Source organism: Falco cherrug, chromosome 4 (assembly GCF_023634085.1).
Source record: "Falco cherrug isolate bFalChe1 chromosome 4, bFalChe1.pri, whole genome shotgun sequence".
NCBI classification, from domain to species: Eukaryota; Metazoa; Chordata; class Aves; order Falconiformes; family Falconidae; genus Falco; species Falco cherrug.
In genome coordinates this window covers 111,628,279-111,735,194 of record NC_073700.1, presented here as the reverse complement: position 1 = coordinate 111,735,194, position 106,916 = coordinate 111,628,279, and the positions used below count along the sequence as shown (strand labels likewise).

Here is a 106,916-nt window from a genome sequence, read left to right as displayed (position 1 = left end):
ATGTCAAAAGATGAGACAGATAAACACGCTAAAATGCAACCCATGCAGTCCCGTAAGTGTACTTGAGAGGATTGTGTTGAGGCAGGAAAATACTGGCTAGAAAGCTACCAATAAATATAAATCCTCCTAGAAAAATAATGTTAGATATCACCTCTAGTCTCCTTAGTATTTATACCCTCCTTTAAGCTGGCCTTCACATATTTCTTAGACAAAAAGCTGAGCGTAAAGCTCTCCAGTATACCTATAAAGCAGGATGCCGCAACTCCAAAACAAGTGAGGTGTCTCTAGAGGGATCCCAGGCTTTAGGTTGGTTTTGTCCTCCAGAGAGGCATCGTAAGGGTGGGAACAGGCAGACACCTCCTTGCCAGCAAACATGGTGTCACCGGTAGCAGTCCCTACCCACACAGTTGTGCCTCTACACTGTAGTGAGACCCACAATTCATCTAAGGAGGACACCACCTGAGCCATCCATTCGACATCTGCACACAGACATTTGGAAAGCTCTGGTATTTCTGTTCCCACCACGAGTGGCAGGCATCCTTCTGTGCATGAAGTCAGTACAGATCTCCATTCTTCGGAAAGGACACAAATAATTATATATATAATTATATATATTATCTCACCATAATTATAGAAGATACCTATATATACTGCACATTATGTCGACTGTTAACTGCTTAGAGCTTGCCTCTACTTGCAAGACAAGTGCATAAATTAAGAAAATTAAATTATTTAGAAAACGTTGTTAATTTAAAATTCTATTTTTAATAACCCTAAGAAAGGACAATCTGATATCAGAGAAAGAATAACTTATTTCAAGATAAACCAGTATGGCTGATTCCAAAATAAAAGACTGGCCCTGTACAAAGTTTAGCCTGAGTATCCTAGGATTAATAATCCCAAAGGCTCTGCAAGTATGCATATACACCTCTCTGTCCATCCAGCTGCATAATCACTCCACAAAACCTCAAAGAAAGCAACATATTTTTTTCTAACAAATGCAAAGAGTGAAACCAATCAGATAATCCAAAAAGGCCAAATTATGAAAAATGTATTTCATTACTGAACCAAAAGGCAGGAAACTGGAAACACAGATTATTACCTTGGGAGACTCAAGAAGCCTTTCTTTTACTACATTAACTATCCCCATGCATTACTCATCACAGATGCCAAATTAGACAGTTTTCATCTCTGGTCGCTCCTAGGCAAGCCGCAGCAGCCCACCGAGCCAGCGAGAGGACACAGGGCTGGCGTGGCACGGGTGTGCGGTGGGGATGAGGAGTGGCCCCAGCCCACCTCCACCTTTCTTCAACAGGAGCAGTTATCCCCGGTGAGCAGGCTCTGGGGCACAGCGCGTTTGTTCTCCTGCCTGCAGGAGCAGGGACGAGTTTTGCTTCTCCCTGAACGACAAGTTGTGCCATTTCAGGCCCTGATGCTTGCCTACCGTTACAAAAGCAACTCCTTGTAGGATTTTATTCTAGGCTTCTTCATATTCTTGCATCGCTCGGATGTCTGGAGGAAAGTCAGAGGGGTAGGAGCAAATAAAAGATTAAAGACAGATTAAAAGGCCCCGAGGATCCTTTACTAATCTGACGGATAAAGGCACATCCTAACACCATGCCTCGTATGTGCACCATCACCTGAGCTTTGCCCCTGTGGCCTTGGGTGCTGCTTGCCCAATATTTCTGCTGGTGCCCACACCCCCTGCTGCCTTCCTCTCCCAGCAGCTATGGTTCCCTTTCTGCCCTGCAAAGGCCTTTGTTATCATCCTCTTTCTTCTTTTCTTCCTGTTGCAGTGTGTCATTTTTAAAGGGCTGTCCTGGGGGTCTGGGAAGAGCGAAGGCCATATCCATGTGTGCACATATCCGCGTGTGTGTGACAGTCCCCCGCTCTCAGGGGTGGAAGACATGCCTTGTCCTTCACTGCAATCTGAGCGAGTAAGCAGTGGAAGAGCGCCCAGCCTTGGGGACGTGTGAGCTCCTACGACTGAAGCAGGGGAGCCGCAGTGGTTGGGGGTTGAAGCCCCTGATGAATCCCCCCCAGCATCCCAACAACTCCCATGTCCTGGGGTGTCAGTTCACAGCCCAGCACCCTGGATGGCACCAGCCCAGGAGATAAGCTGAGCAGGACACACGCAGGCCGGCCCATTTCTTTGCCACTGATATTTCAGAACCGGCATTTCCCAGTTAATTTTAGTTTGCTTTACCAGTTGATCCCAAGAGTGGGGGAAATTCTGTTTTTTCTCTTAACACTGTTATACAATATTGCGTTGAACTGCATACATACAGCCAGAGGGAAAACTAAGCTTAGCAAGTACTTCTTGGCAATCAGTTTTGAAACAGATGTTCAGCTGTCGTAAGATGTATTGTGGTAGTGGGCTGGGCCCTAGTACAATGCACAGCCAAGGATGTAGTGACAATTGTACAGGATTAATTAAACTTCCTGAATGACCTCACTTAAAGGCTCTGCAGAGACCAGATAAGAATCACACAGCTTGGCCAAGAGCCTTAAAAGGGAAAGGAAAGGGAGGGAAAAGGACTTTCCGTAAATGTGCACTTCTTTCTCCGGTTCGGGTTGTGGAGCAGCACCTGCAGGGCCTGGCAGAGAGGGGAGCACCGCTGCTGCTGCTCTTGCTTAGTTTAAACAAAAAGAGCTGAAGGGGTCAGAGGTGCAAGCAGACGGCCACAGGCAGCCCTGCAACCTCACAGCAGCACGCGCAGTCAGCTCCCTCCCCCACTTCCCCAGCAGTCCTGCTGCCCTCGCTCCTTGTGCTGCACTTGTACAGCACTCCCCATCCACTCCAGGATCCCAGGGCACAGAGGGACCCACCAACACAAAGCCAGGGGCACCTCTGCTGCAAATAATGTAGTGTCCTAGCTCGCTCCCTCGTCAATGCATCGAACTCTGGCTCAGTCCAGCTGACAATCATCATCCCACAGTCTGAAAACACGAAAGAAACCATTAGAGAATTGGCTTCTTCCTCCTATATCAATCTTCCAACGCTACCCTAGTTGGCTTTGCAACCTGACAACACCCCACAGATGCCCACTTGCCACTTTGCAGAATACACAAGCCATACAACACAGCGTCATGCTACTAAAACCACATCTGGCAGGTGGCAGTGCAGCACTTGGGCACCCTGAACTGCAAAGGTACTCCAAAAAAATTACATCTTAGGTCATGAAGGAAACACACAGATACTAGGGAATTTAACAGGGCCAGAACATGAACTTGAGCACTGCCCATACTGTTAATGTTGCATTTTCAACAGGCTCCCTGGCCTGGTTGTGTCTCCCAGGCAATGCCCAGACTTACTTGAGGGGACACCACCATGTAGTGACTATTCTTAAGAGAGAAGATGGACAAGGCTGCCTTGCACTGGAGGGAAAGAAATCGTCCATCAGCTGAGCAGCAACGCCTTGGGATGAGCAGGACGTGGCCCGTTTTACTTGCACATCAGGGTGACCATGCAAGGCCCAGAGATGTCCCCTGGTGCTGTTCTCTGGACACGAGCCACTTCACACACCTTCACCTGGGAACAAGGGATGGCCCCTGGGGGCAGATGCCTCTAGCAGCATGGATGTAGCCGAAGGTATTCAAGTGCTCAGCTTCCTTTGATTTCAGGCACACAAGTACCTTCAAAAATAGAGGCTGAATTTTACCATAATGCTGGCAGTATGATTTCATGTCACAGCTGACGTTATGCTCCACTGGGGTGGTCCTGCTCTCCACCACCCTCACATCAGTTTTGGTGGCTCCATTTTCCATCACACCAATCAACTTGCCAAGCAAGGGCATGATCACTAGGTGTCTGGCTAGGGAAGCAGCGTGGCATACAGTCAAAGACTGTGTGAAAGAGAAAGGGGATGCTCCTTTCCACAGCAGGCAACAGATGGGTTATCTTAGATGTAAGAAGTGCAGCTGGAGAAATGAGATTTGCAGTTCTTAGGGAATAACACAGCTGCTGCTCTTCTCTGCACCAGTGGTACTTGCTGTGTCCTACAATGCCTGGAGAACACGTGCTGCTATAGAGCTTGGTTCACACACCTTTTCTTCCCACCAGCATCCTGTTACGGCAATGCGCACCAAGTGCCAAATGAAGTTCTTAGGCTCTACTCGCACAGCCCTGATGCTGACCTCAAAAGGGGGTTTGCCCACAGAAACTATGGAAAGAAGGGTTTGGAAAATTACCCACAGAATGGAAAATACTCTCCTGTGAAAATTACGTTTCTCAATGTGGGAAATACCTTTGGCCTTTCCTACCCACAATCCTGAACAGGAAAACAGTGTGTCAGGAGAGTGATTACAGAGGAATGTTTGGTCGTCTTAATGTTTTTAATATTACACGTCCAATGTATGCACATGTTGTTCTTACTGTGCTATATGTAATACAAAGAGTTGTGAAATACTGCTGAGAAGCTCAGAGGCTGGAAGAGTTAAATAACTTGTTGAAGTCCCACAGCAAGCTGCTGATAAGAATCAAAAACAGAATCCATATAAAACAGCAAAAAAAGAGCAGAAACCAAAGTGATTGGCAAGATGCCTATCTATTTCAAAGGGACCACAATTTAATCCCTGGAGTCTTGACTTCTAACCTGCCCTACTTGTGGCACAGCAGATTATCAGCTGGGAAACTGCTCGTTTCAGGCTGATCAGCATGACAAAGCATGTGACATGCATCTTGATAAGCAAGTTACGATAAATGTACTTTTAAATACAGTTTAACAAAGTAGGTCTAGTAGACAGTAGAACCATCCGAAGTGTGGTGAAAATGTTTTCCTAGATTTATCTGCTTTATGTGATCCAGGATCTGAATCTCTGCCATTCTTACACAGCCCAAGAGTCCAGAAAATTTATCATTTGCTCCAGCAAAATACAGTAAGTTTCCTTCCCAAATAAGGAGATTGCCCCATGGAATTTAGAACAGCATATTCAAATAGGGCTAAACAATTTCATTTAATCTTTAACATGAGTTTAATTATTGCATGGCTTGATCTCCTGAGTTTTCCCTTCACAATTAGACACCACAAGGAAATAACCAAAGACAAGAAGAAAGGAAGAGCTGTGGATGTCACCATGCTCATCATGGGGCATCTCTCCTCAGTAAAATAATAAAATAGCCAAAAAAAAGCTGTGCTGCTTCTGTGGCAAAATGAGACTAAGAGGAGAGCCATCCGTATTTGACCACACACATGTTGCAGGAAGGGAGTGGCTAGCCTGGGTACCAAAACACCCCTGCCCTTGAGCACCTCTGAAGCACGGGCAAGCAAGCCAGCCTTTCTCTCCCAGGCTGACCCTTCCCGAGCAAGAGGCAGGAGCAGAACTGCCTCAAGCAGCCCCAGAGAGGTGCTTGCTTTGTCCCTGCCCTAGGCCAGCTCTGGCCCCATGCTGGGAACATGTGAGCCAAGCTGCCAGCGGGAGACAAGGATGGCTGGGGATAGCAGCAAACACTGAGCCCACACCAGAGGGCCCGATGGGCAGCGCTCCATTTTCTCTGCAGGATGGGAAATAGCAGTATCACATCCTCTGCGTGGTCACAAAGTAACCACGTCTGTGCCCTGTGCTGTTTGCTGTTAAAAAGATACTATTCTTGGAAAAGAACGCTGCAGAACGCACATTTTCTACTTTGTTTTCCGCCTATGGGGCTCAATTTAGCTTTAATTCCTTTACAAGGACCCACACAGACACACGTAGTGACTTTGTACAGATTCACAGCCGAATACTTTCTGCACAATGCCCAGGCTTTACCTGTAGTAACATCTCAACTTTAAAAGTAACAATAGAGGGGAAAAAATAATAATTAAACTATAAATCAGTTGTGAAAACAAGCACATTAACCTGCTTACAGTGGAGCAACAGAGCATGCTCTTTGCCATGGACAGAGGATCTGGAAGCAGGGTCCAGCTCCTGAGCAGGTGTCTCCAGCAGTGCCAACACACCATAAATTAATCCACTGTAAACCCAAGGTTAAAAGGCTGATCTACGTCCTGCGGCAGGACAACGGTTGCAGAGGCCCTTCTCAGTCCAGAGATTCAGGTGGAAACACCTCCAAGGTCTAGAGATCCTTAATTCCAGCTCAGGCCTGTGATTATAAATGTATAGTTTTCTGCTTTTTCTTACAATATAAAACCTCTGCAGTTCAAACAATTGTTTGATCCATAGGACTCACAGTGTACAAACATGATCCTTCAGGACTTACTCAGACAAAGTTCTCACAACCTCAACAGAGATTTTCACTAAGTGATTAAAGCAATTATTTTCCTTTGGTATGGTTTTAAAATTATGTTGACAACAAAACAAGCAACAATAAAGTACACTGAAAACTCAAGGAGGATTTAGATAAAAATCAACTTCATCATCTGTGTTCAAATTGTCTTGCATGAGATGAGACAAAAACCCTAGGAACGGCCCAGAACTGAGCATTTTCAGATTTAGGAGGAAAAAAAGGAAAGAAAGAAAAGTTAAGTGAATTTCTTCCACTATTGTGTTCTGGTTTTTGGGGGGCTTTTTTGTTGGGTTTTTTTTTTTTTCTTTCCTGAACTTTTTTACTTAAAAAAAAGAGTAATTTGATCAGTAAAAAACCCAGTTTTGCTAAGAAAATTCCATCCCAGACTTGACAAAGCAATTTTGATGCTATTTTGGACAAGCCCCTATGCAAAATGAATGCTTTCCTAACCTCCACCTCTGGGCTTTTCCATCAGCTTTCTGTGGCACACGATGTCTCTGGCACGAGCTGAGCACACAGCTCCATCTGGCTGAAGCCTGCCCTGTGCTGCAGAGTCCCAGTGCTGTCCCTGCGCACACCGATTGCCAGGCACCACCGACAAGCTTTGGCTATTGCCTGACTGCATGCCATGATGCTGCTCCAGAAACCCCCGGGACTTTTTCAGTGTGTGTTGACACAGGAAGGCAGCTAAGTTCCCCCGTGATCATCACTGGCACCCGCTGAGCAGCCACCTCTCTGGGGTGTCCCATGGATTTAATCTATCATTAGATAAGATCGGGCCCATTCCAGTCAAGAAGAAAGTATTACATACACAGCATCCGCGTGAAATATTCCCAGGTTCTCTCATGGCCAAAGGAGTCAACATTCTATTATACCAATATAATATTTTCGCAACCTAGAAAGCAATTATTCTAGTATTGAAGCCTGACATCATAGATAATAATCTTTAATGTCAAAAGCAAATTACGACAAATAGGTAAGGCACTAATGGAACAGATGCTCTCTGCAGGCAGAAGGAGGGTATGTTGCTCCAAGTAGCTACATCCTCCCCCTCCCCCAGTAAGCTATATTAACTGCTCTGACAGCTCTTTGTGACAGATAACAACCCCACTAACAAGCACCTGACCCGAAGTACCTGTTAAAAGTGTCACTGTCACTCCAGTGGGAGCTCTGCTAAATGCTGCTCTCCAGGTGAGGTGGAGCAGCTCAGCACAAACAGACCGTTTGGTCCGCTCCTCTCCTGCAGCCTTCTCTCAATGAGCCATGCTCCTGCTTTTCCATGTCCTACAGTGTGCTTGGTTTTCCTGCTACACTCCTTAGAGATGCTGGCAGGATACAGTCCCAGTCCTGAGGAACTGGGAAGCCCTCTCACATTTGCCAACAGAAGTTGTGGAATAGGGTATCAAAGCTTTTAAATTGACATTGCCTAAGAGTTCCCAAATGCTTTCACTATTTCAGTTAAAAACAAGAGCGAGGTAGCAAAATACTTCAGATGCACTTCCCAGGAAGAGGCAGAAAGCACGTTCAGCTTTTCCAGTCTTCCTTCCCTTTAACAGCACGTTCTGCCCCGTGGGGCTTGGGTTAGCAGCAGTACCCCGCTCACCAAACACGGCTGCAGTGCAACGCGTCTGTGAGAAGCTGTGACAAGCACAGTACAGGGTGAGGTGGGGGCAGCAAAAGAAGGTAGGAACCGACTGGGGTTTTATTCTCTAGGTATTAGTTCTGCCAGCTAGCATAAATTTAAAGAAGAAACAAAACAGCAGTCAGTCAGAGGGAAACACCTGCAGCTCTTAGAGAGTCCCTCTCTAAGAAGTTGAACTTCTTTGTTTCACCAGTTTAAATTAAGCAATTGGTCAGTAATCTGCTGCCGATTTTTTTTAGCATGCCTCCCAAACAAATGTTACCCATAAGCCTTTGATAAGACTATGGTACAGAAAGGGCACATCAGAAATAGCTCCAAAATTTGTTGTTGTCACATCTAAGGGATAAAAAGCCTTTTCTCTGCTGCAGGGGTGGGGAAAAGCAGAGTATTTGAATCAAATTAGCCTGCTGGGTACCTAAGAAATATAAGTGCATGCAGAGCGTATTGACCACATACTGTTCCTGCAGGGGGTTGATAGGGAACATATGTGAAGACTTGATGATGCTGGAAGGATCTGGAGATTCCCTCCTCCCTGCCAGCGAGCTTTCTTTTGGCTGCACAGTTTGAACCTGATTCAGTCCCTCTACTCCTGTGATCTGCACCACCAGGCCTGTGCAACCAGTGCTAGATTTCCCTCATGAAAGCAAGAAGTTTTACATAATCTGTCTCCTGGAAACATTCATCTCAGCAGTGCTCTCCCTCCCATGGGTGTCTTCTCAAAATCCTGCTGCTCTCGCTCTCCATTTGTTAATCCCCCAGATAATTCTGCATGTGCTTAAGTGATGCCTGGGAATAGGAAACTTTCTCCAGTGGGGAAAGAGAAAAAGAAGTTAAAGAGAGAAAAAAAGAAGGTAAAGCTTATTTTAAAATGTTTTTTTTTCTTAATGTCTGGGTGACAGAGTCCATTGAGACAACACTGACTGCATATTTCTTAGGCAGTAGCTAGCACCAAAGTCCCAGCCCTGTTCCCCTTAGACCAGGGAGCTTTGTGGAACAGAAGACTTTTCCCGTGAGACTCCACTTCTCAGGAAGGTTTATTTCCCCACAGACTGAGATCTAAGACCACATGCCTAGGAAGCAGAGAAGGGAGCCTTCGCCTCCATCTTAACCCTTCATACCCCACAAACCACCAACCTACTAACTTCCCTGACCTGCTGTGTTTGCCCCAGCTGCACATCACACTTTCCAGGACACTAGAAAGACCATGGGAACATTTCATGAACATTTTGAGGGCATGTGCTGTGCTGTCATGTTTATGGCTTTAAACATCCTCAATATCTCACACCAAGCAAAAGCTAAAACAGGCCTCAGTCGCAGCATGCACTGTATCTTACTGTATCACAGACCCCACAGGGCCCCCACAATCAAAATCAGTCACATTCACTGACACCTACATCCCTTGGATACCTCCACACCAACAAAAGTCGCTCAGTCCTCTGTCTGCATTGAACCCACTGGGTTAATTTTAAAGCTATCTTTGAATTATCATGACAACAGCAAATGGAAAACCTTAAGCTTCTCTGCCGAGGATTTAAAGAGGGCAAATATGGCATAATTATAACGGGAGTCACAATTCCTAGCAGAAAGAACTTTTCAAAACCACAGGTAGGTGTACTTTTCATAACTTCAATTTTTTAAAAGCACGTAAGGATTGAAGATAGAGCTAGATTCACATGCAATGACAAAATAAAACTGGCCCAAATCCACAAAAAATGGAGACAGAGAAATGCAAAGTTACATCTCTGCACATCTGTTTTACCTCCCCAGGTGGAGGAGCCACTGCTGCCTCTGCCACCTCCCTCCATCACCTCTGTCTGCTTGTGAGAGATGGGCAAGTGCAAGCGGCTTTGCCAGGCCAGGTCTGAAGAAGCTCTGGGTGGCCTTGAGTGGAAGTGGCAGACACTTTCCTCTGCCTCATGCAGTCGTGCTTTTGGGTTTATGCCTGGAGACCTGGTGGACTTAGCCCCCGTGTCCCAGAAAGGTTGCATTGCATCATGCCTGCAGGCCCTTGGCAGGGGGAAGCAGAAGATTTTCCAGAGGAAAGCCCCAACAAACAGCCTCTTGGGAAGAAAGTCAGGCTCAGATTTAGGTCTGTGGTCATAAATCGAGAATAGAGGGGAAACTCAAAGAGCTGTAAGAGCAACATTTGCAGGGTAAGCATGCTGCATACCCTGCTACACCACAGGATAGCTGTCACCTCCATGGTGACATCCCCTGCAGCTTAGCCCACTGCTGCTGGGCTTTAGTTCTCTGTCTCCTTCTGCTAGGGTCTGGCTTAGGTGAGACCAGTCCTGAAAGTATTAGGGCACTGTGGTCCCTCCGGGACTCTCTTGCCCACCATGTGCCAATGCCGAAATGCCTGTCCAGCTCACACGTCCCGGGAGCGGGGCTCTTCCCTTCATGGTTTGCACCAAATCTCACCCACTTCCAACCATCTACAGGATGGCCGTAGCCTAGTTTAGCTGGTGGACAAGATTTCAGCACAAAAAGCACAATCATTTGTAACTGAGTTGATTGATTTGTACTTGACAACATGTAAGTGGTTCAGAGTAGCTACACGGGTCTTCCTCAGTGCTGCACATAAAGGTCTTAACTGCTTGAAAGCTTAGCTCGGCTTCCCCCCCTCCCCCCCAGCTAAACTCTCAATATTGAGTACTATTAGAAAAATGGCTTCTCCTACAGCTCTGGGCCATATGGCTGTGTTATTATTATTACCAGAATTAAGGACTTCAGCCATCTGCCGAGCCATCAGCAACCATTCCCTGCCTGTCCCCTGCCCCAGCTCCACCACTGCAGGCTGCTCCAGGAGCAGAGCGTGTGCCCAGGAGAGGAGAGACTTCTGCAGGCAGCCTCAGAGCTGTGACCAAGGTGGGCTGGCTATGCCACCAATTATTGTTTCAGAATGGGCCAAGCTTCTCAGGAAGCTGAGACACCTCCTTTCTTTGCATATGAGATAAGGCTGGCACCAAAGGCGGTGAACAAATTTGGCCTTGTTAGCAAAGCTGCCATTCCTCTCTCACTCCATTAAGACCAGTATTCCTGGATTTGAGGCTAACCACAAAAATCTGAATTTTTGCAAAGCCTCTTCTCTTGTATTGGAATGAACAATATCACCAACACACTTTGAAATCACCTGGAAATGTAAACTTCTGGCAAGGAGAAAAATCAGACCACATGATTTTATTATTTTTATAAAATCTCAGTTGCCATAGTTTGCAGGTGAAGAGTCTTCAATTTTACATATGCAAATCAGGCTATTCATAGGAGCCATTATTAAATAGATTGTACGCAACACAGCCTGAATACAGTCCAGTCAGCATTAATGAAAAAAATTGCAGATGAGGTAAAACAGAAGGACCTCAGCCTGGCAACACAGCGAACCACAACTAACGAAGCACCAACATTGCATCTCAGGTGACCAATCTCTAACTTTTCAAATTTTGTTCTGCATTTAAATATTTTATTAATAATTTATTCTAATGCCATCTCAAGTGAGTAATGAATGCTATCAGAATTGGGGTTTTAAAAGCCTCCAACAACAAAGGAATACCAGACTCCTATAGATCAGCCTGCCCTGGGTATTAAAACTCAGAACACCTGTTTTAAGCAGAAAACATCTCTATAGTGGATTCCCCAAAGGCTATTCAGCCAACTACAGAAATTTTATGTTTACCTTGAAAGCAGTCATTAGTATAGGCTAATGATGTATAAAAACATCCCTAAAACCTGTGGTTATGAGCTAAATAATTTCTATTGTCTCAAATGAATTCAGTAGGAAATGCTGTAATAAGAACAAGAGCATTATAAATAACAATTACATACAAGCAAAATGCACCAAAAGAACAGACAGGTTAGGATATTCCTGAAGATCCCGGCAACGTTTTTTTTTGACTGCTACAATTTTTCCTGTCCCTCCAAAATAGAATAATGGGTGTTTCTCAGGTTTTCTACATAACTTGCTTCCAAAGCAAAAAAAAACCCCACAACACCACAACGAATCCGGTACATGGTCCTTTTATACCAGCCTGCTTGCATGACTACAGTGTTAAACAAATCGCACATTTTGGATGAGGCCATGCCAGATGGCCTTGTGGCTGTTGCTGGTCACAAGTGTAACACTGCCAGGTTTTGGCCCAGCAGCTACTCAGGTTCTTTAACAAAAAATCAAGACAAGTTTCAAGTAAGAGTCATTCAGCCAAAGCATCATCAATGCATTACTGTTCTGAAAGGTGAAAAGAGGTGACCAAGGAAATTGAACCAAGAGACAAAAGGCTGCGTCTGGCACTCTTTTCCTGGATGCAGTTGAAGCAGCAACACCCCTAAGAATTCAGTATTCAGTAGTGCAACCAGAACTGCCCAGCGTAACAGAGTATCATAAATATCCAATGTATAGATGGCTGAGATCTTACTACTGCAACTCTGCTTCTGCAAGGATCAAAGCACTCTGAAATGGATCAAATGAATAATTAATAACCATTGCCTGTACACCACCAGCATGAAATTGCTCATTTAGTTCTAATCAAAGTTAAATCTCGGTTTTCCAAGACCAGACTTTTTATAAATTTTACTGCAAAACCCCACTATTTTGAAGATGTTTTTCCAATGCCATTTATGGTTTGTTTTTCATGACATCCTGGAAGAGTTTCTCTTCATTGCTTGCCTCACACAGGTGAATTACACAGCAGTACCAATCTGGAGGATGCAAACCATAAACACAGTAGTCTGTCAGAAATGCAACAGCTGCCGAGCAACTTGACTGAGTAGCATCTACACCTCAAGACTGGAGGTATAGTATGTTGGCAGAAGCTATAGGAGGACATATACAAGACCAGAAAGCAAGACAGCGATGTATAGTTCAGACATGGGTTGTCTTCACAAATTATATTAGTTTTCACCTCTTTAGACACAGTCTTTGCACTTCCTTTATGTGCACTCCCTCCACAGAGGAGGGTTAACAAGGATTGTATGTATGCCTTTTCACCTCCCTGGCATTCCCCCAAGGTCCCTGGCTTTAGCACTCTCCACCAGCAGCCAAACAAGGCTAGATGCAACTCTCCAGAACCTGTCAAGGAAACCTCAAAATGCAGCCAGAAGAAATCAAACAAGCCATGAACCAGAAAGTTATTCCAGAAAAATTTTATATGTGGGTGCCTGGGTTATCTTAGAAGCTTTGTTGCCTTAAACACAGTTCACAGAGTCTGGCAGTTCTTGAGTTCTGCCTCCACAAAGGAAGCCCACAGGGACTTTGTTCTCATATTTTCATTACTTTTTTACTTTGACCAAAGAATAGAAGCATCTTGCTGATAGGAAATACTAGATTCGTAGAGTTAGTAGAGTTTAAGTTTTCTGGACATGGTCCTTGGAGTCCTGGGAATATGATAACTTCCTATCGTATCACAGTGACCATCAGTAACATAGCTGACCTAAATCTTAATCTACTCTTACTAGTATCAGTAGTATCACCTTAACACCAGAATGAGTTCTAGCATTAATCACACATCCTTGAAAGCTTCTGACCTTTAAAAATTAGATTATTTGAAAGAACATAAAAAACATGGAGAAAGCAGAAATATTGGCTTTCCCAACTTTCCCAGGGACCTCACCCCTATCATGAAGCACTGAAGAAGCACTTCTGAGGGCTGCAACCTTCCACCTGCATTTTCTCCAGAAATCTGAGAGCCCAGCAGAGGACTGCAGGTTGGAAACCGCACTGACCGGGAGCCAAGCACTTGAGAACTTAGGATAACAAGAACAGTGATGTTTAATGACTTGGCCAACACCACTGAAAACAACTGCCTGTGTGTGTTTGTATTCCACTGAAGGCACACAGTGCGTATATGGCACATTAGACTTAAAAGCTGCCAGTGTACACAATGAATTATGCAGCAGTGTTTATTGAACAATTTAACTAATAAGCCATCTTAGATTTAAATAATAATAATAATAATAATAATTTTGCATGTAAGGCGTACAGTAAAAACAATTCATGCATTCTAAGTGCCTGGAGCAAAGCGTACCTTCCTTAGCAGAAGGCTTACCGGGAGCCAACAGCTGAGGGTTTTCCAGCTATGCAGAAGAACAGGGACAGGGAAACAACACGCTTCTAGTTCCTTCTGCTGTTTCAGCCATCCTAGAGGTGGGAGCTCAGGACTGTAAATATTACAGTTGTGAGGCTTTACCACTGAGGTTAACTAAGGACCTTAGCTGGCAGCTGCAGATCATTCTTTCATGGACATCTAGTGCTAAATGTAGCTTGAGATGATAAGCAGAAGCTGATGAAAAACAAGTGAGAACTGCAAGACAGTGAAGTGACAATATACAGACTTGGGGATCTTGGTGTCATTATGTGGCAATCACCCAAATATTCCAAGAAGCCTGTCAGGAAAGAAAACCAGAATTTTGCAGGACTGCTTTATGTGCTTTAGGGTCTTAATTACTTGGGTATTAGTATGGTATGTAACATTATGATTTGCTGCAATTATATAATTACAGCAATATTACAAAATATTATAATGCATAAAATGGATATCCTAATGCTGCATAATTACAGTCTGCAATATAATACATGAATTGATTTGTATACTATGTACCATTACAGTGTTACATTCCGGCATTTCCCATGTTCCGATTGCAAATTGCCACTTAAAGCATTCCCTTAAATCCCTAGCCACAGCTCACTTGTGCTTTCCAACCTGCCTTAATTTCTTTTCTATCTTCATCACATAGTTTCTGCCTAATCTGGCTGGCTCACTGACTTGTGTTCCACCACAACATTTTTGCCTTGGCACTTGTGGTATTCCAATCTGGTCCTGACGGATTATAAGCCATTTCAAATGAATGCACAATTGTTCAAGAATGTAACCACAAAACTACATAAAAACAAAGCTTCTCCATCACTTAGGGTCTGGCTTTGTCTTATCCGCTAACTAGAAAATAATAACCTTTTGGAACTATTAGTGGAGCGTAGAAACATCCTTTAGTTTGAGTAATATACTGTAAATTAGCTTATCTACATACTGATTGTTGAGCATATCTGGAACCAATGGATCAGTTACAGACTGTAACAGTTGCCTTACAGCTCTATTTGTCATGACAGCGATAGAGAGTCTTGCCCTGGATCACCCAGGGACCTGCAGCCTCCTTTCCAGCTCTGCTGTCCACTTTGCACACTGCCAATCAATCTCCCAGAAGTAACAATCCCTTGCTTTTTTCCATATTCATTTAGCAATAATGACAAATAATGGGTAGCTGTTTTGTGTCTTGCAAATTTAAATCCAAACACATAACCCATATTACTAAGACCTATGGACTTTGTTCCAATTTTAGCTACCTTTAAAAATATGGTAATTTCATTTTTCCCCTTGAGTTTGCATAGGATTATCTATGTAAATAAGGGAGTAAATCCCAGAAGTAGCCAGAAATTTTATTAAAACTTTTTTCACAGGTAGTTGAAAGGCTTTATCTTTTTATAAGAAATTTCTATTTATAGGAAATTATTACTTATACCCTTTAAAAAGTCAGGCAACATTCCAAATCACAATTTAAAAAAAAAAAAAGCACAACATCTGTTTCATAAAAACCAAAATTTTGACTACAGAAAATGAGAAATTGGGATTTCCTACAATACCAAGTTGATTTGCAGGTTGGGTGGTTGAATCTCCCCCCTGAATTAGAAGCTGCCACCAGAACACACTTGTCATCAAACATTGCCAAGGACTCCTCTGGTGGTGGAGCCAAACAGCCAGATGGGGGTGATGCCATCCAGCCACAAAAACGATGAGCCAGATGCATTTGCAACAGCATTTTCAAAGTTTTTGAAGTTTCCCATTTTAATTTTAACACAGTAGTAGCATTTTATACAGATGTTTTTAATACTGTACTAATTCAATGTCTTTTGCCTCCACCAGCTCCAGTAATCTCTGGATTAGCTGAAGCTAAAGGAGGGAGCTCAGCACCTCAGAGTGCTCGGCCAAATAAAGCACAAAATCTAATCATAAATGATTCAGTATTTGAACAAAGGGCATAGTTGAAAAGACTGTAATTTTGAACCGATCTCTGCTTAATTTAATTTGCATTCAATGTCTTTCTGTTGGTCTCCATTAATATAGCCTACTTGGCATTTTTGCCAAGTAAATCTTTCTAGGTTTTTCCCCCTCCTCCATCACTTACATGCCATTCATTGGAAGAGATATGGGCAAAAAAATGCTTTTCAATAAACCCAGAAGGTTTTGTTCAACTCCCTTTTAACTTCTCCTCCCTCTCTCTATTAATATAATGATCTATAAAGCTTGGCCTAGATTTTGTGACTGCATCATATCTTTCAAGGAAAAGATTTCCAAAGCCCATTTGTGTTTCACTATGGGACCAGAGAGCTGCCTTGCTCCTCCTGCCCTTTGGGAAGCCATCCGCTCACGCCATACTTGGATACCTTGGATAACCTGTTCTGCATGATTCTGGTTTCTGACCTTAAATACTTTAAACGGGCTAAGTTATCCTGTGGAATATCAAACCCTTAAGATACATTTGGCCGAGTAACTCGATTCATCAGCCACTTGTAAAAATTGTCGTCACTGCAGGCTGCTGTTTTAAATAGCGATTAGGACTCAAATCATACTGTTTAAAGTATTGTTTATAGCTATTTAATATTTAGATTCCTATCGCTTTACCGTAATGTCACTATCTGCTTTCTCGTAACCTAAATGTTCCGTATTCTTGTTTACCTTTACCCACGGGCAGCACGCTCGGGTTTTAAGCAAGCTGGGCGGGAGGCGCAGGGCGGCCGGCGAGCGCCCCCTAGCGCCCGGAGGGGCCCGGTGCGCGGGGCCCCGCTTTGGCCCGGCCATAGCTCGCCCTCGTTCCAGCGGCAGCGGTACAGGGGAGCACAAAGATGCAGCTTCACAAACACCGGGAAATTCTCTGTAGTCAAGAAAGAAAAAAAAAATTGACATTTAGGATGAGAACTAAACCGGCTTCAATGTTTTAAATTTAAAAAAAAAAAAAAGTCTAGATTGAGGCATGAGAAACATTTCAAAAAAACAAGCTCCCAGGTAAATAATTGAAAGACTGCTCCCCTGACAAAATGCTGGGGGGCTTTGGCTACGGTACCACCAAAGCTCGGGGCTGGGCCGAGACAGAAAAAGCCTGGAGTTCCCGGTGCGGTGGGGCTGGAAAGCAGCTGCCATGGAGAAGCAATGCTGACAGCAAGCAGAGATGCTGGCTGCTCAGGGGCAGGTAGATGGATCCGCTTACCTAGGTGGCTGGGTTAAAAGTGAGCCTATGGCCCCATGAAGAGTGGGGTTCAAAGGGTCCTGTCAGAAGGCATGTGAAGGAGGTAAGGTGAAATCTGCTCTCCTTCGTCTCCCTAAGGACACGTTACCGAACACCATTTTTGGGGAAGCTCTGCAGACCAGCTTTGGGAACTTTTTCCTGCCATAATTACATGCAGCTGTATTTTTAGCCCCTCCATTAAGTACATATTACCTCTTAAAATCCCGAGAGCTTTTTTTAATAGATTATTAGAAGGTTTTTTCCATCCTTTATTTTATCTTTAATTAGCTGTTATTCATACAAATTGGGCTAATATCAAAAGAAAAATATTTTCATGGAATTCACTGCAGGCAAACTAAACCATCTTTTTTGAAGTTATTTCTGTAAAATTAGGACTATTTTGTCCTTATTCCCAGTCGCTTTATTATCTGTGCACAAATTTGGCCTGATAGAACTTGCAGCATTCCCAGTTCTACCTGACACCTGAGGCATTGTCCAGCAAACCTTGATGACATCATTGTGTGGATGTGAGAGTCACCAGTCTGCACCATGTCTGTAAGCTGGTATAAAGCACATGTGTGAAATAAGTTATTTCCCCAATCCCGTCCTCTGAACACAATGTGCTGCTGTCAGTCCCACACCATGAAAGGGTTTGTGTTTTCTGTCACCACTAGTTTTCTCTGATGTCAAAATACTTGTTGAGAAGATGTGGTGGTATACATATTTATATTGCTATACAATATGGTGGGTTTTCCCCTAAAACAAAGACTGGGTCAGGCTCAGTGCATTCAGAACTGGGAGGTCTCCACTGGAACAGGAGGTGGGCAGAAAGTCAGTCACCTCATATCTTTCGACCAATTAAGGCTTTGCCCATAAAGGTTCATATAAAATCTTGATTTGGATTTGTATGAAGCTACTAAGGATCAGCAAAGCAGCTGCTACAACAGTTAGCAGAATTTAACAAGCTTTTGACAAAGCTCATTAACACTACACTGCTGCAGTCCGCAGGCAGGGCCAGCAAGGAGCGAGCAGCTGCTGCTGTGACACTCGAGGGTGAGCTGCGGCAGCTGTGCCAGGTAGCAGGTCCATACCTGGAAGAAGAGGGTTTGAAGCCGTTCCTCTGCAGCGAGAACTGTACAGCCCCAGCACGGACCTGCCGTGCAGAGGAGCCACTGCACAGCTGTATTCTGAGCATCCCAGCTGGTCACCACCTGTGTGCAGAGACAGGCGGCAGGGACCCCATGCAACCCTGCTCAAGCTCCTGCCACCCTCCGCTGTCCTCCAGAGAGCTGTCCTGGCCCAGCACGATAGCAACTGGCGCTAGGGCTAGTAGCCATTTGCTTTTGTGTTAGAGGATGAGTGGACTGAAACTACTGAAAACCTACAATATTCCCTGCATGTAAGAATGTACGATGCAGCTCTGCATGCAGATCAGAAGAGACAGCACTGCGCAAGACTAGCATTTTAGCCATTCACACTGAAAGTAATATTATGATTTTGCATTCATATTTCTGTCCACCACTAGTTCCTTCACCACCTCACAATATCTTTTACAGTGAAGTGATGTCTCAGATGTCCCAGTTCTGGTTCAGCAAGGGACATTTACTTTATAGGAAAGCCCAATAACAAATTTGGCTTGCACTGAAACAACTCAAAAGCTCCCAACTAACACTGATGAGAGCTGAGGAGAGCTCTGAACTGAGTAAAGCCCATTCTGATATGCAGGAACTGAACACTGGAGAAGGGGCCCATGGAAGAGCCATACAGCTCCTGACTGAGCTCAAATGCAAAAGGAAAGCACGCAGAAGGTAGAAGCAGAGACAGGCTACCCGGGAAGAACATAGAAGCCTTGTCTGAATTTGCAGAGTGAAGCCGGGAAGGCCAAAGTTCACCTAGGCTGGAACACATAGAGGTCATTTTGGCCAACAAGAATTATTTCTAAAAGCACACTGGCAGCAAGATGAAATCTAAGGAAGCCATGGCCTTGCTGTGTAGCAGGGCAGGGAACCTAGTGACAAAAGACACGGAGTAGGCTGACTGCTTTTCTTTCTGGCCTTACGTTTCAACAGTAAGGTCTGCTGTCTGGTCTCCCATTTCCCTGATCCTACTAGCCTAGTCTGTGTGAGCATGCCAGAGGGCAGCAAGGGGAGGGCTGCTTCACCAGGGAGGGTGAGACAAGGGTAAAGACAGCACAGGCAGGGATCTTGCCACAGGGGTACGGTCCCACAGCCCTTGAGTAGGAGCAGCGACAGCAACAGGTCCTACCAACCATCCAGTGATCATCAGGCAAAAGCAAGGCAACGAGTCAGATCCAAGGTCAACCCAGGAAATCAATGAGTCATGACCACCAGGAAACAGGTCTGGAAATAGGTCCTACAACTGCAACATCGCTCAGGAAGGGACTCATCGTCTGGGCCTGGGCTCAAGAGAGCTCCTGGCCTCATGGTCAGTGGGGGTGTGGGTGGAGATCCCAGGTGAGGGTGGTTAAGGCAATTACAGCCTATTGGTGCACTCAGGGCTTCAGCAGAGTGAAGAGTTGCTCATAGTTGAGTAAGATACAGTTAAAGAGCATTGAAGCCAATCAGATAGAAACAAGTCTACAGGACCAGATCGGATGGGCCTGAAAGTCCTGAGGAGTTGTGCGGGCCCTCTCTATCATCTTTGAAAAGTCATTGTGACTGAGGGAGGTGCCTGATGTTTAGAAAGAGACACATCACAGCTATCTTCAAGAACAACCACCCAGGGAAATGCACGCCAATCAGCTTTGTCTTAGGTACAGGGAAGGCTGCAGAGCAAATCCTCCTGGAAATCTTTTCCAGCCACGTGAAGGTCATGAAGATGATTGGGAGCAGTCAGCATAGATTGTTCACAGGCAAATCACGGCTGACTAACCTGATCTTCTCTGATAAGATGCCTGGTTCATCGAATCATTGAATAGTTTGGGTGGGAAGGGACCTTTGAAAGTTGTCTAGTCCAACCCCCCTGCAAAAAGCAGGGACCTCTTCAACTAGATCATGTTGCTCACAGCCCCATCCAACTTGACACTGAATATTTCCAGGGATGGGGCCTCTATCACTTCTCTGGGCAACCTGATCCAGTGTTCCACCACCCTTATCATAAAAAATTTCTTCATTATATCTAGTCCAAGTCTCCCCTCTTTTGGTTTAAAACCATTACCCCTTGTCCTATTGCTACAGGCCCTACTGAAATAGGGAAGGGCAAGATCCCAAGCCCTGGGTCTCAAGAACCTTTTCAAGGCGCAGTGTTTCCTTTACACAACATAAACATGTTGAAAGACTTCATCTATGCTTTATCTAGGCCAGCTTCCATAGGCCATCCCAGACAATTTTAGTAGATATATACACTCATAAACACTGGATTAGATGAGGCATACCGTTTCTGCATTGTGGCTGTTTCTGTGTTCCCCTCGAAGGTCTTGTGAGGTTTTATTTCTTGTTTAAAGCAGTAAATTACTTCTGCCAGTTTTCTTTTTATTGCCTTTGTCTGAGCAGCAGAGCAGAGAGGGAGGCATTCTTGGCTGGGGCTAGAGGGAAAGCCTGTGAGAAGTGTCAGTGCCAAGACCTTGGGTTTCATGCAGTGTGTGTGGCATCAGGATCGTCTTCTCTCAGTCCAATACAGCTAGGCTCAAGGGAAGCACAGTCTCTCTTTCAATGAAATGTATGAATCAAGCATAAATATTTTGTCTCTTGAAGACAATAGGTTGTTACATGAGTGCAGTTCAGTGGGAGTATCTTTGGAGTAATGGAGGAAATAGTTCCTTTGGGGTCCACTGCTGAGCAAAGGAGTCATTCATGGGAATTAGCCCAACTGGGATCCCCCCAGTGCAGAATTCCTCTTTGTTGTGTACAGCTTTGCACGAAGTCCTGATGCTTTTCCCAGGTCTATTTCTAAATCTCACCAATGCACCCCAGACCCATAACTGATGCAGGTAAAAAATGCATTACATCAGTTAACTCTTCTTCCAGGGCCAATGCAGATCCACATTAGACTTGCAGCAGCTTTAGTGGAGCCACTTGTTAGAAGAGGAGGTGAGAACTGCCTTTGTTAAGTGCATATCTGGGCACTGAAAATGAATGGCCTCGTTTCTAAAGGAATGGAATCTTCATTCATTAAATAAAACACAATAAACTGTGTTAATGGTTAACTGCACTGAGAAATAATGAAGTAATGCCTAGACACTATTTTTCTTATCCATGTACTAACATTTATCAACTCCTGAAGTGCGATGAAAATATTTCCCTTCACAAGTCACAATGCTTTTCAAAATGTGAAGACCACAACTTATGTTATGGCTTCAAAGTCCTCTAAAAGACAGAAAACACAAGTTCCTCTGGAGAACACTTCTACATTTAGGTGATATTTCTTTCACATTTAGGTCATAAATGTGAAAGGCAAAATACACCAAAGTGGTGAATTATTTAGATAACAAATGGAGGACATCACAATGGATTGAAAATAAAGTCATACTTAGCTTTGTAAACAAGGAACTTACCAAAGAAAATTGTTTCCTGCATATAGTACTTTGCAGAATGAGAATAATCAGACTATATCTAAAACTGAACACATTTCCTAAAAGTCTCAAACATGACTGAAATGAGCCTCCGTGCTATGACTGAACCTCTGATTCCTAGACAGGCTCTGGTGACTACTCATGTGAACGGTTTTAGCAACAAAATGTTTTTTCTGCAATCACCCTGCTATCTGCTAGAAAGACAGCACAGCTAGGCACACACAGTCCAGGAGGATCCTGCAGAGCACTGATGATAACTTTTTGACACAGGTGGTGGCAGGATCCAACAAGGTGAGGTGTGCTGCTGGACCTTGTACTAACAAACAAAGGACTGGCTGGGGATGTGAAGGCTGGGGGCAGCCTCGGCTGCAGTGATCATGAGATGGCGGCGTTCAGGATCCTGCATGCAGGAAGCAGGGCAGTAAGATTGCAACCCTGATGGAGGAATCCCATGGGTTAGGGCTCTGGAAGGCAGGGGGGCCCAAGAGAGCTGGCTGATATTCAGGCATCAGTTCCTCCAGGCTCAAGGTCGGTGCTTCCCTATGAGTAAGGAATCAAGCAAAGGGGGCAGGAGGCCTGCGTGGAAGAGCAAGGAGCTTCTGGCAAAACTCAAACAGACAGATCATGGAAAAAGGGACAGGCCACTTGGGAGGAACATAGGAACCTTGTCAGAACATGCAGGGATGCGACGAGGAAGGCAAAGGTCAATTGAGAATTAAATCTGGCAAGGGATGTCAAGGACAAGACAGGCTTCTTCAAGTACATCAGTAGCAAAAGGATGACTAGGGAAAATGTGGGCCCGCTGCTGAATGAGGGGGGTGTCTGGTGACAAAGGACACAGAGAAGGCGGTGGTACTGAATGCCGTCTTTGCTTCAGTCTTTGCTGCCAAGGCTGGTCCTCAGGAATCCCAGATGCTGGAGGCAAGAGAGAAAGTCTGGAGACAGGAAGACTTTCCCTTGGTCGAGGAGGATCGGGTTAGAGATCGTTTAGGCAAACCTGACACCCACAAACCCGTGGGCCCTGATGGGATCACCCCCGAGCACTGAGAAAGCTGGCAGACGTTATTGCTGAGCCACTGTCCGTCATCTTTGATGGGCATGGAGAACAGGAGGGTGTCTGAGGACTGGAGGAAAGCCAGTGTCACGCCAGTCTACAAAAAGGGCAAGAAGGAGAACCCAGGAAACTATGGGCTGGTCAGCCTCACCTCCATCCCTGGAAAGGTGATGGAACAGCTCATCCTGGAGGTCAGCTCCAAGCACGTGGAGAAAAAGAACAGGTGAGCCTGCAAAGCCCTCTGGAGAAACCCAAATGGGTCATTACGGAAGGAAACTGAAGAGTGTATTCCTGCCTGTTCTTTGTATAAAAAGAACCTGCAAAATAAGTTAGTTTCAAAAAGGGATACCCACAACTCATGGTTCATTCTTACCTCTCCCAAAACAGAAAGGGATCTGCAAAGAAAATGGCTGCTTTAACAACAAGCAGTGCTCTTTAGGTTTAAACAATTATTTCTGAGACAATGACGGTCAGGAAAGCAATGCATTTAGAAGCATTTCTGTATTTTCCAGTACCTACCAAACTAAATACGGATGAATGGGTTTACGCTTCAAAAAACCCTCTTAGTTAACCTGGCATAATATTAAAGTCTCCATAGCCTGGCAAGAAGGGTAATTTAGTGCACAAGAGCAAATTTTGTTTGCAATGCCCTTTTCTTTACCCAAAAGAAGGTAAGTATAGAAAACAGTATCAGAGAAGACAATATGACAGGACTGGCTGGTTGCTCTCCTCCCTCTTCCCCAGACCTACCAAAGAAACACCCTGGTAGAAAATCCCTGGATAAATCCAGCTTCAGGAACACAATACCACAGGCCCAAACCTCCTCTGTCTGTATCTTGCCCCTCAAGCAAAACTGTGACATCCTGACACAAAAGACAACTCAGTTTGAGAGAAAGCTGATGTTACTCCAGTCTACAAAAAGGGCAAGAAGGAGAACCCAGGAAACTATGGGCTGGTCAGCCTCACCTCCATCCCTGGAAAGGTGATGGAACAGCTCATCCTGGAGGTCAGCTCCAAGCACGTGGAGAAAAAGAAGGTCACCAGGAACAGTCAACGTGGATTGACCAAGGGGAAGCCATGCCTGGCAACCTGACAGCCTCCTACGGCGGAATGACTGGCTGGGTCGATGAGGGGAGCGGTGGATGGTGCCTACCTTGACCTCAGCCAGGCTCTTGACACCGTCCCCCACCAGAGCCCCCGGGCAAGCTCAGGAGCGTGGGTCAGGCGGGTGGGCAGTGATGGGCTGAGCGCGGGCTGAGGGCAGAGCTCAGGGGCTGCGACCAGCGGCGCAGAGCCCAGCCGGGGGCCTGTAGCCAGCGCTGTGCCCCAGGTCAGCGCTGGGTCCCGTCCTGTTCAGCTGGGTCATCGGTGACCTGAGGGGACGGGGCGCAGCCTCGGCAGGTCTCCCGATGGCACAAACTGGGAGGAACCGCCGGGACACCAGCAGGCCGTGCTGCCCTCAGCGAGGCCTGGGCAGGCTGGAGAGCCGGGGGGAGGGGACCTCATGGGGTCCCACAGGGGCCAGCGCGGGGTCCTGCCCTGGGGAGGGACAGCCCCTGCGCCGGCACAGGCTGGGGGTGGGCTGCTGGGGGGCAGCTCTGCGGGGAAGGGCCGGGCGGTGCTGGGGGACAGCCGGTTGCCCGCGGGCCAGCGGTGGCCCTGTGGCCGAGAAGGCGGGTGGGAGCCTGGGGCGCGTTAGGGGCAGCGTGGCCAGCGGGTGCAGGGAGCTGATCCTGCCCCTCTGCTCGGGCTGGTGAGGCCCATCGGGAGTGCTGGGCCCAGCGCTGGGCTCCCCAGTCACGGGAGACGGGGAGCTGCTGGGGAGGGCCCAGCGGGGGCTGCGGAGCTGGTGAGGGGCCTGGAGCACCTCCCTGGTGAGGAGAGGCTGGCAGAGCTGGGGCTGTGTAGCTGGAGAGGAGAAGGCTGAGGGGGGATCTCATCAATGTAATCAGTTATCTTAAGGGTGAGTGTCAAGAGGATGGGACCAGGCTCTTTTCAGCAGTCCCCAGCGACAGGACAAGGGGCAACGGGCAAAAACTGCAACACGAGAAGTTCCATCTGAGTATGAAGAAACACTTTTTTACTTTGAGGGTTACAGAGCACTGGAACAGGCTGCCCAGCTGAGGAGTCCCTTTCTCTGGAGATAATTCAAAACCCACCTGGATGCAATTCTGTGCAACCTGCTCTGGGTGAGCCTGCTTTAGCAGGGGCTTGGACTAGATGATCTCCAGAGGTCCCTTCCAACCCCAACCGTTCTGTTATTCAGTGATTCCTCACAAAGTCTGTACCCATGGATCCTTCTGAAAATTATGCATGTCCTTAATACTGCGAGACCATGGCAAACAGGCACTCCCTTTGGTTGCTGCTGTGATCTGGGGACAGGCTCTGTGCTGGCACCAGCTCCAACAAAACCTAGATGCCTCTGTAGCCTGGTTGACAGTGGCCAGACACCACTGTTCCTGGAGAGATCTTCTAGACAGCAAGGGTTGGTGTGCTGCGTGATCCATCTGTGCCCCTCACCAAAGCCACAACACACGTTACAAGCAGGCCCTTCTCTTGCCACTGTCTGGAGTGATCAGCTGCTTCAACTCCATGAATGTTTAAAAGTAGTATGGTTAAAAAGAGGCCCTTTGGGTTTTTTGTAGTGATTCGTGGAAAAAATGAAATTGTGATGATGAAAGTGCCATTGAAGTCATACTTGTTGCGCTGCACTATTCCTTCCTCTACAACTGTATGCAACTTCTTTGATGGGTTTTTCTGAGATCTGATGTAGGCTGTTGTTGTTCTCTGGTGTTTAGGGAAATCCCCAAATTAAAATTATTGCAGTAGCAATTTCATAATTCCATGAAAAGTTTCATAAAAATGCCATTCATGTCATTCCCTGAAGTCATCCTTGCAATTACAGGATATGTGGTTACAGTAGGAAGGGGAAATTGTTTGTAAAAATACATATAAACTATAACATGTAATTTATAATAATATACAATATATTGTTGTTATGTTATATGCACATGCTTCACAGCCACACACTGGCTATCATTTTTACACTGATGCAGGCAAAGACTGTTCACCTAACAAAGGCTGATCCACCAGAATCACGTCTCAGAAGGGCAACTGGAAAAGTCATATTTTCCTCAGTCTAGAAAACTTATTTCAATGGATCATGCCATTGTTCAAAATAGAGGAAAAAGCACTGTGTTTTGTGATCAAATGTTTCGGATAATTCAAAAGCAATAAAGTTTAGGACAGCAAAATTTCTTGAAAAGAAATCCGATTTTGAGTAGGAGAGTCTTAGAGATAGCTAGTGCAGTCTGTCAAATCAGTATAACTGATCAGCAATTAGGTATGTGACAAGACACCGTGCATTTTTAAAAATCTTTAAAGAATAAGATCTTTTAAGAGACTTAGAAAAACAAAACACCAGGCACAGAACTTTTTTCTTCTGCTAACTTGCGGTTTTATTTCACTATTGCTTTCTTGAACTAGTTGCAGAGTTCATTACCACACAGTTTGCTTTCATTTTCTTATATAAGCATGTTTTCCCTTGTCTCAAGTGAAACAGGATATCCATCTTTCAGGATGAAAGATGCAATACCTTTTGCAAGACCATTCATTTGTATGTCGTAAGAGCACAAGCATTTAGCAAGTTACATTGTGGTTAAAGGAAGTCTGCAGATTTCCTATTGCAATAGGTTAAAGCTTTTGTTGAGCTACAAGATTGACTAATGTGGGACACTTCCTACTTCCCCTTACTTCGATGTCATATATTTAAGGGAAGAGCAGTAGAAATAATAACTATGTTTTATTGTTTATTTTTCTCAGTTTGCCATGACACTGACTTTTAATGGGAGCAGCTTTAAAGAGCACATAAATGAGCTGGAGGTGCCCCTTCAGTCCCGTGCTATTAGGCAGACTACCCCAGTGTCATCCGTGCAAAGACTATGGGATCTGCCTTCATCCCATTAATGAAGTACAGTGATATTTCTTTTAAAGATAATGTTAACAGTTAAATGCCTATGCTGCATTGTCATTGATAACAAAAACTAGCTAAAATCATGAAAAGAGCTTAAAAAATAAACTGATTTTGCTAAGGAGATTTTTCAATTATATGTAACGTAGTAAGACAACAACAGTATACATATTAATTTCTTAATAACTTGCTCTCCAAAACTTTAGTTTTATTTTTGAAAGAAAAGAGTCACCAAAGTAGAATTTTAGGGCCTGTTGCTCTAGGAAAATCCACAATGATGATAAGGTAACTAGGGAACTAAACACTGACACTGCAAAGTGTAAGTTGAGCAACTGACTTCTTTAGCTAGACTGTTTCTCCTTTTACAATTTTCAGTTTACCAACTTTCCAGCTTCACGAGCTGCTTAACTTTTGGTCTTGAAGAAGAGCAGAAAGGTCTGGGCCAGTGAATCAACATCTCTGCCTCTTCAGCATGAGACCTTGCAAAGCCTGGTCTCAGAGACATCCAAGACATTCTCCACCAGACAGGGAAAACCTCAGCCAACCTGCTCCATAGACTTAATGAAGGTAAAAAAGGTAGGAAATGAGAAAAAAAAGAGGATGTATTTGAACAGAAATATCAGTTTTCCCATATTCATTAGAAAGGACATGGAAACCAACATCACTATGGTGTTTATTTAAAAAAAAAAAAAAAAGGAAAAAAAAAGAAAAAAGCTTCCAGCAGTTTTTAAAGCATTTTCTTTACTTATAAAGGGACTTTGATTCTTCAAGTGAAATTACATGCATATGTACCCTTTAAAAAGTATTTTGTAGAGGTGCTATAAAGGTTTGTCCACTTCAAGTCCATGACTACTCTGTGATGAATATCACATCCCACTTAAAAATGTTAGAAGGTTTAGAAGGAAATTGCTTAGCAGCACATTAACAGGCCTGGTCACACTGGCTCCTGCTGGGTTTATATATTGTGAGATCGCCTTTAGTTCCAGGAACATGAGCTATTTTCTTCAGGGGATTCTCACCTCATGCAAAGTCCAGGATGAGTGCTGCTTAGGGGAGGAGACAGCTGTTCGGCACTTCCACTCTTTTTCAACAGACAATGCCCCTCTCATCTATCGCCATCCATGTCTTTCCTGAAATTTTCTACTCCAGGAATGGTGGAGTGGTGCTGACTGCAACAGGATTTCTACCACAGCCTTCTAATACCTCACATATATGAATTATCTGAGGTAAAAGATGACATTAATATTATTCCTATAGAAAACGGAAGACAAAGAGCTTTTCCTGAGGATATCTATAGATTGGATCAAAAAATACCAACATTTTTCATAAAATAAAATTACGTCACGAAATAAAATTATTTCAAGACAGCTTCAGCTACACAAAGTAATTAATGGCAGAGGAATCAGGTCTCCCTCTCTTCTGATACTGTCTCCATGCCTTCATATATCACAATTTTTTTGCTAAGATGCTGAAGATTGCAATGTCTTTGGCTTTAGGTACTTGGAAAATGAAAAACACCACTGTTTAGCTTTTAAAGTTTGGTCATAATCAGTGGCCTGCAGGGGCTTCTTATGACAACCAAGACATTGCCAGTGGTTTGCCTTCTGTAGTACAGAAGGTAACAAAAGGACCATGCCTGAGTCCTTCCCTACTGGTGGTAACTTCCAGTGCCAAGGAAGAAAAGGTTTTGAGCAATTATAGGAACTATTGTGTCTCTACAAGTTCTTCAGACTAAGTAAGGTCTTTCATTTGTGTTTCATTTTGAACTAAGCATGTCTCTCAACATTAGGTTTAGAGTTCGACTGGGAGGGGGCCATTATGAACACCTTCATTTTATATCCTAAACCTTGGAGGGCAGTTGGTTTATCCTTAGCATGCAGTGTATAATTACTACCTAAATGATTATAAAATACTTCAGGGAAGATAATGTTTTAAAATGATCTGAGAACTAACCCTAAATAAGAATTTTTTAAAAAAAAAGGTTTTAAACATTGTTTTTAAAAGGGTCAAGTTCATTCTGGAGAAGCAAATCAAGCCCTGGGGACCTCTCTTCCAGTGAAAGTGGTTACAGTACAAGCAGACTTTCAAACACTGTCTTCTCAGACCTCATTCCTAATCTGCCTCTTCCGTTCTACATGTCATTTCCAGCAGTGAATAAAGCCCTGAGGAGAAATAAGCCTAATTATTTGTACATGGCCCCCCACAGTCTCCTATTTGATTATGTCAAGCAAGAGTCATTCTGCTGACGCACCTCTCGCCAGCCGGCTGTACAGTATAGCGATGGAGCTCCTTCCCTCATTCTGCTTTCCTTCTCCACTTGGCAGAGATACGTATGTGGGATTTCACAGTGTTGTCTGCCAACTTCGAAAGGAGAGATGTGTCAAACTACTATTGGTTGGTTTCAGTTTGTAAGGGCTAAAATAACAATATTTGAAGCTTCAGACAAATACCAGGAAGGAAAAAAAATCTCTGCTGTTGATTTACTGGAACACACTATCATTGAGACTTGAAGGGAGGGAATTTAAAAGGAACAAATTGCACGTATTGCGCAAGCTATTAATTTTACCATTTGATGAACAAGCCCAATAACGCTTGTCCTAATGTAAGAACGTAGGTAACACACTACAATGCACAGCCGTCATGCCTATTTTAAACCGATCTCTGCATAACTTCCCAGATTAACCAACTACTACACTTTCTCAAATAACAGCTGAATTCACCCCTTCTCCTCTGTCTGTTGCTTCCAAAATCATTTCTTGAATACAGTCAGCGCACAGCTAGTAAGACTTTTAGGGATTAAACTCAAGATCATTACAATATACCTAAACTGTCTGTTAATATGCAAACCCTAACAAGCACACAACAACTTTTTCGAAACATAAACTCGAGGTCGCATTTCCTATATATGGTATCTCACCTCCTTAATATAGCCAGGGCATGTTATTCGAGAGTTATCGTAAGATTTGTGTGGGTGCTGGAGCAGAAGGAAGAATAAGAGGTCTACTAAACACTGAAGGTAATGCTGAACTACAAAGCAGGACTTTGCACAAAGACTACATGCCAGATGTGTGCACCCTGCTCATCAAAATTAGCAGCCAGAGAATTCACAAGCCGTTTAAAGCACATTTATAGAACAAATATTTTTTCCTAAAAATTGTTAGGCAGGTTTTGTAGCAATGTTGTGCAAGGTAAATATAAAAATAACTCATAAATATCTTAAGGCAAGAAAAATATGTCAACCTTTTCGGCCATCAGTAAGTTCTGCTATTTAAATTAGACTCAGGAAATTTTCTTTATTCTTGGGACTTCCTAGGCAGTTACAACTGAGAAGCCACAGAAGACCTCATATAAGTTTGATAAAGCGAAATCGCTCTGGCATAAAACTACTGATTAGCTGTTAGAAAGGTAGTAGGAGTCCATGTCGCTATTTTTAAAACCCTACTCTGTTGATCCAAACCACCCACGCCATTCCCGAGAAATGTGAAATATTCTGAAAGACTGATAAATGGGTTTTTTAAAAAAAGTTTTCCTTCAAGCAATTTTCCACTGCCAAAAAATAAGTAATTTTTCAAACCAAGTAACTCATTTGGGGATAGTTGTTTTCACATTGTATCAGAGATCATTTTACGTTGCTTGTACTCCAGACGGTCCTAAAAAGCTACCTAGTTCAATTCCGGTACAGGTAGGAAACTCGCCACCTTGCAGGCGCTTTACCATTTCCCCAAACTGGGGCTGTAACCCCATGCCCTTCATCTACTGCCTTCTCTACAGCCTTCCCCCTTGCCCAGTCCCATCAGAGCCACCTCCACTGGCTCCCCGTGCCCTTCTTTTGGGGCGGAGGCATTGCAGAGTTCCCGGAGAGCAGGCAAGGGACTTACCAGGTGGCTCCTCCGGAGAGCTCCCCTGCCTTCCCAGGAGGTGTTGGATGAACCATACATTCTGGAGGAAACACACACATTTGGTGGGGAGAAAAACTGAACTGCTTGCAAGGACCAGCTCTGTGGCAGAGCAATAAATTAAAGCTGTGGAGGCCATCCGTGAAGATGGCTGCTGGTCTTGGTAGCCCTTCTGCATGGCAGCCTTCCACAGATGGTTCAGTCTTCAGTGCATTTCATATCCCTTTATTTTGGCCATGAATATCCATACAAAATACTGTTAGTACCAGAGATTGTCTGTGAATTCCCACAAAGGGGATGTTGACATGTGCTTCTCTATTCCCTGCCCAAAGGAAAGACCACATACAGTGCTGCCATTCTGTTCTAGCAACCTTTTTTTAACATAAGATATAGGGCAAGCGTCAGACCTTAACTCCAAAGAGGTAAGGATGATATTTTAGATAGCTATATCCTGCTATACCTAAGCCTTTAAACTAATTGTGGAAATACTGTGTTCAGGAGAAGTACTCAATTAACTCCCCAGCTTTCTAGGGAAGTTTTGCACTTTCTCCCGAGCCTCATGCTACCATGACTATACTGCCAGAAGATGCTCAAGAGAGCTACTTCAAAATGCAGGGACCTCAGTCACTACATTTACTGCAAAAATCACCAATATGGGGTTCTGGTGGAATCCTTTTATTACTGCTTTCAGTTTCCAGTAACCTCCATCTCCAGGGCCTTGAAGGCAAAGAACTGGGAACTTTTTACCCATGCTAAGTAGAGGTCAAAGAGGGTCAGTCTGGTCCTCTCCTGGCCTGCCCACAGGTTTGAGTGTGAACATGTAACGTTCTCAGCCCTCTCATTTCCCTGCAAAAAGCGCTGAACTCCCCTTCCAGAACAGGCAGCACACGCAGCACGCTTGTAGATGACTAATACGGTATTCCATGTTGCAAATATGATTTATTCTATTGTCATTATTTTTATTACAGTCAGCCCAAGAATGATCCTTGTACTACTTTATCTCAGTAATGGGATAGTTTGGCAACAATATCACTGCTTTTCCTCTTTCTAAAGAGAGGAGACATTTTTCAAGTGTACGTTTTTTGAAAGCCATGGAATTGGAGGGGGGTGGGGGAGGGGGTGTGTGTGCCAAAGAAATGGGTGAGTCAGGCTGCTAACAGATAGAACATGCAGATCTTTTAGAAGAGCATTAAGCTGTTCCTTAGGCTGACTTCACAGACTGATACAGCCATCGTGGTCTGAGCAGAACACTCGTTAGCACATGAATCACAGCAGAACAACAGGTAGCTAAACGTACAATGTTACGGCACAGTTACATCAATGTTCAGGATAATAAAAGAGAGAATAAAAATAAAGAGTCAGAATACAACTGTACTATTCAGCCTGATTAGAAGCCAAAATATTATGATGAGCCAGCCAAAAAAGACAAACACATTCACACACACATCTTTCCACTGCCCCAGTAAACCTTTGGCAATCGAAGAGAGATTATTTGCTGCAGTTTGATTCTGCTAGACAAGAAAAAGGTTGGAAAAAAGACAGTGCACATGGAAAGGGACTAAGGTAACCACCAAACATTATTAGGGAGCATTTTCTTGTCTGTGTAACTGAGACTTACATGGGATGAGGACAGTAGGAATGTGTGGGAGCCTTGCCAGCCCCATGCTGCCTTGGTGCATGATTTGCTCCACGACAACTCTGATGGAGCAATTTACTCACTTCCTATCTGCTCACAGAAACTCCTACCTGCTTTCTGTGTGCCAAAACTGGCCAACTATCTTCATGTCCACTCCACTGAGTAGAAATACCTGAGTATAATTTCTTTTAGAGAAACACAATAACACATTCAGAAAGTGGAAAGATTTGCTTGTTGAGGGATGGTCCAGTGACCCAGTAACGTAACACTTCTGCTAAGTCACTGGTTTTTGAAAACAGGGGAGTGAGAAAGCCTTTCCTAAGACGGTAACTCCAAAATTTAGAAAGCTATTGAAAAGCAGATTTCTGAGGGGTGGGATTAACTGGAAGAGACACCATGAGGTTTTCAAAATTGAAGTCTAGATTGCCAGAGTTGTGTTCTTTGCTGTAATTAATCCAATCCAAAACCTAGATCCCTGTAGGACAGTTACCATTTCCTGTGCATTGAATTCTGCACCACAGTTTTATTTCCAAGTCAGAACAGGTAAAAAGCAAGAGCCGTACCCAGGCTGTGTATACAGGATACTCTTAAGACACTGAGACACAGTCCCCATCACTACTGAAAAAAAACACAGCAGTCATGCAGGGAGATGTGACAAGTACCCAGCTTTCAGACCACTGCAGGCAGGGAAAGGTCATCCTATTTCAGAGGGAATGTTGGTGTGTGTAATTTGTTTTCCATTTCAATAGATATTAAGTTAAACATTATAAAAGACTTTGTGACCGGGTCTTTTCCTCCTGCATACTGCTGGGAAGCTGCAGCGTTTAGAGGCTGTGATCTCACTGACTCCAAGGAAATCCAGCAACAGCATCAACAGCCAAAGAGATGGCAGCAAGCCAGGCCAGTTTCGCTCAGAAATTTCTGCTGCTGGGGTATGCAGAGCTGTCAAAACCCTGGCCAGTGTCACCGAGCTGACATGAGAACTGGGGGAGTTTCACACCGCTGCCCAGTGCTGGGGAACCAGCATCTTCCCAGCCCTCTCACCCCACAATACGCTTTATTGAACTTCTTTTTCAATTAACCCTTGCTGTTGGCCATGAAGGAGCAGCCAGATTTTCTCAGTAAGAGTTACCCATAAGGACAGAAATGTTAACATTTCAGCAGCAAAGACCCGCGGTGTGACCTGAGGCCAGCCAGTGCTGATACGAGGCACTCCTGGATGTACAGGGAAATTAGGAAAGATGACAGCTGTAGAGATAAGATGAAGAAATAGAACAACTTTCCTCACTGAAAGGGCCAAAGCCCCAAAACCAGTCTGGAAGTCTGTGGTTACATAGTGTGATACATGGTAAGGAGATAAGAGTGAGGCTGGAAGAAGTGATACTGGGATGAAGCAATCAGCTACACTCATAGGAAACAGCCATGTTCCACATTCTTCCAAACACATCCAAAACACTTGTAGCATCTTGTCCAGTTTTGGCTGGTGTCTCTGACTCTGTTACATTACTGCAAAATAATCATTAAAAAAAATAAAGAAAGATTAGACTTGCACTGACAAGCGTCTGAATACACAACTGTACAGAGGAATGTGATGGTACCTGCAAGATGCAATATAGACTAAATATCTTCCAACTGTAACTCCTGTAACGTCTTTCAGAGAGTGACATTTCCACTTCTGTTCTAGCCTGCAAGACCTGGAAACTTCTTTAAAATGAACTTGTTTGAGATACAGTCTATGTTAACAGAGAAAATTCACAAAGTTCAGTATCTTTTAAAAGCTGTAGGGAGCAAGTGTGGCTCATAACAAACCCTGAAGCTGGAAGACTGGAGCATAGCATTTAGTGCTATGAAAAAATGCCTATCACAGTCCTAATGAATATGTGTTTAAACTCCAAACACCTGTTGGCCAATTATAATAGAGCGCTGTGAATATTTTTTTAAGTGTTTTTGTAAAAAGTCCAAGTATAATGAGTCCCGCTCTGGGTGAGGCTGAGAAAAACCTGCTATGTAATTTCAATGTGCTCTGCTGCTTTTCTGATTAGAGCTGGCTGAGATCTCCCTTAGCCTATGCAACCAGGGCATAATCTGCAGATTTTTGAATGTTAATTTGAATGATAATTCCCGTTCAGCAGATGAAACATCCTAAGTACGGTTACTTCTTTAAGAAACCCTGATCGTTGAAATATCATGTCTAGAAAAACAGAGAGCGAATTACCCATGGGTTCAGGTTCATTGCATTTCATGATTAACCTCCAGGCCTGAGGTTTTTCTTAACTTCAATTCTAACTTTAGACATATAAATTCAAACTGTCACATGGCTTGAATTATCAGTAAAGACACGTGCATGCAAAACAATAGTTAAGTACTTTTGAAGAAGTACATAACTGCTAACGTGGGTATTTGGCCTCAAGAAGTTTCATGTGGGCTTTGACACTAATTTACTAGGTTTCTTCAGACAAGACAGCTTTTGCATTTTGAATCCCCCGTGTGTACAATGAAGGGAATGACTGTAGTTAACCTGTTAGGGACTGCCGGTTTGATTAATTACTGTAGTACCGCCACTGGCAGCAGCCGCAGAGTCAGCCAGGCGCTGCAGTTCCGTCTCACGCAGGCAGCACCCTGGTGCATCACGCTCTCCTTCGCAGAAAAGGGAAGTGGGACAGGCCGCTGCACAGTCCTGGAGAGCTTTGAACAACAGCTCTTGCCCTCGCTCTGGGAGAAGTCACCACCATGGTCTCTTGCATTTTCCCTGTAGCAGGCTTGCTGTTACACTGACTAGCCATGGCTCTCAAGAGGCATCGAACACCTTTGGGTCAGTTATTCAGCGAATCATCTTCTGCCTGTGAACAATCAGATCATAGAACTTAAGGAACTGAGAAGAGAGAGGAAGGGATAACATTCCCTTTTTTGCCTTCACTGGTTTCCCCAGAAAAAAATGGCTTCAGCATTTCAGCCAGCTGCAAGGCTTGTGCCTTCTCTGTTTCATTCTCAAGAGGTACATCTGGTTTCTGGTCAAGGAATGGCCCTTCACCTTCCCTTTTTCCTCTGAAACGAAATAAAATGTGGACATCTGCAATGTAATGAGAATGAAACCACTTCATTCACTTTCAGAGAGACTAAGTGAAGTTTCCTGAAACATAACAGGATGTGAAAGCAGCAGCAGCACCCTGAGCAATGCTCCGTGAGTCCCTGCAGTGGCAGCACATCTTGTTGCAATGTCAGGCTGCCCAGGGAACTTCTGTTCATTCCACATACCTCTTCCGATGACATCTCGACCTAGTTCATTGCTTTGAAATTATTACCTCTTGAAGTTATTGGTGGCCGGTCACAAGCGGCTGCGTGCTGGGGCCAGGCCTGTTTAATGTCTTTATCAACGATCTGGATGAGGGGATCGAGTGCACCCTCAGTCAGTTTGCAGGTGACACCAAGCTGGCCGGGAGAGTTGATCTGCTGAGGGCAGGAGGCTCTGCAGAGGGGGCTGGGCAGGCTGGGCCGATGGCCGAGGCCACTGTGTGAGCTTCAGCAAGGCTGAGCGCGGGTCCTGCACCTGGGTCACACCAGCCCCACAGAGCTACAGGCTCGGGCAGGAGTGGCTGAGAGTGCCTGGTGGGAAAGGACCTGGGGTGTTGGTCCACAGCCAGCTGAACATGAGCCAGCAGTGTGCCCAGGTGGCCAAGAAGGCCAACAGCAGCCTGGCTTGGATCTGAAACTGTGTGGCCAGCAGGACTAGGGGACTGATCGTCCCCCTGTACTCGGCACTGGTGAGGCCACAGCTCGAATACCGGGTTCAGTTTGGGCCCCTCACTGCAAGAGGGACGCTGAGGTGCTGGAGCGTGTCTAGAAAAAAGGCAGCAAAGCTGGGGAAGGGTCTGGAGCACAAGTCTTCTGAGGAGCAGCTGGGGGAACTGGGGCTGTTCAGCCTGGAGAAAAGGAGGCTCAGGGGAGACCTTACTGCTCTCTACAACTGCCTGCAAGGAGGCTGTAGCGAGGTGGCTGTCAGTCTCCTCTCCCAAGTAACAAGCGATAGGACAAGAGACAATGGCCTCAGGTTGCACCAGGGAGATTTAGATTGGGTATTGGGAAAAATTCCTCCACCAAAAGGGTTGTCAAGCACTGGAACAGGCTGCTCAGGGAAGTGGTTGAGTCACCATTCCTGGAGGTATTTAAAAGGGGTGTAGATGTGGCACTTGGGGACATGGTTTAGTGGTGGACTTGGCAGTGCTAGGTTAATGGTTGGACCTGATTATCTTAGAGGTCTTTTCCAACCTAAACAATTCTATGATTTTATGGTTCTCTGACGTCCAATGTTTGGCAAAGGCAGTCTAATCCGAAAAAAAAAATAAATTAAAAAACCAGATCCGTTTCTTTTTCTGTTATTTGGAAATTTCACAACAGCTCTTGCCAAATTGCATTCACATTCCCCGCACCTTCTTGACCAGCAAACTTCACTCCAGACCTCAGACAGAGTGGATTCAGCTCACATCCAGACATCCATTCATCCTAACCTGTTTGCAGCAGTGTTGTGACAGCTGTTCTTTGTGTCAGGGCTGGCCGGCTGGGGAGAGCAGGGGGATGAGATAAATATGACAAAAGGGCTGTTGTGACACCAGCTTTGTACAAAGGAAATTAGGGATTTTGTTTCAAGTATGGCTAAATTGTGACGTCTCTCCAACATGTATACGAATGCTTATTTTTCAGTAACTGTGATTTTCTACTTGTACCGCTCTGCATTTCTTCAGCTTTTAATCAAGCCCAGACCACACGTCTCCAACTGAAAGTAACTTTGTCTTTTCCCTCCAGTGTCACAAGCGACAACACCTTCCACAAACACAAGCCTCCAGACCGCAATGTTTGGCCAGGCTGTGGTGCCTTCGGGTGCCTGACACATGCCGATGCCCTCTGGCATTAGTTATGTTATCTTATTACGGGTGATCTCACAAGCTCCACTGGAAAGGCTTTCCACAGAGTCTTAGCCCCCCCAAAATCAAAACACAACACTTTTATCTCTGCAACACATGATGAATGGAAAAATATATCACGGCCCCATATTGGCACCTGGTTTGTTAAACGCAGGATTTGAGCCTCACGGTTTGCTTTTCAATCTGACCTGCTTCAGCACTTACTGCTCGCTATTGCTGAAAATAGGTGCCTCTAGCTCGGTGCCTCTGGAGGTCGGTGCGCTCATCAGTGGTTTTGCTCTGCAGAGAAGTGAGGTCAGCCCAGAGAAGTTACGAGTCTAAAGTGTTTCATAACACTCGAGTTAGAAATTGGGGCTCAGGACCTGGATTCCTGTCCCAGCTCTGGTGGGGCTGGGCTGAAGGCTCTTGAAAGCTGATGTCAGGAGTGATTTAACATGTGACGGTGCATGGAAACTGGCTGTGCAAGCTGTTGCAACATGCAGTAAGAGCAGCAAAGGCAGCAGGAGTACTACAAGCACTTTGACCCAACAGCAGTTCACCCCGAAGAAAATCCCCATAAAAAGCATTTACAGCCATCCTCTGGAGGAGTTGGTTAATTAGATGGATAGCAAGCGGGATAACTGGAGGGTTCCTAAGGCAGATGTGGCAGTTCCCTTACTCCAGAGGTAAGGCTGTGTGGTAAGCAGGATGCAAGAAAGAGGGGGAGGTGGTAAAAAACAGAGGATAATTCACATTTTCCATGACCTGGGCACTTTCCCCAGGGCAGGAGAGAGCAGAAATCAGAAGCAGGTTTGCTGTTTCTTCCCTGGGTTAAAGAAGGGATTAATCACAAGGGGAAAATGCTTTGTAATACTGTGACTCAGCAGAAAACATTACTTGCTTGGAAGCTGCTGAAGGACAGGGCTGGGACACAGCAGTGAGTCAGGAAAACCTGGGATCTGGGCTGCTGCCGTCACCCTTCCCTCTGGCCTTCATTTAGCAATCTGAGCATATGAGAACAAGGTGATCGCTTAAAAATACCTCATGTTGTCTTGTGTAGCCTGTGTGGATTTCGACTGCACAGCAGAAAGAGAAGTACAGATGACATTATTCTCCTTTCTGTGGAGTGCTTTTTGGCACTGATCTTCCTATGGCAGCTTCAGTGGCATGGTCCTAGCAAAACAGGACGGTCACCCATAGATGAGCCCTCCAACACGTACAGTCATCTAAATTCATAGTAACACAGACCCAACTTTTCTACAGGAAAAAAACATACGAGGAAGAAAACCTCGTATCACCCCAGCTCTATACTATGTGGTGTTTTTAGGGGAAGATCCCTCAGAAAAGAGGATGTACCTTCTAATAAATCATGTGTTAGCTTCTGTAAGAACTGCCACAAGGGCACTGGAGCAATGACCTGTCATCTCATGGAGTCAAAAGAAGACAAGTGTCATCCCCAAGAAAGACATTGTGAGGGTAGGAAGCTATCCACTTGCTCTCTCCTGTCTGATTTACTTAAGTGGTGCTGCAAAGCAATGAATGGTACCTAAGTACCTGAGTACTAGCTCAGAACATGAGTTACAGGAGTTTTTCAGACTTTCAGGCTGTACTGCTCACCTTTTAGGACATGTTAATTTTCTCTAAACCCTTCAGATGGACCTACATAGTGGTTTTCTTCTCACCATTTGATGTTACATGACAATCTGGAGACCCCATCCAGAAGCAAACCTCACAGTCAGCAGCAGCCTATAACTCACCAGGAAGCTGACTTCCCCCCACCAGATTTTATAACCCAAATCACAGGCAATAGGCAGTAGGTAAATAAGAAAGAAAGCATAAGTAAAATAAATAGCCTAAATAAAATTAAATAGAAGACTAGGGAAATGTGATACACAGTGACAGTGAAGGCAGGTGTGATACATGACCTAGTCACCACAGAGACCTGGGTAATTACAAGCTGGTTCTGGATCATTCATGTGGCAGACAGCATGAAAAAGTAGGATTTGGTGAAGACAAAATGATGCTGTCATGAATTTGAAATAGTGCAAGATGCAAAACTGTGAGGTTTTTTACTTACTGGATGGATTCATGGATTTACTACAAGTCCCTGAAACTTAAGCTCAGATTTGCAATGTTATTTTTGTCAGTCATGGTGAACAGTCACTCTTTCCCTGTTGCCATTCTCTTTTAAGCCTCATTGCTCAGCACTCAGACATCTTCTGAAAGATTAAAATGAGCAACGCTGGTGTGTTGTTCCCCCTAAATTTCTGCTGACAAACCCTGGCGACGTGTTAGAATATATTGTTGATGTTGGGCCACTGCCAGAGGATAAGCCAAGAAACTGCTGCAGGAAGCATCACCAGTCCTTACAGTTGAAATTATAGGAGTGAGTTAAATTCAACTTTGCAATCATTAGGCATGACTGCATACTTGCAGATGTAGCTAGGTCAGGGTCCTGGCTCAGGTCCTGGTTTCTGTCCTGCCTGAGCAGCACAGTTTCCAACCCAGGCTGCCAGAGGTCATTCAAGGACCACCACGACCTCACCAGTGTCTCTCCTGGGGACAGCTGTGCAAGTGAGCTCAAAGCTGCCCATACCCTCTCCCCTTAGGGGTTCTCTGTGAAAAGGTGCCCTCTTTTCAGCACTAGCTAAACCAGAGGCTAGAGTTTGCCATGTGTTAAGGAAGGATTTATGTCAGAATGAAAAGATAGCAATAATCCATCTAGTCCCACATTGCTTATTCCCACCCCTGTTCACCCCCTTCCCCCTCTCTTTGGCCCCTCTCCATCAGCAGCACAGGCACAAACCAGATCTGGAAACTGTTTCAGCTGAAATCCGTATCTCACTGTGTGTTTTGTTTGTTGGGGGCTTTCAGTTAGGTTGAATGCACGTCAAAATTCAGTCTAAGAAAAAACTTACCAGACTGTTCTCCAGTCTAGACTCACTTCTGTTGCCATTCCTTTGCTTCGGTCCAAAGGTACAGCACTTCTCCCCAAAACTTCAAAACAAACTGCAAGAAAATACCGAGGAGACATAAAAAAACCACCCTTGAACATCTCTACACAGACTTTTCTTTGATAAGTAGTTTGAAATTCACATGCTTGTGTAGTTCCTCTCTGTCACCCAAGGCTGGTGTGTGTAGTATATCGTCACAGGCTCACTGATGCAAGTGGCCATTCATAAACTCTGAAAAACGTGTCAGGCCAGAAGAAAAGAGACTGACAAACCATCTGCTTCTGAGCTGTAACAGGGTGACAAGGAGCTGAAGTTATACCAGATGCCCCAAACAGCTCAAGTCTTTAATTTCACAATTCGATGTAAGGGTCAATCCTTCAAGGTCTGTCCTAAGCAGGGTAGCAGCGCCCAGAGGATGAGTTTGTGGACTAGTGGGAGAAGGACACAGGCAGAAGGGCACAACAGCAAAGCAGCAAGCCATAATGCTCAGGTGTAAAAAGGACCAACCCGGGTGAGTTTAGGCTCCCAGTCAGCTCCTGGTCTCCTTCTGGTGGCAGATCATCCACAATCTTGGGCAAGTGTCTCACCTCCTCATCTGTGAGGCTTACGAGGTTGTGCCAAGGAGAGTGCCCTAAGAAGACCAGGACTCTTACTGCCAGGATGACCACATCAGCCTGGGCAGAAGCCCAGAGAAGAGCAAAGAAAGCACCCTGGTTTCAGAAATTTGATCAAGAACAGTTGTAACACGCATGGGAGAAGGCCTTATCGCTGTTATTCATGCTTTTGAAAATCTCTCTACTAATTACCAAACACACTAGGAACATTATTGAATGGATCATCAGACTCCCTCACACAACAGAAGACTGAATGCAACCAGGAAGCAGAATTATACTTTTCTTGAGGAATTTTCAGTTCTCGGAAGTTATATGACTTTCATTAATCTTTACTGTGCATTAAGTAGCATGAATGGCAGAAAGAGAACAGAAAGATTTGAGATTTGACGGAGCAAACCCAGCAATACTAGCCTGATGGCAGCAAAGATGTTTCCTCAGCTGGAGGATGGCCTGAGGTCCTTATGCTTGCTTGACAAGGTGTTTAACTTTGCTATGCCAGTAGTGTTCCCTGCACGTTTTATATTGAAATAAAATAGCAAATCTAGCTGCCTTGTAATTTCCTCTTCAGGCAATTTATCTTCAGGGAGAATGACTACAAGCACGTTGAGGGCAAGCCTTTCTTTACAGTCTCATTCACTTTAGAGCCTCATGAGCTACCTGTACTTTATTAAGAGTTTCAGTATGGGTGATACTGTTACTAGAGCCATAATAACCTCAAAGTCCTTCAGGTGGACTGGACTTTTACATATATTCTATGTAGTAGTAGTATATATATACATATAGTAGTCGTAGTAATAGTAATAATGACAACAATAACAAACCAATGTCGGGTCTTTTGATAGATAGGAGTTTGAAAAACATATAAATACACCCCAGAGGCTCAAAATCAGTAAAGCAAATGTAGGAATAAATACATATTTATTATGCATTTAGCCTCTTGCTCTCTGGGATGCTTGTTTAAGGCATGGTGTGAGGGTGACAACGCTGCTATTGTACCCTCCCAATTGGACTGATGCTGTGAAACCACCTGCAGTACAGAACAGAAGCGGACAAATGGGATTCACTAATCGAATTTCCTTCTTTAGGAGGCTGGGAAATAGAATAGAAAGGTGGCGAGTTTGTCTGAAGAGGCTTAAGTAGGGGGTGAAAAAAGAGGTGAGGATCTTTTTGCTCTTCCTATCTCTAGGCAGAATCCTTCCCTGTCAGCCCCTTTGGCACCCGGGCTGGTGCAGCAGCCTGCGCGTGCACTGCCATTTTGTCCTAAGGGATTGGGGAGGGTATTTTTTTTCCATTTTGGAGCAGTGGTAAAGAAAGCATTTCCTTAGCTGACTTGCACAGAGACTCCTGTATGATATTTGCATCTTCAAGTCCAAAGGAGAAGGTACTGAAAATGTTTGTCACAGTAAGATCCGTTCAATGCAGGGCATGAAGTGGATCTTTTTTGTGGAGTGAGGGGCAGAGGGATGTGTTTTAGCAGCTCCAAGAAAGTCCAGGAAATAGTTCTTGTATTGTCTAAGTAAACTTGCCTGAAATGACAGTGAAAATGGAAGAAGGATAAAGTGCTTTAAAATGGGAAAACTTTAGCTTCTTCGCTTGCCAAGATCTTCTTTTCTAAAACTATGTAAGCAGACAGGCCAAAATGAGAAAAGGGTTTGATTGAATTGGTTGGAGGGATGTTGTCTCTTTTTTTTTTTTTTCTTCAATTTCATTTTTAAGGTATGCATTAACTTACATGTCTAGCTGAAGTGGAAAGAATAATAAGGAAAACTTGCTCTCCAAAAACATGCACGTAACATGCAAGTGAGTTTGTTTCACGTTTTGCTTTTCTAGGTCTGGGGCCTGGAAATTGCATTTTCCTTTCTCAGAAGACTTAGCAATGCACTTTCCAAAAGCAGTTACAGTTTATCCTGTTTCTTTTTCAAAAGAATATGAAAAATACATTTTTAAGTGCCAGAAATCATTTACCAGCACTAACCGTTTAATTGCCAGACAAGAACCATAGGCTGGAACACTATTGTGAAGTCTGCAAAAAGAACAACATGAAGAATTAAGTATTAGGTGGCTTATTTAGCTTACAGCTGTTCTGCATTCTTCATGTGGTATTGTATGTCAGAGAATGACAGTTTTAATTTCCTTTGCTGATTTCTCTGTTTAGATCACTTTGACACAAATTACTGCTTTTACAAAAACATAGTCCAGCTGGAGGGCAAACATCTCTCCTAATAATTTTTCTTTCATTTTTTTCTGCTGTTCCTTCACTGTGTATAGCAGAGGTGAAAAATCAAGTTGTGTAGCTTGAATTTTTTACAGTTATTTTGATATTTTTAGGCATTCAGGTGTAAAGTCTGGTCCCTAAATTACAAGGCTGTGAGTCTAGCTTAGCCTGGAGAGAATGATTTCATGAGGTGATAAAGAAATAGTGACTGGACTAAGCAGGATCAAGAAAACATTTAAAGCGTGAATTCAATTTCAATGGATCTTAGGCATACATTTTAACTTCTGCGTGCATTTAACTGTTGTCTTTTTTTAACATTTTTATTTAAATTTATTTATATTATAAATATTATATATTACATATAATAAATATATAATAAAATACTATTCTTGTTGTTGTTATTATTATTCTAAAATTTAAATTTAATTTAACTGCTTAACTGAAGCACAAACATCCCTGACCTTGAGGCTATGGAGTCTGTGCTTACTGGAGCCTATGCTTGCAACCCAGGTAATTACACTGAAGCAACTGATGCGTTATTATAATGCCTGTCATCCAGACATCAGCACAGCAAAATCTGACCCAGAAGCTCCAACAGCCACTTGGACTTCCACACCTGGCAGCGCATCCTCGACTGGCCCCCTTTTACAAGGGGATTTTGGCAAAGACCTTGCTCACTACATGTTCGCTCAGGCCGGAATCTCCTGAAAAAGCTCTGTGCAGCCAAATGTTCCCAACGTTTCAAGCTCCACACTGTCCCCGGTCTTCTTGCCCAGGGAGACTGTCCTGCATCCAGTGTCACTGACAGTCCTTCCCCTGAGAGACACAATGGGGGACGCATCTGGCACTTTAGGTGATGCAACCAGGTCTCTGCTGGGTGGCATGAGAGGGGCAGGTCCCAGCGGTGGGTTGCAGACCTGGGTTGTGCCTTCTGGTGGTGCGTCTAGGCTACGGGTCCTTGCTACACGGCACCTGTTGGCCGCTGTAGAGTGCCACAGCTGTAATTTGGCACAACTGGTCAGAAAAACAACAAAAAAAGCTGTGGCAGTGCATGGCAAAGGTGGTAAGTACAGGTCTGGCTTGGGGTGATTACAAGGTAGGAACCACACAAGTCATCACTGAATGCAGTAGATTGGTTCAATAACTTCATGCCCAGGCTTTCCCGTTTCTTAGGCAGTTTGGCCAGGATTTGCTCGCCCTAAGTTAGGTGCCAAAAACATCTAATGCTACAACTTTGCTGGTGATTTAAGCGTGACTAAAACCATTCTCAGGCACTGAAGCCCATATTCACATGATTAAACCATTTCACCTTCCAGAATGGGTGCTCACAAACTGCCTGTTAGGAGTGGTCATTGATTGGTCCTAACCCCCAAAACCATACCAAAAAACTGGTTTGGAAAGTGATATTTGCCCTAGCCTGAAGTGGGGGCAGGTATCTTTTGATAAGTGAATGACACAGAGGCTTGAGTCTCCTTGCCCAGGGACACCCTCTGGCATCTTTACGAGTAGGAACACAGCCTGCCATTTTATTCGTTCTTCTCTTTCCCTCAGCATTCAAATCTCTCCTTCACCTGAAGCAATGTTGGCCTCCCCCAGTGAATGCACTTCAGGAACACAGCTGCCATCTGTAGTAATTATCCCTGCTTGTTAGATGTGTCTGAGGTCCCTGAGGTCCATCCACCGCGCAGCCCACATGAGGTTGGTGATGCTGCCAATGGCTGAGTCTTCATATAGTGCTTGGATGAAACCTCCCCCAGTCCCTGGGGGCTCGCTTCCAACCTGATCCCCAGGCACTCCCTCCCCTTTGCTGCCTCTGCACACACTGAGTTCAGACCAAACATCTTTCTCTCTCTTCCTCTCCACAGAGGACCATGCACCGACCGTGACCCTTACCTCCTGAGGTGGCACTGGTCTTTGCAAGGCAGCGGCAGTCAGGTCCGGCACTGCATTCAAGCCCCTGCAGAGCAGTCCTTGCCATCCCAGAGGTAGTAGTTTTCCTTCACTGGTTTTTGGCAGCAGCACTGTCTTGCACGTTGCATCCTCCGCTAAGAGACAAGCCACAGCCAGAGGGCTCAGGAGTGGAGGACAACCAGTCCGCCTGGCAAAGGTGGATCAGATAGGGGAAGCTCTTTGGGATCCAAAGCAGGAGATAGATGCAGAAACCACACTGCAGGAGATAATTGCAGAGACTTCTTGTGACAGAGCACTCCTAAAGCTGAAAGGAGATATTGGAAGGGGTAGTAGCAAGGATGTATTCAAGAGTTGATCCTCAGAGACCAGAGGGGTCAGAGAAGGATGTAAAGCAAATGTTTAGCCACCTAGAGTATCAGTCCTACCAACTCTAACTGTGGTGAGAAGGACAGCATGTCCTGACAGGAAACGTGTGCAATGTAAAGGCATTATCAGAGGTGAACATCTGCAGCTGACTGAGGTGCTCGCTTATGAGACAGCTACTCTGTGTTGACCATAGTGGAAAAAGGAAACAAGTGCATGAGACAAGCAGAAGAAAGCATTTGAGAATTCCTCTTCTGTACAAGCATGGACATGTTTCATTTTCCACTTGGCCTCTCTTGCAGTGTCCAAGTGCCAAGCTAGCATACTTCTCCATGGCCATGTTCTCGGGTGTCAGGCAATCCAACTGAAAGTGCCTGATGCCTTCTGGGTCTTCGAGCCACTAGAGACATGCCAGCTCATGCGCAGCTGCCTGCCTCTGGGCTATGAACACCCAGGGCATTTCCAAACAGTTCAAAGATTTTCCCCGGGGAGGTTTTTGTTTCAATGCCCAGACCTGTCACCCTGCCCGTGACCGTTCTAGGAGACCAGGGCATCTGCCACCTCAGCAAGCAGCCCCCCTGTACATGGCCCCCCCACACACAGTGTGCAGAGATCGCAACGCAGGCTGAGAGCAGTGACATTTGTGTGTGTGCTGCAAGTGACCTGGGTCACCCACGCAATGGAGACCTGAGAGGCAGCAGACTGCAGGGTACCAGGAGACAGAAAGCCCTTCCCTGGCTCTCCGTGAAAGGCTGAAGCAGTGCATTCACGTGCAAAACCAGAGAAAAGCTACAGGGAGAGGATCCCGAATTGTATACATCTCTCGTGTTTTATACACTGTCTTGCACCTTGCAGGTGTACAGACATTAAGACTTGCAGCTTTTTAGGGTGCATCCCATTGGCCATACCAGGAGAACTGGACCATGACTCAATGAAGGTTTATACTTATATTTTGGATACATACCTTAGGGCATGCTGAGGCTTAGTCACTGGAAATCACACAACTTATTGTGTACCTCTTTAGCATCAGAAGGAACAGTTGTAGCTCAATCTACAGATTACCAAAAGCATATGAAATTTTCCTTTTCAGATACAAACAAAAGCAGTGACTAAGATAGCCTTTCACATGAAAATATGTTTTACATTACCCGGTTTTTCACTTCTATGCTTATTTTTTGCCTGTTACTTCAATGTAAAAAAAAAAATAATATTGTTTTTAAAAATATGTTTTCCTGGGCATCCAATTATAATGTTTCTGTTAAGCTATGTAAAGTATCAGCCCAGTCCTTGTGCATGTGTTTCTGTGTTAATAGTAGGTCTACTAGCCTAGGAGCCAAATTGCCTGCATTTATTTCAGTGGAATGACACTGACAGAAAATTGAGTTCCTGCTGTTCTCAGGGATGAATGGGCCTGATGAATAAACTGCCTTTTTCCCCTACAGATAGTCCTGCCAGGAGGCTCACCGGGAAAGAGGAAGAGTTAGGGAGGGCCGAGTCAAATTGTTGCTGACTGCCCAGGCTAGTGCCCTGTCTTTTGCAAGATCTGTAATTCCATGATTCAAAAATAAAAGTCAGGTCAAATTTGCTTCCCAACCTCATTTCACTTTCTAAATTATTTGTGAGAGGCTGTGCCATTGAACCTGCCAAAGAAATTCAGTTTTGCGCATCTCTTTAGCAAATCTGGACTTCTTCTGGTCTGCTCTTTCTCCTTCTTCCCTTTAATTCTCTTTTGATCCTCTCCTTTCCCCCCCACTCCTTTTTTACATCCTCATACTGCCTCAGCTGTACTAGTTTCATAGAAAACTAAGATTTTTTCCAACTCTCAGCACCTCTTTTTTTCATTACTTGGCCATTCTCAGCTCTCCTGAAAAATACCCTGAATCTTGTGAAAAATATGTTGAGGAAATGAGTGATAAAGACAACAAACAAATAATTTATGAAGTACCTCTGTATCAAAAAATTCTGAGAAGGCATTATTGATAAGCTGTGAGACCCAAATGCTGAAAAAGATGGCAAGATATGTTCTGTCTTGTCCCTGAACTTCTTCCATGTAAGGCCCACAGCCTGCAAAGAGCACCCTGGTCCTCAGGTTTCTTTCCTGCCTGCCTGCCTTGACAGCATTTTGGGTTTTGAGGACTTTTCCTTTCTCTCCTTCTGCTTCTCACTGATGTGTTGTGAAAGGTGCCTGGCAGCTTTTTCATTCTAATGGAGCACAGGATCATGCAGGTGGAAGGCACCCCTGGACATCATCTAGGCCACCCCCTTACTTAAACGTCCCGTTCAAAGTGGGATCAAGTTGCTCAGTGTCTCGTCCAGTCAAGCTTTGTGCACCTCCAGGGATGGAGATTCAACAGCCTCTGGGCACCTGTGCCAGCGCTTGACCAATCCTACTGTGAAACTTTTTTTCTAGTTAGAAAATTTGTGCCATGGTTGGAAAGCACTTTCTCATTTGAAACACACATTTCTATTCACAGCTAGGTTAGTCCCGTGTGTTCATTGGTACCCTCTCTGGTATTTACACTGCTAATAGGAAGCAGTCTTGGTCCCCTCTGAGGCTTCTTTGCTCGACTAAACAGTGTCCACTTCCCAGCTCCTTTCCAGCACAGGGTCCCCCAGCTCCTTACCGGCACAAAGCTCTCCATCCCTCTGACCACCCTGGGCACCCTCAGTCTCAGTCCATCTTTGTAACGTAGGCAATTAGAAGAATAAGCAAAATTTAAACGAAATCTTACAAACGTCTTTGAATCAGGGCAGTAAGCTTCCCTCTTTCCTGCTGAATGTACCTCACCAGACCACTTTAAGATCACATTAGCAGCACATCCACCTTATACACCAGGGTCCTCCCCTTCCACAATTGTTTCCATACAGCATATTTGTGCCACCACCACACCCAGCTTATGAATTCCTTCCTCACCGCTTACTTATTAACACTTCGCAGTGCGCTCTGCCTTTTAGCCAGCCCTGTGCACACCTAATCCCTGTTTTCTCGCAGCTCCCTCATCACTGCATCCCACAAGACTGCATGAAAAGGCTTAACTGAAATTCCCAGGAAGGAAACATGTTTCCTTTGTGTAGGAAATAGATTTTCAAAGACTCTGTTGAGCTGACACCATCCAACACTAAAGTCAGGTTTCACTTTATCCTGTTCCCTTCCCAACCTCTGCTTGTCCTTTCATTCAAAATTTTCTTGAGATCTTTGCATACTGTTGCAGTCAACTGTGTAAGATCCCCTGGGTCACCTCCTCTCTCCACCTGCTTAACTAAAGGGCCCAGGTCTGCTTTTCTTCATACAGATGGTTTTGTCCTCATGAGAGGTTTGAAACTAAGAATACTTGCTACCAGGGCTGTGCTTCCATGTACCAGTCCTGCCAAAATTCATAGGCAGACTTTGCCTCACAATATCCAGGAGTTTTTTTCTGGAAAAACGCCAGACTCACTGTATCTTGAACAGCAGAAGAGGCAGAAAAGTGAGGACACACTTGAGATCCAGAATGACTTACGGTCATCCCAAAAGTGTGCAAAAAGAGACACACTGAGAAATACTGGCAGTATGTTCATAGCTGTGGAGGCAGTAATTTCTTCGGCTATACCTCTAATGTCAGAGAGCTTATCTGTTAGGTCACGGGGATCCAGAGTGCTGCCATTGCTCTGTAGTTTCATTTCTGGATTTACTAGGTGGAAAAACAGTGAGCAGATGTGAAATCATGGATGAGGAGTTAGCTACCAATAGGCAAGATTTCAGTTTCCTTCTAATCTCTTTATTTGTTCAGACATGTCTGTTTACCCCAGTCGTGTTATCCTTTTCAATCAGCATTCCCAGCAAAACAGTTACCAGCACTGCTATTATAATACCCGTAGCTAAAATAGTTTTGCAATATGGGGAATATCAACAAGATGGATTTTGTTGGCCTCTTCACAATTTTCTTGAACTCTTCTTAAATACTTTTCGAAGTGGCAAAAATCCCTTGGTACAAGAGATGCCTATATAAGAAAGTCTTTTCTCCTGTAATCTTTAAGAAATGTACATGTAGAAATAGATTTTTAAAAAATTTTAAAGTCACATTCCACATTTAAACAGTTCCACTTTCTAAGTTCAAATGCAGTCTTAAATAAAATCTCTGACCCTCTGCTCAAAACAATCTATAATGTCCTATTGCATGTCGAGTGGAAATTCTGAAATGTCATGCTAACAATCTAAACCAGACCTAACTCTTTTCATCTGCTCAGTCCCTTACAAAACCACCATTAAAAAAACCCCAAAACATTACACAAGAAAAAACTGCCAACAAGCATAACCCCAACCTTCTGTTGCAGCTCAATGGTAATAACCCTAAGCTTAAAAGCTAAATTTTGTGGGCACTGCTATTTGGTTAGGAAAAATGGCACCTACACGGTATGAATCGTCAAAAATTAGATTTATCAGTACTGTAAACTAACTGTAACGTATAAAATGCAGAAGACTGGAAAGTTACAAGTCAGCAGAGAGAAATGACGTAAAAGCGACAGGGTAGGAATGCTGCCGCTTGCCAGCTCCAGCTCCCCCTTGCTCCTGTCGCTGTCAGTATAGCTGACGTACAGCACAGCTAACCACCTACAGTACAGCACAAATACTGTCTATAGCATATAGAAATGTATGTGCTATAATAGGAATAAATAAATTAAATAGGAAAAAATTATGCTCCTCTTCTGCATCAGGAAGAGGCCGGCTGTGTCACTGAAGGTGATACTGGGGATGACGGGAGCTGTGGTTCAGGATGTCTGTCACTGTGGCTTCTTAACTATCTGCTTTGTGGCAGCGCTGGGCACGGAGCAGGCCCTGCAGCATGACGCAGGCAGGCCCCCAACCCCCCCCCAAACCGGCAGCCCCTGGCCCCGGGGCATTTACGTTTGAGGTGTAACGTCACCCACACAACATTGCTACCAAGTTCCAGAGCAAGCGACATCATGAGCTGAAGGTCCCCTGCAGCCATCAGTTACATGTCACCTAATATACAGTAAGTTTGTAAATAGCCACCTCTTCAAATGTGCCCAATTTTAGCACAAAAAAAGCCCCAACATTCTGGGCTTTCATTTCTAATTCAGCTTGCAGTCAAGACAAGAAGGCTGAGCAGCCGTCACAGCGATCTGTCCTGCAATTTGGAGGTGCCAGGGACCACTCCTGATTTTTCAGAGCATTCTCAGCTAAAAAGGACTATTTTCTATTTCATGTAAATAACTTCTGGTTTAGTAAAACCATTCCAGGTTACTGAAGGGAAAAAAATGAAGCTGATGCAAAACTGTCACTCATATATCTTTTACAAGACTGCAGAGTAGCCTTGCCTTGCAGCAGTTTAACTTAAGGATGCTTTTCATGCGACCTTTTTCTTCCTGATAAACTCTTGCTTGAGAATGGCAGGTTAGAAGTACGAAACCAAAGACAAATGAGAAAAATAAAACAGGAAAGAGCAGAGGTAGAATAAATACCTGCAGAAACTGCTCCAAAGGACTTTGCCAGTGCTTTACCAGGAAAAAAATAAATATTGTCTGATGCTAACCAAGAAAATGGCATCCCATGGCTTTTTCAGCCCAGGTCAAAGTCAGGGCTACCTGAAATTGTCTGCACTCTGGTGTGATGCTGTATTAACACTGAAAGGCAGCCTGCCGCATCTGCACAAAGAACATCCCAGGCAAAAGGTGATTTGGGGGAAAAGACATTCTGGTGAAAGAGAACCTAAGCGCGGGGTAGGGTGGTTGTTTGAGGTTACAATAAACATACATATCAATAGGGAATTAATAGCAAACTTCAGGAGTATCAAAAGACACTGTACTGTGGGACTACAGCTTCCTACAGATGACAGGAGGAGCTATTCAGGAAAAGGCCCTTATTGAACCAATTAAAAATGTTTGAACATTTTTTTCAAATTAAAAAACAATCATCTATTTCAAAATCTTTGAAAGAAAGTATCACTTCTAGCAAGTGGCCACAGAAAATTTATTTCAAAACAAAAAGCTTGTTATTCAAAAAAACCTGGGACTTTTGGAATTATGAAATGTCATGGTCCCGTTGTGTACTTTGTGACATTTAATCCCTACACTCTTCTTGTTACTCCAGGCTATGTCAAGATTACTAGCGCTTAAGGGGCTAACTCAAAGGAATAAGTTGCAGAACAGGCAGAGTGACTTTGTCCCCTGGCAAAGAAGTCTCCCACGTCAATGGCAAGCAAAGCTTTTCAAGCAGATATCATCTAATGTTCCTCCTTTTCTGATATGATCTGACTTGCTTTCTTCCTTGTGGCAGCTCAAAAAATTAGATCTATTTCTTCCTGTGCCAGACTTTGTTCTGATAGTACTACTTTCAGAGAAGTTTTCTCGATGCTTGAGAAGGAGATGAGGCTCAGAAGAGGGTGAACAAATTGTACAGAGAGTAGGAGGGCTAGAAGCCACTTCCAACTTTATCCATTTGTCTGTCTTTTACACGAAAAAAAGTGCCAGGTTCATAATGAGTTCAATAGAAAGAAATGTTGTCATTGAGTTTACCCCCTTACAGTAACTTTACCACACCACTGAGAAAGTTTTAAAACAGCTTTTCCTCTGTGTGACACTGATCTCTCTCTTTTGAGAAGCAGTTATTTGCATTACCCCTGTGACCAGTTCTCTGAAACAATATACAAGAATTTTCTCAGGAAGGCCACAATAAAGAAGCTATGAAACAAAAAATGATGGAATTCTAGAGATGTTAAAGGAGCCTCCCATGCATTTCTTATCATCCTCAGAAGCCAGAAAACATCAGCTTTGTTTTGCTGTTTGTAGGCTTTTGATTCTACAGAGTTTCTCGGTAGACCAAGAGCAGTGGGAGCTCTGGCTACACCATCTATCTGCATACCAATGCTCCTTGCAAAAGCTCTGCTTTCCAGAGGTTCGGAGGTCATGAAATCTGCAGTCTAAAGGATCCTGCAACCCCATCGCATTGCTTAGTAGAAAAAATTATCAGCTGTGGCCTTACCCTTTCAGATGGCAAAGCATGCACTGACAGTGATCTGTGGCTGCAAAACTCTTCTGCTTGACTCTCTTTTCTCTTTCATTAGGGATGAGAAGCCCTGCCAAAATCAGTGGAGTTACAACAACATAAAACATGTGCAATGTCTTTCCATGGGCAAGGGGGTAGGGCTGGCTAAAAAGACCATTCAGGGAACAGCAAACAGGTCCAAAATATAATCTGGAGCTGAAAGCAGGTGGGGAGATGAAAGTCCTCATGAATTGAAATTGAATTTGGCTGCTAGGTTTGCCTGGTAATAAAAAGTGATGAACAAGTCAATGTCTTAAAACTTTCCATTTTTTTAAATCTGATTTCAAGAGTATGTGTTGCTTTGGAGAGGTGAATGTTTTGAGATGAGGTGAAGCACTTTTCATCTTCAGCACAAAGCCACAGTAATTTTAATTTGTTATTGATATAGCCCTAGGAGTCAGGCATTGCAGCTGCCTCCATCATACTGACACATGCATTTGAGCAGACACACAGTGACTCAGATCACAGAACAGATCCCAATGAAAACTGTTTTTTATTAAATTCCTTTAGTGGCTTAGTTTCGAACTACATCCTCTCCCCAGTCTGACACACATGGGAGGTGGTGAGAAAAAGTGACTCGGGGCAGAAGTCAGACTACGGACTGGCAGTGACACTTTTTGGTAGCACCTTTCTCACATTGGTACCCATTTGGAAGCACATTCCCACTCCCCAAGAGTTAGCTTTTGTTCAAGGGCTCATTGAAAGAGCTTTAGACTGGATTTGAAGGGAGAAAGGGATAAAACCAGGCTCACTACAGATAAGATGAGGGGGGCACACCAGTGTTGGAGGGATAGTGTGCTAGCTAGGTCCTTTGGTCTGCCACCTCAGTGGAGGTAGGGGGTGGAGATCTATGCGGTAACAAAGACGCAAGGGTTATTGATGCATTAGAAACCAGGGAGCACCTGAGAACGGTAAAGCAGGAATTAGGGTTTCTGCCCAGAAAAAGGTGGCAGGATCAACAGCCCAACTGAAGTGCATCTACACCAACGCACACAGCACGGGCAACAAACAGGAGGAGCTGGAAGCCGTTGTGCAGCAGGAAAACTATGACATAGTATGACAGAAACACAGCGGGCTGCCTTGCACAACCGGAGTGCTGCGATGGATGGCTGTAACCTCTTCAGAAGGGATAGGCAAGGAAGGAGAGGTGGTGGGTAGCCCTGTATGTTAGGGAGCATTCTGATTGTCTAGAGGTTAACGATGGTGATGATCCAGAGCTTTGGCTGGAACTTGGGGAAAAAAGGGAGACTTTATGACCCTTGGAAGAAGGGGCGGACAACTCAGGAGGACTATAAGGATGTCATGAGGTTATGCAGGGAGAAAATTAGAAAATTACAAGGGCCAAAGCCCAGCTAAAACTTAATCTGGCTACTGCCATGAAAGACAACAAAAACTGCTTCTGTAAATACATCAGCAACAAAATGAGGGCTAAGAAGAATTGCCATCCTTCGTTGGATGCAGGGGGGAACATAGTGACAAAGGATGAGGAAAAGGCTGAGGTACTTAATGCCTTCTTTGCCTGTAACTCCTTTAACAGTAAGACCAGGTGTTCTCGGGGTACCCAGCCCCTGAGCTGGCAGACAGGGACACAGAGAAGAATGAAGCCCCCACAATCCAAGGGGAAATGGTCAGCGACCAGCCACACCACTTAGACACACACAAGCCTATGGGGCCAAATGGGATCCACCCAAGGGTATTGGGAGAGCTGGTGGAGGAGCTCACTGAGCAACTGTCCATCATTTATCAGCAGTTCTGGCTAGCTGGGGAGGTCCCAGGTGACTGGAGGTTAGCCAATGTGATGCCTACCTATAAGAAGGGCCAGAAGGAGGATCCAAGGAACTACAGGCTTGTCAGTCTGCCCTCAGACATGGGGAAGGTTATTGAGCAGATCACCTTGAATTCCATCACGAGACATAGAGGACAACCAGGTGATCAGGCCCAGCCAGCATAGGTTTATGAAAGGCAGGTCCTGCTTGACCAACTTGACCTCCTTCTATGACAAGGTGACGAACCTCGTGGATGAGGAAAAGGCTGTCGATTTTGTCCACCTAGACTTTAGCAAAGCCTTTGACACAGTTTCCCACAGCATTCTCCTGGAGAAACTGGCTGCTCATGACTTGGACGGGTGCGCTCTGCACTGGGTAAAACACTGGCTGAACGGCCGAGCCCAAGGAGCGGTGGTGAATGGAGCTCAACCCATCTGGTGGCCGGTCACAAGGGGTGTTCCCCAGGGCTCTGTGCTGGGGCCAGGCCTGTTTAATGTCTTTATCAACGATCTGGATGAGGGGATCGAGTGCACCCTTAGTCAGTTTGCAGGTGACACCAAGCTGGCCGGGAGAGTTGATCTGCTGAGGGCAGGAGGCTCTGCAGAGGGGGCTGGGCAGGCTGGGCCGATGGCCGAGGCCACTGTGTGAGCTTCAGCAAGGCTGAGCGCGGGTCCTGCACCTGGGTCACACCAGCCCCACAGAGCTACAGGCTCGGGCAGGAGTGGCTGAGAGTGCCTGGTGGGAAAGGACCTGGGGTGTTGGTCCACAGCCAGCTGAACATGAGCCAGCAGTGTGCCCAGGTGGCCAAGAAGGCCAACAGCAGCCTGGCTTGGATCTGAAACTGTGTGGCCAGCAGGACTAGGGGACTGATCGTCCCCCTGTACTCGGCACTGGTGAGGCCACAGCTCGAATACCGGGTTCAGTTTGGGCCCCTCACTGCAAGAGGGACGCTGAGGTGCTGGAGCGTGTCTAGAAAAAAGGCAGCAAAGCTGGGGAAGGGTCTGGAGCACAAGTCTTCTGAGGAGCAGCTGGGGGAACTGGGGCTGTTCAGCCTGGAGAAAAGGAGGCTCAGGGGAGACCTTACTGCTCTCTACAACTGCCTGCAAGGAGGCTGTAGCGAGGTGGCTGTCAGTCTCCTCTCCCAAGTAACAAGCGATAGGACAAGAGACAATGGCCTCAGGTTGCACCAGGGAGATTTAGATTGGATATTGGGAAAAATTCCTCCACCAAAAGGGTTGTCAAGCACTGGAACAGGCTGCTCAGGGAAGTGGTTGAGTCACCATTCCTGGAGGTATTTAAAAGGGGTGTAGATGTGGCACTTGGGGACATGGTAGACTAGGCAGTGCTAGGTTAATGGTTTGACGTGATGACCTTAAAGGTCTTTTCCAACCTAAACAATTCTATGATTCTATATCAGCTCATAACAGTTGTGGAACCACATGTTAAATGTCAGGCAGAAAAGAGCAGATTTTACTAAACAGGTATGTGGCACCCAGGCTAAATAGGAGACAAAGTAATAGCTAAACAGATGCATAGCAGTATCCAAGGGATGTCTTACATATGACTTAAAAAAATTAGTAGAATATAAAATTTTTGAAAGTAGCAATTTCACAAAATGTATAAAACATGCAGCGTCACACCAGAAATTTTGTATAGACTATTACAAGCACATAATGAAAGCACTGAAATGAAACACAAAAGTTAATTTATCCTTTCCTAAAAGTGCCTGCACTTCTGACCAAAGTCTTTGCTCTCTGTTCGCGTTTGCCAACGGTTACTGCATTCACACGGAATAAAGAGAACACACGTTGCTGTATTCACGTAGACATGTTTTAAAAGTCCAAGCACTTCATCCCGACAAGTCCAGACAAGCAGTATCAGAAGAAAGTAGACCATAGAAATCCCAAGATGTATTTCTAAATAACAATGACGAATATCAAAGTAAGAGCAGCAGGGAGTGACGTTTGATGCTGCAGAGCTGAAGTACAGAGGGAGATACCCAGCGTGTTCCCTCTCCGCACCAGAATTGCCATTGTCACGTATAACTTCAGGCATAGGGAAGAGCCAGGGGGTTTCGGATCTGAGTGGTTCAGCCAGCCTGCTTCTGGTTTTTATTTTTAACTTTTGGTTTCACATATATTTTTAACGTCAGCGGGGAAAACGGAGTACATTCTGCATTTGGTACGAATGATACCAGGGACTTTACAGCGAGCAGTGCCTGGCTGGGGCAGGCAGAGCCACAGTGTTCCCCTGCCAGCCACGAGCAGACCCCCTGCCAAGGAGGGTTTGTTGGATGAGGAGATCTTGCACCAGTCTGCAAGAAGCTCCAGGGAGAGGAGCTTTTTTCCCTCAGAAAGCAAGCGTCTCTCCCAGGCAGCCAGGACCCTTTTCTGGGAAGGATCCAACACCCAACCCTCCTCGGTTTCACCTCACAGACCGACTCTTCTTCCTCTCAAAATGCAGCCCACAGAGGAAGCAAGGCCCTCAGCCCTGTCCAGGCTTACCCAACAGCTCTGAGGTCAGGGTGCTCCCTGGGAATCACTTTCTATTTCTGCCCAAAGGCCAAATTTCCTGTACTACATATTTGAGCAAACATCACTTGGAGTCCGGGTCAACCCACCAAGGTGTTACACGGACTCCTGACCTTCTCTTTCTGACAAAAAATGGTTCACTTTAAGAAGATGGATTGGAAAACATCTTGGCCAAGATTATTCTTAGGAGTTGGGGGACTTTCCTGTAAAGAAGCAAATCTGGGTTCATAATCCCTTTAGATAGGGAAGGGATATGATTCAACATCTCCCACATCCTGCTTGAGCAATCTAAAATGAAAACACCAAACCATCTAATTGGCCATCTGAAGGAAAAATCTAGTTGGACTTAGACCACTTGAACCCTCAGGTGATAGGATCAAAAGCCTTATAGCCAGCCTGGTTCTCAGGATACTTTTGCTTTAATAGCAGTGGTGTGGTAAGAGTGAAGATTAGAGGTTACCTTTCACAAATTTAGTTTAGAACAATAAAGGAGTTTGCTAGAACTCACCCAGAAAGGAAGAAAGATCCAAAACCCCAATGATAAGGTACTTTCTGAGTAGTGATACTCAGGTTTCTCAACAAGATTGCAAGGCCAAATGTATGACCAAAGTGACAAACTACAGCAGCTCTACCATGTCACTACAGGATCCTTGAGCTAGAAAACCTTCATGAAACCGCACAATAATTATTGCAGGTGCCTAACGCATTTTGGTTTTCTAGTTACTCATCTCCTAAGATAAATTTCCAACATATATATACTGCTAATGAAACGTTATCTCCCAAGAGGAACGTACTGAAGCCTTGCATCTGAATCTGGTGATGGAGTTACAATACTTTCATCAGTGGCCTTGTTAAGCAGTACTACCACATTATAGCACATGTAAAAGCCCTCCAGCTGGACAGTCTAGGTGTCTATTATATTCAGATGGGATATAAATTGCATCTGCCCACATCCAGCTGTATTTCCCTATTCTAAGCTCTGATGTAGAAATAAAGCTCTCCGAAGCATGAGGAGTACTATCTCTTACGCCATTTTGCATACAGTGGCAAAAATAACCGCTGACACCACCCAACTTCTGTTCTCAGTGCAGAAAGAAACTACTGCTATCCAGGAAAAAACACAAAAATATCATTAAGTGACTTGGGTTATGCGTAGGCAATTTATAAATTCACAGAAAGGCAGTCAACAAGAAAAGCGGAACGAGGATGCGCGGCTAAATGTCGAACTGTGTGAGACAACAGTTTGATAAAGAGATTATGGGCACCAAGAATTCAGGCATGAATGAGGGTAAACACATTTAGATCTACAGATGTTTCATTGAGCAACACATTGAACTTTTATGTAAGAGTGAAATAGATCCAATGGTTACTGAACTAGACTTGATACGCGTTCACAAGCGTGATTAGATAAACACTGACAACCCTTCACTTTCCTCTGGCATTGAGCAAGCTCCTCAGAGAGAGAACTTGCTTTTTGAATGCTTTGTAAAACACAATCTACATCTAACGTACTATGTTAAATATAACAAACGATAAATATAACAAATACTTACACCATTCAGGACCTCCCATACGCTCAGGCTCCTCATTGTGTTCTTTCCAGCGTCATCATCTTCCTCTGGGACAGAAAAACTTCACACTTCTCTTTCGGCACACAACATCTTCAAATGTTCATCTTTCATCCTCCGAAGAGAGCTCAAAGGAAACCAAGAAGTTCCTTAAACACAAGTGGAATTTACAGTCAATTTATTTGTAAAAGGGGACCGAGATTTTTCATAGAAGCACAATGCAACAGTAATTTAAAACACAGTACTCATAAATGGGATCCTTGTCAAAACAGCGTGTTGCCATAGTGGGTGATGATCACAAACAAGCCAGATACAACAGTTAGCGTGCAAGTATCGTGCTTGTGAAAGGCCAGAGGCCACCGGGGTATTTCTAACTCAGCCAGTTCTCTGCTCTGGTGCCTCATGCAGCCCTACGAAGAGGCATCACCCACCATACCAGGCACACTGCGTTGTGACGAAGACAAAGCGAGAGCTACCTTCCTTCCATGAGAAAGTCTGCGGAATCACTTCCCGATGGTGTTTGTCAGTGCAGCCACAGCAGCAAAGTGCTCCTAGTACAAATCTACATTCACTGTTGGGTGTTACAGTATTCCAATTCTGGAGTTAAAATGCCTGCAATCATTTTGATTTGAAGGAGATGCATCTATTTAAAGTGGCCTGTGGCATTCGGATAGTCCCCAAGAACAGTTATCTCCAGGACGTCTTTCGCCTGCAGGACTGCATACCTGGCAGCCTGGAAGTAGACTAGAGAAGACCACAGCATGATATCTCTTCTTGAGATTAAGCAGATAAAGCCAAAAATCAGGGCATAACTTAAAGTTAAGTAAGATTTTTTCCTCCAAACCTCTGATTTAGCTTAAGGCATGGAAATTTGTGGCATTTGCGTATAATGCACTCATGAAAAAAATATTTCAGTCTATCACTACACATCCTAGTCCTGTTGAAAAATAACGCAAGCCTGCTTTTAGGGAAGAAAAATGAGCAATTCCACAGCTTTTCATCAAAAAATCCCCAAACATCTCTGCAGTTTCCTGGCAAACAATCAACAGAGAAGAGAAGAACTTCCAAAGCTGCAAAAGCTCAAGGCCATCGGTCAAGTGCACCAGCACTCTTTGGTGATGTGCAGCTTCTCAAAGCGATGTTTGCTTATGAGAAACATGAACACAGGACATTAATGACCTGTTCAACCTGTTCACCTCAAATACAGCGCAGGGCAGCTTGGTTTAACATTCACACATTCAAGCTCTTAGCGGAGCCAGTGCTGACCATTAATTTGAAAATGCATGGGCAAAAAATAATTCCAGTTTTTGAAGCTTGGGATTTTTGATGGACTGTTGAAGACGATACTACTCCTAATGCTTCAGACCATGGAAACCCCAGAAAATGTAGGGACATGTAAGCATTTACAGACCTTGTAATGTCAGTGAATGCTCAATAGAAAGATTCTTAAAAGAAATGAACTCTAGAATGGGTGAAGGGTTCACATCTTGATGGACTACAAAGAACTCATCTCCCCTTTTTACAAGATCTGTAGGATCTCAAGATCTCTTATTCCAAGTTTTGAGGGATTCAACTTAAAATATGTCAGGGGAACTGGACATCAGCTTTCCACCTCATTCAAGACATTTGGAAGTTACTTCTTTAGTCATTCTCACGATCTCACTTGAACAGTCTACCAGCAATTGGCATTTTCTTCCACAGATAAACCTAACACTTTTTGTAGAGTCATAGAACGGTTTGGGTTAGAAGGGACCTCAAACATCCCTAGTCCCCATCCCCCTGCCATGTGCAAGGACATTTTCCATGAGACCAGGCTGCTCAAAGCCCCATCCAGCCTGGCCTTGAACACTTCCAGGGATGGGGCACCCACAGCTTCTCTGGGCAACCTGTCCCAGTGCCTCACCACCCTCATAGTGAAAAATGTCTTCCTAATATCTAATCTAAATCTATCTTCTTTCAGATTAAAACCATTACCCCTTGTCCTGTTGCTACAGGTCCTACTAAAAAGTCTGTCCCCCACCTTTCTTTTAAGCCCCCTTTAAGTATCGAAAGGCAGCTGTAAGGTCTCCCTGGAGCCTCCTCTTCTCCAGGCTAAACCACCCCAACTCTCTCAGCCTGTCTTCATAGGAGAGGTGCTCCAGCCTCTGATGAGCTTTGTGGCCCTCCTCTGGACTTGCTCCAACAGGTCCATGTCCTTCTTATGTTGGTTGCCCCAGAGCTGGAATGCAGTACTCCAGGTGGGGTCTCACAACAGCCCAGCAGAGGAGCAGAATCACCTCCCTCAGCCTGCTGGTCACGCTGCTTTTGATGCAGCCCAGGATTCAGCTGACTTTCTGGGCTGCAAGCGCACACTGTCAGGCTGTCAGGCCATGCTGAGCTTTTCATCCACTGGCACCCCTAAGTCCTTCTCTGCAGGGCTGCTCTCAATCCCTTCTCTGCCCAGCCGGTATTGATGCTGGGGTTTGCCCTAACCCAGGTGCAGGACTTTGCGCTTGGCCTTGTTGGACTTCATGGGGGTTGCACAGGCCCACCTCTCAAGCCTGTCAAGGTCCCTTTGGATGGCATCCCTTCCCTCCAGTGTGTCAACTGCACCACTCAGCTTGGTGTCATCAGCAAATTGGCTGAGGGTGTGCTCCATCCCACTGTCCATGTCACCAACAAAGATGTCGAACAGCACTGGTCCCTGTACTGACCCCTGAGGAACGCCACTTGTCACCGATCTCCATGTGGACATTGAGCCATTGACCACAACTCTTTCAGTGCAACCACCCAGTCAGTTCCTTATCCACCAAGTGGTCCACCCATCAAATCCATGTTTCCACTTTAGAGACAAGGATGTCATGCGGAACAGTGACAAAAGCTTTGCACATGTCCAGGTAGATGACAACAGTTGCTCTTCCCTCATCCATCAAGGCTGTAACTCCATTGTAGAAGGCCACCAAATTTGACAGGCATGATTTGCCCTTAGTGAAGCCATGCTGGCTGTCACCAGTCACCTCCTTATTTTCCACGTGCCTTAGCATAGTTTCCAGGAAGATCTGCTCCATGATCTTGTCAGGCATGGAGGCGAGACTGACCGGCCCGTAGTTTCCCAGGAGCAGTGGTTTCCTGTTTTACAGAAGAACACACATGTTTAGTTATATTCCTTCTTTTATCATCAACAGTACAATTTGAAGGCATCATCTCAGAATAAGCTTTAGTGGTCTGTATTACTATTGTAGAAAAGTCAAGATTATTAGAAAGAAAAAACGGTCAAACCAAACACACAAATAAATCAGTGGAATATACTGCAGCTCTAGTAGTTCTCCTACTTTATTAAAATACCATATTTTTCCATCTAGGAATGCCATTTATATAGCCATTTAGTTGACTCGGCATTCAGCAAGCAAGGTCTCCTGCTGCTGCCAGTAGCACTGGGTTTTACCGCAGCCCCTGGTGGGATTGCTTGCAGACCTGTCTGATGGCTGAGAGAAGAGGGGTGACAAGCTATGACCGTGACAGCTCTGCAGCCTGCTGAATTCTTCAGTGGCCACTGCATTCTCCTGAAAACAGCCTCCTGTCTGCAAATCTCCCAGGTTATCAGCAGCAAAAGTGGCGTGGGCTTGCTCCCAGGCAAAACAATTCTAGAAGAAACAGCACCTGCTCTCGAATGGGTCTGTGAGTTGCCACACTCATCCTAGAAAACAGAGTTGGACACATGGGACGATCTGGATAGGCTCCCTGGCTACAAACCCACCTCCTCAACTAATCAGGAGTAATTTTCATGTGTGGACAGTCTGAGGAGATTTTTTACAACATCCAGAACTGGCCCCTCTGCTCCCACAGAAATGTACAATGGTAATGCTCATTGCTCAGAAAGAAGGAAAAGTTGGATAAACACTGAGAATTTCTGAGATCTCACCTTAGGAAGGTTTTGTATGTCAGGATGCAGTCATCTGGTTTATAGTATAAACGATAAGAAAAAAAAGCACCTGTACAGGGAAATGAAGAACAATAGCAATAAAAGGATACAAGAACAGCAATCGGCAGTATATACAATATATGCTGTATGGAGGAAAGAGATTCCTCTGTATCTAGAAATCATACCTTACGAGTCTCAGTGATACTACTTATACATTTTAAAGTACCAACAGGCAAATCTCCTGACCTGCAGCTAACTCACGAGCAAGTGCTGTTTGTTCGGAGCTTACTACATTTTGAACATGGCTACTGATGAATTGGAGTAACTCAGTGTAGTACAGTAGAATTAACCCCCTTTAAGCCCTCTCTAAACTTTAACCATTATTATAGATAGATCAGTGCCAAGTATTTCTTTTATGTGCAGCATCAATTAAAAAAAAGTAGTTTTCCGTAAGAAACTGTCTAGAGTAATAGCAGAAGTATTTTAATACTATTGTGTAAATTCTAGTTCCTCCTTCCCTTGAATGCTATGCTTTGTCCTAGATTATCAAACTGAGTTTATAAGGCATTAATGAGCAACCTCCACTGGAGCATGTAAGTATATTCTGTACTTTTGAAAAGTCACGAGGACAATCATATCACAGAATAAGCAAAACCCCAAAAGGAGCCAATAATAACTGAAGGTTTAGAGACATTTGGATGAGGAACAACAGCAGAAATTTCCTTTTATTTCACTCGGAAGATGTAACTACGCACATCAGCAAGACTGATCCCTGTATAAGAGTCATCAGCACAAAAAGGTTCTCTGGAAATTGCTAAGGAACAGACATTTCCATGGCACAAGGAGAAACAGACTTACAAAATCAAAAATGACAGAGCCACAAACAAAGCTAACTTACAGAAGGTCTGCTGAAAAGATATTATGGAGGAAAGGTAGCCTTCTACTAAGTTTTGGTGATTTTAGGAATAGTATTTTCAGTTAGGTTAGGTAAAGGAAAAGTTAATAGCCTATGGGCCACCTGGCAGTGGAAGGAAATCCGTGTGCTATCACAGACGGAAAGAGAGGGAGGCAGGAATTGCCATCCCAGCTGCATCTGCCCCTGATGGCTATCAGAAGGCAAATATCGGACTTGTCAGGAGCATTGAGCTCATCTGGTCTGGCTGTTTTAATCCTTTGGCACCTTGCAATCGTGTCTTTTAATTTGATACTCGTCAAACATACCACGAGTGGTATGCTTTATTCTTATGCCCAACACCGCAGACCTGGCAAGGGTCTAACAGAAGATTATATAGCTATAAAGCTAACTACACAGAGGTTATTGCTATGGCTCCCTTCTGCCATGCTCAGGGAACTGGCTGAGATGGATTGCTGCCGTTGAAAATCGCTCTCTCACACTTGTGTTTCAGCACTAATCTCTCTCCACTGGGCAGAATTACAGCAGCTGCCTTTCCGCTGCTGGCAGAATGAGATACTAAGTAAAAAGCCAGTAGTACCCTGCTTCTTTCCTGAAGCTCTCTACCCAGGCTGTTCTTAGAAAATGAGTTAGCAGTGTCTGTTCTTTTGAAAGGGGAGAGTCCAAATGAGAATGCCCAAGTACAGCCCTTGCATCACCTCGCTCTCTCTCTCTCTCTCTCTCATGCCCTACATTCTCTTCTCCCCACTCTGTGCCCTCCTCTTAGCACCTCCAGAAGCAGAATCAGGTCTTCCTCTGGCCTTCCTTCCAGCAGAAAACGGCACCAATTTAATTTTAAATAAAAAAGTCCCTTTGGCCAAAATCAGTTCAAGCCATTCCAGAAGTTCAATGCCAGCGTGCCTTGCAGTTTGACTCGGTCCAGACTCTACAAGACTGAGCCAAATGAGGACACTTGCCTGGGGTGAAGAGCCCCTCTGTGAAAGGTTAGAATTCCCACCACACCTCCCGGGCAGGCAGAGATAAGGTGGCAGATAACGGGGACCTTCCCGGCATTTCCTGCAGCCACCCTCCCGCAGGAGCTGGCTGTGGTCCATTCCTGTGCATTTAAAGTGTTCGCACGTGATGTATGTCATCCTACTCATACCTAGCTCACAGGGAGAGCGGCAACTTAGCACTTACACATAGCCAGCACCTAAACACATGCATTTAGTTTCACGTAAGTAACAAAACCAGCTAAAATATAGAGGTAAATGCACACAATACGACAGGTATAAAACATTAAAAACACACGAGAACACATGAAAACAGATAAAGTGTGTAGCTACAGAGGTAGGTAGGTAGGTAGGTATGGTTACCGAGACTTTCTGTGCGGCTAGAGTCGGCGGGCTCGCAGGCTGCCGGGGCTGCACCGGGTGGCCGCGGCCCCAGCCCGCCGGGGCCAGGAGAGCCGGTGGCGGCGGCGGGGGTAGCCCGGCCCGCGGGGCCAGGTGAGCCGGCGGCGGGGCCAGGTGAGCCGGCGGCGGGGGTAGCCCGGCCCGCAAGGAGTTACCGTGCAGGAGCGCGATGACTTCATGCCGCCGCCGGCCTCTCGGCTGCCCCCCCGGCCCGTTTCACAATCCCGCCGCCCCGCTCGGACGGGCCGAGCGCCGTGTCAAGCCCTGAGCGCTGCGCCGCGCACACGCCCCCGCGGTCTCAACGCCGGATTTTCCCGGGCCATGAATAATCTCGAAGCCCCCTCGATAAATACACGTTCAGGGATGCCCGGAGCTCAGTCAGCCCGCCAGCCCGCCCGGCGAGAAGGGGCTAGAGCCGAGGAGCCGCACCATGAAGTTTCCCCGGGGCCGTGGCTGTGACCGTGACCGTGCCGGCCGCCGCCCGCCCGCCCTCCGCGCCGCCGCCGCCCTGCCGCCGCCGCTGCTGCTGCTGCTGCTGCTGCTGCTGCCGCGGGCCGCCGCCGCCCCGCTGCCCGCCGCCGACTCCTCGGGGGAGGCCGAGCTGGAGGAGGCGGCGGCGCGGCGGGCGGCGCTGCCCGACTGCGTGCGGCTGGCGCGGCTGCTGCACGCCCGGGCGGCCCAGCTGCAGGAGGAGGTGGGTAGGGGGCGGCCGGGCGCCCGCACCCGCTCGCTCGCAGCCGGCCCCGGCCGAGGTGCGACCCAAGCTCTCGGTGTCTCTCCCCAGATGTGCGAGAAGTTCACCGTCTGCGGGAACAGCATGGAAATGCTCGTCCAGAACAACCTCAACCTCCCCAAGGTGACGGAGGAAGACGGGTGTCTGCTCGCCGGCTTCGATGAGGCAAGAAACCGCTCTCCTTTCCGGGCTAACCCTATACACCTGGGGCGACTCCCGCCTGCTCCAAAACCCGTGGAAGTCGACCTAAAGATCTGTGCCGGCTCCAGCTGGCTTCGGCACAGCACAGACCTCCACGCTCCGCATCAGCATCGTCCGCTTAGCATAACTGCGACGGAGGCGTTTCGGAGCTCTAAGTGACTTTCTCACCTTTCTCTCATTTCAGGAGAAATGCTTGAGGAAAATCTCCAGCGGCCTTTATACCTTTCAGACATACCTTGCACACGTACAAGAAACTTTTACTAGTGAAAAGCAAAACGTTGAATCGCTGTGCTATAGTACAGAGCACCTGGCACGCACCATAAGGCAGATGGTGAGTTGGTTTTACGTTCACCCCAATAATTGTTGTGGCTTAGCACTGACGGGTACGCAGAGAAACAGGAGGCGGAAACAGAAGCGGAACATTTCCCACTTTCATTTCTCTCAGTGGAAGCAGGTGATGGTGCCTCCCGCTCAGATACTTACCCTTATGACGTAACTTACAGGCTTTACAAGGTTTTGTTTTCTTTTCTAAAAGCAACGATTCTTCCTACTTTCTACTGTTTTGTCTAATTTCCAAACCAGCAATGAAATGCATCATTGTTTTAAGGACAAATATACTGATGCTGCCTGGCTAACAGAAATAAGATTTCTCAGGGAGCCTGTTCCTAATTGTGGAACTGCAGTTCAGCCCAAGCCTTCTAATGTTGCAACCACCTGAGAAGTGGAAGTTAACTTGGCTTTTATTTAAATGGTTAGGGGTTTTTAAATACATTTTTACAAAATTACTAATCTTCAAAACTCTCCGAAATTTAGCTTAAAAATCAAGGAAGCCTGTTAAATTCAGAATGTAGGTTAATGACTAAATAAAAGGTGCTGCCTATTGAAAAGCACACATGGTGCTGGTAATAGATTCTCTTCATTCAGTAAACTAAATGCTGCTCACTTCTGACAGTCATTTGCCACGTTTTAGAGAGCTCCTAAAGATCACACTTCAAAAATTCACTTCATTCTTGCAGTTCTTCCTTATATTAGCAAACCCTTAACATGAGTGCGTACTTTGTCGTCAGGGAAACTATTTGCCTGAGTATGAAGCAGCCAGGTGAGTAAGGACTGCAGAAATCCCAGGGCATTATTTCCTTCAAGGTGTTCTTTGGCCTCCAAAAAGCCCATTGTGTGTTTGCCATACCTTTCCTAGCATCTTTATTTATGTCCATCATTTTTTAAGTGAAAGGGAGCTGAGCTGCTTTTTGCACACTGTGCTAGCTAAGAATAATAGTCCCATCATAAGACTGCAACGGATCACTGGCTTCCAACTTGATATATTAGTTTGCAGAAGGGTTCACTTCCTAACTGGGGGAGACTGATTATTTTTTTGGAAAATTAGTAGGATAGAGGTAATTGGAACAGGCAGAATTAAACAGTGATCAAAAGCAAAACCTGTACTTCTAGAATCTATGGAATTTTTCAGGAGTCTTGATCTCCAGGCTGGAAATTTTTCTTTGAGAGAAGTCTATCTGCTATGTTAAGGCATGGAGAGCAAGGACAGAATCTGTCACTTGTGGTCAGATAGAGCCAACAGCCCAATACCTGTGTGAACATCCAGATACAAACTTTTACAGTGTGCAACGAGGAGCTGGATGTATAAGTAACTGGGTGTGTGATCAGAATCCGCTTCCAAGTAGTCTGGACAGAAAGAATATCCATCTCTAACTGAATTTCACAAAAAAAGATGTTCCAGAAGGAGCTGCACTTGTTTTTGTCACTTGTTAAAGGGTAGGAGAGATCCTAAAACCAGGATGAAGCAGACACTTTATTGTTAGACTTCAGATCCGAAGTCATCTACAACAGCTCCATGATTAGGTAACTCCCCTTTTCAGAAGTCACCTACCCGCTTCCTGGGACAAGTTCTTAAAAGGCATTTAGGTACCAGGTACCCAGCACTGTCAGTCAGCATTGGGTACACAACTCCTTCTACTCATCTTGCAGTTAGAATTCCACACATGAGTGAAAGCTGGTGACAGAGTCCCACATGCCTAAATGCCTGGAAAGTAGGAATTAAGCAGCTAAACAAGTCTGACATCTTTGGGAGCTGTTAATCCACTATAAAATGTGAGAGTACTCCAATGTCATCTAATTAACTTATGACTCAGGATGTAGCAGCCAGTACAGGTTAGGACAAATCATGATCAGCATCTTCCCAACTAACCACGCAGCCGGCAGACAGCAGAAGTGCGTTGATCTGTTCAGTGCAGCGTGTGTTGGGCTGCGATGTCGGACATTGCATTCAAACCAGAACCAGAACAAACTGTATAGATCAGACGAGATGCTCCGATTCTTGCACAGTGATCGTAGCAGGCATCAACGTACCCCAAACCCCACCGTGGAAGCAGGGCTGCAGGGAAACACAGGTCCCAGGGAGGTCTGTCATCTGCAGTACAGAAAGTGTGGACACACAGCTGGTCGGGAACATAATTATACATACCAAGTGATGCTCTCCAACAAGCTCAATTACATGTTTTAACCAGGGCACCCCAATGCTGTCTTTTTTTCCACAGGTGATCAATCCTGATGAAGTGATCATCCCGGACTCAGCTACCCAGGAATCCCTCCGCGCAAAGCTGAAGTCCGATAAGATCTGGATAGAGAAGATCACCACCCACCTCATCCTCCGAGACTTTACTTCATTTATGGAGAAAACAGTGAGGGCCATTCGCTATTTGAAAAATATCAGGAGTTTCAGTGTTTGAATGTTTTAATTCAGGCACAGTCCTTTGTTACAAATCTGTCACGTGGCAGACGACAGTGTTGTTCTGTTTTAAGAACCAGAGATAGTAACAATGGTTTGCATTTATATACATTCCTGTTTCCTTCTAGGAACCTATTTATTGTATTTAAAATATTTATTAATTTCTAATGTTTCCTATTTATATTTTCAATATTTAGAAATAATTTAAACAAAGGATGTATTTTATATCATTTCTAATGGTACTATGCAGAATATCAACTTACTTAATAGGTATTCAACAAAAAAATATTTTCAGAAGCCAGAAAAATTGTTGTATAACTTATGCTTTTTAAACTATTTGAGAGATGGTATTTATGACTTATTTATATTTTTAGAACAAATAAAAGCTGATTTTACAAAAACCTGTATAACCTGTCTGAACTTTAAATAAGACTAAGGAACCCTAATGTATCCCAATTTTTAATACCTACAATTATCAAAATAACAATTCAAGAATTTAAATTTTATCTCTATAATCAGGTCAGTTACCTACATAATGCATACATACATACATACACAGACAGCTAGATCAACACAGAATTCTTAAAATGGGATATAAAGGAATCAGATGCACTAAACACCGGCACTTCAGAATGAAACATGATAAAGCATCACTGCTCTCGCGAAACGAACAAACAATGAGTCCCCTATACTTAGTAAGGAACACTCCATAAAATCCTAATTGTAGGCATCTGCTTACAAGTCAAACAATCTCTTTCAAACAAATAAAATGGCAAGATACCACATTAACAGCTTTGATGTGAATATCATCACTTCATCAGACTCACTGATGTCATCCAAGGGAATTTTCCAAGTTTGATTAAGTATTTCTCCCCTCTCCCCCAAGAAGCAGAAAAAAACCCCCATCTTAGGTGCTCTCCTCAGGTGATATAAATCAACATATTGCTGCCGAGATGTCAGTGACTGTTGGCAGTTTAATGCATTTGCCTTTTGTTATTTATATTCCACTAGCATGGACAGGCCACGTAACAGGAACGCACATTCTTGAATACTGTAAAGGAAAAAAAAAAAACAAACACCCAGGTCCTTAACCCGAGTACCAAACTGCTGAAACATTCCTGCGCTGTATCATCTGCTTCACTGCAGCTGCGCAGGTACCTGGCATCCCCAAACTCAGGGGAATTCGCAGAACACACAAGGGATGCAAGCAGCAGAAGCCCCTGGAGCTTTGTCCCTGGAAGCGGTGGAACGCTAATTACCCTCTCTCTTTCTTGCAGCACAGTGGTGCAGATGAGGAGATGAAAGGCAAGCCCTGGAATGTGGATAAGGATGTCAGTAAACTCTCCTCTTCCTCTGAGTGATCTGCTTGTCCACACACACATTCCACTGCTGGGGATGCCAAAACAGTGACCAGTCCACCCAGAGCCCGCATCTCAAGAGGCTCAAAATAAACCAAACCACAGCTTTGCCCAATATGGTAGAACCAACATCTGAAGTTGTGCAACATCTGGAGAAGGAATGAGGCAGCCTCAAGGTGGTCACTTCCAAGACATCTGTGGTGAATGGGGTTTTCTCACAACATAGAAGATTCTGCTTTAGCAGTCCTGTCATGTGCTCTAGCGGACGTAGGAAAGCCTGGTGTGGCTTTTTCCACAGCTTACCTTCAAGGAGATTTTCTCAGTGACCATTTGGTTAGAGGCCATTCTGGTGCTTATTATGGCTGTAATAGCTACGAGACTCAAATGTGGATCCCACATTGGACCTTTAAAGGCCTTCATTACTACTATGCAGTAGCCGGGGAGGGGGGGGGAGGGGGGTGGTGGGGGCAGGGAGGAGGAGAAGAAAGAGACCAAAAAGAAAGGCATCCCCTGGTCTCGCCTCTCCCAGCAGTGGGTGCCTAGCCCAGATCACCATTAGTTACTACGTACACTGCAATTACACAAACTCACACCGATTTCCTCCTTGAATGCTAGGAAGCATTTAAGACAGAGGGTACTGAAATCCCATGCAATCGACAGACAAGCATCCACACTTCCCACTGGCACCCTTCAGCTGATGGCCACCCCAGGCTGCCCACAATTCTAGTAAGGATACAAGTGCTACTACATCGTAGGATGTAGAAGATGAGCAAAGATTACCACTAGCTGGGTGGGGAGGTCAACTTTCAGGTCCTTCCCGGAGTTCAGAGTATCACTGATGCTGCCACTGTGGTGCCATCATTCTACCTGTGGCTCCTCCACAGCCACCTGCAATTCTCTGGGTACTTGGCTGCAGCAGCTGCCTGGCTGGCCATCGTCCTGCTGTCACCGTGCCAACTTCAGGGACTGCCCCCAGGATAAGCATCACTTGCTGAAATCTATAATCGTTGGTGTCTGTGGCACATGAAGACCTGCAGCGGGGAACTCATACGGCAGTCAGAGGAGAACTTAACACTGTTTAGTATGTTGTGGGGCCACTCAAATTAACCAGCCTAGTATCCGTTTTCCAGTTTGTTGTGTAGAAAGTATTTTACAACAATCAATAAACACACGTGGGCTTTTATTTTAGTTGGCAGACCACTGCAGACATACACCCCCCCCCAAACAATAGTAAAAGTTGTGTTCCAAACTTCTAAACCAATCCTCAAAAGTAACTGTGCTACTTTTAGCAACAATGAAATACCCTAATGCTTCTACTGAAAAGCGCTCCTAACTGACAAGCTAACTCACTGAGCAGCCAGTGAGTAGGGAAAAACCCCAAACCAAAGACCTATTAATAATTGCCCATAAACACTACGAAACTACCCACCAAAGAAGTGTTTTGGCTGCTGCTGTACAAGACCAGCCTCGCCCTGCAGATCCCCTTCCCCATGTTCCCACTGCATCCCTACCTATTAACCTCACAGAGACTTCGGAGTGCTTGACAGATTACTAACTCCCTTCATCCTGAATTTGCTTTTCCTTTGCAGGAAGAGGGTAAAGCTGTTAAAAAACATGCATACACTCTACAGTATGCAAGAAAAAGCCCATAGTATTAAAAGATAGCGTTAAAGATGAGAAACAAAATATTCCTCAGTGCTGTAGCTATGACACTAAAATGCTAGATGAGGAATGAAAAGGCAGAATGCAACTTAATCTGTAATGCCAAATTACCTTTTTTTTTTTTTTTTTGCAATTACAGTCTCTGAAGAATCACTTTTCTAACTACAGTTTTCCATCAGATGTGTGAGAAACTTTAAAAAAGAAAAAAGGAAAACATTTCAGCCTGACCCACTTCCCAGGCTGTGATAACATCTCCTGCCCAGTAACCTATGTACTGATGGAAACACTGAATTTTGGCAGAAAAAAAAACAGCTACTTGAAAGAGACTGTCTGCAGTTCTAGTGCCTTCACAGATTTTATTAACAGCTGATGGCAAGTGAGGTTAGCAAGATAGAGCTGATGCTACATGAGATGAAAGAGTTAGGTCCCCAGCGAAGCAAGGGAAGCAGGATCGCTTTTCAGCAGTAATGAATCATTAGGTTTGTTTAGCTCAATGGGAAACTTCCCCCTTAAGTTTGCCACTGTACCTTGCAGCTGAGAATCCTTTCCACATTAAATTTAAAAGATAAAATGGTGGAAAGGTAAGTATACATCAAAGTCAGACCCCTAATGGTCAAGAAATGCTGCCAAATATATTACTACAAACCTTGTGATATTGGGTGGGAAGCTTTCTGTAAACCCTTTGCTTCTTGAGTAGAATGATTAAGATAATTTCTGCTATCTCTCTCTGTGAATTTTTGTTCTTGATAGGAGGGAAACCAAACCCCACACCCTCAACCCCAGAAAATGCCACCTCTGAGGGCTCCAACACCAGAATCCCCCTTCCTCCCTGAACTCTAAAAAAAATAAACTGATTTCTGTAATCTAAACACATTTAACGAAATCTTGGTATACTTTCAAGACTGACTTTGGCAGGAAGACACACTGCAGAAATTTTGCAATCTGAATTTCAGTGACCAGAACCTGAGAAGATTCAATCTTTCACAAGAAAATCTGTTTTTAAAAAATATATTAAGAAATCAAACATTAATCTTCAGATCAAGAAAACTGAGATTTGATTCGCCCTGCCATAATTATTTCTACCAGACAGTGCTTACCTAACAGTATTTTCAAGATTTTCATTCATTTCAACTATACCAAGGGCAAAACCCTGACTGGTTTAAATAACAGCAAATGTTTTTGTGGTAAATTCAAAGGGATTAAGAGACAACTAATCCTGTATTAACAGATAGATTTACATCCGGTACCACATAAATAGGGTCAATATGATGTATAAGCAAATTATAGTAAAAGTTTTATTACCTGAGAGAATCACTTACAGCTGTTAAACACACAAAAAAAAGTAAAAACACCTCAGGAAAGCTCAAAGTCCCATCCTCAGCTCAAAAGAGAAAAATTAGCTACTGCACTACTGCACAGCAACAGCCTTTGTCTCCTCTTCCACTTCTAACAATCTGGGAAGAGATGTAAAGGGAAAAGGGACTATATATTGACTACACCTGTGGATCCCACATTAGCATGTGTTAACAAATACAACAAAGTTCAAAGACATCCCTCAAACTGCAAGACCTATACTGCTCCTAATCATATAGCTCAGTGACCTGGGGCAGGACTATAAAAGAAAATGAAATTTGTTAGAAGAGAGACCATTCGGGGTGAAGGCAGACGTACAGGCAATCTTCCAGTCCGGCTGGAAAGGGATTGCTTTCAGGTTGCAGTGTCACAAATTGCACCATTTGGAGATCTGTCTATAAGAATAAAGTGGACCCTGAGAAACATAACTAGAACATAATCCAGGCTTATCTCACTTCCTAGGCTAGTAGCTGCTCGCTGCTATGCAATGCAATTGCTTGAACTTATTTTTGACAGAAATTTGGCATTTCTTAATCAGCAGAAATAATGAGAGTAAGTATCTTTTCCCAATTCAAAGATAAGCATCCCCTCTGTCTTACCCACCTCCTAATCCTGAATTAACATGAGCATAACCAAGAAACAATGCACATAACCCACAGTCTTAACCAAGACACAGCTATTGCACTGCACGCCATCACGGAAAAGTATTTAGAAATTGCAATTAAGTAGTCACTTGTCAAAATTAGTCTTATGACATTTAACCAGGATGTGGTCTCTTCTCCTGTGGTGAGAACACATATAATGAGCTTGTATTTCCAAATCTATCATCAGTATCATCATAGCTTAAATTCCAAGTCTGTAACAACATATTTCCAAAAATACCCAGGGTATAGTTTGATTTAGCTTTTTTCTTCCCTGATAAAAACGATGTGTTAGATACCTGTTTCCCTTACAACACAGTGCAGAAAAAATACATCTCAAGAAGTACTTTGTCTTTTACAGCCATTGTGGAAGATGGCTGTACAAAGAAGCAAAGAACAGATTTTATACGTTGCCAACAAAGGCCTGTTATGACAAAATTATGAACGTTGTTTTGGTCTGCAGAGTTTACATGTTTGAAAGCTGTAAGTGTATGTTAATATGAGTTTTGCTGATTAATTAATTCTAGGAAAAAAAGCATGTATCCTCTGTTTCCTAACTCCAATGAGATACAGTACAGTGACTTTATACCAGCTGTGTCTACACCAGGAATTTGCAGCAGAATTAAAATAATTGTTCCAAACTTCCTATCAGCTTCATTTCTACCTCCCAGCTGGCCAGGCTCTGAAAGAGTTTTTGGAGCAAACAAGTAGCTTCCTTTGTAGTTTAACTTAAGAACAAATTTACACTAAAAGCCAGTTGTGGTGTTTTTTTTTCTCTCCTTTGTTTAGTGATGATATTAAACAGACCAGTTTTTTCCACACCCTACTACCAGATTACCAGTCCACACACCAAGACCAAGAAAACCGTCCAACTTGCAAGACTCCATCAGCATCACACACCAAGCATCACAGGGCTCTGTGGCTCCTTCTCTGATGTGCATACCTTCTTCTCACTTACTGCATTTTCACCTTTTAAAGTCGTGTCCATTTTTCCTACTCTTTATTCTTCTTCTGACTGACCTCCCTGTCCTTATTCTCTTTTCATGACCCTAACTTTCTCCCTCCCCATCTCTTAACCCAACATCTCTGCACTGTCTGCTATGCCAACACCCGAGGGCAGCTCCTCAGAGTCCAGCTTGCAGGAGATGCTTTGCTAAAGCAGCTGTCACAGCTGCGGGCTGAAGAGTTGCTGCCCACCACAATTACCCAATTGTACCAGGTCGTAACTGATCGTCTGACTCCAGTTAGATACAATGATGGGAAAGGCAGTTTTAAGAAAATACAGAAATGATAGAACATATATAAATTGTTCCATCAGCAGTTGCGGTCAGCGTGCCAGTGAACAAGATAACCACAAGACAGGACACCGTATTGCTCCTTGCCAATCATAACCCCCGACACTTCGCTAGCATTTCACACAGTCTGGCTGGAGGAGGAGGAACCACCCATTTCTCCAGTCCTGGGTTAAGGACGATCCCTTGTTCATAGACACCCTCTCTGGAGACCAAACAAAAGCCATTGTTGCCATTGTCACTCTTGCACAAAGCAGCCGAGAGGCAGACCACCTTCTGACAAGGAGAAATGTCTTCCTGCTGTTAAGGGACCACGGGCATGGGAATGCAGCTCACCTGAGACTGAGAGCAGGGCGCTCTTGCATTAAAATCCTCAAGATGCCCTCATTTTTGGCAAGCGGCATAGTGAGCACGGCAACCGGTGATCTTCCTAAGACTGATCCAGGCTGAGGGTCCTCTGCCCCACATGCACTTGTTTGCCACCAGGTACAACAGGCTCCAGCTTGAGCAACAGCCTCCACCTGGGGTATTTCCCTGACACTGAGGCAACCACAGCCACACTCCACCTCCACTTTGCAGGCACAAGGCACACAGCCAAACAATTCTTATCTCCAGGTAAGATCAGCTGGATACCTCAAAGTTTGTACATACAATCTTCCCAGCACACAGGAAGGGCACAATGATTTTATCTCACACATCTCAGGCTGTAGCCTTGAGCTCAGCTGTGGAAGACACAGCTCAATTTGCAGTAAACTACACTCATCAACTTTATTCTAACACTAAGAGTTCATGCATGGTCCTCGTCAAATCCCATGGCAGGAAAGAACGCATACCTGGCTGCAGAAGCCACTGATTCACTTGACAGAGATCAATACAGTCAAGCAGGGAAGCTCACGTTTGTTCTTTAAGTGCCTCCCATCCAACAGTAAAATGAAACTTTCTCAGGTTTTACTGGGAGAAAGATGGAAGAGCAAAAATTAGAGATTAAAACATTTGGAACAAATAACACCTAACTTCAAGTCCCTAGCCCACAGCCTTGACAAACATGAGAGTCCCTCCACTTCACTTCAGAGACCTGCCCTCTTTTTCCCCGCACCACCAAAAAAACCCAAAACAAACCTCAAGTCTTGTTAAAACTAGAATATTTGCTGAAGTTCTGTCAGGGAATTAAGATTCTTCATAGGAATCTGTTTAATGTATAGCTTCACAGAACACTGATCTGCTTTTACAAGCAAATCTGAATTGTGTGAAAATTACAATAACTGCAAAGTAATTTTAAGATATTGCTACCAAAGATTCCCTCATTTTTAAACTTGAAAGAAAAAATCCTGGGTTTTGCTACCTTACAGTTAATTACCAAGAACAATGATTAATGCTTATTCTGTTTTTTTTAAAGGAGGGGGGGGGGGGGGGGGAAGTACTGTTTATTTAAGGAGTTTCTTATCTTTTAGTTACAGAGAGTGAGCTATACTGAATTAAACTGTCTGGTTGCACAAATGAAAAATGGTGTACTACATATTGGCATTTAATTTAACTTGAGTTAAATATACCACAAAAGACCTTTTCATCAATTTGAAAATTCAAAGATTCTATGCTAATGACTCTCCTGAACCACACTTGGGTGTGTTGTTAAGAGACAGTAATTTCACTTGTTTCCGTAACAGCAGTGAAATTACCAAAAATTTGCTATCCAATGTGCATAAAGCAAAATTTTAAAAGTAAGAACTATATAAACAATACTTATCCAGTAATTCCAAGTCTCAAAAAAACCTGAACTACAACTACTTTTAAGGGAAATTTTCAGCATGGTAAGGTCACAGAATATGGCCTGTGCTTGATATACCCACACTTATGTATGTAAATCTTTCAATGAAAAAGAGACAAGCACACTTCCCTATTTCTCTGCCTCTTGCCAAATAATACTATTGTTGGAAAACAGCCAGAGCAACCATGTGGTGGTTAAGACCCACAAACCACATCCCCAGATGTCTGACACACAACAGAGCGCATGAAATACACTTCTGCAGGTGTTTGGGTCCACCCTCTCACTGCTGCATTTTGGGTACTGCATACCCTTGTCAGAAGCAAAACCCAATTTTGAGAAATTGGAGTTTACACCAAATACCGTATCTCTTCATACTGAGTATCTCTGGTCTTTCCACTAGATTCAACGTGAGAAAAATGTTCCTGATCATGGTTAAAGCCACTATCAAGTACCAACAGATTATTTCATTACTATTTTAATCAGGATCAGTCAAGAAAAAGGATCGGAATTTGAAGTCCTTTCATAATTTAGGACATATGAGCAGTTACATTAATCTGAAGTTACCATCAGAAAAAAGGCACTAGAAAAGCTGCACTAGCAACAGGCTGTAAGGTCACAAGAAAAGTGTTCTGCATTCAGTCTTTGCTCTGCTCCCCTGGCAGTGGTCTATTATCATTAGCTGTTTCCCTATTTCATGACATTTGATTTAATTACCATGACTAATGGAATTTTAAGGAACATGCTGGTTTGCATTAGCTCTCATAGATGTTTCCCACTTTTTTTTTCTTCCCAGTTCTTGTTTTTCAATTTAATATTTTGCTCATTTGCTTTCCAATCACATCTGCCTTTAAACACAGTAACACTTTACCATGAATTTTCGTAACAGATGAGAAACTAAGGAGTCTCCTATTCCTTAAACATTTAATTAATGTAGTAACTGTCTGAAAAATCTATGGGGTTAAAAAGAAACCAATCTGAAATCTAGATTACTTTTGTTGCAACAACAGTTTGGAGCCAATAAGTTTTTTAAAAATCACTGCACAGATGCAACCTAGCCTGTACAGTTCTAGAGGTGAGAGAGTAATCTACCCAGTGCTTGAATTTCAATGTTAAAAGGGAGAAAACCAACGGAAGCCAAATCAACAATATTCCAAAAGGCAAGACTTTGAAGTGAAAGCAAAGCATACACCCTGTTATGTGTACTCGGTTACTTCCTTCAGTTATACATTAACAAATTTCTCTTACAGTTAAGAGCAATACACACACAGAACACTTTTGTTTGTCCTCCCACCCCATCCCAAACTATGGAGAATGTACATAGTGTTTTAGGGTAAACTTGGCTGAAAAGTTCACCTTTTTACTAACAGACTATGCTAGGAAAAAAGTACACATCTCTCAATTCTTAATGTATCCAGAAATGAACTAATATAAGAGGAAGGAAAACAAACAAAAAAATAATAGGTCAGCGTAGTGACCAGCTGTAGAGGCTTACCAACATTTAGGCAAGAAATCTTTGAAGAATATTGAAGTATTTAGAACATGAGCTCAGTTTTCTCATAGCAGGGATAAATATGGTGATCATATGTCATCATATTTTGGGGAAAAAACCCAAAAACCCACACAACGGGTTATCCTTTGTGTAATAAAAATTGCTACATTTTAATTATGTAAAGACTTAAAAACAAATGCGTAACCATTCAAATTGTATTTATTTAATTACACTGTAATGCAAATAAGTTAGGTCCATATAAATTCCATTTTGTTGTATGTACAACCTATGTCATTAGCAAGCTGATTGAGCCAGCTGGTGTAAGTGTCCACCTCATCCTCTGGAATGTACGTATCTTCAGACACTTTCTCTGTCCATCGGCTGGCTCTAGAACAGGACCACCACATCCTTCATCCCCAAAGTAGACTGGAAGAGGAGGGGGGAGGAAACCGAAGTCAGATTCGCAGCATGTACTCATTTTTAAATGGATATTTGTAAAATACAAGCCTGGAGGAACAGCCCTGTAAATGTACGGAACAAATGCCAGCCCCCAAAATACGGAAATAATGCCACCTTTAAAGTAAAATTTCAGTCTACAGAACATCAACGTGCTTAGAAAAATGAGCATCTGTAAGCTTCAGATTAAACCAAACACATTTCTGGTATCTGTGTACATACATTCTGGTATGCAATACATACTTTACTGTGTGCAGAGACACGCCCAGTGAACCAGGAAAAAGTCTCAAACTGCTACTGAAGCTAAACATAGAAACAGTGTCAATAAACAAAAAACCTCCAGCAAGTTAGTCTTGAGACAACAGAGGATTTTAATGAAACTGCAACATGATCTTGGCACCCGGTTTTCTATACATTATAACTATGTGAAGCTAGAACATTAATATATGACTTTGCAAACAATACAGTCCATCAATTACTTGTCTTAGCAATACCTAGCTCTGCCCAGTAACCACAATTATTTCAAGAAAAATAGAAGAGTCACACTTCAAAACTTTGTCTCACCCACGGAAGTCATCCAGTAAAACTCAAATACCACAAGAATTCAGGTATTACTAACGTCATGACGTTGCAGCACTAAACAGTTCCAGAAGGAAGAGGCAATGTGAGCAAATGCACTTTGCTTCAAGACAATGATTAACATTGAAGGATACAGCCCTTCACTTCATGCAGCTTTTATGCAGTGTTACTACCATATTTGCAAAGGCAAGAGATTGGGTTTTGTTAAACTCATGCTAGAAAGCTGAAAAGTTATTCCTCAGTGCACAAACTTGCATAAACTGTTGCTCTACAACAGACTAGTGTCCACTCAAAAGGTACAGGATGTCCCATATAGTAAAAGCCATGCAAGATTAAGAGAAAGGCCCTCCCAATAACTTGTATTCTGCTGTCTTCTTGTCTGGATTTCTGAAGAAACAAAAACCATGACCTGCTATGCTTTTACCCTAAACAATCAAAAACAATGGATGAAAGCAATGTGTGCAACTGTTGCTGTCCAGAGGTTACACCCAAAATGGCAACTTCCTGCACTGGGTTTGCATGTACATTCGGAACCAATACATACCTCCAGATAGTTGGCTCAGGCATTCCAGGATCCGCACCTCTCTTAAAACCTGAAGTGAAACATACATATATATAAATATGTGCAAATTCTGACATAGTTAAATCATTATCAAATTATTCCAGCCCATTAAACTGCAATAAAAAAGAAGACCTCCTGAGAACCGTGATTCATGAAGCTGTGTACCAACCTGAATAAAAATTGCACATTCTTATCAGGGTTAGAAAGCAGAGAAAATAAATACAAGTGTACAGGGCAATTTTGTTTTGCTTTTAATTCTTACCTGCATCTTTACCTGACTTAAAATTCAGGGCCAACTAGCTATGTGAGATGGAGAAAGTTATCTACCCCAAAGATCAAGACATACATACCAACACAACACAAAACCACGCCGATTTTTAAATGCTGGTTAGAAAACAACCTAGAAAGGCAGTACCAACAGTGACACCTACAACTGCTATAAGCAAGCATCCTGAGTCCTAACAGGCAATGTTCTGCAACGACATCCAATGCAGAACTTAGAAGAAATATTTCAGTAACAGTTCACTCAATTTAGGCTGACAGAATTCTAAATGTCAAATACAATTAAACCTAACATCTCCCATTTTTACTGGCACTTTTTGAAAAGCTATCTAGTACTAAAGCTTGCAAAGAAACACAGTATTTATCAACCTACTAACACCCAGGAAAACTAAGACAGAGTTAATAACAAAGAGTTCATCCTCAGCTAATGACTCGAGTACCAATTCACTAAAGCAAACTAATGCTAGAGAAGCAACTGAACGTTCAGTGTATAAAATATCTTTGCCCTCTGAACTGTAAAAGTCTTGAAGTGTAATCACGCAATTCATGTACTGTTCAACACACTCTCTCCTACATCTGCTATCTAGAAATGGATGTTACATGAAAAAATACATTATTTCCCTTGTTTACCGCAAATAAATAATTAACGCCAGTTTGCCTGAAACACAGGCCATGAAGGTTAACGAAAAAACTTCCAGTAATTTCATGGGGAACAGGTTAACTCTTTGAAGATAACCTTGTGTGATCTGAGAGTATTCAGCACCCTCACCCACTTTCTTCGCTTGCCATACTGTCTAGCAAAATTGCTTTAAAATTCATGAAGTTGTATTAGGAGTTACACTTTGTGTGTGTGAATGTTTCTGGCTTTTCTTCCCCCCTAGTACCTTCAAATAAGGAAGCCAGGTTCAACAAAACTGTACTGGTCTAATTTACCTACTTAACAGGGGCAGCCACTTCAAAGCAAAAAAACTACAACAAAATACAACGAAAACACCCAAAACCTGACCAATTACCTATAATTGCACATGCACATACCAGGCTCCCTTATACATCCCCTGAGCATCCCATGCTGACCTAGAAAGCCTTTCAGAGAAAGTTAAAAGCTCAAAATTTCCCAAAGTTTCCTTGCCTGTGTTTAGTTTAGCATGTATTTCATATACACAGGGGTCAATACAAAAATTTACCTTGAATCAGTGACACCAAGACTGTGTAGCCCCGGCCCTTCCACTGCATCACACCTTCCCTCCCAGATTCAACTGTAATCCCAGTACAAAAAAAGTTCTTCCATTTCTAGACTTTGAGTAAATGCCACCTCCAAATGTCTATGGCAAGCAAAACTGGCACCTGCACATCTCCTTCCCATCTGCTTACACTTAATGTCCTTTCATTACAGCAGACAAATTTGTAAGAGGGCAATGCAGATGTGGAACAGCACACTTATTTTCTGGAGTTATGAAGCTAAACTACTACAACTTAGTTTCTCACTGCTACGTAACAGAAGTATACAAGGTACCCTGATATCAGTGCAACTTCAAATATAACGACATGGCTTTACATGACTTAACTTACTTCCTCTGATGTCCCTGAGAACAAAAGCATCTTTCCCATATTCATAGATACTGTCATAAAAGTAAAATCAAAACAAAAATTCAGCAAGAGCAAAATCAGGCCACAAAACACTGCTGCAATTCCCACCCAAAAACAAGTGACAAACTAAAAATGGAAGTGCAATTAAACTTAAACCCAATACTGCCAATTAGTGTTTTTCCATAGTGTTTGAAGTGGCCTCTTTTACCTGTAGTTGTTAAAGCCTGTATGCGACTGTTGAAAAGACCAACTTTCTCCTGATTGCTATCTACTATGTGAACAATCAAAGCCCTTCAAATTGGAGGCTGCATTCTCCTCCATTAATTAAAACAACCTATCAGCTTTGACTGTAATTACATTAAGCTCCCAACCCTCCTTCAGGTTTGCATTCAAGGCAGAGGTGCCTGCCCGTTTTAGATGCTCTTCCAGAAAGACCCACTGGAGTTGGGCAGAAAATAAACCAGGTGAACCACGAGGATTAGCCTTGCTGGGGCCCCTTGCCACACAAGAAAGGAACAAGTGTGTCACGGCTACTGCACATGTGCTTAAGTAGCTACATCCAGGATAGTCTTCCTCGGTGGTTTTTAAGGATTCAGGTAGAATACTCCCAAGTGGTGGTTGTGGTGGCGGTGGTGGGAATCCAAACCCGCTTTCTAACAGGGAGTGGAAGTCTTAAGTAGGTCAGGCTCTGTAACACGGACAGCTGATGGCATACAGCCCAAACTCTGCAGGACAGCTATCATGTGGCGGTGATGCCTAGCCAGACCCATGACAGGAGCAAGTGAAATACACCCTGGGCACCAGGCATGATGTCAAAGCATCCCCTGAATGCTCCACAGCAGTTCGGAAACAGGAGCCACGCCATTTCGGGAGAGATTGTGACCTGCACCTAGCTGGAAACTCAACCTCAGGCAGAGGCCGGCAACCCCCGCGGCACCACGAAGGGGCTCCTGGCCGCAGACAGCTTTCTCCTCGCACACGGACGCCCTGCTGCCAGAAACACACAGCCTGGCAGCTAGGCCAGTCGGTCACCGATAATCACAGCATGATTAAATCACGGCTCCGTTCGCCGCCAAGCCGCTCCGGTGGCGCAGTCCCGGGCCGCTCCCGCGGGGCCCGCCCCCTCCTCACCGCGTACGCGGGCTCAGCGCGCCCCAGCGCGGCAACAGCGCCCAGGCAGGGGAGGGCGCAGAAAAAGCTTTTTAAAGGACAAAAAAAAAAAAAAGAGAAAGAAACGAAGCGCCCCACGGCCACCGCGCAGCAGGGCCAAGGGCAAGGCCCGTCCCTGCCCCACGGCTCCCACAGGCCGCCTCACCGGCGGGCCCTCAGCCCCGCTCCGCCCGCGCATGCGCGGCGAGGCCCGCACAGCCCGGGGGCGCCTCTCCCCGACGCGCGCGCGCTCCCTTCCACCCCCCCACCCGCCCCGAGCACGCGCTGCCGGGCCGGGCCGGGATGGGGGGAGGGCGCGCCCGGCCGCCCCGGCCCCGGCCTCGGCCTCGCCACCGGCCGCCGAGCGCCACCGCCACCCCCGCGCCGCAGTACGGCCGGCGCCCCGGCCGCCGCTGACCTAAGTAAAGCACGACGGGGATGAAGCCCCAGCGGATGGCGAACTGGCCGCCCTTGAAGAGCTGCTGCAGCCGCTGCTTGGCCTCCTTGCTGAGCTTCGGCATGCCGGCGGCGGGGGAGAGCGGAGGAGGAGGAGCCCAGCCGCCCGGGTAGCGCTGCGGCAGCGGCGGGGGGCGGGCCTCCATGGCGCCGCCGCCGGGTCGCGGGGAGGAGACAGCCCCTTCCCTGAGACGGGCGAGAAAATGGCGGCCGCGGGGCTCCCTCCGCTCGCCGCCGCCCCCGGGCATGCGCGGCCGCCCGCGGGGTCCGGCTCGCCGGGCGGGGGGGGCGGGGGGTCGCAGGGGGCGCGGCCGCCTTCGTGTTGCCTCTGGGCCCCGCGTTCGTGTTTCTTTCCCGGAGGTGTCGAGGTACGCGCGCTGCGCAGGCCCCTCTGGAGGCTGGGACGTGGCGTCTGGTAAGTGACAGGTGGCGGTGCAGGGAGAAGAGAAGCGTTTCTGGACGGAGCGGGACGTGCCTGTGCGGGGTGTGCGGCCTGTGGAAGCACGCAGGAGGGCCGGGCAAGTTCTGGCGGTGAAAGCCGGGCTGCCCGTATGGGGAGAGGCGTTCTGCTTTCAGACCTAACGTTGAAAAAAGCCAATATAGCGCTGAGAGCCCGTTGTCCTTACAGACTCAGAGCCCCCGTAAGCACCGAGGCCCTTTCTTGTCTATCTAGTGACTGAGTGGCCTCTGCCAGGGCCCCTTGCAGTGCCCAAAGCACCGAGCTCTTGTCTGTTTGGCACCGCTGCCGGCGGGGCGTCGTGCTGTGTGATGGCGCTGCCCTTGACTCCCTGAGTTGTGTCGCATTTGTACCATGTTCATTCTTTCTCAGGCCTCCTGCTACCTTCTGCTGTAGTGCCAGAGCCAGGCCTTCAGGTTCCTAGTATTGCTAATGGGCTGAGTTACTTAACAGACATGATACAGATTGCCCATGTTAACTACATCAAACTCCTGTCATAGTTTAGAGGGAATTTAATTGCATATGGAAACTCTGAAACCAAAGTTTTTAGAAGTCAGTCCTTGTGACACTGCAGAAACCTACTCGGTTTTGTTCATAGTCGTGATTTATTGACCAGACACAGTTAAAGCTCTGCATGTTATGTATTGGTTTGCCTAAGGCAATTACTTGAAGTTCTGTAGCCATTTTGTCAGTGCTTTTAGATCCAAAATAGAATCCAGGGCTGTAATAAATATCTCTTATACAAATACCACATTTCTTCTTCCAGTGTGTGGATGCGTGCTCTGCCATTCCAGGATGATAAGAACATGAGCTTACAGCTTGCTCTTTGCTTTCCAGGTATGGACAGGTAGCCAGCTGCAAGCCATGTGAAGGATTCTAGCAGTCTGCAGCTTGCTTTTGCCACGGTAAGTCTACCAATAATCAAAATGTGGGGGATAAAGAAGTATTTTGGTGTTGTGGCGGCATAAACATGTTGTTGTGTTACCAAATGCACAAATAGCCTTTCCTTATGTAAGCCAGTCCATATGCACTGTACTTTCGTGCGCATTAAACGTGTTGATGAGATACATCGATATTTCTAGTCATGTGACAGACACATTTAATATCTAACAAGTAAAGCAGAGGCTTAGAGTTTGTGAGTGGCTTCTTTATGAACGGAATAGCTTATCCCTAAGCAAATGAGCAGATGAGCATCAGTAGGAAGCCTGGACTGTGAACCTACACCTTTCCCAAAAGAATATGCCTTCGTGTCAAATGGCATATGACATGATCATGTGACATATTTTCTTTATACATTCTTAGCCATTAGGGGCAACAAAGTGTGCTCCAGATAGCGACAGATGATAATGGGAGCACGTGTTGTGTCAATTGACTTTGTGAGGGTTAGTTTTGCTTGATGAAGTTTTTGATCAGTTTGGCTTACTCCACTCTTCCTGCAGCAGGTAAGCTGCTGGGATAGGCAGAAGAATACTTGCTAGTTGTCTTCATTTCGCTTTAAAAATGAAGTGTTGCCAGTATCATCTTGCAGGTAGGGCTTTTTCCAGTTCATTTTTTGGCAACCAAGGTGGTGTTACTTAGAAATAGTACCTTCAGATTAATGGAATACTTCCATTAACGAATCCAGAATTGCTGGAACATACTAATGAAGACTTTTCTGTGGCAGTCATGGGCAACTAGTAATACAGATATTTCATCCATAAAAGACAGAGCTGCCTCTGAAGTGCTGTTTGTCTGTTGCTTTTTTCTGCATGGTATTAGAGGCGAGTTTGTACTTACCAATGTGGTCATATAACTCCTACTTTGTCGTATCTGGCCTGGTACTTGTACATCAGTGGATTGCTGTATTTCTGCTCCTGAAATTGAATATTATGTAACTATCGTTAAATTATTTTAGGGTTAGTCATGCATTTGAGCTGGGAATTCTAACTTGAGGTAACAAGTCTTTCTATCTGTAGGTTTGCATTAGCTTTCAGGTTTTTTGGTATATCACTGTTGTCAAACTTTTCAAACTAGTACACTCATGAGTAGAATTGTGTAGACATTCAAAATGACAAATGTACTATTCTTCCAAAAAAGTGTAGTGCAAGTGGCACATTCATTTGTCAGTAATGGTTTGTCATACTCAAAAGAGAAAAAGGTCAAACCAATGAGCTCTCTTTTCTGACCCTTGCAAAGGAAGAGAAGTGGTTGCTGCAGGAACCTATTTTTCAGCAGTTTGTATTACATTGATTTTCCTTTCTAGATGAGACTAAATCAGATCTGCTTCCACAGTGTAGTTAACGGGGGGGGGGGTGTTACAGCTTGTTCTTTCTAAATGTACAAAAGCAACTGTTTGTTACAGCACACAGCTTGTTCATAATCTCTCACAAAATATTACAGTAAAATGTGACCCACTGTACTGGAATTAAATTTGAAAGGTATTTTTCTTTAAAATGCTGGTAATTTTAGTGTAAGTAGGATTCAGATGGTCAAATTTACTGAACAACGGTTAGACAGCTCTGTCTCCTTCGAGTATAAATTGGTTTAACAGTGTCACATGTGATACAATATATTCTTATTGTGGATGTTCTTGAGAAAGGATATTCACAAGTGTGCCACGTGTACCAGGTGATTCTCTTGTTGCCTTCACATAAAGTCAAGGAATAATTTTCAGAGCACAGAAGCTTTCCTTGATAGTTTTCATTTCTCATGTTTGCTACTTCTGACGTTTGACTAAAAGCTTGTAGGTTATTTCCTTTATTTAACTGTAGAAGCCAGGAAATCAACAGCAAGAAAATAAATATTTCTTTGCCACAGTTCTCTTGCAAACAAAATCATTGCTGTGGCCTAGAAAAGCACAAGTACATGTGTTTTGTATGCAAATAAACCAGTTTATTCTGTATAGCTAATGGTCTGAATTTATGTAGTGTTACAGACTGAAGCTGAGAAAGGGTATTTGTAAACTAAGAGAAGTGACTGGAGAACAGCATTTCTTCCATCATAACATGCATCTGTATCATATCTGCAATAAAAAAAAAAAAAAACAACAACCCACAACCAAAACCCAACACACATACACACCACCACCCTGCAACAAAACAAAACCAAACAAAACCCCAAACAACACAAAAAAACCCCCAGAGCATGCCAATAGCAAAGGTTTGTACTGACTCCAGAAGCGTTCTGTGCCTTTATTTGGCTCTGGTGGCACCTAGGATGTTAGAGGGTCTGAGAGTCCTTTGGTGAGCTATTGACTCAGCCATAGGGTAAAAGAGAACATCAGTCATCTTCCCTGCAAGTTCAGTCTGGTGGGACAGCACTATCCAAATAATTGAAATATTGAAAATTAGCCCCTAAAAACAAAGGTGCCAATGCTTAGGTATGAAACAATAGCTGTTTTGAAGGGAGAAGTAATACCCAAAGAAATGGGCACTCTAAGAGATTGATAGAGGCAGCTTTGCCTCGAGAAGATAGAAGTAGGATGTTGTAGGCAAGCTGTGGGCGCTAGTTCACATTTGTAATTTATTGTAATGCTTCCGTGAAGGACGTTGGATTTATTTTATTCTTTTTCTCTTATGGCTGATAATGAAGACTTGAAATGTTTTCATTAAAGAAGAAAAGAAAGAGCCTTAATTGCTGGAGTGACAAAAGACAGTAATACCATATATGTTGACATTTTTTTTGTTACGAAAAACCTCTTTGAATTTCTCTTGCCTCATAGTTTGTGTGATCAGCAGCAACAATAAAATAAAATCAGAGGTTTTAACTGGGACAAGAACATGAATCCCTCCTGTTTTATTAACTTGATTAGCAGTAATTCTGCAGGTGCTGTGTTTTCATAGCAAATTAATACCACTAACACTCATTGTAAACCAGATTAATGTTTCGAATTTATGAGTAAAGGAGAGAATTGAGATTCTTATAAAGAGGACTGAATCACTTAAGCATGAGTCTCTGGCTCAGGGAAATAATGTCACTCAGTCTGATGACTTTAGTTGTCTGGTTTTGGTGCCAAGGGTAGATTTCACATTAAAGAATTGCAGACCTCTAAGGCTTTATGTCAACACACTACAAAGCCGTGCAACTCAGAAAGCTGAAGAGGGAGGCAAAGTGAAGTGGCACATTAAAAGTTTGTGGAAAATTTCTGTAAACTCTACACAGGAAGTCATTGCAGAGCTCCATTATACTCTTACCACTCTCACTTTTCAGATTTCCCCTTCAAGAAACTGCATTAAATTCATCTGCTTGGGAACAAACTTTGAGTTTATCCCATTTAGGAGGAACTTACATTTCAAAGATACTGTGGTAGGCATTTCATACTTCAGGATTACACTGTAAATCAGTATAAATAATACAAGGACACAAGCAAGATGTATTTAACAGATTTCCATTACAGGCTGAACCTTTACGTTGTCAGTGAAATTGGTAGTATATTATGACTACATGTTCTATTTCACGTTATTATTATGATTAGCCTTTCTGTTTTGATTGTGCCCTGTTAATGATGGTCCTTTTCTTCCATTCCATTTGAGTATTCCCATTCATTTAGTATAATAAATCACAGCTACCCTGCAGTACTACCGGTCTGGCAAGTGTTCCTTGCTCCTTTGTTTCACAGAGAGACAAATAAAAATGGAAATCCCTTTAGTCAAAATAAAAAAATACTAAGGCTGTCCAATTATGTCATGTGGGAAATGTCAGAATTCTTAAAATTTCTCTTGAATGTTGTTAAGACCTAGATTACTTGGATCTGAGTACATGAGGTTTTGTATTTCACATATTTTCAAAATACACTTGAAATACAGAGCAGTGATGCATATAAAAAATTTCTGTCCAGATTACAATCTCTTTTATATGAATTTCTGTGTGATACTTGTTGGCTGTACTCTAGTCACTGTCTGATACAGGATATTTCCAAGAAAAGTGGTGCTGTCAGATGCCTATAAAGAAAATTAGTAAACTGACCAGAGTGGTAGGAACAAAAAGCAAAGTGTAGTAATTCTGTATATTCAATACAAAATTTATTTATTTAAAAATAAACCAAAACTGAGTGGTAATGGGGAGTTAACTGCAAAACAGTAATAATTTCATTATTTTTCATTACAGCTCCCAAGGCCAGTGAAGGAGACACAGCAGTTTGAGGTGAGACAGCATTCAACAGAACCTCATCAAATGCTTTTAGAGACCTTTGAGAAGAACTGCTGTTGTGCTTGAAAATTGAGTGTTACCTGTTGCAAAACTTTGTTGTTGTTGTTTGAAACTTGACTTTCCCATTCTTCCCATCTTCATTTAATAATGAAAATTGTTACATTTAAAGATACTGCTACCTTTTACTATTGGTAGTTCCTCTAAAAACACAACAGTTCTTAAATACATGTTTTTATGATTGCAGTATTTGGCCGAGGATGAAAACAATAATCTGATTCCTTGCATACTTTCAATGATACGCAAAAACCTGATGGATTAAAGGATTTTCTGAGGCCAAAACTAATATTCATATTTATTCAATCTTTGTTTTTAAATTAAGCTTTTTTTGGCATCTGAGCAGTGAAGGTTTCAGTAGCTCTAGGAGGATCTTCCTCTAAAGATACTAAACCTTTTATTTGTCAACAGATCTCAAGTAGATTTTTGTTGCTAAAGAATATGTTACTATAACAACACATAACTACAACGATTCTAAAGGACTTAAGAGATGCTTGTTCTAGGCAAATTTTTACTGTGATTGAAACAAGGTGAGGAAAACAGTGAATATATTCTGATTTCCAAAAGTCTTTGCTCTTAGTATACTTATTTTTGTACTAATTCTGGCCTTAGTACATTTTATTAAGGTGAGGCAACCATGAAGCTAAGAATGTATGTCTTTGCAATCAGTTGACAGCATTGCACATGAAAACGAAATAGTTCTTTTTGAAACAGAACATAAATTGGAGTATTTGAAAAATAACAGTTGTAATTAAAAGTCAAATTCTGCTTCCTGTCTTCAATGAGCATTTGTTGTAATAGTCTTTCTTAGCATCCATCTAAAAAACCAAAACGTGCTGCTGAAATGACTTTTTCTGACAGTGAAATACTTAAAAATAGTAACTGATTGATGCACAGCATTCACTTCACTGATTTACAATAGCGCTTTTGGATGCACTCTTTCAAATTTTACAAGCTAAATGTTTACTACAACAACAACAACAAGAAGATACTAATTAGCCCCTGATCATAAGCAAAGAGAAAACAAGTAGTAAAGCGAAAAGAAGGACCTCTGAGTTGAAATGCACCAGGTGGATGTGGAACAGGTCTGTCTGGGTTTTCTGCTAGAATATGAGTTTGTTCTGGTTTTTATCTTGAGTCACTGCTAAAATAAATAGTTTCAGTTACTGTGTATATCCCTAAGTATCCTTTTCCTTTGGTGCCTCCAAAAGAGGAAGGGTGTTTGTTAAGATAAAAGTATAAATTAAATTTTAATTTAGCATAGTTTTAATTTAAATAAAATTTAAAGCATAGCTTTAATTCTTGCTTCAAAGATAGTCTAGGTTTTAGTGTTGTCATTATAACATTTTTTAACAGCTTGTAATGCAAATTATGGAGTCCAGAGCATAATACAAGAGGTTAAAATACGTATATTTTCAGATCTCGGGTAAGATTACCCAGTCAACAAAGTAAATGTCATGTATATGTATAAACTGAATCTTTCTCAGTATATCTAAATATTGAACAAAACAGTTAGATAAACTGAACATAGGTATTATTTTATCTTGATTGTCGGCTTTGGGGGAATTGACTTCAGAAACTTAAGGACAAACCTTTAGTCATGTTCCTGATTCAGCATGGCTTAACCATCACCAACAAGGCAAGGAGCAGTTCACACCTCCTTTCGCCAAGCTCAGGATGCATCGCATGGGCTTCTGTTAAAGGTGACCCTCCAGGAAGAGCTGCCTTCCAGAACCTGAAGTCAAACTGGTACTGACAAAAGTATCAGCATTTATGCCCGTCTTTATTTTTCGCTTTTCAGTAGCTCGGATTTCACTGAAAATTTCTTTGAGATCTTCAGCACATGGAAGGTTACAATCAGTAATTCAGTATTATAATGAAGAGTAATTAAGGCCTTTCACAGATACCTGGGGGTTGGTGATCAAGGAAAGATCTTCCTTTGCAAGTCTTGTGTAGCGCTATCAGGATTAAATGAAGTGCAACTCATGGTTAATGAAGTTTTTACTATTCTGTGAACATAAACCTTAATCTCTTAAAATGCTGTCCTTTTTGTCTTTCATACATAATTTCTGCCCAGACTCTGTCGATTCTAGCATAATCATATGCCATATTTAGCCCAGACAAATGTTTTTAGATTTTATTAATTTTAAAATATTGTCAAGTAGGCACACAAGTATCTCTTCTCTATGTATTGACAGCTTAATTAACATATCTGTAAGTTCATCTTAGACTCCTTCCACTAACACACCAGAACACCAGTAACCTTTCAGGAAAAGAACCAGTGTTTCAGTGTGGCAGTGTTGCTGCTTTTCAGTTAGGATTATTAAAAATCTCAAACAGTAATCTCCTGGGAGTGCAGAAATCCAGTTTAAGAGCACAATCTGTACCAGCACACACTGGAGTGATTAATGAGATTTCAGTAGATTTTTGTATAGCTTCCTACCTGAAGCAAAAAAAAACCAAACCAAAAAAAAACAATAAGAAACCAACTAAACAAAACAAAACAAAAAAGCCACCACAAAACAGTGAGGACAGATTAGTTGTCTTTCACCGCTTCCTGTAAAATGTTATAGGGACTCCTACAGGTTCTATATTGAACGATAGCCATTGCAGCAAGAATTTTAGCAGAGGACGTTCAAGGAACCCCTGCAAGTTCCTTATGTTCTGCTTCATAAAGTCTGTTAGGCACACAGGTCCAAGTAAAATGGCATTTCTGTAATAGTTTAATTCTTTCTCTTTTTTTTTTTCAAGTGTATATTAAGTAGACATCTGAAGAAACCACATTTTACTCATTTTAAGGTAGCAGTCACAAGAGATTAGGTGCTGTTAAGTGTAACGAAGCATGAAGATGACAAGATAAATTAATCTGAGGCTTTTCAGCTTGATCAAATCCTCCAGTGCATAATGGTATAGATTCTGTATTCCAGACACAAATGTCACCTAGGGGTCGAAATCATGCTAGATGAATCTATGTGAGTAAGTATAACTAAGATAGCTTCCCCCATCCCCCCCAGTTACCTTCCTATTTTAAATATAGAAAGGAAAATGAGTCCTCCTGAGTTAAGAGGCGAGTTAATTGCCTGTGGGATTTGGGATGGGAAGTTCTTTCTAAAATAAACACGGTAATAAAAGCTGTTCTTTCACATCTTAGGGGGAAAGACTGCTTCTAGTGACAGAGGACTAGACTAGACTAGACATGCTGGTCTCTTAGGACATTAGTACTGCACTAGTACGTATAGCACTATGTATTAAAATCGTTAATTGTATCATAGCAAAATATTTTTCTGCAGTTTTTCTATGAAATGTCTTTAAAACCATGTGCAGAATGTAACCTCCCATGTTGTATATTAGTTCCAGCCACTGAAATGCTGGTGAGCTTTTGAAATCCTGAAGAACAAGTATCTGCCAGGAAGCCTATATAGGACTTTAAAAATAAATTTTAAAATTAAACTACTGTTAAAAAATTTTAAAAAGAAATGCTGACTGAAGTTCTCAATCAATAAATTGTATCAGTTTCTGTTAATTTAGTTCCTCCACTTCATTACGGGAAGATGCTATTGATGCAAAATTCATCAGCAGTGTTTCATTAAAGCCAGCGGAGGGCAGGCTTGAATTGGAAACTGGTTTTGCTACTTCAGTTACTTGAACTTAAAATACCAGATGGGCCCTCAAACTGAAAGCTGGTGACGATCTCATCACCTTTACTATTCTAATTACGCTTCTGCTGGATAAAAGCTTTTTTTTGCAATTGCTGTTAGACGAAATGAGTGTTTTGCTATGTTGCTGTAAGAACAGTGAACGTTTAAATAAAGGTGCTAATATGAAAGTGGGTAAGTCGTATTAGCAGTTGTGTGTTACTTATGAGAGAATCCACACTGCTTGATAATTAACAGTGTATATTCTAAAATGTTTTTTAAAAGCTAATGAATATTATTATTTTACATATTTACATTTTACAGATGAAGAAACTGAGGAATAAAGTGATGGCCTTGCAACTTACCCGTCTAAGGTGACCTACAGAAGCAAGAACAAAATCCAGATTTTTGAGATCTAGCTCAGTGTTCAAGCATATCTTTTGCACAAAGAAACTGTGGCATGTCTAACTCTTGCAAACATTATGGAAAAGATTGCTAGCAGCCCACGTTGCTGAGGTTGAGGAGCTTACACTGATGAAATAGGCCAGGTAGCCTGACAGGCAGGTTGTAATCTTGAGAAAAATATTCTCAGGAAGGTGGGTGGTGATCAGATTAGGTGGCTAAAGATCTGCTTTAAGAATAGTATTGTATTAATAAAACAAGTACTCTGCATTTTTATGTATATTTGTCATTCTTAAAGTTGGGTTGTGTTCTTACAAAGGAATGAAGAGCCTTTCTACATAGACCTTTAAAGCCAGTCCAATCTCAGTACTAGGAAATGTATAGTTAGAAAGTCAGTTTGCATACAGGTGAAGGATTAAGATGCTAACTGATTGTTCCTCCCTTCCCTTCATCTTTAATTACAAGGATTTCAAATTATGAGTGCTTCAGTAGGGTTCCTGCTAACTCACCAAGCCCACTCTATATACTGTACCTGTGGTCAGTAATATTCATGGGATTATCTGTTCCATTTTCTTTGTATTCTTAGGAGGTCATTACCCATCGTAACAGATTTTTAAATTATAAAAATACACTGGGTTTTTTTATCTATAAGCCTTAGTGTCAACTGTTCTTTCTGTTTCTAGAGAAGACTGGAGGCATGCTGTTACAAAGCTTGCCATTCCCAAGGCTCATGTAAGATACACCACAGAACATCTGGTGCTGCATATTGAAAGCTCCATTTGTACAATGAATGAGCACATTGCACAGTGTATTTTTTCCTTTTCTTTCTTACTGCTGATTTGTAGTGGACATTTGTTGATGGTGGGAATTAGTCACTGGTTTATATGACTCCAGTGAAAAGGACAGCATTGAAAATCATAAATTAGAATGTGAATGGGTGGGCACTTAATAGTTTGGACTCAAATACTGTATTACTTATGACTGTGTTACTCATTTTTGGTATATTTCCAGACAAATCATGTTAAAATAGGAGTCAGAAATATCTGGCAGTGATTTAATGTAACTTAAACCAATGTGGGAGTTATTCCAAACCTTATTACTGTAAATTGAAGCAATGAATTTCAGGATAACCTTCAGAGAAGTAAGTCCAGAGACAGACATGTGCAGGGAGGGCGTTCAGACAACCTTTGTGATAGCCTGTTACTTTTCAACTTTAGGACTTTCTAAGTACTGTGTGAAGGTTTGTAAGAATAGATTACAAGAGTCTACTTTGAATTCCGTTACGATTCTTGATGATTTCTCCTTGTACTTTATGATTTTACACCTCACAAAGAGCTGACATCTCCAAGTAGTCATCGCTTCCTATAACTCACAGAGGCCTGGAAATGCAAGTACCTCAAAAGAGAAAAGATAATTTTCTCTTCTGCAGAAGGTAAGCTCTCCTCTCCTCAAAATAACACTCATTGAAGGCATTTATTTACAGACTAATTCTATAGACTAATTTATATCCCTTAACTCAAGAAGAAGCAAGAAAGATAGCAGTTCAATTAACTAAAACTGCTGCTTTGAGAAGTATGGTTCCTGGTGTCAAACTTTTTTAATTCATCCCTAACAATACATTGCGACCTGTAAACTAAAAGAAATAAATATTATTTCATACTCTCAGGGCAAATGCTATGATATTGTAAAGGGTACATTTAATATACCATATTCTGAGTCTAAAATTAAACCTTAATTCCAGAGTAGCACCAATTCCATCCAGAATTTTTTAGATTTGCTGTATTTCAGCGTGAGGAGGCTTTAGCTGTCTTGTTTAATTCCCTCTCTCGGTTTCTTGCAACATCCTTCATTCTCGGAGCAGAAGTACAACACACTGGAAGAACTAGCACAATCTCCAGCAAGAGCACAAAGCTGTGGGTTCATGGGAAGGATAACATCCGTCTGCCCCCCTAGATAAGCCAAAACCCATGTTCCCAGCTTATAGGTGGCTTTTTTTACCTTTTGCTCCATGGTAAAAATCAAAACTTTCTGTGGTAAAATTGCCTTTATATTAAAACCACAGATAAATCCACTCTACACTCTTAAATTTTTTTGACAGACAACTTGTAAGCTATAAACATTAAAATGATGTATAAATAGGGAAAGTGTTGATAGAGCATTTATGTAAAATAAGGTGTATATGAAAATTAATGTTAAAAATGTCCTGAATATGGGGGAGAATGAGAGTTCCACCATGCCAGTTACAGCTGTTCGATACATGGAGTTAAAGGAGAGTTTTACATTGTTATTGTTACTGGTGTAACTGATTACATCTTCCAGTTAAAACCATTATCAAAGGGAAATAAGCCTGAGCTTTTGGGAGCATGGCAAGTTTTTCCTGCTGTAAGCTTCACAGGTTTACAGCTCTACCTCCACAATGGTCTTTTCTTACACTAATCCTAGATGGTGTGTATTCGTTTTTGTTTGTAACCAGCTTTCCCTTTTATTTGTAATACATATGTGAAATGATAAAAAAATTAATGATTTAAAAGCAGTTAAGATATTCCTACCTCAGAAGCACGTCATTGTTATGTGCAGTTGTGCTTGTTCTGCTGAGCAGGCCCATCTCAGTTGCAGAGGGAGTTGCAGATAATGCAAAATAACTCTCTTGGAGCAGCAGCTGTTGCTATAGGTAGACTGACCAAAAGCCTGTTGTTGTATTTCTTTACATGGAAACAAATGCATAGATATATACTGTCTGAATAAAGAACATGGCATTGTTGTGTGCCTGTGACAAAAAATAAAATAGTATTTTTTTGGCAAAGTATACTGAGTTTGGATTTAAAAAAAAATGAAAGAAATTCACATATGCCGTGCATAAAGCTTGTACAACTGTGTTTGATCAAAATCGGTTATTCTGGTAGTGGTACTTTCAGAGATGGGAATTTTAATGACAGTGAAAAGATACTTCTACTTCTATGGAATTAAAGCTTGCTGCTGTCAAGTTGCCAGCATCCTTACATGTGTGCTGAAGCCACCTTCCCCCTTCATAAATCAAGTATGTTTATACCTACTGTCACAAGTTGCAGAGAGACACCAGTGATTGCTTCCGTGTTTAGAATTTTGTGGAGTCTACTACCTATGAGCAGACTCTGCTTAAGTGATCTGAAACTACTAATAGCTAATTTTGGTTTTGACATACTTCAGCCTCCAACAGTGTGCTGCATCTTCTGTTACACCTTCTGGGAATCTATGTGTGACAATTTCTTTTTCTCCCCACTTGGCTCCAAGCCAGAAATACATCAGTTTGCACAAATGGTTCTTAACCTTGTTCACGCTGGAGGCTTTTTTTTTTTTCCATTTTTTTTTTCTTCCTGCTTCTTTGGTTGTTGCATGTTTTTATAGTAAATTTAGTACTTGCAGAGTTTCCTGTATAATAAACCAGTGGTTACAATGCATTTTCTCCATGGTCATTTTATGGGTGTCTTACTGTAACGTAGGAGTCCTAAACATTAAGGCATTTAATCGGCTTTCTGATGAGGTCGTATTCTTGCCACTCGCTAGGGTAGGCGGCCCAGCTGGCAGAGGCAGGCTTCAGCATTTGCAGAGTAACCAGCACTTTTGAAGGCTGATAAAACATGAAGGCACCAACCTTTCTCAACAGCTACCTGGCAAGTTGCAGTGTCTCTGCTATCAAGAAACTGGTGTATAACTCATGGGGAAGGTTGTGCTTGCCGCAGGAATTATATTGGTAGCCAAACTAGCTTGCCTTAAGTTAATTCTGGAAACCCTGCAGCATATATGTGTGCATTATGTGTATATAAATGTACATATACAGTACAGAACTGTAGGTTTATCGGAATAAATTTAAAATGAGCCGGCTTTGATATCAGTAGTGTATATGTATATACACATATAGCAAACCTCAGCTGCAGCTTGGGAGTACTCAGCGTTTCAGCTACCTAGAACCACGTAAGCAAATATTTGACATTAGAAAATCAGGAACATTTTGATTGAAGTTATTAGGTTGATACATGGGAGTTCTGTGTTAGAGGCAGGAAAAAATCTGATTGCAGAAAGAACAAGGTTACTAAGATCAGATTTTAAGATTCTACTTCCAAGCAATAGTGAGTAGCTAAAATAAGGCTAAAAGCCAGGAGCATGCAGGCTCCTACTGGTCAGTTTTCAGTTGATCAACGTTGGTTTTTAATAACTAGCTGCAAAAGACTAATTAGGGACCTTACTGCATATCCTTCGTTTCCCTGTCTGATGCTGTCCCATGCAACCTCAGCGCCTCTTGACCCCGGACCCAGCACCGATCAGGGCCAGCAAACATCAGCTTCAAGATTCAGGGTAACGTTAGGATTCTGCCACCTGTCAGCGATAACATATAACTTCCACTGCTGGGCATAAGCCAGAAGATACTAAACTGTGAGTGGTTTGGTTTTCTCCCACTAACAACAGGGAGAAATTTAGAGCGGTAACTTCACAGCACCAAAACCGTTCAGCACCCGTCATGGGAAATACTGTCAGTTCCATTTACTATTTTGGCAGGCATAATTTTATTTTTCAAGCTCTTTATATCAGCCACGTCAGTGTTTTAATTATTTCATACCTACTTCTGCATTTTAATAAGTCTGTGCTTCAGCAGCCACGGAAGATGGAGCCCCCCCCAGATTTTAGAGGTTTTTTTCACTGGGTGCGATACCTTAACATTTACAAGCTTCATTTACATTTCAACAGACCATTCATCTGCCTGCTGTCAGAGACTGTGCGTGGCATTAGATGTATATTTTAGAGAGATAATAAATTCTAATAAAAGGGGATCAGGAATACCTACAGCAGCTGTAGACATTTGTAACAGAAAAAGTCATACTTTGTATGAACGAGGCACGAATGGCAATGTGTGCAAGCACCAGCAGGAACAGCAGAACAGAGGGCTAAGAGAATTGCCCGTTTTGTTGACACAAAAAAAACATTCCCAGCAGAATAATTAAGGGATTGCTCTTTATGTCAAGGCCACAGACCTACGCTTTGAAAACAGCCGCAACACAGACAAGCCGCCAGCATAAGACCCAGCGCCCTGGCCCCAGGGGGACGGCAACAGGGCTGCAGCATCAGTTAGGCCGCTCCTGTGAGCCCCGCGGGAAGCACGCCGAAAACAGAAAACAGGCAATGGGCAGCCACCCGGCCTGTCATTGACGAAGAACAAAGTAAGCAGGATTCCGAGGTAAAAGACAACCACAAACCAGCTGATGGGTCCTAAGGGACAGGAAAGATCCATCCAGAAGTCACTCTGTTGTCTCCAGACGAGGAGAACCTTGGGCTTGGCAGTCGGCGTCCCGGCTCCTTTGTGTCAAGCATGAGCGGTCCTGGCCGGGCCATTCGGTCTCATGTGTCTCGGTGCTCGTGAATATCTGAAATATATGAAGTGTGAATGAATTAAATATATAGGAGAATGAGTGCGAGTGGATAAAACCAACTTGCTGAAAGATTTGGTAAATCAATACTCCCTTCCTCTTCCCTAAGATCTCACACTGGCCTTTCTCACGCCAGTCTCCCCGTTACAGTCATTTCCCGTTGTTACACAAACGAAGTCATTCATGTTGAGGACCATGTCATAACTCCCCCACAGAGAGAGGGGCAGAAGTATGCGTGACTTGACCTAGCTCTTGTATTCTTTCCTAGATGTGGCATAGTAACAACCTGTAGTATATAGATGGTAGTTTCCTCCCATTGCTTAATTAAATGCCTGGTTTGCTCAACGAAGAGGGACTTTGTACAGCATTTCATGCTATGGAATTTAAGCTTCTCTGAGGATACTCGTGCACTGCTGGAGTATAATAATCATAAATCATAGTTGAGTAGTTATTGACCATGGTTACTTTATGGAAAGCCACATGAAAACAAAGGGTTAGAGAGAAAGTGATGAAGGAAAGGTAAAAAAAGTCTGCTTTAAGTCCTTCGAGAATGAAAATGAGGAAATAACATGTTGGCCTGAGACAAGGATGATAGGGACTTGGCCAAAGTCACAGTATGACTCAGAAGTTGGTAGGATGCTTGAATAATGCCTTCCAGCACCTCACGGATCCTGATCCATGGTGCCGGAGAGGGAGGCTGCGAGGGGGGCTCGGTTACAATGAGGCTGGGCTGTAGGCACGCAGAAATGGAGATTTGGATGTGTTGCTTCTTTCATAAACTTCAACAGACCACAGATCAAGTCCTCTAAACAACAAGATTAAGGCAACAGGCTACGCTGCCTTTTGCACTCTCCAGTAAAAATCTGGTGGAGAAATAAGTATCTTTGTCCTTCTGTCTCACCATAGTAGCATTAAAAGAAGCTACAACGTGTACATCCATTTAGCTGGTCACCCAGACGTCAGTGAGGGTCTTTGTGCTGCAAAAAAAAAGCCTTTCTCAGAGAACTAAACACATCAGATGTTACCTGTGAGCCAGCAGTATTTAATCTTAAGACACTGACCACAAAAACAGCTTAGGCATTTGTTCTGACTCAATTATGTATTTATTCGTTCAAATTTAGTTCGGGCTTTTGCAGAAAGCCTACTGGTAGCTCACCAGCCAGTTGGCTTCTGCTGTCCCCAGAGATAACCGTGAGCCAGTCTTTCTAAACGTTTATTGGCAATATTACACTTGTTAGTTTAGCAAACTGGTAACGTGTTCACTGCTGTGCTGCAGACTCCCTCACAGCTAGTGAAGGAGAAGAGAGCAGGTGCTGTAAGGAACCGATGCTGCTTAGAGATCAGTGCCTGACACTATTAACCAAAGGCCTGATAAACATGAAACCTTTCAGAAACCAGGTTTGTTTCCAGACACTCAAATGTTTCACTATTGACATCACAAACTGGATTTTTTTACCCAAGTAAAATATCTTAAATCCAGAGCAATCTCAAAATTGCCTTTTCTGGAGCACCTCTAGATGTACAGAGCTCAAGAGCAGATTTTTGCTCCATATTTGTTCTCTTAAAATTGGTGTTAGAAGGCTTGCAAAGCTTCTGTCTTGGTACATGCTTGGCACATACTTCATCTCAAATCAAAAGATAAGCACTGGGGAGGGGGAAGCCTGGTTTGCTAAGAACCATGTCTGCCAGATTATAACCAGTATGTATTTTGGGGGGGAAAAGCAATGTGCAAAAGTAGGTTTAAACCTCATTTGCCCCCTCACAGAGCTGGACCATTTGTCACCAGGGTAGGTGACCTAAGGGATCCTCTCAGTCACGCTGGTTACCAAGAGCTGCTAGGGCAGGAGATGACCTGACCACAAGGGACTGCAAGAGGTAGAGCCTAACTCGGGGTGACTACAAAAGCGGCTCCACCGGTGGTCCTCAGGACCTCCCGTGCTGCATCTGATCCCTCACCGCCAACCACAACAACTTTTGAGTTGCCAGGCAAGACGGGTCATAGCAGCCCAGCACAAAGGTTAATCCACTTTCCGCATCATCTCCAGGAGTGAAGAGGCATTGCTAAATTACAGAGCCCCAAAATCACACTGCTGAAGTTTAAGCAAGCTGCTGAAGCAGCCAGGCACTAGGTACCGACAGTAACTCAGCCCCGCCGCGTGTGCTCAGCCTTCTGTGCACGACTGCAGCATCCATAGCAGGCAGCAAGGCAATAACCAAGAGCTGAAAGGAAGAGATGTGTGAGCCACTGCCAAAGTGCAAACAAGCTGTCATCCAGCTGCATAACAGCTGTGCTTTGAAGCCATCACAGGATTGTTTTCATTGGACAAACCTTATTACCGTTCTGAAAAGCCCCACGAACCTGCCTGCATAGAACTGCCTGCAAAGAGGCTGGCCCAGGTATCACTTGCAAATGAAGTCTGGACTATCAGATCTCCAAGAATATGAGCCACATGCTCAGGAAAAGTTTTGTGGTGTTACTCTAGCTACAGAAGGACGAGTTCTCTATCATCTGCTGATAGGTACATGCTAAATACAGTTTGGGTTAACTAGTTGCAGAGATAAATCTAAGGGAAGCGAACCAAAAGATGGGGGCATCTAACACTTGTCTTGTGAAGTTTATGGGAAGCAGCGATACAAAAAAAGTCATGGGCAGATCTTTGCCCATGAGGGCCAGAATTCAGCGACATGCACAGACATCTTTGGGGACTGGCAGGAGTGGCCAGGAGATGGAACAGGGCACAATTTCCTGTTCTATGTTTTATCTAGAACACATACAGGGACAGTGGGGGAGATCTGCTGCTGTGTCTGACACATTTTTCCTTGTAAAAGTCCCATTTAGGAATGAAGCAATTCAAAATGCTGGCATTTCTGTGTAAGAGAAGTTCATGCTCCCCCCAGCCCTGTATAGATGGGGAGCGTTTCTCAGATCGCAAAGTCGTGATTATGTCATGATCATGTCTGGCAAGCGAAACACACAACATCAGAAAAACACAGCACTGCTCAGCAGCAACACCCTTTCTCCTGGCCAGGCCAGCGAGAAGAAACTGCAATTGCAGAGTCAATGTCTTGACACTATAAGACACCTTTAATTAGTGAGATGTAGTAATTAGAGGAAGGTTCCCTTCCTCAGGCGGCAGGTTTGCACGGCAGCCAGCAGCTGTGGTTTGTTCTCACTCGCATCAGGGCGACTGAGTTCCTGTCAACACAGAGGGAAAGCAAAAAGTTTGATAAACACTACCAGAAGACCCTGTCCGATCTGAAAGCACGCAGCCCATCATGTGACGAGAAGAAATAAATTCCTTTTACCTCAAGCTGTCACACTGCCACGCCTGTGTAGGCTCTCGGTGCGTTTAGCGCTGTTGCGTCTTGCTTTTGGTTTTAACCTCTTCTGCCTGGGATATTCCGTTGCCCTCCATTCACAGGAACTGTAAATGGCCGTTGTTCCTTACGCAGAAGGACTTATTTCTGTGTTTTCTGCCACAGCAGCTTCCAAGGAAGTCTACAAACAACTAGACGGAGGCAGCCACCGCTAACCCAAGAACAGCTATCAGGAAAACCATCCTAAGTAAAATAAAAAAGGCGGAACGGTATTTTTGTTTCTACCTGACAAAGTGGACCCATACCATAAATACACGAACATGGGAAGTGGTACGTGCAAACATTTACATTTTCAGCTCAAATAACATTTTTGGGCATGCTGTCCTGAGCAGCCTGGTGTTTGAGTAGATACCAGCTCTTGGATAGATTTCTGTACTTTCAGAAATAAAAATGCCTCTCAGAAATGACAGTCATCTTGACCTTCTGGAGCGGAGCGCCCCAGAACGGTACCATCGGGCCCCTGCTTTTCTGCTTTTGGCTTCCTAAGAGGGCCAAGGTGAGGGGGAGTAACCCAAGGCCAACAGCAGCCAAATCAGAGGGCTTTTATGCTAGAGGGTGTACATGACCAATACACCTTTTGTGCAGCCACCATATAACCAAAGAGAAGCTCCAGAGGTGCTCCTAAACCAGAGCCACAGCACCAAAAACGTAAGACCAAGCAGAGCAAGCCGCTGCAGAAAGCTCAGAGCTTGGCTGCTGAAAGCTCTGGTTCCATAAGGTATTTAATGCTGGCCTGAAAAAAACAGATTTGAAAGCCACTAACTTCCAATTAATAATCTGCATGCAAGGGATGCTTATTTATGAAACTGTGTACCCAAAGAAGGAAAGGTAAGGTAGGTGCAATAAAAACACATAGTCTGAGACAAAGGATGACGTTCTGCTCTCACCCTCATAGCATCAACACCATCACTCTTGGTGAATTCAGAAGTCAAGATGGTTTGCTAATAGAAAACAGAACATGCACCTTCATTTCGGGTAAGTGGAAATACTGTGAAAGGATGCCAGAGCCTCCCGTTAAGTGATGTAAACAGCGACAGAAGAAAGCAGCGCAGTATCCGAGCTATGCTGTGCTGATGTGGCCGAGTTAATGAAATGTGGTTTTCCTGCCTCACAGCGCACATGCTGCAACGTTTACAGTTAGATTCTGATCTGTTGAAATCAGGTCAATGCTGTGCTGTCCTTTCGGAGCAAACCCTTCCGCCTGCAGCTGTCATGAGTAGAATGCAGCATCAAAGGCTCTGGTCTAAATGGGCAAAGCATTTATTATCCTTTAATTTTCCATCCATGCTTTTGAGTCCTCGGAGTAGGCTGGTACAAGCATTTAGACAGGTTAAGTGGTGTACTTTCTCCACTAGTTGAAGGTAGCTGGATGCTTTCTCACCTTCAAGTAATCACATGTTGTAAAGATTTTGACTCCCCTTTTCAGCAAAATACTTCTGGTAACCTACCAGGTGTTATTTTGTTAATAGGGAATAAAAATAATTAAACACAGAGGCTACAGTATGCGCAGTCTTATAAACTGGACTAATAACGGTTTTCCTGCCACCACAAAATGTCACATTTTTGCGTGATGTCTGACATCGAGCTATCTGAAGTGGAACAGAAGACACAATCGATCTGTGTTGGAAAGCGCCTCCCTCCCGCAATTAGCCTAGCTAGCTTCATTAAGCCTACATCTCTACCACACCATATTGCTCTTCATGGCAAATACATACTGTTACAGCCTGGTTTATCCTCGCAGATGAAAATGTGCAGACACGGGGGAAAGCTAGAGGAATGTCTAGCAATACATCCTAGCGTATAGTCCTTATTGTCCTTTTTAAATACCCCGATAACTGCCACCATCGGCAGATCCCGGCGGCTGCAGGTTGTGGCCCCGGACCCTGTTGCAGCGACCGGCCTCTCGGGCTGCGTGGGCACTGGTGTCTGTAAACCACCCTCCTCAAGTACTGCTGGGCTCACGACCGGGGGGCCCTGCACAGGAGAGGACGGCCCACCCCCCCCCATACCCTCGAGGCAGTCCTACTGGAGTCAGGGTTTCAGAGAGATCCTTCCAAGTGATCATCTGCTGGGGACAAGTGCCGGGTTGACAGGACTCGATGACAGTAAAGGTCTTTTCCAACTTAAACGATTCCATGATTCATTCCCACACTCATTTGTGGTGTCTGTGCCTTCAGAGACCCGTCCTCCGGCCCGAAAAGCCGTCAGGAGAGATGAGGTGGAAGAACATTTTCTATGGGACACTAATTTGAAAACCACACTTGGTTTCTAAGCGGTACTTTAAATCAGGCACAAGTATATTACCAAATAGAAAACAAATATTTGAGAAAAGCAGTCCTTTAAACAACTTTGCATTTCTTAGTGAGCAACCAAAGCTGCTATAGATTAAAAGTAGCTGATTTCCAGATACCTGGAGACATTAAGTCTGTTTGGGACAGCTCTGCTTCACTTCAGGAAGGGTATAGAAAAATTGTACTTGGCAGTAGCACTTTTCTCAGTAATTTGGTGCCTGCTCCTAGGGGATATTTCTGTCACTTCATCTATTTCCTTTTGTATTTAAGTCTGTTTACAATAAATAGTAATAATAATAATAATAAGAAGAAATAATCATACGCTAATACAACACACTAAATGTATGTTACATTCTGGTAGGCTATTTAGCATAATTTAAAATCCTACACTTTGAATGAAGATTAGTTTTACGCAACACTGAAACCAATCAGCCTTTTGTAAGGGGTGTAGCGAGGGGTACAGCAGCTCTCGGCTCCACCAGAGCAGCCATCAGTAACGTGACACGGTACTGCGATGCCAGAGCAAGTGACACACGGCCATGTAGCTGCACATTATAATTAACCACTGATTTACAATATAAAGAGGATAGATTGTTACATTCAATTAACTTGCCTTCCTCTCAGCTGACAGGCAGCTGAGTGCTGAACACTTAATATACTTTTTGCAAATTTCCTTCTCCACAAGCATTATAATTGCTGTAATTAGCACAGATCAACTATGACAGCAAAACCCTCATTTCATCTATGCATGCAATAGCTTATAAAAAGTTTCGATTTCTCAGTTTTATGAAGTATCTAACCAGCATTTCTCTTTTATCATCCCTTCTCACATAGTTCCGTGTAGTTTTTTCAGACGATTCAGTCACCTTCTACATAACTCTACAGAAAAAGAAAATTTTCCCAAGAAATATGAATTGGGATGAGTTCAGCTGATGACAGTCACGTGTAGAGTGACACAGGTGTCCCACGTTTTCTGTTGAATGAGTTGGTATTTTCTGTCATGCTGGTTCTTTTTCTACGGGCTGTGTATTAGCCCATCGGAAAAAGGCTGCCCAAGCGCTCTAAACCTCCTTTTTGCTTTCTTCTGTTTTCTGTGACAGCCTGCTGTCATAGGTGCTCAGTGGTTTATTTGACTTGACATGTTGATTTACCTGTCAGAACAGCGCAGAGGGTGGAAGAGGTGTCGGGCGAGCCTAGGGGAGCTCAGGCGAGCTCCTAACCTGCCCACTGAGCAGATATTGAGAGATTCGAGCATCGCTGTGGGACCTCTTCCTTCCGAAAGAGGGACCCACAGGGTGACTTGGGGCTGTAACCCTGCCATGCTTCACAGCATCTGTCCAGCTAATGAAAGCTCCAAACACAAAGTTCAATGCAAGGACTTCGTATAGCACGGCACAGCCACCCACACCGAGATTTCAAGCCCACGTAACAGAAGCCTCCAGGAGACGCAATCTGCTGCGACTAAAGGCGACCAGCCACTGACCTTGGGAGTCACTGCATTGTTCTTCTTGGCGTAAGGAGTCCACCTCCAATTCAGACCACTCACCGTAGCATGTAAGCGAGCCTGTGGGGGGGTTACCCCAGCCTCTGAGGTGGGAATGACCAGCAGCTCCGGCTGTGCGCTACCCGGGACACCTGACCCTTCACTGTCAGTTCAGGGAAGCAGTTGTGACACCGACTGTAGGCGCATAACGCTGCCGTACGTTTAGCTTTAGCCTTCGGATGTGCGTTGCTACATCCTTGTACTGACTGGCCATGGGGCGGCAATGTCAATCTTGTTGAAAACGTTTTCTTACACTTGCTGGTCTCAGCCCCTGTTCCTGCTCCTCCCCCTTTGCGCTTTGTCCTTGTTCTGTTTTTACAGTTGAGGAATCCATACATGTCTTTTAATTTCTTCTGCAAAAGTTGAATTCAGTCTTTTTCTTCCAGCAGTTCAGCCCACCACAAAGACTTTCTGATCCCACCAGACTGTACACTTTCTTCTGCTCCACCTTCATACAGTTCCTTACAGGCGCTCAAGTCCACTCTTTAAGGGAATCACGTGTGCAATGCCAGCTTTCCATGCAAGATTCCTCCCCTTCTCAAGATGGCAAATGCTAGACACTCTGTCCTTTGACTGAAGTTTCTTTGAGTGTTTTGGGGTTTTTTTTGCTTTCCTTCAGGCCAATAAGCTTCACTGTCCAGACATCTCCATTTTGCAACGCTTGCCCTTTTGAAATGAAAAGTCCTTTCATTCAAGATCTGGTTTTTGTTCTTTGGCTAAAACCAGAAAAAATTATTTTCTATAATTATCTCTTACTTCACTGTAAGTCTTGCACAGCGGCATGATGAAGTCTTGTGCAGAAGCACCAGAGCCCCAGCTGAACAAGGTCATTTATGCACCAGGGCACCCTCACCAGCAGAGTCCCATCTAGGGCCAATTTACTTTTTTTTTCCCCGTTTCAGGAACCCACCGTTCAGCAGTATGCAATGTAATGATGCTCAGAGCCTGAAGCAGCACACCCTGTTCTTGGTTCAGGAACATTTTGTTGAACAAGGGTGTCAGTTAAAACTTCCAGAAGCAATAAAAGGCCTGCAATTATAGATTGGAGGATAAATTCCATCAATAGCAAGAAAATTTAAGTCCTTCTTAATGACAGTTGCTGTTAGCATCCCTCTGTGAAGAATACAAAAGTCTCACCAAAGGATGATAGCAGACCTGTAACACTATCCCACTGGAAATGTTTTTACTACTCTTTTCCCAAGGGATTTTAGCTCAAAGGCAATAATTTCTCATTTTTTGAAATCTGACAACAGTGTTCATGTGGCGCACTAGTCCACCAACCCTTTTACCTGTGCCTTTTCTCAGTCCCATGGATCCCTCCATGCTCATATTCTACTTAGAGAAGTTATTCCAGTGTATTATTTCTACAGCAAACATTTTCACACTGCTGCACGAGTGGTATCAGTCCTGTTATGCAAACTCTTTGCATTATTAAAAAAAAAAAACAAAACACCATTCTAAGTTGTATCACACTGGCCATATCAGTGAGGCAATTGACAGTTTTCTGGTTGGGATCTCTTGCAGAGTTAGATCTGCACCTCATTCTTGCTCTGGGTGGACCGATCAGCTATGCCACGCCACTTGGCGGCTTGGTTCCTCCATCACACCAGACCATGTGCCTGGTGAACTGCAGGCTCCTCGTTCTCCTCTGTGGTTGGTACCTGTAGACCTTAAGATGCAAACCGACTTCCAACCCTCCATCCTTACGGATACCTCCTTCACATCTTGTAAGGTCAGATCTGACCAAAGGCTGCACCATCTCTTCCAGAAACTCCCTCAGATATCCAGTTGATGACTAGTACATTCACCAAGTCCTCTTAATTCCATTGTCTCCTCCAGTTTAAGGGGCACCTCGATAGCCAGCCTAGTGGCCACCTCCTTTAAGAAAGAAAACAAACAAAAAACCACAAACACCAGCCAAAACCCCAAAAATATTATTCACGCCTATTCGTTGTCTCTTCTTTTCTTTAACCCTCTGCCAGCATCAGTCCAGAAGTTCCTGACATTTTGGCTTCAGGTACCAG

The 106,916-nt window shown here is 43.8% G+C and overlaps 2 protein-coding genes, 3 long non-coding RNA genes and 1 other non-coding gene across 10 annotated transcripts; 3 read left to right on the top strand and 3 right to left on the bottom strand.

The window, feature by feature from the left end:
* Positions 1-24,295: 24,295 nt before the first annotated feature.
* On the bottom strand, positions 24,296-64,375 carry LOC114017698 (uncharacterized). Its single transcript, XR_008731658.1, has 8 exons — positions 64,257-64,375; positions 61,989-62,058; positions 60,108-61,195; positions 58,073-58,236; positions 44,797-52,253; positions 40,039-40,129; positions 38,162-38,293; positions 24,296-35,267 (listed from the first exon to the last, which is right to left on the bottom strand). It is a non-coding gene; the product is annotated as an uncharacterized LOC114017698 (long non-coding RNA).
* Positions 64,376-64,715: 340 nt separating this feature from the next.
* IL6 (interleukin 6) lies at positions 64,716-77,585 on the top strand. Its single transcript, XM_055706616.1, has 4 exons — positions 64,716-64,989; positions 65,080-65,193; positions 65,414-65,560; positions 67,785-77,585. The coding sequence occupies exons 1-4, from the start codon at positions 64,726-64,728 to the stop codon at positions 67,974-67,976; spliced, it is 717 nt and encodes a 238-aa protein (XP_055562591.1). The 5' UTR covers positions 64,716-64,725; the 3' UTR covers positions 67,977-77,585.
* Positions 77,586-77,736: 151 nt separating this feature from the next.
* Positions 77,737-82,716, bottom strand: TOMM7 (translocase of outer mitochondrial membrane 7). The gene is made up of 3 exons (XM_055706615.1): positions 82,569-82,716; positions 79,115-79,163; positions 77,737-77,961 (listed from the first exon to the last, which is right to left on the bottom strand). Exons 1-3 carry the CDS (start codon positions 82,669-82,671, stop codon positions 77,946-77,948), a joined length of 168 nt encoding a protein of 55 aa, XP_055562590.1. The 5' UTR covers positions 82,672-82,716; the 3' UTR covers positions 77,737-77,945.
* On the bottom strand, positions 81,175-82,561 carry LOC129735804 (uncharacterized). The gene is made up of 2 exons (XR_008731659.1): positions 81,792-82,561; positions 81,175-81,737 (listed from the first exon to the last, which is right to left on the bottom strand). It is a non-coding gene; the product is annotated as an uncharacterized LOC129735804 (long non-coding RNA).
* Positions 82,584-95,716, top strand: LOC106631568 (uncharacterized). Of its 5 annotated transcripts, XR_003562898.2 has the most exons (5): positions 82,746-82,974; positions 83,901-83,968; positions 88,149-88,184; positions 92,204-93,713; positions 94,143-95,716. It is a non-coding gene; the product is annotated as an uncharacterized LOC106631568 (long non-coding RNA). The 5 variants fall into 5 exon arrangements; XR_008731657.1 differs by lacking the exon at positions 82,746-82,974 and adding an exon at positions 82,584-82,716 and having other exon boundaries at positions 92,204-95,716; XR_003562897.2 differs by having other exon boundaries at positions 82,740-83,021; positions 92,204-95,716.
* Positions 88,439-88,526, top strand: LOC114017707 (small nucleolar RNA SNORD93). Its single transcript, XR_003562923.1, has one exon. It is a non-coding gene; the product is annotated as a small nucleolar RNA SNORD93 (small nucleolar RNA).
* Positions 95,717-106,916: the final 11,200 nt, after the last annotated feature.

Coding starts and splice junctions, on each gene's coding strand:
- IL6 (XM_055706616.1), top strand. CDS start 64,726: ATGAAGTTTCCCCGGGGCCGTGGCTGTGACCGTGACCGTGCCGGCCGC. Junction 64,990..65,079: donor CGGCCCAGCTGCAGGAGGAG/GTGGGTAGGGGG, acceptor GTCTCTCCCCAG/ATGTGCGAGAAGTTCACCGT. Junction 65,194..65,413: donor TGCTCGCCGGCTTCGATGAG/GCAAGAAACCGC, acceptor CTCTCATTTCAG/GAGAAATGCTTGAGGAAAAT.
- TOMM7 (XM_055706615.1), bottom strand. CDS start 82,671: ATGCCGAAGCTCAGCAAGGAGGCCAAGCAGCGGCTGCAGCAGCTCTTC. Junction 79,164..82,568: donor CCCCGTCGTGCTTTACTTAG/GTCAGCGGCGGC, acceptor GTTTCACTTCAG/GTTTTAAGAGAGGTGCGGAT.